Source organism: Populus alba, chromosome 14 (assembly GCF_005239225.2).
Source record: "Populus alba chromosome 14, ASM523922v2, whole genome shotgun sequence".
NCBI classification, from domain to species: Eukaryota; Viridiplantae; Streptophyta; class Magnoliopsida; order Malpighiales; family Salicaceae; genus Populus; species Populus alba.
This window is the reverse complement of record NC_133297.1, coordinates 6,738,390-6,879,505: the sequence shown is the minus strand read 5'-3', so window position 1 is coordinate 6,879,505 and position 141,116 is coordinate 6,738,390. Positions and strand designations below refer to the sequence as shown.

The following is a 141,116-nucleotide window of genomic DNA, read 5'->3' as shown; positions in this document are numbered from 1 at the left end:
GTGAAATCTTTAAATGGCTTGATGACCAAAAGCCGAAGTCCGTTGTGTTTGTAGGGTTTGGTAGCGAGTATAAGCTGACCAGAGATCAAGTATATGAGATTGCTCACGGGCTAGAGTTATCTGGATTGCCATTTCTGTGGGCATTACGAAAACCCGGTTGGGCCAACGATGATCTTGATGCTCTGCCTTCAGGATTCGGTGAAAGGACATCTAATAGAGGGATTGTTTGCATGGGATGGGCGCCACAGATGGAAATCTTGGGTCATCCATCAGTCGGGGGATCATTATTTCACTCTGGGTGGGGTTCTATTATTGAAACTTTGCAGTTTGGTCACACCCTTATTCTCTTGCCATTCATCATCGACCAACCTTTGTGTGCAAGGTATTTGGTTGAGAAGGGTTTAGGTGTGGAAGTACAGAGAGGGGAAGATGGGTCGTTTACCCGGGATGGTGTAGCCGAGGCTCTGAAACTCGCAATGGTATCCGAGGAAGGAAAAGGCTTGAGGGAGAAAGCAAGTGAAGCTGCTGCGATTTTCGGAAACCAGAAGTTGCATCAGGATTACTATATTGGTAAGTTTGTTGATTTTCTCAAAAAGAAGAAATGAAATGTTTGAAGGACATGGTCACAACTCGCAAGCCAGAGTTGATCATCACCCCTGCTTGAGATTTTATTTAGGTGCTTCATGTTCTCGAGTATTCATGTATGGAATAAAACAGTTTGTTTTTGGTCAAGAAACCTCTTCAAAATAGCCATTTGAATGTACATTATGCGGCATTTAGATGCCTTTATAATGAATTCATTAATCTGTATAATGAAATAGGATTGTAGCCCTTAACGAAAAATCCGATTCCAATATCCCTAGTAAAATGGCTAAAGATCTTCATGCAGTCATCTTTCCATCGACTGCCAGCCCATTTCACTGGTTGAAACTTGAAATATAAAACGTAAGGCTCCTTTCAAAGCTTGAAGATTGGCCAAATTGGTGATTAGGTATTTCATAATTTGGTAAATTAGAGTTCAACTTCAACTAAAAAGAAACGTGAGAAGAAACATAAACTAGCTTTCGATGAGCCATGGAGGATATCGACGGCAAGCCCTCCAACTCAGTTTCACGGCCCTGCATCAACCCTGTGCGGATGAAAGTTTTGTTAGTCGTTTCACTCAGCAGAAACTAGTTGCCCTAGGTGATGTGGAAGGTAGGGAAAGCTGGGAATTTTGTGTTTTTCATGTTCTGTATTTTTCCTTCAGCTCGCATGTTGATTGAGGCAGACGACAAAAGCCTAACCCAAAACATCTTTACCAATACAAAGGACACGAGAGTGCTCGCTTGTATGCAATGAGAAGACTGACTTTTCGTTTTGCTGAGATTCTTGTTGTTTTCTTCCCTTTTTTTGGGCCACCTCTTCTCTTCCCGTGTCCCAGTCCTCTGCAAAAGGTTAGATTGTTTTATTTGTTGAAACATGTTTTTTTTTTTTTTTTTTTTTACATTTTAGTGAAACTTAAGCAGAGACAAAAATAACATTCGGATGGAGCGACTAAAATTGAGTATTTAATAAAATCATTTTTCATAGGTTGCGGTGCAAATTGTGTTTTTGTGATTTTTTTAATTTTTTTTATTTAAAAATATTAAATATTTTTAGATTATTTTAATGTATTAATTTTTAAAATAATTTTTTTAAATAAAAAATAATTATTATAATTTACTTTAAAAATAAAGCCTGCCTAAGAATTGCGCGTGCATGTCTCCGAAATTATACAATTAAAAATTCACCAAAAACCAATTAGTAGTTGCCGTGCCTGATCCATCAACACCAGTTCATCAACGATTTAAAAATGTTATCTTTCCAAATAAACGACAAAGTAAATTATTAATATTCGATGATCAACTGGGAATTTGGAAACCAATCGCCAGGCGTTGGAAATCTAGACCCTTGATGATGATGAGTAATGATATGCAATAGCGACAAAACAAATTAAATACCACAAGCTTCTAGTTTAGGCCCGCGGTATGCTGTGAATGGTTTTTGTTTTTTAATATAAAAAATACCTAAACGTGTTTTATAACTAAAAAAAATCATAATCATTGTCTAAAATTCAAAATTATAATAATTTTAATGGAAGTATACTAAAAAAAACATAAAAATAATATGATTTTTATTTATTATCACGGACGGACGGTGAATACCATTAATCTAACTCTGTTGATTATTTTTTAAATATTTTTATTAAAAATCTTTACTTGACTTTAATTTTAAATTAAACAATTAAGAGCTTGATTTGACATAATTCATTGACTTGATGTATCAAAAGTATAATGGAAGATTAGAGTAAAACATGAATTGATTATTTTTTTAAAAAAAATGCTATTTTAAAAACTTTTAAAAAAAATATTAAAAACATATCATATTAAATTGATTTAGAAGCACGAGCACGGGACATGAACTCAATTAAATATTTTTTTTATTTAATCATTGACAACAAAATAAACAATTGCAGCAAAGTTAACAAACAAAATTAAAAAATTTGTTCAGAGCAAAGTCAAAATTAAATGAGATTTTAAAAAATAATATCTAAAAAACTCTCCATTAATCTAAGAATTAATATATATATATATATATAGTTTTTAAAACTGAACCTGTAATTTTGACATAATTGCCAGGATAATTTTCCCTAACTACTATATTCAGTTTCTTGTTTTAATTGCACTCCTCCCTCCTGCCTGTTCTTTGGGGACTTGTTTGGGAAACTCTATTAAAATGGGGATTTTGTAGTCACGCCATTGTATTATTGTCATGTCACTAATACCGTTCCCTTCGCTCCCATCATTGATTTACCTGTGTTTATTAATTAATTAATCTATTAAAATGGGGACCACACCTCTCGTAATAGAGATAAAATAGAAGACATCACATTTTAGAAAGAAAAAGGAGTTTTCTAAAATTTTTTTTTTTTTTTTTTTTAAGAATGCTAAAAGGTTATATTAGGGAGGCGAACGTACGTTTACATCATCATTTTAAATGATTACCGGCGGCTCCATGATGATTGCGTCAAATCATTTTCCTTTTTGTAATTTTTTAGGGTTCATCGGGGGGCTTCACATCTGTACTTGATTTCATGCACTGACACGATAGTGTTTGTTTTCTGATGTTTAGTGTACTGGAGACACATCACCATAGTGTTTGAAAACCGGTTTAAATTGTACTCAAAATAGCTTTTGGAACGGACATTATGCTGCATTTAGTTGCCTTTATAATGAATCCAGGGGCTCCTGCGCACTATACAAAACTCAATTGGTGTCCGATGAGAAACAAAGAAATGATTTGAAGTAAGACTCTAACTGAGCTAGACGAGGCCTTCAACGGATCAGCCTAGAAAGTGATAGCAGCCCTCATCGAAAAATCAGATTCCAATATTCTTAGCAATATCTTCTTGGTATTTCAGCGTTCCATAAATCCAAATATATTTGTAATTAGGTCTCTGCTATGTCCATGAATTATATCCAAGCTAAAATGGCTAAAGATCTTCATGTAGTCGTGCTTCCACGGACTGCGCCTTGGCCAAATGATGCCATTTTTCGAGCTCACCGTAGACTTGGCCAAAGCTCTCCTTTATGTCAACTCCAAGAAACATCCGAAGGCACGCTAAATATCCTCCAAGTCTGGAGAATTTGATCAGCTTAGTGGAGTTTCCAATGCCATCTTTAGACAATGAACTCTTGTCCGGTAGTGCTGAAGCTGCTTGGACATTCCGTTTGAGAAAATTCGGTACTTGAAGGTTGCATATGATCTCCTGAAACACCCCTTCGGACAGTTAATAGCTGATCAAACACCTGATTGCATACTTGTCAATTGCATTCCCCATTGGGCCATTGACATCGCCGTGAATTCCACATTCCCTGCATGTTTCTCTGCTTTTGTACTTACTTTTTAGGTGAAATCGCAAGAAAGAGAAATCAAATCACCGATGGTTCATGGATTGAAATTTTTAGGTTGCTTGGTGAACAGAAGGCCAAATCAGGGGTGTGTAGGGTTTGGTAGGGAGTGCAAGCTGAGTAAAGATCAAGTCTTTGAGATTGCTCATGGGATAGTGCTATTCGAATTACCATTTTTATGGGCCCTTAGAAAACCCAGTTGTGCTGTTCATGATCTTGATGCTATGGCAGTAGGCTTTCAAGACAGGACACCGATCTAAGCAGGGGTTTGTGTTGCGCGCAAGGGATTGAAACTTAGCAATTCGGACATTGTCTCATTCTCTTACCTTTCATCAATGATCAGCCTTTGAATGCAACGGCTTTGGTGGAGAAGGGCCTGGCTGTGGAAATAGAGAGAACTGAAGATGGATCATTTAGCAGGGACAGAAGACCAAGACAGGCCTTGGTGTCGAAGGAGGAAGAGAAACCGAGAGTTCGAGCTAAAGAAGCCGATGCAATTTTTGGAGATCACAAGCTGCATCAAAACTCCTACATTGGCATTAAGTGATTTTGGTTCGAAGAAGTTTGTTGGCTGCTTGAGTGATTTGCCATCAATATCATACGACTTTCAGATAATACAGTTAACAGACTGGAATAGATGCAATGGTTTCTAATGAGATTTAATCTACCCCCACTATTTTAGATAGTGTTCAGGAACGCGGTTAAAACGGCATTCTTAAAAAATTTTGAAGTTTTTTTTATCTTTTTGCTAAAATTTAATACCTTTTTGAATCGTTTTGATGTACGGATATCAAAAATGATTTTTAAAAAAAAAAAAACATCATTGGCATGCATTTCAGCATGAAAAGTTATTAAAAACAACCGCTATGTCAGTTTCTTGCCCGTTCTAAATTCAATTTGATTTCCAAAAAATTCAGGAACGTCGCGGTTTCCCTTAACAAAGCAATGATACTTGTAAAGGGAAGAACAGAAAGAAGAAGGAATAGAGAGAATGTAATTCAAGAGAAACTGTAAAATTCTTATTTCTTGATTGATTTCCGAAGTTCCTGTACAACCCTCCCTTTCATACAGAATTCTAACTGGATAGCTAATTACTAACAACTTGCCATGTAAAAAAAAACTTATTTTCTTTTTATTTAGTCCTTGGAAGTATCAATTTTTAATTCAATAATATCCCATATTAGTTACCAATCCAAATCCAAATCAATTATTTGGGTGTGTTCCACATGCTACAGTATAGAAATGCATAATTAATGTCTTTGTTAAGCACTATGTTGTATTCAGCAAGCATGCTACACTATATGCATGCGTTATTTCGGTTCAAGAAGGCTGTATTTGAAGTCGACGCTCTTTAAGACTGCTGTGATAGTCTATCGCTACACAAAGCAAGAATAATCCTGATGAAGCATGTTTTGACTTTTTGGTTTTTTTTTTACAAAAAACGAAAGAAAGAAAGAAATGATACCTTTTCAGCTGAACAAATGGATTCAAAACTTTCAACTACTGTTGGTCAAGAAATTTCCAAACGTGTTCTTCAGTCGACTAGAGTTTTCTTCTTGTCAGCCGAAACACCACAACAGTTTTTTTTTGTTTTTTTTTTTGGTTCTTTTCAGATGCACCAAAACAACTCGAACACAAGAATCAACATTATGATACAGGTTTCTGCACAGTATGATATTCAAGTTGAGTGCGTGTAGAGAAGGGTCCAAGCTTCACCATGCGGAATCTCGTTTACCGGCATTGTCACTGTATCACTGACTGGTAGTAGTGATGCCTAATCTAGCACCATGCTCCTTTATTATCCTGACTGACTGCAGAAGAATGTCTTGCTCCGCGGAGTATAATTCATTTTTGCTCTGCACGGAGCAGTACAACATCTATTAGTAAAAACAGTAATGACAACAACAACAAAGCCTTAGTTCATACCACATGATTATAAACATATACTAGCATAACAGAAAAGGATGGTAAAAAATGTGCTGACATGTGATGGACTCTTTGAGAGGATGACGCATCCAAGTATTGAGATTCAAAACAGAGCTTCATGAGAAGAAAACCAGATCAATGACTACAATCTTCTTTTATTCAATGGTGAGCATCAAGAGATGAATAAGCAGTTCATTTGGTCCTTGCAAACAAACAAAAAAAGGGAATGGCTTCTCTGCAATTGCCTTCGTTATATTTGTATGGCGATATTTTGGAAATGTCATCAACACTATGAACCCTCAAGCTCGCGTGTTTGGACATGTTATAAATACAATTCTGCCCTACAAAGCTTAACTGAATTTGATGCCAGAATCCTTATGTGATATCATTGAAGGTTATAAAGGACTAGGGTCGCATTTATTAGCCAACAGATCAGTGACAGCTATTAAAAAAAAATGTCTTTATTCCTTGGTCATTATGTCTTTTAAACTAGAGAGTCAAGCACAGAAAACAGTTCCGATTAACAGCAAACTAGATATATAATGTTCAAATTTCAAAGAATCAGAGCCAGGTACAGATGAAAATCTGCAAGTGAACACAGCTCATTTGCAAGCATAATGGTCGACTTTCTGTCCTGCATCAAAGTAGAAAGAATCGATGGGGGAGATTGGAACTTACCATTTGTTTGAGATTGCACCCAAGAGTCAATTCTGCAAATGAACTTTCTATTCTAGACAAGTAACAGTAAGGAGCCTCCTTTCCCAAGAAAATGTTTGCGTTGGATTTTAGCATGTTCTTGATGTCATTTGATATCTGGGGTATCTTCTCCACATCATCAACTGTCACAGGAATTTTGGAGACCATTGCACGCCATTGGGCACGAGACTTGTTCACAATTACCTATAACTTTATATGTCAGTCATCAAAGATTATTCAGGTAACAGTATTAGTATAAACATGGCAAAGAAGGTGCTCCTGAATAAGCATTCAAGATGCCAGCTCGTTATTAGTTACCACTATAATGTGTGTGCACGTGTGCAATGCACATGTGGAAGACACATACATGTGGGAGAAAGATAGAGATGATATGCTTCTTTAGATAATGTAAGGTATCTGAGTGGATGCATATAAAAAAAAAACACACACACACACCCACAGTTTCAGTCAGAGAACCAGATCAATGATGGATATTCATATGGCCACTTAAATCAATCAAAAATTAAGGATGAGCCATCAACCACTGAAAACTTCAACATGCAAATAAAAGCATAAGAAAAAGGAAATATAAGGCTTGAATATGATGACATCAGCAACTAGGTGTGTGATGTAAATATCCTTGGCAGAAACCTTGGCAGAAACAGAGATAGAGTCCATGATAACACAGCCTTAGGCCATGGTTTCCCAAAAAATACAATATGACTTGTAAGGAAAATGGCCTACCTGACTAGAAAACAATGCATTTGGAACTAAGACGGGGAATTTCTCAGCATTCAATAATGAAGTGGTGGTAAGTCCCATTTCGACCACTTGACCTTCTACAGCTCCAGCCTGCAATCAAAGAATTTCAGTGACTCTTTAAAGAGAAAAGGGACAAGACAAATGGGCTTGCCTAAAATTGTTGAGATTATTACAAATGCATATTGTTGGATATTCTCATGTTACAAATGAGATTATTACAAATGCATATGAAGAATAGCTTCTCTTCCATTTTTCACGAGTATTGACGAATAAAGAATCAGAATGGATAGATACCCTTTTTCTGGTAACAAAATATATATCTGCAAAGTCATGTAAAAATAAAAATGATAGTGATTATTTGTTGGGATACTATCTACACAACTATCATGCTCATTCCTAACATGTTCTACCACAAGTAATGAGGGGCTGGATTAAAGGTGCTTGGCAGTATAATTCATTACAAGATGTTGGCAGGAAAGTCACAACAAATAAAAGCATAAACTAAGTTATGAATGTCTGATGAAACAATGCTCTTGGACATTGTGAAAAGAAACTTCAGAGAACTTTTCACAGAAAACCATAATTTTGATCTTTACTCATGGACTATTTCTTTATAAAAACTTTTCACTATCCAAAGACAAAAACTTCAATCAACCAAGGACCAATGACATGTTCTCACCTTTATTGTATCTCCAAGTGAAAAGGGCTTTGAAAATTGCATAGACAACCCACTGAGCACATTCCCAAGGATGTCTTTGGCAGCAAAAGCAGTAGCAACTCCTACATAATTTTATAATAATTAAAGAATCAGGTTTGTATATATGATTACAAAAACACAACACTACGATACAGCATAGGATTGACCCTAGGAGAAAAGTGCTCGGGTGGTCTGGATTGAGATATCATCAATAAGATGCATTTCGTTTTCGGTAAAATGTATGAGGGACCCATGTACTATTGGTCAAAGCACAAAGAGTTCCTGAACAAACTATTCGGCTCAAACAGTCCTAGAACAAAACTGGAGGTAAAAATTAGTTCTTTTGCTAAATGACGTTAGGTTTCCATCCAATTTGGGTTAGGTAAAATCACGTGTCTAGCATGTGACACCATAGTCCACTTTATAGAAGGATCCGATTTCGGTTGAATAATTTGTGCAGGGATTATTTGCGCTTCGACCATTAGTATAAGGGAGATTGGAACTTTTTACCTTAAAAAAATTGGATGAGAACCTATCATTTACCAGAAAGACTAATTTTTACCCCTAATTTTGTTTAGAGATTCTTTGTTCTTTGACCAATGGTACAGGGCCACTCGTACATTTTACCCTTTAGTTTTCAATGAGAATTGTAAAACTATCAAGCAATAACTAGCATTCACGTGAAAAAAGATTTGATAAAAAGATGTTAAGGTGAACAAATAACATGACTAGAGTCTTTTTAGCCACTAGTGTAAAAAAAAACTAATTAAAATAGCAGACCAAAGTCCCAACAACATAACTAAAGAGTATCCCTCCATTCATATGGAGGGCTTCTGAAGAGAACAAACAGTGTTACACATACATGAAGTTTCAGTAGGAAAGTCTCCACAGGGTGAAAAGAAAAAATGGCCAAAACAATTCCATATTGCTCGCCAAAACTAAGTGGCAAGGGAAGTCAACAGATAGATAGGGAATAGAGAAGTAACTTTGATTTAAGAACTTATAGAGTTAGCGCATGCATTCAAGAAGTCTGTTAAGCATTTCAAAAAAAAAATGTTAGAATGTTAAGATTGCACTACAATCACATGTAAATAGGAATTTGGAAGCATAAATAGAGCAAGAATAAAAAAATTCAGAAGATTAGTTAAATGGCAGAATTTTTCATGCCAAATATTCCCATCATCACAATTACTGCATGTGTAAAGGCACAAGCCATTTACTAAAACTGACCTCCAATGCCACCCACAGTCAGTATAGACTGCACTGCAACCCCACAAGCCTCAGCTAAAGCCATCAGTCCAATAACAAAAAGACCAACAGAAGAAACTCTATCAAGAGTTAACAGCTTTTCCCGATCAACTGTTGCCGAAGTTATCACACGATTAAAGACATTTGTCTTCCACCGATGCAGAAACCATACAAAAGAAAGAATAACCGCACCCCTCCATGCTTGTGCTATATACTGAGAAGCAATTGTAGTAGGTGCCACCATCACAGCACTGCAAATCAGAGTCCAAATATATTAGTCACCTAATGAAAAATATAAAAAGAAAATATAAACATTCACATATCATAAAGTGGAAAGGATTATAGTTGGAACTACTAACACTTGTGAAAATGCCATAAAGGTGATTGCATATCTTAAAGGATCTTCCAAAGCACCCCAAATGCTCTTCTCATATGACATTTGTTCACCAGATGTGCCTCCAGATAGCAAAGCAACAGGAGTTTGCAATGAATACTTGTGAAATCGCCTCAAAAGTCTAGGCATCACCACCCAAGCCACAACAGTACCGGTCAAAGTCCAACCAACTGGAACAACCACATTTTTAAGATATGGATGCGAATCAAGCAACTGCTGAACATAAGGGGTCAGTTCAGTGGAGATCTCTTTAGCCTTTTGCTCAGAATAAGTTACTGCATGCACTGCACTTTGCCAAGCTTCTTTAACCTTATCAATCCAGTCACTTCCAATACCAACACTGTTACTAACGTCCACATCACTTCCACTGGAAGAAGCAGAAACTTCACTAGCCCCAGATTTATCAACTTTGCCACCAGAAGACCAAGAGAATGATCTACAGCTTAACCCGGGGCTCATTGAAATGAAAGGAACAGCACTTCGAAGCAACACATTTGACGAAGTTGACAAAAATCCTCTCATGGGTTTATTCTTATAACATTGGTTATTGACACAAGCATCAGATCTCATAGCTATAATATTTGACAGATTTCCAGCCAATTTTGATTCATCTTTGTAATAATCTCGATTTATGATAGCAGATGCTGATCTTAGACTACTTCCATTAACATTATAAAATCGAAGCGATTGACGTTGTGAAGTGGGGTTGATGGAATTACAGAAAGACTTTTTTAGCATTGAAAACCTAGGTCTAGCCATTATAGCAACTTACAGCATGATGAATTCAACTAAACCATTTCATCAAAAGAATAAAATGTAACCAAAAATTTAGTACCAATTTGCAACCAAGAACTTGTCAAAAGGCTCTCAACCTGCAAAACACAGAGAAAAATAAAAAGATAGGAATCAGACAAACTTACTTGAAGAGATTAAAAGTCGAATAGATAAATTTGGGTCTAAAAACTAAAATAAACCACCTTAAACAGCACTTTTAAGTTTTAACTATCGAATAATAAAATGTAAAGTTTATAAAAAGAAGAAGAGGAAGAGGAAGAAGATTAAAAACAGAAGCATCCGTAAACCGTAAACCCTAAACCTGTGCTGCAATCAAAATTTTACAGGCGAGCAAAATGAGAATTAGCTTACCGAAATGAGAATTAGCCAGATCTATATTTTGGCTACTCAAGGTTTTGTAACTTTTAGAGTATAATCCTCGGTATTGATAATTAAAAAAAAAAAAAAAGAATTAGTGGTGTGTTTTGCTATGAATTATTGGGACTGTGGTATATAAACTTGTAGTATTAACTATATTGGTGTTCAGCTTCACCGCTGGTCATTAAATTTTTTTAACGTAAAAAAACATTTACAGGTCATGATAAACTAGTTAGTTCCGAGTTAACTAGATTATATAACTCGAGGTAAGAAAAAAAAAAGCACAAAACTGAAGGGCTCAATAGTATAATGTTAAAGGATAAGTATAAAAAAAAAAATGTAATGTCCAAGATAAAAAAACATGTGAAGACTATCCGTCATGTGATTTAATATCTAGATAAAAATATTAGATTTTTTATTAAAAGACTTAGTAAAAAAAACTGAAGTTAAATAAAAAATACAAGAAAAAAACATTAGTTAATCCGAGTTATATTAATTGACTAGCACTCAGAATAACTTGAAAAAAATACAAAAAAATCACAAAATTCAAAAGCCAATAATTCAACATTAAGAAAATAAAACTAAAAAGATTAATAATTTCATTAAAAAATTAAAAAGAAATTCAAATCAAATTAAGCTAACTCAACCATCTTGAATAATCTTACAAAAAAAAAAAGATAAAAACAAATAATTAAGTCTCGGGAGTAATCATCCTTCTATCTTCGTTGGGGCTATTTGCATCCATGAAACGCTTGTAATCTAACATTTTAGTCTGTTTCTCTGTCTAAATTAAATAGATAGATGATTATCTTTTATTTGGAAAGAAGAAAGTGAGGTGAAATCATAGTTTTGAAATCCAGCTTAGCAAGTCGACTTGGAACCCAACCGATCCGGGGTTAAAACCGAGCAAGATCAAGTCAAAAACCCGATTGTAACTTGTTGACTTTTTTTACTAAAATAATGTCGTTTTAATTAAAAAAAACAGAATTGACTCAAGTGACCTGGTAATTCAATCAAAACCCAGAATTTGAACCCTAAACCTGGTCGGCTATCAAACCAAGTTTAAAGACTATGGGTGGAACTATGAGAAAAGAGGATAGTGGATTCTTGTCCGCCATTTTCTCTCCTATTCCCAAGCTCAAGAGTAAACATTAACTCTGATCCAATCGCATGTATTTTTTTTTTTAATTTCATTCAATGGATATTTGATTAAAACCACTTTTGTATGCTTTGTGGATTTGTTTAGAAATGTGGTTGAAATTATTTTTTAAAAAAAATATTTTTAGATTATCTTGATATGCTAATATAAAAAATAATGTTTTTAAAATAAAAAAATATTATTTTAATATATTTTTTAAATAAAAATTACTTTAAACCGTAATTACTAATACAACCTTAATCAAGTAAGCCTTATACTTTGCTATGGTTTACCGCACTAGAAGTAAATTAATTTGTTGTTTAGGACTGTAAATCTGTAATGCCAATCACATAATATTCCATGTTTTTAACGTTCAATTTTACGGGTTTGAATCTTTCCATCATTTGTAAAGTAGACTTGACTGGAATAATTTTTGTGAAATCATAGGTTAAAACCAGATTTACTTGTTTTGGATTTTTTTTTTATATATAAAAATTTTGTTATTTCAAGAGTTTTTTTTTAAAAAATAAAACATGAATTGATAAGAGTAAATTCCCGACCAGTAGCCCAGCATAAAAAAATAAAAATTCATTATAAAAAAAAAAACAGCTGGTATGAAAATACCTAGATGATTAAAACTAAAAATAGATTTATTGGGATATTAGCAGAAAAGAGAAATAAAAAAAAAAGGAAAGGAAAGGAATTGGGGTGTATTTAGTATTGCGGTTGCTGTTGTAGTAGTGGTTTGAAAAATTTATTTTATAAAAAGTACTTTTTAGTCGAGGTTAGTTTGAAAAAAATATATGTTTGGTTAAAATTGTGGTTGAAATTGTTGTGGAGCAAAAAGTAATTTAATGTATTTGGTTAAAAAAAATATTTTTTAAATTGAGGTTATATATATATATATTGATGGTTTTTAATTTAAATATTATAAATTTAACTATTGCTATTATATCATGAAATAAATAATACTTTATATAAAATATTTTATATTATTTCTTTAAACTATCTACAATTCCATTACGCATGAAATACATTCAACAATGATTACAGTTTTTTCACAATTTTTTTTAAGAGTGCAACAATATTAAATAAAATATAATCAAGAACAAAATTTGAATTGCAATCAAATTCTGCAAATACTACGTCATTAAGCGATCTCCATCTAATTTATGTATTGTTATTGAATAATATTTCACACTAATTTTTAAATAAAACACAATTAAACATTAAAAATAATTATTTTTATTTTTATTTTACCGGGTCGAACTCAATTTAATATATTTTTAGCTTTTTGAAGGATCAGTCTGATCAGAACAGTAAAAAATATCTTCACTTTTCACATAACCAATGAAAACATGTTACACTGTTCAATAATTCTTCCAACACGAGAAGCAGTAAAATATATTAAATTGCTACTTCTATCAAACCTGTGGCACAACTGTAAAATTGATGGGCTCTACTAGTATAAAATACCATTTTTTAACCAAATGATATTATTGGTAGCTGTGGTACCTCACCCGCAGCCACACTACCAATCCTCACCTACCTTCTAGGCAGCCAAATTCTAATAGCTGGTTCAAGTTAAACCAGCCTGGTTGGGTCCCAACACTGTAAGAGCGACGCGCTGGCTCTACCTCAATACCATGTTAGCACGTAAAGTGGGGCCATAACCAAAACGCGGACACCAAATGACGCGTTGACAATGTCTCGAAAACCCAATTCAACTCGTCCCTAACTCACTATCACAAAAATAGATACAAAAGCTCCAAATTCCTCTTCACTGTCCGAAATCTCTATTCTTCAATTTCTGTCTCAAATGGAGGAGACTAACTCACACAGAATCCATACTTTCTCTCTGTTGATTCTCACCTTCTCTCTTTTCTCCACCCTCGCTCTTTCCAGATTCTCTCCCACAGACAACCACCTCATTTCTTGTGGCTCCACCGTCGACACCGCCGTCGACAACCGCCGTTTTATCTCCGATTCCAATCCGAACTCGCCACTTCTCTCCTCAGCACAAACGATTCCGCTCACCAACCAAAGCCCATCTCCTTATTCTATCCAAATCTACAACTCCGCAAGAATTTTCAAAAAACCTTCAAAATATGCTTTTGAGATTAAGGAACCAGGGACTCATATGGTAAGGCTTCATTTTCACGCTTTTGTTTCTTCCAATCTGGACTTAAGCGATGCTCAATTTCACGTTTTGGTTAATGGATATGTTGCTTTGAGCAATTTCAGTGTAGGGAAAGTTAGGGACTTCGTAGTTAAGGAGTTTTTTATATGGGCTGATTCTGATAAGATTGTGATTAATTTTGTGCCTGCAAAGAAGGGTAATTATGGTTTTGTTAATGCAATTGAAGTGATATCTGCACCTAAAGATTTGATTGCTGATGTGGGATTTCTTGTTAATGGAAATAAAGATGAGAAATTTGTGGGATTAACCAAGCAGGCACTTGAAACTGTGCATAGGATCAATATTGGAGGTCCAAAGGTGACACCTTTTAATGATACTGCATGGAGAACATGGATTCCTGATTATGAGTTTTTTAAATCAAGCAATGATTTGTCGAAACTGATGTACTTTGGTGGTCGTATTCATTACCAAATTGGAGGGGCTAGCAGGGAAGTAGGTCCTGATTTTGTGTACAAGACTGCTCGAGTGATTACTGACACTAATGGTGCAGTGCTTAATCCTAATATGACATGGGAGTTTCCAGTAGATGAGGGTTATAAGTATCTTGTTAGGATGCATTTCTGTGATATTGCTAGCATATCGCTTGGTTTGATACATTTTAATGTCTATGTTAATGGGTACCTGGCATATGAAGATTTAGATCTTTCGTCTATTACATATACTCTGGCTTCACCGTTTTATGTGGATTTTGTTGTTGATGATGATAGCTCTGGGGTTTTGCGTGTGAGTGTTGGACCTACCAACAAGACCATGGCATATGGAGTTGATGGTATTTTGAATGGGGTGGAGATCATGAAGATGAATAATTCAGTGGGGAGTCTTGGTGGAAAGATTTGTGCAGGTATGGTTTTGAAAAGTTGGCCTAGAGGAAACATTGGTGTTCTGGTTCCATTTGTTGCCGGTTTGTGTTTGTTGCTGAGTCTAGCTCTGGTTATGCATAGGAGAACAGTGGGAATGAGGAACCCTGTTTCCTGGTCCAAATTGCCTACAGAGGTCCGAGGAGTTGACTTAAATCATGTTAATCTACATTTGTCTGGTAAAGCGTGATTTCTGTTCTATAGCACAGGTTGTTGTGTGATATAACTGGTGATGCAGATGCTATAGAATGATGGTATTCTCACCTTCTGCTATGTAAGGTCATAGTAAGTTCTTATTTGAAGTATCTAAAGCTTAATGTACCTGGCTAGTATTGTAATGCTAATTTGTAAGCAAGCTGTTTTTGTAGCATGTAATATACTGTGCAACTTCTATGTTTTGTAATGCAGGATGCAATATCTTCAATTATCTCTTGTACTTTGCGACCCTTAAATAAGATTCCAGCTATTTTACTGAAAGCATACCCATTCAACAGTTTGCTCGAACTTTTCAACCTTAAGTTGTGTTGTTTGCAAGCTTGAACCGAGCTCGGCTTCATTCAATTGATTTTGAAAGGCTGTTTCCGCTTTGGCATGCTGATACGACGAGAGGAAGTAAATTATGCTTAAAGTATCTCAGCTAGGGCAGACAAGTGATTACGTCATGAATTTCTTCTTGTTAGGATGGTGTTTCCCTTGATTCTTGTTCAAATTGCAATGATGTTTCTATTTTTGTAAAGCAATCACATGATTTTGATTGCATGGAATCACGAATTTAGCCTGCACACATATTCATGAATTGGCACTTGAAAGGTAGAGAATATGCCTTGCGGAGGTAAAAAAAAAAAAAAAACTGACAAGTGATAAATTATGAGAAAACCCTTGTCTCGAAGTTATCCTGAAATCATTCATGGCGGTAACTACTTACTGATTTGTTTCCCTAATTTACAACGGTGCCTGTAAAGCACCCCCCTACTGCTAGATGATGTCTCGCATTGCTGTTGAGTGGGCCTCTATGGAATAACCCTAAGGGTGTAGAGATGAACTGTTAGAAGGCTACACCTTTCTTCATGGCGATTTGAAATTTTTCTTAAATTAATATGAATATTATCACATTTACAGTTTGTTTGGGTAAGAAGGGAATGGAGGTTAATGATATTTTTAACCTTATTTAGGAAGAAAATATTTGAGGGAGGGGTAGAGAAATGAAGGTTTGTTTTAACCTTCTTTCCCCTTCAAAATCTCACCTCAAATTTAGGAGGTAATGGGTTGGAAGGAAAAAATATATTATATTTTTTAGCATTAATTTATTATTTTAATCTTATTTCTTTGAAAACTCAATTTTATCCTTTTGATAAATAAACATTTTCAATCTTATTTATACCTTCATCTCTTTACCTCCAAACTAGAAAGGAACTAATGATATTTAATACATATTATTTTCCGTTCCCATTTTTGCCCATATTTTTTTTTTCTCCTCCGTCCTTTTCTTATCTATCCAAACTAGGAAGGTAAAAAAAATTTACATCCCTTCCCTTCCTATCCCTCCCCTCCCCTCTTATCGCAATTTTTTTCCCAAAGCAAGAAATTCCTAACATTATTCACTTTCTTTTTTTAATATAACAAGTGTCACTTTAATTAGTAAGTGTTGGCAGAATTGTGGGCTGCAAAAAAAAAAAACTTCTTAATTTTCTTCCAATTCAATTTCTCCCGGCGAAGCAACATATAAGCATACAAAGAAGCTTCAGCCACCCTGTTACCTCTTCCTCCTTAATCCAAACGTAACGAATTTCCATGAAGGTGAACTGAAATAAAGTTTGTAGCGATGGAATATTTGTTAAGGCCATCGGGGTTATGTGGGACTCGTGGAAGTCTCAACTTTTAGGGCTAAATTCGATGGCCTGACGGCATGCTTTTAGGCCTTGAAGGATGGCGGTCTTCGTTAATTTGAGTGGTGAATATGGAATTATTTTACATAGTTGATGTTAATGCATTCGTAAATTACAAAATGCAAGAGGTGGCTTAGCGAGATCTCATATTCACGTGTCTCAAATTTTTAAACGCGGTCACCGTAAGATTCAAGGCATGTTTCTGATGCGTAGTGATTGATGATGAAGAAGTATTTTTGATGCTATGTAAAAAGGTCTAAAATCGTGATTAAAAAGGTTCAATAACAAGTGGTAGCCCTGTTAATACACGACGTCGAGCGACGGCTTCACTTTTTGTTTATTTAACAAAAAAAAAAATTTATTGGAGAAAATGAAGATTTTATTGGAGTCGGTATCTAGTAATATGAGGGAACTAGAAATCCCAAATTAGACACTGATCCCAGAGATTCGAGTACTGGGTTAGTTATGATTAAGAAAAGATAAACACCACCCTTAAAACATCCTTTCAAGAGAAAGGTTACCTTTACTTGTGTGTTTTTTTATTTGTTTTAAATGATATTATATTTCAAGCTTATTTGCAATTTTGTTTTTTTTAAATAGTTAACGTCGGTCCCTAAAAATAGGAGACACGTTAAAAATGACATCAGTCCCTAAAAATAGGAGATTTGTCTAAAATATCGACGTTTAACCCTAAAAAGAAGATTTACGTTTGAGTTACCAAAAGGAAATAATAGACATAATCTATATTTGATATAAATACCCTTAACATCGGTCCTTTTATGTAGAAAGAGACGTGTCGACAAACAACGTTTGTAGGAGACGCTTCAAAAAAATGGATGACATCCATTCCTAAAAATAGGTGGCTTATCTAAAATATTGACGTTTAACCCTAAAAAGAGAAGTACGTCTAAGTTATCAAAAAGAAAATATGGACATAATCCATATTTGGTATTTAAACTTTTGACATCAGCCCTTTTCTGTAAAAAGAGATGTGTCGACAAACAATATTCATTTATAAAACAAAAATTATTTTGATATCGTTGAGAAATGGGTATAACCATATTCGAGAATTGAACTTTGGACCCACGAACGATAACATGATAGGATGGGTGTTGGACCCGCGTCGTTATTCCTTTTATACTTGTTTTTGGTTTTTTTTGTTTTACAACATGCAAGAAAATTTACAAATACTTGAATATAAAAATAAAATAAAACTGTTAGGAATCTCAAAAAAATTACCTGAGTGCCCTGTATAGGTAAAAAGACTGAATTACCCTTAAATTTCTCGAAAAATTACAAAATTGCCCCTGGCGGCGCGTGTAGCTCACGTGCGGTTACTGTTGGCGGCGGCGAAATTTGCCGACGAGATTTCTGGCCAATGAATGGTCGATTCTGGTAGGTCTGAGGTAGAGGATTCTGATGGTGGTGGTCTCGATGGCCGTTGATGGCTAAAGAGGGAGAATTGTCGGTTTGAAGCTTCGGTGGCCGACGAAGATCGCGGCCTTTTTTCGGCTAGATGAGGCAGCGAAAATGCTTAAAAAAGCCGGGTTTTTGCCTTATAGAAGGGTAGAAACCTTTCTGTGGTGGTTCAGAGGTTTGAGACGGCCGAAAATGGGAGATCGAATGAGAGGGAGGGAGTCGCCGGCGAGAGAAGAGAGAGACTCCAAAATTGTGCTACGGTGCGAACGCGTGCATGGTGTACCCGTACTGCTGAAGGCTATGAGCCATTGGATCTCGGATGAAACGATCGTTCAGCTGTGATTGGCTTGATTTGTAGGTTGATCAGACGGTCCGGATGAGCAGAACTTTGATCTAGTGTGTCGCGGTGCACCGAACGATAGGTACACCAGGTGACGTGGCACAACGGGATCCAATGGAAGATTATTTCAAAGGCTGAGATGGGTTTGGGTTCTAATCTAGTGTAGTAAGTCTTATTGTATCCTATTAAATCAAAAGTTCACAACTAACACTATTAGATCTAACGGCTAGGATATTTTTGATATTTTTCAAATTATTTCAAAAAAAAAAAACAATATCTTACTCTCGTAAAGAAAAACTAAAAAAAATATGAAATAGTTATCTAATCTTTTTTTTTCTCTCTCTTTTTTTCTTTCCCTTGCTCTCGTGGCTATTTATACGTGGCTATGTATACCCAATGAACAGGAGACAACACATTTATTACATATAATAAATAAATATTTATATAGGTAAAACTAAATAAAACTTAAATCAGTATTAGAAAAAGGCCCATTTCAACCGCTAACACAAAAAAACATTTGATGGGTATCAACCCGGTGAACCGGGTTTTGACAAAAAAATAATGGTTTGACCTGAAAATGACGGTTTTGACCCGAAACGTCATGAAAACTCATTTTTTACCCTGGTCGACATGGTTCGACCCGCATTGACCCGATAGACTCGGTTTTGATAAAAAATGACGGTTTTTGACCCGAAACGTCATGAAAACTCATTTTTTACCCTGGTCGACATGGTTTGACTTGTATTGACCCAGTGAACTCGTTTTTTATAAAACAAATGACGGTTTTGATCGAAAATGACGGTTTTGACCCGAAACGTCATGAAAACTCATTTTGTACCCTGGTCAACATGGTTTGACCCGTGAACTCGGTTTTTAATAAAAAAATGACGGTTTTGACCTGAAACGTCATGGACACTCATTGTTTACCCTGGTCGACATGGTTTGACCCGTAATGACCCGGTAAAATCGGTTTTTATGAAAAATGACGGTTTTGACCCAAAACGTCATGAAAACTCATTTTTTACCCTGGTCGACATGGTTTGACCCATATTGACCCGGTAAAATCAGTTTTTATGGAAAGATGCGGTTGACTCGAGAAAAATATATTTTGAATTTTAAAGTTTTTTGAAATTGTTTTTTTGAATTTTTATGAATAATAATAGAAATAAAATAACATTCAAGAAAATCTTGGTGAATCAAAAATTGAGTTACAACAAGCCCAAAAATAAATGGGTTCAATGAGCTTTCAGACTTTATATGTTGGGGTTTGGTCACGTGCTGAGCCAAGTAAAAGTAAATCTGGCGAGTTGTCAGATTTAATATACTTGAATTTAATCATGTGTTGAGTCCAAGTAAACGTTGGTCTTGTGAGTTACCATACTCAACGCACCTATGTTTGGCTACGTGCTGGGCTTAAGTCAACGTGAGCCTGACGAGTTATCACATCCAGAAAAATACCGAGCTTAAACAAACATGGACCTGATAAGTTGTCAGACAAAACATAATTGAATTCAGTCACAAGTTGAGTCCAAGTAAACGTAAGTCTGACTAGCTGTCAGACCCACCACCCCCAAGCTTGGTTACTCGCCAAGCTCAATTGGTCTTAAGGTCGTTATATACTCGTTTTATGGTCATAAAACTCCATTTATTTACTTTTGAAACTTTTAACATGAAATATTCGTGTCATGAATATTCATCTTCTTATATTTATAGGTGTATAAAAACTCTACCAATGACATATCATATTTTCATCTCATTGATGATGTATAATGAATATTTGTTTATCATTCATGCTATCAAAAAAAAAAAAAAAAACTCTCCAGCTTCTCCCCTCCATTATAACAACAGAGTTCATAAATTATAAATATCTCTGAACCATCTAAATAAAAGGTTCACAATTTATTTTCTCTAAGCATTCATACTTTAATTTATAGAGTATTTATCATATTAAAAAAATAACAAATATTTTTGTTCTTAGAATTTTAAAGTATTTCTTTAATTTATTACAATATCTTATTTAAAATCACTGATTATATCACATGAAAGTCCTTAAATCCTAACAAAATGAACCGTTTGAAATGTGCTATGATTTCCATCATCAATTAGATATTTTCGTTATAAAAAAAGAATAATAATATAAAATGTGATTATTCACTATATAAAAATAAATAAATAAAAAAACCGTCCGTATTAAATTTTGTAACATTAATTATCACTTGATGAAAACATTTTCTGAACTTCAGAGTTTATAAGACGTGCAGAATTTAAATTGGTCGGTCCAAGAAAAACAATATCAGTGTTTATGTTTTTCGCGTTTATAAGCTTGTAGGTTTGTACAACATTTTTGAATTTGAATTACGAAAAATGAATTTTTTATGAATAAACCAATTAAAATATGGATGATTCACTCAAAGATTCAAGGGTAAATACTTACCAATGTGTCAAAATATTGATTCAAAATACTTTAATTGTTAAACTAGTCTCTTTTAAAAAAATAATAATATTTTTTTAATATTTTTTTCTTATTTGATAATAATTTTTATTTTTATTTTTTCTATTCAATACTTTTATTAAGATTTTTTTAATGGTATTTGAAGGTTTTACTTTCGTTATACCTCGTCATCATCCCACCAATAAAGCATAATAATTCAAAAAAGCAACCTGGGGTACAAAATTAAGACTATGTTTGGAAATATATGCCAATCCATATTTTTAATAAATTTATTTTTTTTTAATGAAAAATCAATTTTTTTTTATATTTTAAATTGTTTTGATGTACTAATCTGAAAAATAATTTTTTAAAAATAAAAAAAAAATATGATTTTTATATATTTTAACATGAAAAATATTTTAAAAAATAACTATAATATTAGACTCCTAATCTTCTGCCATTACCATAAGAAAGTAGTTAGTCTTTAATTTATAGCCTGATCATAACCAACGTCCTAAGCCTTCTTTTTGTCTGAAATTAACTTCATCTTAGGAATCTTATTGGAGCTGGTCGGTCTGGTTGCTAGAGTTTCTTCCGTTTTGATAATTCTGATTGATAGATATTGTTTCCATATATATTATCGCTCAAGTCATCAACGACGTTTACTTCCTCTATATCTCTCAAATGTTTTCGTGGTTTTATTTCGTAGTTTGGATTTTTCTAATATATATCCCAGGGGGACAAGTTAATTTATATAAATGAATTATCTTACCTTCAGCGGGTTCGTTTTTATAATAGTATAAAATTTATTTATTTTTTAATTAAATTTATTTTTTAAATATTTTTGAATTGTTTTGATATATTAATGAAAAATAAAATTTTAAAAATAAAATAAAAATATTATTTTAATAATTTTAAGAATAAAAACAACTTTTGCAATATCTCGAGCGAGGCTAGGAAAGCAATGTTAGAAAAACTATTTATTTATATTTCCTGAAACAAGCTTTGATGTCATTAGGGAGGGAGGCATGCGTCAGCCATATTATTTCCACGCATTACAAAAGGCACACGAGAGCCACGAGTCTGTCACGCAGCAACGAGTGCAAAGATTGCTCAATGCACGACGGCGCCAGTCATCCTAAGTCATTTTAAGTCTACCTTGTTTTACGGGTCTTAAAAAATAATTTTAAAAAAATTTAATTTTTTTATTTTAAATTAATATATTTTTAATGTTTTTAGATTATTTTAATATAATAATATCAAAAATAATGTTTTTAAAATATATTATTTTAATATATTTTTAAATAAAAATATTTTAAAAAACAATCCAAACCACACTTCCAAATAATCTTTAGAGTTTATTTAGCTGCTACCCCTCAAAATTCCCAAGAGTTTCGAGAGGATGCATCGAAGACAAGTGACCATTTAATTAGCAACCCTCAAAATTCTTGGCTGGTCATCCATTTATAAGATTTCAATGCGAAACCATCCTATTTTTTACTTTATATTTTTCTGAATTTACTTTCTAAAAAATCGGCATATATATGTCCCCATCTCTTGCAGTTGCAATTGAATTGATCAAATTAATGAAGACAATCTGTTTCATGCATGTTTTTGTTTTTTTAAAGTATTTTTTTATTTGAAAATATGATGAAATAATATATATTTTTTAAAAAATTATTTTTAACATCAATTTATTAAAACAAAAAATACTAAAAAAATTAATTTAAAGGAAAAAAAATTCAAACTTTTACAAGCCACCCAAAAACAAATATTAAATTTCAAATTGGAAAAGCATATATTTCATGAGAACATTAAGACACATTTATGATTTCTGTAAATAAAAAGAAAAAAAAATAACTATGACACTTGCTAAGTACGTAGTTCTATACGTACAATTAAATGAATTGCACCGAAAAATATTATGATCATAAATGACATTCAATGCGATGATTTTTGTAAGTTATATCAGTAAGATTTTTCTTTTTGCATGGAATAAATACTTCTCTCTCTTTTTTTGAATTATAGTATAAGAAATAATTAATGTTACTTCTTAAAAAAATAAATAGATGTTGGAGACTTACTATACATCTTGTAAAAACATTACATTTTCTTACATCCATACATCTTTCTACAATATTTATATTTATATCAAGATCAAAACTTAAAATACTTCTACCAATACAGTCAATTAAAAATAAATACACTGCCTCTTAAAAAAAAAAAATGGTCGCACTAGAAATTAAAGCATCAGCTAAATGGATATCTTTACCTTTGGAGGCAATAAATAATTTTACCGAACAAAACCAAAACCATACCACCCTAAGCCATATATATGATCCACAAATTTATAATAAATTCCTACAAGCAAAAAATTAAGTAGCCATTTAATTAAGAAAAGATATGGTCCATGAATATCAATAGTAAGATTTATTGAAAACACAAATATTAAAATAATTAAGATCAAACATATAAGAAAAGCTAGAATTTTGAATAATCTATATATTATGGTTTATTATCTTAACCTAAATATAAATAAGATATATATAAATTAAATTAGAAATACTATTCTATCTTTAAAATATAGATGGTGGAGAATTTTTTGCGAGTGTGATCAAATGAGCTTATTATCATTTCCATCATCAATCGTGAAGTGAGGCATGAGACTTGCCATGGATGTGAAAGTAAACGCATCAACTTGTGCCATAAAGATAGCAAGCTATCACTCAAAATTAACACTTTTCTTTTCTTTTTTCGATAATTGAAGGTCAGCACAATCGTTGACTCCTGAACAATGACACATGCCAAGTATCGGGCATGCCCCACGGCCCCGCCTATTGTCAACCACGTAGGATAATGAACCCTAGAAACTTTGTTCTGCCTGCAGGAGGGAGGGAGGAGACGTGAGCGGTGAGCCATGCTTCATTTTCATGTACTGCGAAGCCTGCATTATCTATATGCATAAAAAACCATTACATCAATTCTTCACTATAAAAAGGGCTAATTCCATTTACATTCTCTGTGTCAACAAGCTCTTAATCAACTCAAGTCTTTCTCTCTTTTCCTTCCCCGTGTCTGATCAGTGAGAGCAAGAGAGCACAGATTCAAGAACACCCTCTCCACGTAAAGAAATGAAAATGATCTGGGCAGGTATAAGGCTACTACTGATGACAGTGTTGCTGGGATATGCTATGGTGTGGATTGTGATGCCCACCAAGACATTCAAGAGAACATGGCTCCCTAATCTCCGAAAGAAGCTTAATTCGTCTACTTATTTCGGAAAGCAAGGTTTGCATTGATCATTCATCTTTCCTGAACACTCAACAGAACATTAGTTATTGTATTTATTTCCCACTCGGAAAAATAAAAAAAGTGTTTGAAATACATCAAGTATATAATATTTGTTTGATGCATCTTTTGTTACAGGCACGGGATTTTTGGTTTACTTGTTTCCCATTCTCTTTGTTGCTGTTGTGGGCTGTGTTTATCTCCATTTCCGGAAGAGGTCTGATGACAGCAAGCTGGAAAGGTAATTATTAATGAGAGTTTCAAGCACCCGTTAATTTTATTTTTTTTCTTATTAATTTATTAATAATTTTGATTTCTACTAATTACAGCAATGGCAAAAAGAATCGTCTGGTCACGTTGAAAAAGCCGATGCTTGTAAAAGGCCCTCTGGGCATTGTTTCTGGCACAGAGCTAGCCTTCTTGATCATGTTCGTGGCCCTATTAATTTGGTCATTCTCGGTTTATTTATTTAATGGCTTTTCTACTATCACCCCACAGTCAGCAGCTAAAAAGGGATTGAAAGAGTAAGAATATTTTTTTTTTAAATCACAAATTACCACGATATAAATACTAAGGAAGACCTTCTCTTTGACTTGTAAGAAAAATAAATTAAAAACAATGGCGGTGAACTTCTTGGCAGATGGCAAGCTAAATTGGCCAGTGCATCTCTGAGTCTAGGGCTTCTGGGAAATATATGCCTTACGCTTCTTTTCTTACCGGTGGCTCGAGGATCATCACTGCTGCCATTGTTCGGTCTTCCTTCTGAGGCTAGCATCAAGTACCACATATGGCTAGGTCACACGGTTCTGGTCTTCCTCACTGCTCATGGACTTGGTTACATCACATTATGGTCTGTCAGCAATCAAATTTCAGCGGTAAGAAGATTATTTTATCTTTTTAATTAATTACACTTACAAATGTAATATTAAATATTCATCTCATTAGTTTTCCTTTTTATTTTTCCTAACCAAGAATGGCAAATAATATCTAACCAAAAGTGCCAAATAATCTATACATACATGAGTTGAATATACATTTGGTAACATATTATTTGTTTTTTTTTTCAAATTGGTTTTCTTGGTGCCAGGCTGCCTTGCACATGTATTATATAGTTTTCTTTAATCAGAAAAAGTTATTATATAGTTTGTATTCAAAAATTTACTTTATAGTTTTTCTTTTCTGATCTCTGATAGATTATCTGTATTATTTATAAATAAATAAGTTTGAATAGTTATTATATCCAAATCAGAATAATTTTATATAGAGTTTGATAAGTTATAGAATTATATATCTTTGTCCATCGCACCAGTACTAAATATTATAAGTACCCCCCTACATTTTTTTTAATGAATGTCTAGATAACTAAAGCTGAAATAAAACTAGTTTGAAATTATGATTAAAACAAATATAATAATATTGTATTAAATAACGAATTAAAGATGATAATAAACATTCTAATATTTCTAATAATTCTGATTTTGATATAAATATCCAGTAAGTATATGCAATTGAAAGCTCAAGAAAAAAATAGAATTTGAAGAATTATTGTATATCAAAGGCTAAATGGCTAATATTTATATTTTAGTGTCACAACATTGCAGAGTATTTGCTAAACAATTTCTATCATTATTGCAGTGTTTTTAAATCCTTTTGTTTCAAGGTGTCCTATGTTTAACTTGGATTATGACTCTAAGAACTTCTAATGAATAATAGTAGCATTGATATTATATATATATATATATATATATATATATTAATTATTTATGAATCAATTTATTTTACGAGGAAATTCCGAGATCATATTCATGTCCTTTTTGCTAATGAAATCCTACACTATTTTACGAGGAAACAATTTCCCAGTGAAGGTAGAATATTCCGAGAGTTTGTGTCTTAATGTCAACCAAAAAAAGGAAAACTCAATCGTGTTATCCACCATCCACGTGAATAGGAAACTTTCAAAACTATAATACCTCTTGCATAATTTCTTGAAGAAAAACAAAACGTAAAAAGGAAAATCGAAAAGGCAAATCTCACGAGTTTGGACACTCAAAGTAAGCAATACGTACAGTTATGAAAGAAAGCAGCAGCAGCAGCACGATCACGAGCACTAGCACTAGCACACTAGGGCTCATTCTCAACAATATGCCTTTGATTAACAGATTACATAATATTGTTCTTGTTCTTCTCGCTTCTTTTTGGAGATCAGACCCCACAAGTCAATTTCTATGGTTGTCTGCTCTGCTTGCCGTAGGAAAGTAGTTTGTTTTTTATGTTTTTGCTGTCCTGGCATTTTCTATATTGGGGTAGGGATATTGCTTTCTGATCACCTGTTTATCATGCATAAGGTGGTCACTTCATTCATAAATTGGATGGTGAGGATCATCTTATGGGTTGACTTTAAGGCAGGGAATCTACTGGGTAGGGCCCAGACTGGAACGTGCCTCTGAAATTTGATTGTTCTAGGGTTTCTTTCCCTTCCGTTTGGAAGTGAACTGGGCCTAAGGTTTCCATCATGATCTTGGTTTTTAGCAGGCATCCACTGAAATTCAGTGATAACTCTGCTAAAACTGCCCCCACCAAAAACTTTATTCGCAGACCAAGTGAGAGTCATTTCACGCGGTACTTGAAAAATTCCGTACGTTGCTGAAGGGGCTTTACGTAAGTGGCTCAAAAACTCACCATCGAGTGGACGGTATTTTCCGGGAAAAGAAAACTCTTCTTTCACATTTCGTTTTGTCTTGGTTGCCAAACAACACTAGCTGTGTTGATTAATTTGTGATAAATTAACAGTGACACAGCACGTACGTTTATATGATTTATCTACCATTGATTAACACGATACTCTAAATAGTATTCTCTTTAATCCTAGTTAACCTGTTGTTTCAGCCCTTGGGTATATAATATGTGCTTCCATCTTCTTTCTTTTGAGAAAATAATTACATTGTCTGTTAATTTGATGTTTTGCCATTCGAAACAAGAACCTTGTTGGTTTTGTTAAATTTATGGCCTTTATAATGTCTTACATGTAATGCAGATGCTAGAATGGGCTAGAGATGATATATCCAATGTGGCTGGAGAGCTATCTTTGTTGTCTGGACTTGTAATGTGGGCAACAACCTACCCTGGCATCAGGCGGAAAATGTTCGAGCTCTTCTTGTACACCCATTACCTCTACATCCTCTTCATGGTTTTCTTTATATTCCATGTTGGCATCTCTTTTGCCTGCCTTATGCTGCCTGGATTTTACCTCTTCTTGGTTGATCGTTTCTTGAGATTCTTACAATCACGACAAAGAGTTCGCCTGGTTTCAGCCCGGATTCTGCCGTGTGATACTGTAGAACTCAACTTCTCTAAGAATCCAAGTGAGATTAATTACCAGAATTTATACTTCTTTGTTTTAGTTAATCGGGTTGAGCTCTTCATCTTCTTCTTCTTCTTTTTAACTTGTTTTCTGATTTATATTGCCAGGGTTGAGTTATAATCCCACGAGCATTTTGTTTATCAATGTGCCAAGCATTTCTGGCCTGCAGTGGCATCCTTTTACCATCACTTCTAATAGCAATCTGGAGCCTGAAAAGTTGAGTGTTCTCATTAAGAGTGGTGGAAGTTGGACCAGGAAGCTACACCAGATGCTTTCTTCACCTTCTTCAATTGATCGTCTTGAGGTCTCAGTTGAAGGACCATATGGACCTGCTTCAACACATTTTTTAAGGTTTGGGCCATAGAAGAAACATTATCTTGTGGATTCTATATATGTTGCAGCAACCTTCGATTTAGCTCTTGGCCAATATATCTTTGACTTTTGTGTCTGAAATTTAGTATTAACTAAACCTTTGTATTTAGGCATGACCAACTAGTGATGGTAAGTGGAGGCAGTGGCATTGCTCCTTTCATTTCTATAATTCGAGAACTCATCTTTGCGAGCACAACATACAAATGCAAGACACCTGAAGTAATCCTAGTTTGCGCATTCAAGAAATCTTCAGAACTCACCATGCTAGACCTCCTGCTTCCAATATCCGGCAGCCCATCAGATATTTCGAAGCTGCAGTTAAAAATTGAGGCTTTTGTAACAAGAGAGAAAGGGCCGACAACGGATAGCTCGAAGACCCCTCAAGCCATATGGTTCAATCCCCACGCAACCGATGCACCTATATCTGCCATTTTAGGCCCCAACAGCTGGCTCTGGCTAGGCGCTATCATATCATCTTCTTTCATCATTTTCCTCATTATAATTGGCCTTATTACTGGCTACTACATCTACCCAACCGATCAAAACACCGAGGGGGGTTTCCCATTGGCGTTTAGATCTTTTCTCAATATGTTGGTTATTTGCATATGCATAGCCATGACAGCAAGTGCAGCTGTTCTTTGGAACAAGAAACAAAATGCGAGGGATGTTAAGCAGATTCAGAACGTGGAAGGGCCGACACCAGCCGGATCACCTCAGCCATGGGTGTACAGAGCTGACAGAGAATTGGAAAGTGTTCCTCATCAGTCTCTTTTCCAGGCTATTAATGTGCACTATGGTGAAAGGCCTGACCTAAAGAGTATGCTAGCTCTAACCAGGATTATAATGATTTGGTGCCTGTTTTATGACTACAGTTTTCTCATTAAGCTTTAACCAACCCTTCTTTTGATGCAGAAATCCTGTTTGAATGCAAAGGATCAAGTGTGGGGGTTCTTGCCAGTGGTCCAAAGATGATGAGACAGGGGATTGCAAACATCTGTTCATCTGGTTTGGCAGATAATCTGCACTTCGAATCCATTAGCTTTACCTGGTGATTTTGCTCACCTTTGCCGAAGCTTTCTGTTCTACTTTACAATCGCTTTCCGCTTCCTTTTTTCTTTTTCTTTTTTTTACAGCCGGTGTTCTTCTCTCTGTATTGTCAAGATGTAATATTATCCTCTCTTTTTTTTTTCCCTGAATAAATCATATGTAATATCTGATGTAGATCTTATGATCGAAAAGAATTAAATCGATGTGTTAGTAGCCGATGATCTTCAATTATCTAGCGTGCGTAGTTCCATCTCATTGCCCAAAAAACACATGCGGAGATGTTTGGGAGAGTAATGTCTTCGCCAATGGTAGGAGGATTAGTTAATTCTTAAGTTTTTTATAATTAAAAAAAGAAGGAACAACTTACCTAGGTTTTTTTATTATTATTATTTTTAATGGGGAATAGGTTGGCGCTAAATGAAATAAACTCTCCAAGCAATGCAAATGCAAAAACCATTTTATTAAAAATATTTTTAGCTAATTCCGAGAAATAATTATATTTTAAATTTATTCTTTAAAAATTACTAGTATCACAAACTTCAAAAAAACCACTGAAAACAAACTTAATCAATAATTTCAGAACCTCAAAAGATTAGTTAAAATGTACATAAACTAATTCAGAAACTCATAATTATTATATAAAAAAAAACCTAATCGTAAATTGCTATTATTCTTTTCTCTCTTCCTAAAAGGCTCCCGGGGGGGAATGAAATAAATGATCCAGTCAGGATAGGTGCAAGTGGCAGGCAAAACCATAGCTCAGACCACATTACGGAAAACCTAGCAGTAACCAAATGCAGCTGGAAAAGCATTCCTTTTATTTAGAAGTTATACAGCAGTAAAAATGATTATACACAGATGAAAAAATGAAGAGGAACCAACTCCGTTAGCAGTTCTAACCTCTCATATCTACAATAACGATTTTGTGATTTCAACGAGATGCGTGATCAATAAAATACGATGAAACGGCCATCCTTGACATCATGTGCACATATTCTCATCTCTGGGTCAAATGACTATACACAAGTGCTCATCTACTGCAACATGGTATGACTGGAAAGTGAGGCTCAATAACCTATCAACCATGCTTCTTTTTTTTATGAGACACCTGGTTAGAGACCCAGACCCGTCCTCATTTCTATTGCGAGTCTGCGACAGGTGAAAGTCTCTCTTCTAAGCCTTCAAGCAGATCATGGTATTCGGAAAATGCAGGGTGTGACTGAAGAACAAATCAATAAGGCGGGGTGAGACTCCATAAAAACAACATTATTATTTTCATTAATCAGCAATGCTCTAGAAGATTGTTACCTGAAGGGTGACGCTATATGCTTTCCACAACCTCATATCACGCTGGAAAAGATCAAAAAGAACCTATTGAAAAGCATCACACAAGGAATTAGCTTGGACGGCAAGCCACATGCCAAACTTGGCATCAGACCGCATGGGTTTCTGTGCACCTGCCTATTTAATGAAATTACAAGTGGCAGCTATGCCTCTCTACATGTGCAGTTATTGTTGGTGGAGAGGGAGGGAGGTTGAGGAGAGGGCAATCAAGTTACAAGAACAAGGCCTATATGAAACAATCTTAACAGATATCATGAGCATGTGCATAAAGAGCAAATAATTGGCAACATCTTAACCCGGTCAATCGAACAGAAAAATGCCCTGCTAGTGCAGTAATGCGTCTCATCAGTTCCGTAATTAATTATAAGTAACGCATCACAAGAAAGGACGTTCAAAGGAAGTTTGCAGAAAGAGAAGTTAAAGGATTCGCCTAAAGATGGAAGGAAAGACAAACAATACAGAGCAAGCTGACATACTCATGAGACTACAATAAATGCCAAAGTACTATACATAAATAAAGTTGATTATACCTCAGTCCGTCTTAGGAGTGTGGCAAGAACAACTATCCATTCCTTGAACTTGACGGAACACATATGAGCCAATAGAAACTCCGCATCCAACCGGCTTTGCAATGTACCCATTTGAAGCTGTAAACATACAATAAAGGTTCTGAGGATTAAATAAAACCCAAACAAAATTTTCGTGTAATAATGATCAAAACATTGACTATGGCTTGGTATTGCTTCAGGCAATATAGAAAATATGATAATGATATCACTACTGGTGTAAGATATGTGATATGTCTCCTTAGAGTCTTAACTATAGGTACATGTACAAGAATTTTGATTTCAAATATTTTGTTACAAGCTAAGAATATTGTGATTAAAACAAAGAATACCACTGGTATACCACAAAATGGCTTAAAAAAGTTATTTAACCTTACACATAAATGAGCAACAAGGCAAGAGGTTATATAGGAGTCCCAGTAGGCCATTTCTAATCCCCCCCCTCCAAAAAAAAAAGAGATGAGAGAAAGAGAAAGTCATGCTAATGCAGTCAATATGCAGCTTGTCTAAAAGAAAGAAAGTTGAGCAGTGAAGAATTTTAGGATGTTCACCTTCTGTCCAATTAGTTCCAGTCCTGATGCAAAATTCTCTAAGCGAGCACTACCGTATCTTTCTCGTTGAAGGTATTCCTGCAATTAATTCACCATCTCAAAATACTGTACAAAAAGCAGATCATCCTTCAAGAAAACTGTAGGTTTTGCTTACCACTAAATCAAACTGGGTGCCTTTTACAAAAGCCACAAGCTTGGAAAGCTCTTTCCCTGACATCAAATAACTAGCATGGCTTTCTAAAATGTTCTTCACAGAAGCAACATGAGCACTTTGCTCCTTGAAGGAAGTACTGCTCCAAAGAAAAGGCACCTGATTAATTAGTAACTTTTGGAAACTATTGCAAGGGTCTGAGAAATGCAAACGAGAACAAGGTGAATATATCAACCTCTTGTCCAATGATGGCTTCTTGTAGCTGGAACGGAAAAGAAAATAACCCAAAAATCTGGGAGATAGTCTATCTGAATCAGGTGGTGTCTGGTCATATTCCTTTCCAGACCTGAGCAGGAAGCGCACCTGATAATGACAGCAAAACAAAAGGAACTAAATGTACTAGTTGAGGCAACATATGTTGAAGAATAATCATGCCCAGAGTAATACCAGTTCTCCAGCAAGCTCATATAAAGATTCATCGAGTGTTGCCTGCATAAGGTTGGTAAACCTTGTCAAAGATGTAACATAGAGAAAACCAAAAAGAAAGAGGAAAAAGTAGCTACTGTAAACTACTAGCATTTGCCTACCTGCAATAACCGTAAAGCACAGTATTGACTGACTGCGGGACCTTCAAGTTTCGCAATCACCTATAACATTTGCAAAAAGAAATGACTTAATCAAACACCATTTTGACTACAATGCATTTGTTACTAATTTGCATGTATAAAAAGCAGAATGCAGCTCTTGAATCTCATTCATAAATTATGGCCTTGAGAGAATGGATAAGCTTCTTTTTTTCCTTTTTAATATCTTGGTGACTCTCGTGCAAAGATTAGAATACCTGTCTTCCCAGCCATCACAATCCCTCAGTAAATAAACACATGATATTTTAAGAATAAAACCATTCAGTCACAACAATTTAAAGCATTGAGCATTACCACGGAGTAATGCTAGGGATACTAACACTTTTTACGACCACATATAGCATCCATGATACAGGAAAGGATTTAAATCACGGTGATGTGACTTTAAGCATTTAATGATATACTTGCTAATAACACGGTTAGAACCTATCATCAACCACCACATTATTTAGTAAAAAGAATATGTTTGCAAAAGTTCTAGTATCTCTAGTATTATTCATCACCATAAAAAAAACCCTATCTAATAAAAAAATACAACTGTATGTGTTGTTTAAAAGTGACAGCATAGAACTATACTTAAGTTTACAGTCAGTTGATCAGAATTTGTCTTTCTTGGCTAAAACTTGAAATGAGAAGAGGATAGAAAATTAAATAAAAAAATCTTATATTCAAGAGCTATGCATAAAAAAAATTAAATAATACTTGGAAAAAAAGGACTTAACAACAATAGATGTTCAAAAGAAAAAACAGCAATTCTTACAAGTATATAGCAAGCTGCAGTGCGGTACCATCTCTGTTGGAAGCATTCTTCAAACAACCTTAAACATACAAACAATGAAGAAAGTACTAATATAAAAAAGTACCAGCATTGTCTACCCCAAAGCAAAATAGGGTAAAATAAGAGAGAGAAACCCATCGTTTTAACTTTCAAACTCGTGAATGAAACTTAAAAAGCTATCAAGATTGCAATTTCTCCCAGGCTGATGGGGTAAAATGGAAGGAATCCTTATTTCTACACTTACCATGCACTAACATCAAAAGTCAAAACATTTAGCTCTCCTATTTTCATAACTTTATAATGTGTAGAATTAATAATGTGTGATAGTAACCCAATGAATAGCCTGATTGGTAGCGGAAGGGCTAAACCTTTCCCTGAATGAGAACGTTGCTCTTCCTTGATCATATCAAATAATCAACAAAGAATAATGTGTAGCAAATGAAGAATAAAAGGATGCGGTAAACATGAAGGCATGATGGTGTTAGAACAATATTAGGAAATAAATTATCTTTTCTTGCCAAGGCCAAACTATGCGCTAAAAAGGGCAGAGACCTTGCATGCAAATACCTAACCATGTCTATCTAGTACCTACAAAACTGCCCAAAATCTAGAAGAAAGCAACAAAAGAAAAAAAGGACTTCAAAGCCACACTTCAAATACTGGTGAATGTGTAAATACCAGCCTTCTTCAATGCACAGTGTTCCTGTCTAAATATCTTTGAGAATTACCATACAAAAGTAAGGTAAAACTCAAAAAAGGTATCTCTATAAGGAGCAGAAGTATTACTCTGTTGATCTTCCAGCAGCAGAAAATAAATCTGCCCAGTGTCGACCATCAGTTTTTCTTGCAACACTCACAACTACATCAAAATACTCGGAGAAATTTCTGATCAAATCACAAGTCTTCTCCAAAAGAGAGCGGTTGCCAGCATGTTTAGGGACTGATATCTGGTTCTTGTTTGCATTTTGCCTGCAAGGAAGTAATTTAAATTAGAAAGTCAATAACAGAGTTCATACTGATTGTTTAAATTAAAACATATAGACATATTGCAATTTCAGTAATATCTGAATTCCAGATAACAATTCTAAGTATCGATCTTCTAATTATCATACATGACATGTTTCAATCTCTCTTCACGAAATACACATACCTTGAAATCTCTGCATCAAATACAGTAAAAAGAAGCCACTCCAGGCAATGGGAAAAGTGAGGCTTTTCTGCAGATAATTGTGCTAACCGTAAAGCCTCCTCTTTTTTGTCCCTCTGGCAGACAGAGAAACAGAAGGAATTAGTAAAGTAAGCCTTAAAGCTAGCAAGGAACATGAGCATTCAGCTTCAGCAACTGATTTGTTTCAAAACATGACCAGCATTTTTTTAGAAAAAAACAGGACTTGCATATAGACAAGCACCTTTTTTTTACCACAACAGATAAACCCATATAGCCGACCCAGTTGGATTGGAATTGTACCATCATGGTAAACACTACAAGGTAAAAACCTTGTAGCTGGTACTACCACGTGGTAAAAACCTCGTGGAATTTAACTTGACGACTTCACTATGGCAAGTATCATCATGTAATCAATTACGTGTTATAATTTTTTGACATGTGATGTCAACAGAGACCCTGGAACATGACAAGTGGAGACCAAAAGGCAGGAACACTAGATTGGAACAAGCATTTTATTTGCTCACGTTATCAGTGAGCAGTGAATCTGTGATATCTAAAACTTTTCACATGAAAAAAATACACTTCCATCCTCAGGGCCAATTTATTTCTATCTCCAAAGTGAAAGTAACACTGCAGAAGTAAAGTACTAACAGCCAAAACCAGAGAAGTATCCAGATGCTGGCTTGACAATTGCCCACCTCACAGCCTAACTGCTTAGTTGATTGACAAAAGCCCGTGTCATATAAATTGATGATTCATACACAGAAATTATGTTTCACATGAACCGAAGCAAACTTCTTATTTCTAGGGGGTAATGATTAACCCCCAAGTTGGTGTTTTTGGAGGGTAAAATTTAATCTCAAAGCAATTTTTTCAGTGTCTCCTTTTTGTCTCAAAATACACACCAAATTTTTTTTTATTTCTCTCTCACCAACCATTACTGATAATTTAACTATGTTCTCTCTCTTTCTAACACGCTAAACATCCTGCAAAACTAACTTTTACGTCCTTAAAAATTACTCTTTTCACCCCCTTTTTTTAACCTAGTACTAAACACCACCCAAGTAAAAATCATAAGGTAAAGAAAAGAGAAGTAGCAATAAAAGAGTAAAAATGTAGTGATACCTGAAGAAGGTGTCTGAGTAAGCAATGCAATATAGTTTGAGCTTGAGAAGATGGCTCAAAGCATGGAAATTCAGTGCAAGCTGAAAAGGACATTCTCTGGGAGACACAAACAACAACCCCGGCATTTGGAAGAAGCCCTAGAGGATACGCTTCACGATCAAATTCCAGCTCTGGATCCAACTAAAAAATATATCATAAAATGTCAATTTAGGCCTATTCAGGATACAGCAATCAAGAACCAGCGTCAAATCACTGAAAACCAAAGGGACTGTTAATATATATACATACACACAAACACAACTGACATAGATGGATGGAATACAAAATAAGCTAAATCAAATACATGTAGCATCAAATAATGAAAGACAGAGAAAAGGATATAGGTTCCTTATAAATAAAGACAAATAACCATAATGCTAATATCGCAGTCAAACCAGAATTTGAAGAAAGCCAAGTCCATTATACTGACTAACTCAATCAAAGCTAATCTACAGTGCTTAAAATTTAACTTGAGGATTACACCAGCAAGTTCCTTTTTCTATCTATTCAACTTAGAAATTTTGCAACAAAAAGAAATGAATTTGCATCCAGTTAGTAAACAAAATTCAAAAGTCCTGTTCCATTTGCCAAATACCACAGTATAGAGAGCCTTGATGTTACTGATTACATACATACCTGCAAAAAGTCTTCCTGCATAAAAGGATCAGCACCTGGAGATGGATACCAAACCTGTAAAAGAAAGCTTCCAATAAGATCTACAGGTGAGTACAGTAGACAAACACTAGAGGTGGCCAATGATAGAAGCTAATTATAGCTAGTAGTACATGAAAATAGATTATAGAGTTTAGCACTAAATTACTTGCATGCCTCGGTGGCCATAATCCAGCCAAGAGACTTCCTCAATTAGACTTGTCTTCTCCTCTGATTGACCACATGTAACCCAAAATAATTCAACAGAGTCGGTGAGCTCTCTTTCACGTCCATCATCCAAATCCAAAAGCGAAAGTTCCCCATTTGTTCTCAATATCAAACATCTAGTAAAGTGGGCAGCCATTCAGAGACAATTGGTACACAAAAAAATTCCATCAATATTTGCAAAGATGAATACCTTGCAGGCTCTATGTCCATCGAATCTGAAGATGAAATATGATTGTTTGAGGCCAACTCTCTCTGTTCAGGGATGAAACGCATAGCTGCGGGATGGCTCTTTGCAGTCATGATAGAAAGTTCTCGTACTGTAGAAAGCTGTTTGTCATTTTATCACTTAAATGTATGAAGGATAAGGTTTCATTAAGAAACTCTCATTCAGAGAGCAAAATTAAACTTCAAGAGCACACGGTTATCAAAATATTCATATATAACAATTACGATGTCTAATAAAAAGAAGCTGGAAAATATTCATTTACCTGCAAATCTGGAGTGCTAGAAGGAGTCAGTTCACCTAACAGTCTCACATGGAATATGTGGACATCAAATGGGCGATAGGTGACAAGTATATGGTCTTGATAGACATCCATCACCATTGGTTTAGCAAGCAATGGCTTTCGACAAAGCAAGGAGCTCTGGTCAAGATGGTATCTTGGATAAAAAAGTAATTCATACCTGCAGAAAACCAATTATTTGAATAATAAACTATAACACTGCAGGGCCAAATAAGATAAAAATTGTAAATATACCCAAGACACAAACCAAGAATGAGAAGTGCCATAGAGAAATGGCCTAAGAAGACAGCAAGGCCAGTACTAAGCATCGCCTAGGAACTTTGTTGAACAAATAGGAAAAAACATTTTGAAGGCTTTCTCCAGTGGCATCTCAATTGTGGAATCCCGGGGCTTTGTTATGGCAAACCTCACAGCAACTTCAACTTCTCAACAACTATTCTTCAGTTTGACTTTACTCTATATATCTTTTTTCAGTGTAGTATCAAGTCCAAGTCCTTCTATGACAAGGAAGAATCTGGTGTCCATAAACATCTATATAATCTCTATATTTTTTTCTGTGTAGTATCAAGTCCAGGTCCCTATATGACAAAGATGAATCTAGCGTCCATAAACACCTAGTAATCTAGTAGTTTCCTAAGATTTTTTATAATGGACTTGCAGACATTTATTATTTCCAAAGGCAATGTCTCAAGCACTGTGTCTATATACCTACCACATAAATCCTAATTCTTCTGATATCAAAGAAATGAAACGAAAATCAGAATTTCTAGATTCACCAGCTTCCCTGCCCCAGATCAGTATTTGCAATCCCCAGATTTTGTTCTTTTCTTGTTTAAATCAGCCCCAATTCTCACCCAAAGAATCAGAAGGGTTCAGCTATCGACCTAATCATAATTCAGGGGCTAATTATAAAACATAAAAACTGTTAGAATTGAACAATTCATGAATCAATAGATACGCAGTGGGCACCATCTGATGCAAATTAGTCAAATAACTGAAAATTTTCCTACATCAAATTGTTCCCACAGCAGATCTATATATATATGAAATACAGATTTTGTTTCTACAAAAATATATACCAACTTAGAAGTTAGAATTATATGTAAACAGACATTGATAACTCACGTGTTAGAAGAATCAATGTAGTTGCAAACAACAACAATCTTCCCCAGCCATAACAACCCTTTGCACTGAATCTTTTGTTCCTGAGTAATATCTCCAAACACTCGCCACTTTTTCAACCGTATATCATATAAGATCAATCCATGGAGGCCAGCAACAGCTAAGTGCATTCCATCCTTGCTAGCTGCAACATGTTGAACTGGCCAGTTTTGGGAGATATAGGAAACCTGAGCCAAAGCAAGTGCATATCAGCCTCAATAAAGTACAGAGACAACTAACTGGTGATAACAATCAACAGCTAAGTTTGCTATCTGAACACGTAACTGGAAGGTTTAGATGTAAAAATTTGAGTTCGTCAGTATCTTCGGACTGGACAACAAGCAACCGATCTTCGCCATAAATAACTTGACAAACATATGTCATTCCTGAAACGCCTCTGGAAAGGCAGCATTTTCCAAATGAAAATGCAATAACTCTTTCCAGAGATCCTTCTTCAATCACATAAAGCCTGTAACCATATTCATCCCACTGCATCAATGAGGTGCCATTCATCAATGGTTCATATTTACGATCTTGGTTTGGCTTAACCTTTGGAGAAGATACAGAACTTAAACCAATTTGACGAATTGTTGACATCAAACGACAGCCCGATACAGACCAGACTGTAAGACCTCTTAGCTTCCACCCAACAGCAAAAGCAGAATAATCAGGTGTCCATGCGATACAACTGACAGGACCAGTATCATCCACTGAATAGCTGCAAAATAATTAAACCATGACAGAGAAGCTTTCAAACTTCGTGATCTAAAAGTAAAAAGAAAAGAGGCACGTGACCTAGCTTCAAGTCACAAACCAGAAGCAGCTGATCATGTGAAAGTGAGGAGGTTAGTCTGAAAACCCTTGGATAAGGTAAATAAGTTTTTAAGGAACATCCGCATTTTATATCGTTTACATGTGGAAGCAAATATCATTCAGAGATCCAGAAATTTTGAGCTCAGTGTCTACAGAACAAACATCTGACCTATTGAATTACCTTACCCCTACAGTAACTCAAATGATAGGATGCAAAAAACTTACCCCCAGTCACATAAAGACACAGTGCGAATGAGAGATGCAGATTCTGCGAGGTCATATAACTTAACAACCCCTCTTCTGGTACCAACAGCAAGGATTTGTTGATCTGAAGCTACTGAAATGCATACAGCATCACCAGAACCCAACTTTTTTTCAGCTTTGATATATTCAACTTGCTTTAAACCTTTCTTGCTTATAGAGCATGATACTAGTTGTCCATCAGAATACAAGACAAACAGCAACCTCATCAGCAAGCAAAGCTCCAGCTGCACAATAGCAGTCTTCCTGGTGATATTATGATTAGATACCGAATCTGTTGGAGCCATTCCAGAAGCAACACCATTACCTAAAGAATGAGGTGAAACAGAGGCATCGCTGCTGTCACGTGAACAGGGATCAAGTTCGAAAGCTCCATAGAACTGTTATGAGATTAAGATAGAATCAAAAAAGAATTCACTCAACAGCCTCTGTTAATGGACTTGTAACATTAAATAAAACAAGCATCGCGAGTAATAATAATCAATGCCTTTTCTATCTGATTACCTCCCCCTTCCAGGAGATACTGTATAAAGATCCATTGGAAAGTCCTAGTAGCAAATGTTTGTTATCACTTACAAAATTGCTCCTGGACAAAAAAGAAAACAATATCAGATGAAAACTATCAAGACCGAGAGTAAAAGCTTGTGAGAAAAGAGAGAGAGAGGGAGGGAGGGAGGGGGGGAGGGGAGACCATGTGAAAATAAACAAGAGCTATATAAATTTTTTTAAATCTCAAAAACACTAGCATTATACACAACGGTACTGAAATGAAAATGGGCAGGCAAGGTTGCTTACACTGTCAAGTCCTTATCTGCAAAAGGCACTTGCTCACTAAGAAGAAGAGATACATTAGCAAGAAACAAACCAGAAGGTTGCTTCCCTCCTATTTGTATTCTTTTATCAGAGAACTGAACCTTGAATATATGTAGAAAGAAAGATGATGTCTGCAAACAATAAAAAACATATATATGAGCAACACTATCAGAATTCACTTTCCATAAATTCAATGCAGGCTTTATTTTCAGACCAGGAGTGGAGAAAAAAAAATTAATTAAGAACCGCTCTATGTGCCATTTTGTCTATATCTATCCCAGTAAAAAATAAAATAAAATAAAACAAAACAAGAAAGAAGATTATTCCCCGTAAAACTAAGTAGTAGTGCAATAATTTGGTCGATAGCACCAAGTTCTGGTTTCAATTGTGCATCCAGTGAAGCTAACTAGCTAAACTCACTCTTGACACCTGCCGATCTTACAATTTCAATAGAATCTTAACAAATGTGGATACGTGAACCACGTTATTTCTAAAATGTGATTCGACCAGAACCATGTACATACATTTGCAAATCGTGTAATAGGTAAATGTATGTGAATATATTACACGAGAATAATCAAAATTTTCCATAAATAATGCAATAGTATACATAAAAGAAATCAAAATGTAAAAAAAAAAAAAGTAATACTGACAAGAATGGCGATCAATTTGGTATCAGGTCTCCACACCGCTTGTAAATTCTCGCCTTCTCTCTCCAACGACTCTGCATTCCTCTTGTACTTGCCTAACCTCACTTTATGCTGCAGATAATCACAAAAACGAACAAAAATTCACAAATCTAAAACCCTAGTTTTCCACAATCAAAGAAAAACAAGCACATGAATGTGATCATAAACTCTGTGTAAATGTGAAAATACCTGAGAGGAGCTCCAGAGCTCAAGGTGAGTAGGAGAGACAACGAGGAAGAGACGATTGATGACTTTGAAATAAATGATATGCTTCTGTGAAGAAGGACAGAGTCCTTGTTCTAGAGGTATAACCTGCGGCCATCCATATGCCATATACATCTTTGATTCGGTCTTGATGAGTTGGTTTAGATATCAATCTAGTAGTGATGTATGGAATTTGATGGAGAGGTTAATAGGGTTTGAGAGACAGGGAGATCTGTTGCATTTGCAGGGAGAGTGATGCAGCAGCGTATAAAAAAAAAAAAAAATCTCAATTCCATTCAGTTAGATCTCGCAGATCCATTTCAGTTATTAAGTGGTGGTTTTGTTTTTTCGGGTCTTTAGTCTTTACCATATTTGAGTCTTGATGGAAAAACGACGTTGCACCCAACTAAAGGCATTGAAGATTGAAGAGGAATTTTACACGGTGCGTTTAATTTTATTTTATTTTTATATTAGGACAGTGGTTGATTTTAAAGATTTTTTTTATAAAAATATATTAAGATAATATTTTTATATTTTTTAAAAAATATATTTTTACTATTATAAAACAATGCAAAAAATACTAAAATAAATTAAACAAAACAAATTTAAAATTTATGAAAAGCATGATTAGACCATGGAGATTCTTTGTCCATCCATTAAAAAACAAAAATCTTGAATAATGTATTTGTTTTTATATTTAAAAAGCATTTTTAATATTATTTTTGCTTTAAATTCAATTGTTTATGATTTTTTATCGTTTTAATATGCTGATATTAAAAATAATTTTTTTAAAAAAATATATTATTTTGATGTATTTTTAAGTAAAAAATATTTTAAAAAGCAATTATTACTATAATTTCCAACACTATATTAAAAAAAATCATATATTTTATTTTTAATATTACCATATCAAAACTGTTAAAAATTAATATAAAAATATTAATTTAATATTTTTTTCAAACTTTAAATACTTTTGAAAGAGCCACAAATACAGCTGTAAATGCGACACCAAACATACCCGTTTTACTGTTGCTGTTGCTGTTTGTTATATTGGGTCTTCACATTCAAGAGGGGTAGAAAGAAATAAATTTTTTGCGATTTAATGGTTTTAGTGATAAAGGTCTACTACTTTTGCTTGATATACGATCGTGAAAAAACTTACGAAGTTGTATGAAATTGACCAAATAACGTCACCCCTTAAGATAATAAACAAATTTCTAAATCAAAGACTTGTTTGCATTTTTTTGTCGGTCAATGTTCGTTCAATTTTTTATCTATCAATTGGAACGCCTTTCAAAAAAAAATTACAAGTTTTTTTTGGGTGATTTTTGGAATTAACAAAGATGTTATAATAATTTTTCTATTTTTATCATTACGAAACTAAATTGTATAGTGTTTGATGTAAACATGAAAAATAAAAAAAAAATTATTATGAATCAAAACTTTCAAACACTCATAATATCATAATTATATATAAAAAAAAACATTTTAAAACTTTTAATTTTTATTCATTGTATTTTTACTTGCCAAGAAAAACTATTAAGATCCTTTATATAAAAATAATTAAAAAACCCTAGTCCACTAATGTTTTTTTCAATGAACAGTGCAATTAACATGAACAGTGAAAAAAAAATGACTGCTTTTCCTTTCCTGCGTTTCTAACGCAGAAATTAAGTGGAGCCCAATAAAACAATAAATTAATTTTTTTTTTATCTAAACAGCTGCGCAATGTATTTTAAATAAAATACAGCCACAGCCGTAGAGCCAAACACACTATTATTGTTTTAAAATGATAATTTTAAGCGTGGCAGTAAGATAAAAATAAGTAAAATCTCCCCCCCAAAATCTTTTGTAAACGTTGTAAAAATTTAAAATGAAATGACCCATTAGTTTCGAGATGGATCGGCTCATGCCTCTGGGTATTATTTGGAGTTGTAATTAGAGGTGGTTTGGAATGTAATTTAATTTAAAAAATATCTTTTTATTTAAAATTATTTTTTAATAAATTATTTTTATATGCTAGATATTAAAAATAATATTTTAAAAATAAAAAATATATTATTTTAATATATTTCTCAATAAAAAATATTTTAAAAAACAATCATTATTATATTTTTAAATATTTTGCAGTCTAAAAACAATTAATATTTTTCTAGTAATGCAATAATCTTAAGCACAACATAGATAAAAAAAATATTTCGTAGAATCATAAATATTTTTTAATTAAAACTTACACAATTCCAGGTTCCTCCTAGTCTGGTAGAGAATCGAATGGAAATATTGCAATTTCATAATTATTAATGTAGACTGTTGTTTAACGTAATCTCATAATATATACACGCGTACATATAATAATACATACTTTATATTGTTACACATGCTTGCATTGTAATTTACTGCTAGGTGAAATTGATGAAACTCCTTTTTACTCGTCAAAAGGGGAAAAAGACAAAATAAAAGGAATACCATTGATTAAAAACTCGACATTAATTTTTTTTTTTTTAAATAGAAGAGCGGTAGATAAAAATTGTTTAGGGGTATTTGAAAATATGATAATAGTTTTTTTAAAAGTGTTTTTTACTCATAAGTATATTAAAATTTTTAAAAATTTGTTTATGATATGAACACATTAAAATTATTATATTTATATATATATAATAAATTTAAATAAAAATAAATTCAAATTTTGTTAACGAAGCCCCCAAACATACTTTTAAAGTCTCATGATACACATATTAGCCCAACAAAGATTTATAAGATGGACCAAGAGATAAAATACAAACTAAAATTTGAGACCAACAAATGATGACAAGGCCCATAGGAAATCCACACATTGGGCTGTCTGCTAGTAAACGTGCTTCACAACTTCAAGTTCTCTTCAGATGGTATCTCTGAAAAATAATTATTTTATTTGATTAAAAAATACACGTCCTCCAATCGCCTTGAGTCGTCATTTTTCAACAACCCATAAATAACAATGGCCTCATACAGGCTCGAAGTTCCCGTTTTGCAACTAGGATTTTATTTTATTTTTAAATATTTGGGATTTTTTTTCTCTAAAAGTTATTATAAAATATACCAGGTAAAATTATAAAAACTGTTTTGAAAGCTGATTAAAAACTAAGTGACTGTTTGTTTATTTTTGTGAAGAAAAAAGTGTTTTTGAAAAAAAAATATTTTTTAATGTATTTTTAAATAAAAAACATTTTGAAAAAAAAATTACCCCCACAATATCAAACGGCTCTAAAAATAAAAGATACAAAATGAACTTCTGAATTTTTAAGTTTTATAAATTATAAAAACATTTTAACCACAGTAATATTAAATACTTATAATTAGTAATATTAAATACTTGTTATAATTATAACAACTACAACCACATTACTTAATCTTAACCGGGAAGAAAATGTGAAAAGTTTCAAGCATGGGCAATATTGGTGGGGGGTAGAAAAAAAAATCTAGAGTTATTTTTTTTCCTGGCAACAATTTTTTTTTTCAAGTTTGGAGAAGAAGAGAATGTCCAGGCAAAAAATTATCCAGCCAGAAACAACTTTTTTCTTCACCCCATTTACTCAAATGTTCACTCTTAGGCCTACGAGGAAGATAAATTGCCCACCTGTTGTCATCGACCGCTGACATGCATATTGCCCCTCCTGTTTCAAGCGGTGGCCATGTATCCATTGCAGATTTTTCCTTGATCTCATTTCGCCGCACCTCCGGCTTGAAAAATGTTCTCAGGTCAATAGACGATTTCATATATAAACAAGAAAGCAGATGACCTTACCAAAAGACCTGGCATAATGATAAAGAGTTTAAAATTTACACAACAGATCTCAAGTTATAGTCAGAACATGCATTTTTTTAAAAAAATTTAAGACAGTCAAGATTTTATTCGCTTACCTGAATATAAAATATGCTTTCCATAAAATAGTTTCCTTAAATTTATTTTTTTTAAAAAAAAACAGAGGGCATTTTCTCAATTTAATGGAAAGGACAGGCTGAAAGCTTGTTTCCACAGTTTCTAATCAGTTGTATACTGCAACTGTACGCCTAGGATCATGGGATTCTCTCTGCATAAGAGCACATCCCCTAATCTTAGTGCTAATTCCTAGTTAAACAATGGCTCCGGAGTCCGCACGTTTCATGGCCCTGCAACCTGCGGTGTGGATTTTTTTGGGCAGAGCGGTGGCCGGTGTGGAAATCAATGCCGCCCCAAGTCCCGACAGTTTGACATGGACAGAGGGAATGTGCAGAAATATCGAGACCCAAACAGAGAGGAGAGAGTTTGATGGATTGTTCATGTCATAGCAATGCCCAAAATTCTAGATTGCATTAAAGAGTATTTATTTGCTTCCCTTTCCCACTCAACCATTTGGTCCTCCACTTGTGGACTGTATAAATGCTTATTTTGCTAATCTTTTTCTTTTTTAAAAAAAATAATTACATTAATTACTCACTTACATCATTTCATAAGTTGATTTTGATTTTTTCTTACCAAAATGACATCATTTTAATTTATTTTTAAAAAATTGACCCAACAAACCCCGTCAAGACCAGGTGACCCGATTAAAATCCGGGTCTTGGACCGGGCCGGCTACTAGGCCAGATTTTAAAACTATGGTTTCTACACAATGAAACTTTTCCGGTTCAAAAAGAAAACAAAAGGAAACATTTTTGCACGAGACATATACACGAATGACTCACCGAAATCATACTCGAGCAGAGCCTTCAATGTTCTAAACCCAATTTCCTCACGACGTACAGGCGATGGTTTCATGCTTGGGGACTAGGGTGTTGGGCGCGTTTTAAAATGAGCTTGGAATTTTTTTTTAGAAAAATAATAAATATAATGCTATTGATAAGATGATGATGATATTGATTGTTGTGATAATGAAAATGAAAATAATTGTAACATTGTTGTGAAGATAATGGCAGCAAAATAGTGCTATGAATTGATTACTATCCCTAAACTATTTTAGATAATTTTATGGGTTGGGAATATCTTTTAACAAGTAAATTAAGTTTATAGATTGAATATACTAACCAAATCCTTGTAAATTATTTATACAAAACAAACACTCTTCTCATGAGTGATAAAGAGAGAGAGAGAAAAAGTCTTGCTCGACCATTTAATTCCCAAAAACCCATGATCTCAAATAATGTACATGAACCTATCTTAGTAGACTCTATTTTATGAAAGAGCTAACTCTCATGGGCAAGGTATATTTTTCATGACTAATAGTTTTTAAAGTGTATAATTTATTGGGTTTCCTAATATATGAATCAAAATATCAATTATAATTATAATTATAAATAAGTAGAATTAAATAAATCACAAAATCTAACTTATTATTAGTTTTAATTAATTTATATTTGAAATTAAAATGCACCGTCTAGTAATATATTATAATCCTCTATTAATTTCATAAATGATTTGACCTTATATTAGGGACCGTTTGGTAATGCGGTCGAAACTGCGTTTCGTCAAATTTCAAAATTTTTTTTTTTTTTGCTAAAATTGAGTTCGGTTTGTACTTTTTGGATCGTTTTGATGTGCTGATGTCAAAAATGATTTTTAAAAAATAAAAAAAACATCATTAACATGTATTTCGGCACGAAAACTATTTGATACCACACTTCTAATATGATTAATTTCTGGTGTATTTATTACTCATTGGAGTATGTTGTCTGTCATGTCAAATTATATTTATTTACAATATTATAATTATTAATTATTAAGTAAGATTTGAAACTCCTAGTAATTTTCATTCCATGAATTTATTTGGTAATAGCATCACCAAGCTCTCAAAATATGGAGTACGGTTTTTTGTTTTCGAAATTCAAATAAAATTAGTCAAAAACATTCCAAATCCTTGGAAAACAAGAGGTAGAATTTCCCCCCAGAAATTAGCTGATCATACAGAATCAGAGATCTCCGAGAGCATTGGCTAGAACCAAGTGGTGAATTAATAAAATTGAATGGACGCGAATAGAAACATGTCCCCATCAAATATATATATATATATATATATATATATATATATATATATATATATATTAATAAAGAAGAAGCAGGAGGAGGAGGAGGAGGAGGAGGAGGAGGAAGGAAGATGTGAAATGCAGTTTAAGATGGAGCCACGTTAGGAAGGAAAATAAAACAAATCAGGAGTCAAGATCGAAGCCCACACTTGAGAGAAGATAAGATTATAATGGAGCTGCTGGCCGGAGGCCTGTGGTTGTGCATGCACTAGAGACAGTTGGATAGGAGACAGAGATCAGACATCTTGGTTTTGCATTAGGTCCCATGTCAGTAAATTTCAAAGACACACAGGAAAATCCAACTATCCTTCACATCAAATCATTGTATAAAAATTTAACTTTCAGCTTTATACATGGCCTGCACTTAACTTAAATAATGTGAAAATCCAACCAGATTCTGTTAGGTATAACGTGAGTACATTTGTGTGCCCTATTTATGAGCATTGCACGGGAAGTCTCTGCGTATGGAAGAAGCTCTTTTTTTTTTTTTCTTTTTTTTTTCTGATTTGCTTTGGGATTCCATTTTCTCTTAGCTTGGGAAGCATCTGATATATATACCAAAACCGTGGAGAGGGAAATTTGTTTACTCGCAAACTCCCTTGTCCTTTTACTTTTCTGTGTTTTGATCTTGAGAGAATTCCTTTTTCTCCTGTGAGAACTCCAGTACTGATGATTATAATTTGGTGAGTTTCGGATTCATTGGAAGCTAGTCCATGAACCAGTGAACCACGAGCCATCACGCTGGCATGATCCAAACACATTGATGTCCTTTCCATTTATAAAGATGTTGAGTCGAATCCTGGTTGTGCGTCTAGCTAACCTAGCACAGGCCCTAGAGCTTACCCTTTCTCCATTCGAGCCAACTTCACACATGATGATTCGTTTTTTGAGCCAGCCCCACCATGCTACGAGTCAAATTTTTGTTCTGTCATTAGGAACAATACTTTAATAATTTCGCTGTTTTCTGTTTTCAGAAATAAAAGGTGTTGCCTTTTTTTTTTTACAAAGATATATAATACCGACACGCTGCCATAAATCTTTTGTTTGTTTGTTGAATTTAACTCTCCTTGTAAAGCAAGATCTAGATCCCTGAGTTCTTTCACCCTCATACTTTTCGTGATTCATGGATGTGAACTGTCTGAAACTTGAATAGATAGTGTGTGTGTGTGTGTGTGTGTGTAGTTTGCCGTTTCCCTTCATCAAAACGACGCACCTATATATATATATATATATATATATATATATATATAGAAGTTTTAACTCTTTGTTTATTTACTAGCTCGCTAGCTAGGTCTTAGTAGATCTTGGCATGCCCTACAGGTTTGATGACAATTTAACTACTTGCCATGAATCAACAGCTAAATGCTTGGACAGCGATGTTCGAGCATCTGGGACATGAGTGTCTTGTCCTAGCCAGGCAAACAGCTGCAAGTGTTAGATAGGATTTTCATGGTCATGCTGCGCACTTTCATCAGCTGAATGTTCAGAAAAACTCGAGCTTAAAGGATGGTCTCCTGATCCAACCATGAGGGCTTGTTGGTTGGCCAGGGTTCGCACCACCGACGATATTTGTCCTGCCTCTTTCCCTCCCGGATCCCACTGGCCTGCCACTCTCGAGCATTAAAAGGACCCCCGGATTCTTCTTGCCTTGCCCCCTTATCATGCTTGGACTTTTGAAATAGCCTTTGCCCCACATCGTCTATTTCAATTTGGTCCTGGCTGCCATCACTTGGACTCGGCACTTTCTTTCAACAGTACCACCTTTTTCTTTTCCTTCTATTCTTTTCATTTATTGGAAATTAAATGATTTACTTCAGGGAAAAAAAAAGAGAGATTTTAAAAGGGTGTTAAGAAAATGTTTTTAAAAAATTGTCAAAAGTTAGCCCTATTTGCTTTTAAATGAGCAACATTGAACATGGATCATGATAATTAAAATATTGTCTGTTTTCGCAGCTGGCCATACTCTTCACTAAAAAAAAAAAAATTTACTTCAAATTAATTTTTTTTTTATTTTAAAAAATATAAATATCATTTTAATATATTTCCAAACAAATAACACTTCAAAACAACTCCTAACACCATATCAAACACTGTATATTAGGAGGTTACAAGGCTACTTTACAAAGTATTGGAAATAAAAACTAAAACTTGGACCTTTATCGATGGACGGGAATAATAATTCAGTTCTTATGATGATAGGTTTTGGCAGGGGAATGGAGTTTCGCAGTTGTCCTCTTCCTCCTCAATGATTCCTTGTATGAGAACACATATTATAATTGTCCACTAAAAGTATATTTTTAATTTTTCAGGCGAGGGTTTAGTGAATAGAAAATGGTCAATCTTCTCCCTCAATCCTCCAACATTTCAAGCACTGAAAGAAGATTAATTTTGAATTTGCTTCGAAATTATGCCAAACAACTTTACATACAGGCCATCTAACACTCAAAAAAGTGTTCGATTATAAACCCTTTTGCCGTGGCTTTTTCTAGCTCATATATATACTATTAGTAATCCTCCTTGAATGGAAGGTTCCTTCTTAAGATCTGGTTTATTTTTATGTTTTAAAAATATTTTTAAATAAAATTAAATTTTTTTTTCAAACTAATATTTTTTGATGTTTTCAAATCATTTTGATGTGCTGATATCAAAAATAATTTTAAAAAATATCATTTTGATGTATTTTTAAATAAAAATTATTTTAAAAAATAATTATAATCACATTTTCAAACGAATAATATGTAAATAAAACCATAAATAAAAAAATATTTAAAATACTGTTTAGAAACGTGGTATAAATTGTGTTTCTCAAAAATTTAATTTTTTTATTAAAAATTATTTTTTATATATGTTTTGAATTGTTTTAATGCGTTAATTTTAAAAATAAAAAAAATATTATTTTAATATAAAAAATACTTGAAAAAAAAAAACAATTATAATTCTAAAAAGATTCAAGTAGGAGCCAAGTCAACAATGATTAGATGCGGGATGGAGAGATGCGCAATAATATTGTAATTAATGCCATTAATGGACCTCGAGGGAGCATATCGTTGATTGATTGCTTTGTTCTCTTAAGACGTACAGCCAAAGCAGACCACACATGGAAGTGCTCGAATCATTTAGCATTATGACAGAGAAAATAAAAAATATGTGCCTTAAATAGCTATTTAATGCAAGCGGCCATTGATGGTTAACCTTCAACTGGTGGTGGTAGTAAATGATTTTAAAATTAAAATAATATATTTTTTATTTTTTAAATTAAATATATTAACAGAATCTAAAAGCATAAAAGAAAATATTTTAAAGAAAAAAAAATCAAAATTTTTGAGAAAAACAAACTGCCACTTAATGCACAGCAGACTCTCCCTCAAGAATGAGTGAAAAAAGTTTGCCTCGCCATTTGCTCAACTTGAACCTTTTCACGATGGGCTAATCCATGTACTAATAATGGCTCCGATTACTTACTACTAGGGCACCTTATCTATTTAATTTACCGTCAGCAAGCACATTAGTCAGGATTAAAATTTTCAAAATAGTTAAAAAAAAAAGTCAAGAGTGCACATTTTTTTTCTTTTTATGGTGTTGTTAGCCTGGCCAGGCATGTTAGTCTTCTAATCTCCTGAATCTGAAAGTTATTTAACTCATGTTTTTAATTAAATTATGTGCGAGTTAACTTTATATAAATTAATAAATTTAATAAATCTAAAAAGCAATCTAGAGGATTACTAAAAACATTACTTAACTTTTAATAAAAATATTGAGAAGAAAAAAATAGCAATTAAAAAATTAAAATTAAAATTAAAACAAAAATTAATTTAAAGAACAACTATAAATTTACTATAGGAGGATGGAATTGAAAATAAAAATAAATTTAACAAAAAAGATAAAACAAAAAAAAACGAGAACTAAACTGAAAAACATAATTTACCATAAATTTAGATTGAAAGATGAAATTGACAACTAATAAAACCTTTACAAGATGGTCAAGAAAAAAAATTAAAAAAAAAAGACCAAATTGAAAAGAATGACAAACTAAGATTGAACAAAACAAATGAAAGTTTTACAAAAGGGTAAAAAAAAAAACAGAAATTATAAATTAAAAGAATAAGCTCGAAAGTTGAAATATCAATAACAAATAAGACTAAGTTGTAATTTTCAAAGGAGAACAAAGAAAAGTAGAAGGAAAAAAAAAAAAAAAAGAAAGCTCTACTAGCAACAAACCGTTCCACAATTGTTGATTCACACTATACTAAAAGGAAAAGGATGCGATGATGTTTCCAACAACACAACAAAATGTCATTATTTGGCTGCTTAGAGTACTGCACATGCCACTCAAGATGCTTGGGCACGTGCGCCAACAACTTCTTCATTTGAACAATAAGAAATTGTTCTTAAAATACCAAATTGCCTTGATGAACCTGGAGATAAAAAAGTAAAGTGAAAATACTAAAAAGCCCATAGACGTGTGGTTTGATTTTTTTATTTAGAGCATAAACTTATCATTCTACTATATTATAAAATAAAAGGATGTAAATATCTTTGGTTCTAGCTTTAAAATTATCATTCTACTGTATTATAAAATAAAAAGATGTAAATAACTTTGGTTTCGACTTTAAACTTTTGACTTGGAGAGTTAATTTTATTGTGCTTACAAGATTAAAAAATGATATTTATACTCTTGGTTAGTCTTTTGATGATTAAAGAGCAGTGTAAAAAATAGAAATACCCCTAACACAAGGGCATTTGTTTTTTTAAAGGTAAAATTATAATTACATTACAGTAGTGAATATGAAGACATGTCCATGGTCATGGTGAACTTACCTTCCATTTTAGATATTTTGTTATACTTTATTATAGTTACTACTAAATAATATAGCCAACTGTTTTTTTTTCCACATAATTAACCCATTTAAAACCTAATTAAAAAAAAACCTTGAACTTTAGTATTGATGATAAAAAAAACAGGATAGTTTGTTGGAGTTTGTTGTTGTTTAGAAATGACAAGGAGTGTCATATCATTTGGGTTGGGCCTAAATGACATAGATGTTTTTCCTTCAAGTCCCCTAATAATAAAATGGTCCTCATCCCAGTCAGACGTGACCAAACTTAATGTTGTATAAATTCTCAAAAAATCTAATAATTGGCACACACTACAAGGCATAGTTATTATTCATAAGAAAATCAGTACCACAACACACTATCTCATGCTTGAGTAAAAATTATCAGTGTTGTGTTACCTTTCTTGGCAATGTTATTTCACTCGACCTATTTTCTTAGAAGGCATCTAGCTTCTCATTAATAGCTAACCCTGGGCTTCTACTTTCCTTTTAATTACTATCTTACGCCAACCTATCTTCATAAAAGACATCACTTTTCACACCAATCATCATTAGGTACCAACCTTTTCATCAATGGTACATCAAGACACAACAATCAATTACTTAAATTTTCACACTATTTGCAATGAAAAACCATCATTTTTCATTATTAGTTCACTCTCCATGAGATAAACTCAAGTGATTGACATGTAGAAATATCCCAGGTCATCCAACAAATAAATCTATTTAAAACATAACACAAGAACACAAAGTCCATTAAAGGACACATTATTCACTCTCCTAAGCTTTCTTTCTCTTAGTTGTACCATGGCTTTCCTTTTCTATATATGAATAATTACATTTTATAAAATAAATTGTATATAAATATATGATATAGTAAATATTTTTTCTACCACTACTCTTTTTATATCTCATTCTTTTTTTTATAAGTGATCAAATAATTATATTTAATATTGTATGCCTATGGGATAAACTTGAAAAACAAATAAAATATCAATAGGTGATCTTTCAACTTATTTTTCAAGGCATGATCAAACTCTAAGAAGTATTTCTAACTAATTTTTCTTAGCACTACTAAATATAAAAAAGAAAAAAACAACTATTTCTTTAAAAAATTCAATTTCCATGAAACTATTCTCCAAAAAAAAATTGCTTTTCTACAAATAAATGAGTTGTTAGATCCGTCATTACAAGACATTGCAACCGTTGAAAGAGGAATTTTGTAATATAATCTATTAAGACGCGGTGCTTGATTCACCAAAGCAGAGAGAGATTTTTCATTCCTGGCAATGCCTGATGACTGTCCTCTCAGTTAAGATCATCACTTCCTCTCTCTTTCCACAATTACAGCACGTGGCACTTGTGCAAAATGTCCTCCTTTTGAATTATAAAACCGGTGGCTATTTTCTAACAACTTACGGGTTTACGCGGCTTCCACAAAGTGAAACTACAGAACTACCCCTGATCACCACTATCACAGACCAGTCAAATCGAATCCAATTGCGGTGACCCACCTAAGATCCCAACCTTCTCCTTTTTCTATTGGCCTTGGTAGAAACACCAAACATCACAGGTGGTGACTCTATCACTCCCTCACTCCAGTCTCTCTGTCCTATATAAGAGTATAGAGGCACTCCCTATCCCTACATCCCAAAACTGAAGCAGCTGAAGCAGAAGCTTCCCTTCTCTCTTCCCTTCTCTTTCTATAAATTCTTGAAGAGAGACCCTTCTCTCTCCCATTATCTTTCTATAAATGGGGTTTCCAGTTGGGTACTCGGAGGTTTTATTACCCAAGCTGTTCGTTCACGCACTTTCCTTGCTGGGTTTCATCAGGGGCCTCGTTTTGTGTCTTTTTACCTACGTGGGTCTCTCAGATTTCCTTGAGACTGACAATATTTGGCCCGATTACCCAACCCGAACGTCCTTCTCCCCGTCTCCATCGGCTGCCCTGATCCGGGAAATCTTGCCTGTCATCAAGTTCGAGGACTTGATCGGCGGAGATGGTGATTGTTGTGACTTGCCGGAGAGTTGTGCTGTTTGTTTGTATGAGTTTGAAGGAGAGGATGAGATCAGGTGGTTGAAGAATTGTAAGCACATTTTTCACAGGGCTTGTTTGGACCGTTGGATGGATCATGACAGGAACACGTGTCCACTCTGTAGGACTTCGTTTGTGCCTGATGAGATGCAGGGGGAGTTTAATCAGCGGTTATGGGCTGCAAATAGTGATGACAGTGATTTTTACGATGAATAGAGTCATGTTTCTGTTTCGTAGAGAGCTTGATGAGGTTGTCTGAAGTGTATATATACATGGAGATTTGGCAATTCAGCCAAATAAAAGAATATTTTTTAAAAAAATGTTTTACTCTCTGGGCATGAATTTCTGTCAGTATTTTATTTTATTTATTCTTAACTAGTAAATAGGGATTGAAATGCATAATTGATGGTCAATTTCTTGATGCCGGGGTTGGTCTTCGGGAGAAACGGGTCAGCTTCATGAACTGGGTACACGAACCTCTTACCCATATATGATTAAATGGGTTGATATGATTAGTATGGGTCTAACATATAACATTAATTATTAGCTTAATTTGTTAATCTACTCCTTGGTTTTATCTGGCGATCTCTTCTGAAAAACAGAGCCAAGTGTGTTGATTTTAGTGAGATTTTGGCTGTAAATCCTCCTGGCCTACCGTAGGCCATAGGGCATCAATCTCGTAGTTTACAAAAGAGAAAAAAAAAAAAAAAACTATTTTACGAGAGCCAGAAAGCTCTTTGAAGGTACATATTTTATGAAAAAGCTTGGCTAGTCTCTTCATGGAACGCTCTCTAGTTTACCACTCTAGTGTTTTGGGGGGGTGGGGGTTACAATTATTGGAGTTTGGATTGTTAGGCGGATGGTTAACCCTGTTGGCGTGCAGGCTGCTAACCGACGGGCTCGGATCTTGTCAGTTTATGTTACGGGATTACAGAAACTTCAGCCCCATAATTTCCCCCTTTTTTCCTCCTTTTTTTTTAATTGCTAGTACTTTGCCTGGTGCTGGTAGTTTGTGTTTTTTAATGATTTAAAAGGGAGTTTTGCTTAAAAAAATAAAATAAATTGATATTTTTTAATGTTTTTTTATGGTTTAATGTTAAAAATAAAAAAAATATTTTAATATATTTTTAAATAAAAAAACTTTTAAATAGCATTTCGCATCACAGGAAAAAAAAATATAAATGGCGTTTATGATGTGTTTCTACTGTTATTTTAATTTCTTATCATGTCATGTCTTTTGATTAGCCAACACGTTGATCATGGTTTGTGTTAAATACGTCATGGCCAAGTCTGGTTGTCAGGTATCAAATTTGAATTTGAAGACTTTTTTTTATATATGTGTTTGCTTTCTGACAATAGAATTAAAAAAAAGTCAATTTCAAATTTACCACTTGTGTTTATTCTTCCCTTCTTTTTTGACAATAAAATAATAAATAAGATCTAACTCCAGCTTAGTACTTGTGTTTTTTCAAAACACATTTTTATTACTCGACAGTGGAATAAAAAAAAATGAAATTGAGATTTTGACATGCCTCACCCTAATGAATCTCATCTGAAAATAAAATAGAAAGCCATAATATTTAAATAATAGTAGAATAACATAATTTAAAACTATCCGCTGCAACAATGCATAATGTCAAACACCACATCAATATAATTCAGCTTTAATTAACAAAACATTAAGTTTTATATGGCATTTTTATTGTTCACTTTCTTATTTATTCACTATGAATTGTAACAGACTTTTTTCCTAAATTTTTATTGAAAAAAAAAACAATCTAAAAATCTTTTCAAGATATAAAATTATTAGTTAAAATAATGATGATTAAATCTAATTGAAAAAGCCAATTGGAGGATGAAATTACAAAAAAAAAATTATAAATCACCTCAAGTACAACAAACAACAATAAAAAGAATAAGGACTAAATTTAAAAGATGAAAAAATTAAATAATAATAAAATTGAAAATAATTTTTTCAAATAAGAAATTCACAATTGAGAGAACTATGACTAAATTTGAAGGAAAAAGAAATTGAATGAATAGTGTGGATTTTTCAAGGGGTAGTATGCAAATCAAGGTGAATAAGAGAGAAAAGAAAAAGGAAACATAAGTGTGCACAAAACAAGGATGAATCACTCTGCACACATCACTTAAAGAAAAGGAAGATGTTAAGACAAATCAAATAATACGACAGAAGCATAACTAAAACCACTAGAGTCAGCCACACGCATTGTCCAAAGATAGCTGACACGTGGTTAACACATGTCAACATCTTTTTTTTTTTATTATTTTATCTTGAAACATACTAAAATACCCCTATGAATAAATGATAATACAAAAGAAAAAAAAAACATTATAAAATCACCACTAAACCCTTAAAGTCAAGGCTAAAAAAAAATAATGGTAAGGGCAATAAAGTTATTATATTATTTATTGTAAAATGAAAATCCTATAATTGAGTTTATAGTAATGAGAATTACTATATAGATGATAAAAGGAATTAAAAAAAATTGGAACCACTAAAAATGATAAGAACAATTTCAACTGGTTTGAAAAAAAAAAAGAAGTAAATATGAATAATTATTTAAAGAGTAACAAGAGATTTTTCACGCAACATGAGATCAGAATTAACGTGGTATTTTTCAATATAAGGAGATAAAATACTTTGTTGGATCATTATGTGATGGCAGTGTGATTCCTCTCTCAAGCTTATCTGTTAAAAAATGGCACTGCAATCGTGTTGGTGCATCATGCGCACCATAGCGAGGGCTGGCTGTAAAGGTGGTGGGGGTGCCTTGATAATTTTGATGTTTGGTGGTGATAATGAAATCGGCCTCTGTGAGTAGGACAGGGCAGACTAGGTGCATCACACCGGTTCAGAATCTGTCAATTCCCTCTGATCAGACCGCCTGGATGCTAATTTCTTCAAGATTTCCTAGTCGAAGGTGAAAGGCTTGACAACATTGAAAATGCGAATTCAGACTCAAGAAGATCAGCTTATGAACATCACCATCTGATCACAGCAGGAAGAGAGAGAGACCTATCTCTGGTTCGGAGCTGTGCTCGAGAGGGGAGGTTGTCGAGTGGCCGGAGATGATAAAGAACCTGTAAACATTAGATGCGAGAGAGATGTACAAGAAATTAAGATCTTGGCCTGGATTTATACTCGGAACATTTAAGCAAGACGAATGGTTGCAGTCCTTGACGCAGCTCTCTACTCCCTTAATTTATGAAAATTAAGGACTCCAATGTCATTTTACTATAAGAATATATTTGAAAATGAGGTTTGACTACAATATCATTTTGTTAAGAGCACTTTTGGAAACGCGGTTGAAACCGTGTTTCTATAAAATTCAAAAAAAAAAATTTATTAAAATTTAATATGGTTTATACGTTTTGGATCGTTTTAATGTGCTGATGTTAAAAATAATTTTTAACAAATAAAAAAATATCATTGATATGTATTTTGATATAAAAAAATTATTTAAAAAATAATCGTTATCACACTGCGAAATATACTCTAAATATATCAATCCTCATAATAGTTTATGAAAATCTTAAGATTCTACTCCCTTAATTTTAAATTCTATTTGGCACTCCTAGCAAGCACGTGAGAAGCTAATATTATCTGTATTTTTTTTCCTTTTCCCGTTTTCTTCTTCATTTTTATCATGATGTTAACGAGGTTGATTAATCAGCTGCCGTTAAAAAATCCATCTTTTTACTGTTTGGAAAGCAAGTTTTGATTTCTTAAAGGCTATAGGAATGGAAGCCGGACCCACTTAAGTGCGCGTTAACGACATAAAGGCTTAAACCCACTTTAATTCCCACTAAATGGTTGTTTCGGATTAAAATTTTTTAAACGTAAAAAACATTTTCTAGCATTTCGAACATTTTTTTTTATATAAATTGTTTTTCAATGATACGTGGTTGGCCTGATAAGTTTGTTGATTTGATAGGTTAAAAAATAATTTAAAAGATTAATAAAAATATAATTTTATTAAAATAAATTAAGATAATTTTTTTTTATTAAATATCAAAACAATAATATATTAAATTAACATGAGTGAAGTCGGGTTAACCAGCTAAAACCCATATAAATCAAATCAAAATAAATTATAAAATTTAATTCTCAACCAATACAATGTTAAATAATAAAATTAAAAAAAAATTCAATTAAAAGAAACTAACTCGGATCAACCCGAGTTAACTTATCAAATCCATAACTTAAATTATAAAATCAGGTCAACTGAATTAACCCACAACATAGGTTGTGAAACTAAAACAATAATATTGAAAACAAAATATAATATATTTTTTATTTTTAAAAAATTATTTTTGATATTAGTGTATCAAAATAATTAAAAAATACTAAAAAAATATTAATTTAAAACAATAAAAAAATAAAAAAAAATTAAATTATTTTAGAAGCACTTTTATAATAATAAAAAAACAAACAGAACATTGCACGTCTACCAATTTAGCTAAGAAACTATAAGAAATACACTTGAGGGTCTAGCCCATTGGTCAACAGCAAAGCTTGTCTTTGCGAAGGTCCTGGGTTCGATCCTCAAGAGTACCAGCCTGTCACCCCCGCGGTGCCTTACCTGCCTACTGGGCTTGCAGGATGTTCAGTGGGCCCGGGGAATAGTCGTGGTGCGCGTAAGCTGGCCCGGACACCCCGGGTTACCAAAAAAAAAAAGAAAAGAAAAAAAAGAAACTATAAGAAACATGGTGATGAAGATGACGATACCACAATTCCTGACTGTGATTCACAATGAGAATCCACACCATACATAGGCTTCTGATGACAATTGCAGGGTATCCGAAACTATACAGACAATCACTCGATCAAAGTGCACAAATCCTGACAATGGGCTAAAACCTAGCTCTATTTTCTGGTCTCCGTAAAAAAAAAAAAAGCACAAGGAAGCAAAGCCTAGCATAACCCTAAATACGCAATGAATTGAAAATGGTAAACTGTGGTGTATAAGCATTCATCCAGTGCCTAGCCCTCGTGAATTAAATCAACAGAGGATAATGCCAATGCTTCTGCATAAATATTTACTGGTAAATTCAACTAGAAAAAACCCAAAACCTTCTTAGTCCAAACTCAACACTGAACCATTGACTTTTTTTCAACCAACACTTAAACAGTATGAGCAATCTGAATAAAGGTATTCGATGTTCCAGACTATACTTCTCCATCAATACATCCTCAGGCAAAGTGTTCCTAAAGTTTTAGGATAATGGACAATCCCGGATACAATTGCTGAACTATTAGTATCTAAATAAAGAGCATAAAAAGACTCATAACCATGGAAGATTGAGTAGAACAAGCATGTTTTCAGTACTGGCGTGTGACTGCATTTCAATCCAGTTCACCTTGAGTAGCCATGTGGAGGATAAGCATGAGGTTGTGGATAGGCAGGAGGGTAACCTTGAGTTTGCGGGGGTGGAGGATAGCCATAAGGCTGGCCATATGCTTGTTGAGGTGCGTAGCCAGCATATGGAGGAATTGGCTGATCAATACGTGACATCTGCTGCACCGAAGGAACTGCCATAGCAGGCTGTGGCCCAAACTTGCCATCTCTCTTGTCCATCTCAACCTTGTGCTGGGTCTGCATAAACCAGGAATTTGCAGAAAATCATGTAATTGTAAAACGATTCTTTTAACCCACCAAGGAATTAGATGAGTAAGATTGATAATTTATCAATCTATTAAAAGCCACTGGTTGCAAAAGTTGGGCATCAAGATTTTGTGATGTGTGACCTTTTCAATCCTGTTTCTTAAAGAAGAGTAACTTGTAGATTATACTAATAAATTATTTCAACAATCCTAGATGACCTAAAGCAGGTCCTGTTGTTTTGGCTACAAGAGTAACATGCCGATCCATTCAACAGGCACTTGAGGTTTTATTTTATAGCATACCTGAATACATGCGCAGACCCTGCCAAAACAGAAAAAAGGAGAAGAATTAATTCAATGATTTTGAGGTCTCCCGAACATTGAAATAAGTGAACTAAATTCCTTACGAGCAATAAACCAAATCAGACAAACAGCTCAGCATCTGGGCAAGGTCTCCAATTTCATCATTTCCAGTTATGCAAGCAACTAATGAACATATACATGCTAATTGCTGCAGGCAGAACATAAATCCCTACAAAAGGAAGCATGTCATAGTTGAGGTAGCTTTCTGAAAAATGGAAGAGCTATCCATGCGAAAACATCATCCACAATAGAGAGAGAGAGAGAGAGAGAGAGAGAGAGAGAGAGACAGTACAATAATGCAGTTGTCGCATTGTGTAGTTTGTATATTGAATTCATCTTGCAATAGGAAGCGAGTTGAGGCAACTGAATTACAGAAGCAGCAGACGACCTGAAGAATAAGGGAAACAGGAAGAGAAATTAATCTTCAAGGATACTTATTGTCGGGTGGGTGGACAGCATGTTAAAAACTCTAATGATCCATAAACAAGAGTCCAAAAGAAAGATTCTCTGCCTATCCCTCTAGTTGTTGACAAGAAGTTGGGGAACTCCATAAATAGATGAAAAAAGAACAGATCAGTGTCAAACCTCAGTGCCAAGGCAAAGTTCAGGACATTTACTTTCTCCGCACTTCCCACTACATGGAAGATAGCCAGCACAGCAGACATACCTACAGGAGAGCAGATGCGAAAATTATGCTAGTACTCGCTTTGATTCTAGTCAGGGTGGAAACCCAAGGAGAAAGCAACAGCAATTACCTTGACATGTCATTGTAAAGAGCTCGTTTGCGCAGCATGTATGAGACACATGGTCCACTATCACAAACAAAACAAAACAAAAACTTTTTTAATCTGATAAATATTCTCACATCTTTCACACAATTCAAAATTTTCAAACACAGCAAAAGCAACACTGGCAATCACATAAAACCTCAAGTACGCCAGAGTCCATGACAATGACAATTCGTTTTTCGAAGTCCAACTTCCATAGTGATGTGTTTTTATACAAAAAAGGAACTTCTTTTCTCTTGTTAGAAAAAATCTTTCCATTTAATCTATATCAGTCGCTCAGTTTCCAGGCATTAAAAGCTTCATAAAACCAAATCCCACTAGCTCAAAAACTAAATAACACAATAAACTTTGTAGCCATACTCGTTAGAAAACACTGCTTTCATCACTCTCCCGATCTTATTAACAAGCATGAAGCAAAAATATCTTTATTGTATCCTGGATTTTAGTAGCAACCACTACAAATAACTTCAATCTTCAAATGATTAAGTCATACGTGTTTGCTAAACAATCCATGACACTGACCAGGAGCTGCAATTTGAATCATTATAAACTCAAAACCAAAAACACTAAACATCTTATTCCTGATCGACAAGAATATATGAAAAACAAACTCATATAGCAATCCCACAATCATAAATTCTTTCAAACAAATTTAAAAACTGACCCAAAAACAAGATCCAAATGTAGTATCTAAGCAACAGTGCATTAAAAAGATGACAGAACTTACCAAAATAATGAGAACAGACAATCTGCATACCAGTCCACCATAAAGCAGAAAATCAGAACAGAGATCAAATGTAAATGATAGTATATTATCAATAATATATCAAATTTTGCGATAAAATAAAGTATAATTATAAACAAAAAGAATAAATTCAACTGCCAATATAAAAAAAGAAGAATATTAACCGGAAAAAACATGCAGTTTGGACGAGTCCTGAATATTAACATTTCGGTTTCAATTTTATGTTTATAATTTTACAAACAACCAAGCAGATGGCTACAAAAATAAAAACAAAAGGCGCTAATTTGTTTGGCAGCTGAGAAAACGAGAGGGAAGACAAATTCAACCTAATGGAAATCTCAGAGTCAACTACGCCATAAAAAAGAAAAGCAAGATTAGGCTAAGTTTTGACGAAAATTCTGTTTACAGAGCATTAACAGAATCGCGTTTAGAAATCAAATCAAGATTGAAAAAATAACAACGAATCAAACAAAATAATAGAACCAGTAAAAGAAATTCTAAACGAAGAAACAAAACGAAACGAAAATAAAAGGTGTGGGGAAAGAGAGAAGAGTGCATACAAGGAGTGTCGGCGGAGATGGTGCTCAAGAGATTGGTGTGCCAGACATTCCTATAATTCTTACGCATCTCCATTTTCTCAACTTGATCGTCCAGCCCCATTTTCCTCCGGTTTCTTAGAGAGAGAAGAGAATGGGAGGGGGATCTTGTCAGGTACGGGAAGGAATTGTAGCGTTCAGTATTGTGGTCTCGTAAAATAAAAAAGAAATAGTACTAGCACACAATGCGGACAGGGAAGGCTGCGTCGTATTTTTTGAAAATGTTTTTTTTTTTTTAATATATTAAAATAATATTTTTTAAAAATATATTTTTAATTTTTGTGTCTTAAAACAATTTAAAAAAATTATCTTTAAATGAAATTAATTTAATTTTTCATAAAATACCCTTTAAAACACAATTACAAACAGCTCCGAAACAGTAGCGTGGAAATTAGAGATTTGTACAGCTGGAAAACGCGCAAAGGCGTAATAAAATTAAGACCCTCTAGAAAAAATTTGACCGTTTAATTTGAAGTTGTCATGAGTAGAAATAAAATACTCTTCATTCTCACCTCCAGTCCAATCCATATCCATTCCAAGGTTTAAGGCTTTCATTCCGCACGTCCTTATATCTTTGTTTATTGTTTAAAACGCCCCTCGATTATTCGTTGTTTTAAAATTAACCTTTTATGTTAGAATTTTTTCAATGTTGTCACCCCAATTTTGTTGATCGATAGCATATTGGCACGCGTTCAATAAGTCATGACATGAGTTGTTTTAAGGTAATAGCTCAGTCCTTATTCTTCTTGAATTTGCCAATAGATCCTTTAACGTTTTCTTTACTTGGTAGTTTTTTTTTATTGGATCAATTGATCATGGATATGGCTGTTTTTATGATTTTGATTTATTGCGTTGTTATTTTTTCATGTTTGAAGGGTTTATTGGTTGTTTTGCGTGCGATGGAAGGGTTAAATTGACGGGATTGATTTTGTGAGGATTCAATTGTTGTTTATGGGTTGTGGAATTTTCCAATGTGAATTGCCAAGTTATTTTAGTGGTCGCGACAATTTTATTGTGGGCGGAGTGATTTCTTAGTTTTATTTGTTTATTTAATTAAATATTAGGAAGGTATTTGGTAAATCAAAATTTCATTGCTATGTATTATCTTTTATTCACCTAGAACTACCTTTTTTTTTATATAATCATGTGTTCTAAGTTTATCAAGAGCCATTAAAAAACAATTTATAAATAATTTTATAATTCGCATATATCCCTATGATATATTTCTCATGAGCATTCCAAACATAATTACAACTAGAGGGATTTATACTCGCCAAAAACAAAATATATAAAAAAACACAAGTTTTTTTTTAAAAAAAAAAAACTCTATAAAAAAAAACACGTTTTTGTATGACTCTTACCTCAATATTTTTTTAAAAAAAACTCTCCAAATATTCATAAATTAAGGGATTCATACTAAAAAAAAAAAAACATAACACTGAATTCTCTTCGAGAACAATTTTTTTTTTAAGAAACTTCTCAAGCATATATATTTTCTCTATTGATTTGATGTCTTTGAAGTTTGAACATTAAAGTTATACCAGATCAAGCCTAACACGCCTTGTAAAGTTCACCTGCAACACCTTGAAGAGAGATCAAGAAACATATTCAAAGTATTCATCAAGTCAAGCCAAGAAAAGTATATCAAATCTTCACCGTGTTCTCTTGAAGCATCAAATCTCTAGCTTTGAAAGATCCGGATCTTCAAACATTCTTCAAAAAAAAAAAAATCAGTGGGATGACAATTCTTTTGTGAAGAATTGTAACATTTTCTGCTTTCTTGGACAATTTTGCAATGGAGCTGGTGAGCTAGTTTCCCGGCCCGCGCAGCTGGATTAAAAAAAAAAAATTGAATGCGAAACAAAAGTTGTAAAATAGATATTATAATAAAAATAGATATATGTAAAATTAAAATATTTGTTTAATATTGTGATAATCTTATAAAAATTAAAATAAATTATGAAAATCAATTAAATAAAAAAAATAAAAAAATTTCAATCCGAAAGAACAAAACTGAAAGATAGAATTAAATAAATAAATAAAATTATTTGTATTGTTATCAAATTCAATCTAGGGGTAAACCTTAAAAGTCCTAACTGATTTATTGTCCAGTTTAATTTTAAAATTAACTTGTATAAAAGTTGTTTCTATAAAGATCCAATCTATGTGGTGGTTCTGAAGGTAACATGAATAATCGATAAAAACATGATGGGCTTTGCAGCTTAACTTCACGAAATACTCAACCCAAATCATAAGCCCTATCAAGTTTAAAAACTTTGTCAAAAAAGATTTATTATTTTATTTTATAATATAATAATAAAAATAAACTTGAGTATTAGTCAACTACCAAGAAGTTTCTTTGAAAATACGATGATCTCAGCCCAAATAAATCATGTTAATAAATTAAAAATTAATAAAATATTCAATGATAAGATTGAAGAAAAAAAGAGACTAAAAATACATTTAATGGAATAAAATAAATGTATGGAAAGAAAAACAACAGGAAAATATAATTAATAAAAAATAAAATTAAAATTAATCTCTTTCACTGTCATGTCGATGGGGGAAATAGTCGTTGATATATATATATATATATATATAACAAACGGTTATATAGTACTCGTTGTGTCCAATTTAATTAGCCTTCGTGACTTTTGAAAAGTCATTATAATGTATATTTGACTATTTTTATATAACGTTTATTCATTTCTCGAAGAGAAACCACTCTTCTCTGCCTATCGGGCCGACGCCCCTCGGTTATTCAATGCCATTATTATTTATTACAGGGAAAAATGTCATAGATAGACAATTCGGTCTATTTTTCAAGTCAAACTTCACTCTCTTCTTTTTCCCCCCCTTATATTGTGATTGTTATTTATTTATTTATCAATTCTTATCATCATCATCATATCTAATTAATAACAACAATAAAATTATTCTCTTTTTAATTTTAAAATAAAATAACAAAATCATTGACAACAAAACGGATTAAATTGTATTTTTTTTTAATTAAAGAACCAAAAAAGCATTAAAAAAAAAAAAAAAGCTTTAACGTTGCAACTTAGCCCATTAAACTTGCGATTTGAGTTATGGACTCATCTGGGTTTAATACAATTTTTTTTTTAGATATTTTTAAAATCTAAATATTAAATAAAAAGCTAGAAAAGAGCACAAAATCACATCAAATGGCCAATGCACTTGGGCTTTTAAAATATGAGCCCAAGCGTGCGGGCCTTTAGGCCCATGTTAGCGTGCCCAAACCTTTTATTTATTTTAATCTTTTCAAGGGGTGTCATCCACCTATTTTTTAAAAAATAAAAAACAAAACACAAATGATATTTTTTTTGTTCAAGCAAACATGTTGTTTGTCTACCTAGATTTCAGCCACTATCATGGTAATAAAAAAATCAAGATAAAATATTTTCAACTCAAAAAATGTATTTTAACCCAAAAACATTATGCAAACACTCTTAAAACATTTACAAACCAATTCACCAACCCAATAAACAAAAAAAAAAAAGTTTAAATCATAAAATCAAACCTGTTAATTTTTTTCTTCATTTACTTCAATGTGTTTTTCGGCAATATTGAGGTTAATCAACCACCATAACACTCATCTCATCAAGTAAAACTTGTTGACACTAATTTTAATTATTTTGGTGGTTGAAATAGGTGTCAATGATGATTTTTATTTTTTATACTGGAATTTGATGGTTTTCTCTCTCATCAAACAAACTATGAACTAAAAAATAAGAAAGTAAAGTTTTGTACTAAATTAAATATTTGATAACTAAAATGATTGATCATCTGTTATTTAAAAAAAAAGACCAAAATTAACTTTCTATATAAAATTCAAAGTTGCCATATATTTTACCTGCCTTTGTAACTTTGAGCCTCTATCTTTTAATTCAAACATTTCTTAAAAAAAAAAAAAAGCAATTGATATAAATTTGGGCTAAAAAGGGTGCAAATGAGTAGAAAAAAAATTAAAGGATAAAAATAAAAATTTAGGAAAAAAGAATGCTCCAATTCATAATGAATATATAAGAAAGTGATCAATAAAATGTAGAACAGAAAAATGCCACACAACTTAATGTTTTGTTAATTAAAGCTTAAATTATATTGAGGTAGTGTATGATATTATAATAGCAATTATGTATTTTTTAAAATATTTTTTGTTTTGAAATATATTAAAATAATATTTTTTATTTTTTATTTTTTAAAATTTATTTTTAACATCACCATTTTAAAATAATAAAAAAATAAAAAATATTTATTAAAAAAAATGGCAAATAGGTGTAAAAAGAGTCAGGGACCGTGATACTCTTCTCTGGGAGCTTTATCCACCTTGAAAAATCAGCCATTATATTCCCTATAGGCCAAACTATTTGGACTCTAAACCACCAACATTCTGAATAAATCTGCTCTGCTACATGAGAAGCCAAGTAGGGGCAAGAAATCAGCAAATATAAATTAAACAAAATGTAGTGTTTGTTTCTGCGGATTATCTGTTTTTAAAGTGGTTAAGAAACTGTTTTCTACTGGAAAAGCATAAAATTGATGCTTTTGAGTTTTTTTTTTTTTAATATAGTTTTGATGTGATGTTATAAAAAAAAATAAAAAAATATTTTATTATATTTTTAATTAAAAAAATATTTATAAAAATAATACCACACTACATTACAAAACAAACACTTAGACTAAAATTTCATAGTTCTAACTATTACGAAACCTAAAATATACAGAAAAAACACTATGGATATGCATTGAATTATCGTGAATTGTAATAATAAAATTATGACACTATTTTTGACCAAAAAAAAATCAAATAAAATAAGCTTATGGGGTAAAATGATCTTTTTATAAGATTAATTTGTTGTTTTTTATTTGTCAAGAAACAATTGTATCTTTTTTTTTTGTAATAATTAAATTATTATATTACCCTTAAAAGTTAAAAGTGCTAACGTTGGGTCTAGGGGCTTTGTTGGATTTTCATTTTACTATTTTCATTGTTGGATGACAAAAACCCTAACAATTAACAAAACCACAAGCTTGAGAAATTGTTTTGTAGCATCCTCCTAATGAACACCAAAATGGAAGAAGAGATTGTCATAGCATCCTCCTCAATCGACGGCGGCATAGGTTGCTGGGACCTCCAAACAGGAACCGAACACCTTCGCTATAAATCCTGCGCCTCCCCTCCTCACGGCCTTATTTCAGTTGGCCGCCGCTTCCTCGCCTCTTCCCAGTTACAGGACCCTAAAGCATCTTCAGGCGCCATCCTCTACTGGTCCTGGTCTAGGGTATCTTATTTTATTAATATGCACACGAACTGTTTGATAAAACTCTTCTAAATATGTTTAATCTGATATGTTTTATTTCCATCCATTGATTAGCCTCAGGTGGAGGTTAAGTGCTTTCCTGAGGAGCCAATAAAGCCGCTTGTTGCTAATAGTGAAGGCACTTATCTTGTTGGAGGTGGTTTATCTGGGAATATTTACTTTTGGGAGGTGGGTTTTCTTGCTCTCTCTCTGGTTTTTAATCTCTTTTTTTGTTTGTTTTGACCAGCTAAAATTAGTTGTATAAGAGTTGGTTATTTGGGTCTGGTGATATTGATTTGTGTCGTTTGGGTTTTAGGTTGCGACAGGTAGATTACTTAAGAAATGGCGTGCCCACTACAGGGCTGTCACTTGCTTGGTTTTTACAGAAGATGATTCTCTTTTGGTTTCTGGTTCTGAGGATGGATCTGTCCGAGTTTGGCCACTTCTCATGTACGCTCTTTTGGTTTTTTATGTTAATGCTTATTTGATGCTCCCAATTATTGAGTATAATTGAGTCTTTCTATATGAGTTAGGATATTTGATGATTATCAAATGGAGCAGGCAAGCCAGCTTTACGAACATAGCTTTCAAGAGCATACTTTGCGCGTCACTGATATAGTAACAGGTTATGGAGGAGGCAATGCAATTATAATTTCAGCTTCCGAGGATCGAACGTGTAAGGTTGATGTGATCTTTGTTGAAAACAATAATCTTTCCAATTGTTATTTCTGAACTAAATGCCACATGGTTTTGTCTATTATCCTGTGCTTGGCACTCTATCATCTGAAACATATTTGGTTCATTGTATGTATTATGATGTAGTTTGTGGAGCCATGTGTATTTGTGCAAGCAATGCACTCTTCCAATTTTTTTTAAATGCATGTATTTTGCTTTTAATTTGTTTCATGATATGTGCTAACCTTTATTCATTTCAATGTGGATTGTGTTAGGTGTGGAGTTTATCTAAGGGGATATTATTAAGAAATATAGTGTTTCCCTCAATAATTGATTCAATTACGTTGGACCCTGGTGAACATGTATTCTATGCTGGTGGCAGAGATGGTAAAATACACATTGCTGCGCTCGGTGCTGATAGCTCATCTATCAAAAGTCATTGGTTGCATATCATTGGTTCATTATCTAGTCACAGGTGCGTGATTTTTCTTGAAGATCCATGTCATAAATGCGGGCCATCTTCTAGCATGAACCGTTTTGTGTTACGAAGTTTTCATTGAGCATACCATTACAACAAAAGTAACTTGGCCTCTTGCATTTATATTGGTATGTTAATTGAAATTCTAGGTGCTTGCGTTATAGTATTTAATTATGTGGTGGAGCTAGGCTAGCCATGGTGATTAGCAGTTTCTCCAATTGCTGTCCTTCATTTTCATGATGACATTTACCAATTCTTGCTTTTGACAACGGCCTGGATCTAGAGATTGCTAACATGCTATATTTTAGAGACGTTTCTCATTGATCTGCAGATTTAAATTTCACTCCTAGGGAACCTTGTGTATTTTCTTCATAGATTTTAGAGACATTCATAGATTTTTTCAAATCAAAAGACAAAAACTTGGTTTCCTATGCTATTTTGAAGGTTCCTGCATGATCTTTATATGTTAGTAAGCATCATTCATCAGCATTTAAATATTTTCTGTTATCTTTACTTACACGTATTTTGTACCGAACAGTAAGAATGTAACTTGCTTAGCATATAGTACAAATGGAAATGTCTTGCTTTCTGGATCAGAAGATGGCATGATTCGAGTTTGGGACCCAAAAACGCATAACATAGTTCGGGTGTTCAAGCATGCAAAAGGTTTTGCTCTAATTATCTAAACTCCTGCTTGCTTATTTACATATGGTTTTTGACTTGTTCGTAATTTTTATCCATTCATTCTATGCCTTCATTTATGTGTCGTGATCTGACATAACATGTATCTCAGGTCCTGTGAACAATATCCATGTTCTTAAGCGACCAGCTTACTTGAACCCTCGAATGTTATCAAATGTACAAGCTTCTTCAAGAAGGCATGGATTATCATTACCACCTCCACTCAGTAAATATATCAATACAATGGATGAAAAAGTCATTAGTGCAGTCGTTAATCTCCAGGCTACTTGCAATAACCCTCTGGATGCTTCATCCATCAGCTCTCAAGTGATTAATTGTCAAATCAAAGAACTCCAGGTTCTTAATTTCTCAACAATATTCATTCTTCACTTCTTCTTTTTTTATGTAGATCACCGCACTGAGTTTTTCCATAACTGCTACTGTGATGAATGTTGTTTTGGAAAGAGCTCCCTAATGATGTCTGTCAACAGCGTAGAATTTCTATAACTAATCTACAAATGTTGATTCCAGCAACAAGGTTCAGCTGCTGCAGCTGAAATGGAGGTGGAGAAGCTAAAGCTTGATTGCACGCAATCGATGCAAATGCTTCAGAGGTGGAAGAAAACGTATGACAACTTGCGTGAATTTTGCGTGGACGAGCTTTTAGAGGGGGGTAATGTGAAAAGTGCAAATTAGATGTCAAAATGAATGTATAAGTATTTCTCTTTGCACGAATGGCTTCAAAGTTTTTGGTGGTGTATTTACCGATAATCCGATTAACCTCCTTTTTAATTCTTTGTTATCATGTCCTTCATTTTTGAAATTTTCATGTGTCGACCATAAAAATATAGCAAGTCATCCTGAAGGCATGGGGAAACAACGTTAGAGTTTTTGATTATTATTGAGATTTCTGGTAACATTTTTATCATGTTACAGGCATTCCATTGAATCTGGATGAATAATCGCTTCACATTTTTCTTTCTTAACAATTGTGTTAACAAGTATAGAAGTCCTCTTATCCCTACTTAGCTTTTTTAGGGTTGTCTCTTGACAATCTTGAATTTCGACTGTATATTTTTCTTGTTTGCTGGGTTTTTTTCCTTTTATTTAAAAGTCTAATGTTTTTTTTTTCTAGTTTGACGAAGGAGATTGATATTACTCGAACGGTTTTGGATCTTTTATCAATAGTTTGACATTTTATTTATTTATACAGTGACTCAAATCCATCTATATGTATAAGATGTAATTAATATTTATACAGTAGTCCAAATTTAGAAATTTTAAAGAGTTTTCTTTGTCGTTTGAATAATTAAAATGATTAGTTGTTTCTGGGAAGACTATTATACAATGTTAGTGTTGTCAATTATTTCTTAAAACAATAAGTTATAATTCTATGGATATATTATGAAAATATTTATACATTTATAATTTTTTCAGTATAATAAAATTGCTATTTTCTTTCTCAAAATTTTTTATATGGGCAAGTAGTTTATAGTCAGTAAATTATTTAATACAATTAACTATTTGATATTTTATCCAATTAAATATTACAAATATTAGATAATAATATAAATCATATCTTGGGATCTAATCTAACAATTTAAGCTATTGAGTTGAGATGATTCTTTGATATAATATTAGAACCTTGATGACCAAGTGCTCTAAAGTTCGAATCTCACCATCCCTATTTATTTGATAAAAATTAAGCCAAGATAATGTGGACATGTGTAAGTTTAAAGCCTAAAGGGCTTTCACTTGAGGGGATATGTTATAGAATAATATAAATCATATCCTGGAATCTCATATACAGCTTAAGCTATTGAGTTTAGTGATTCTTTGACAATATCAACTAAATTACTAAAAACAAATTGATAAAAAAATTCAATCAATAAAAGTGTGAGATACTAAAAATTGCATAGCCAGATTATTTAAATTGAATCTATAAAAAAATAAGTCATTTAAAAGAAATTACAAATAGGATCTTACTCAACTTGCCAATTATTTGTTAATTTTAATTGGTTGACAAAAAGCTAATTATGAATTCAATTTTAGAATCAAATTTAACCTACCCTTTCGCCTCTCCATTGCTCTTTCTCAATCTATTTTATTTTTATCGACACTAATAAGTGGGCTTCATTAACAAGTCTCAAAAATTAAAGAAATTGTTATAAGAATATTTCCAAAAATTTATTTTTGTTGAATTGGAATTGCTCATTCTTCACTCTTTTTTTCCTTTTAGTCTTCACGTAAAGTTAATTTCATGTTGATTTATATTTTAGTGTATAGTTATCAAAATCTATTTAAAAATCATCGGATAAATATGCGACAAGTCACTAGATTAATATGGATAAATTATAACCTTGAAATGTGTAGTTTGACTTGCCAGACTCTAGATTTGCTTCTTAGAGGTTACCAATTTGAGTCCCACAAACTTTAAGCTATTGGAGGCTTACATGGTCGTTAACTTCAGGGTCCGTGGGATTAGTCGATGTTAATCAAACTTCAAGGCCAGCTTTCATGCCCGGACACCCACGTTAATAAAAAAAATAAAATATGGATAAATTATTTTTATTAAAATAATGTTATTTAATTATTATTATTTTTTAAAAAATTCCTTAAAATTAAACCTAGGTCGCAATCAACTATGTAAGGCCAATTAAATTTTATTATGTCAATATCATTTTCAATTTAATTTGAGATAAGGCACTTCTAATAGGAGGGACTAACTAATGTTATGCCTAACATGTGGTGCAAGGCCCAGGCCCGATTAAATGAAACCTCTAGCTCCAGCACCTGGGCCCTATTAGGTCTGAATGAACATACTAATAAAGCAATGCAAAACGGGCCTTCTAAATTTGTATGTCGCTTTTGGGCCACTATTTGAAGGCCGAAGCCCAACAAACTAAGCTGGAAGTTCACTCATACCGTTACCAACCTAAAACCCTAACAATTAACAAAACCACAAGCACCAAAAACCCTAACAATTAACAAAACCACAAGCTTGAGAAATTGTTTTGTAGCATCCTCCTAATGAACACCAAAATGGAAGAAGAGATTGTCATAACATCCTCCTCAATCGACGACGGCATAGGTTGTTGGGACCTCCAAACAGGAACCGAACACCTACGCTATAAATCCTGCGCCTCCCCTCCTCACGACCTTATTTCAGTTGGCCGCCGCTTCCTCGCCTCTTCCCAGTTACAGGACCCTAAAGCATCTTCAGGCGCCATCCTCTACTGGTCCTGGTCTAGGGTATCTTATTTTATTAATATGCACACGAACTGTTTGATAAAACTCTTCTAAATATGTTTAATCTGATATGTTTTATTTCCATCCATTGATTAGCCTCAGGTGGAGGTTAAGTGCTTTCCTGAGGAGCCAATAAAGCCGCTTGTTGCTAATAGTGAAGGCACTTATCTTGTTGGAGGTGGTTTATCTGGGAATATTTACTTTTGGGAGGTGGGTTTTCTTGCTCTCTCTCTGGTTTTTAATCTCCTTTTTGTTTGTTTTAACCAGCTAAAATTAGTTGTATAAGAGTTGGTTATTTGGTTCTATGACATGGTATCAAAGCCTTGATAACTAAGTGGTTTAAAGTTTGAATCTCACTATTCTCATTTAGTTGATAAAAATTAAGCACAATGTAATATGGATCTATGCAAATTTTAAGCCCAAAGAGCTTTTACTTGAGGGAATGTGTTGGAGAATAATATAAATCATATCCTAAGACCTCACCTAACAGTTTAAGCTATTGGGTTGAGATGATTTTTTTTGATAATATCAACTAAATTACTAAAACAAATTGGTAAAAAAATTCAATCAATAAAAGTGTGAGATATTGAAAATTGCATAGCCATATTATTTAAATTGAATCAATAAAAAAATAAGTCATTTAAAAGAAATTACAAATAGGATGTTATTCAACTTGCCAAATATATGTTAATTTTAATTGATCGACAAAAAGCGAATTATGAATTCAATTTTAGAATCAAATTTAACCTACCCTTCTGCTTCTCCATTACTCTTTCTCAATCTATTTTATTTTTATTGACTCTAATAAGTGGGCAGCTTCATTAACAAGTCTCAAAAATTAAAGAAATTGTTATAAGAATATTACTTCCAAAATTTTATTTTTGTTGAATTGGAATTGCTCATTCTTCACTCTTTTTTCCTTTTAGTCTTCACGTAAAGTTAATTTCATGTTGATTTATATTTTAGTGTATAGTTATCAAAATCTATTTAGAAATTATCGGATAAATATGCGACGAGTCACTAGATTAATATGGATAAATTATTTAATTTATATGGATAAGTTATAATATTAAAAGGTGTAGTTTAACTGGTCATATTTTAGGTTAGCTTCCTAGAGATCACCAGTTTGAGTCCCACAAACTTTAAGGCTACTAGAGGCTTACATGGTCGTTAACTTCAGGGTCCGCGGAATTAGTCAACGTGCGCTTAAGCTGACCCGGACACCCATGTTAATAAAAAAAACAAAATATGGATAAATTATTTTTATTAAAATAATGTTATTTAATTATTTTTTAAAAAAAAATTCCTTAAAATTAAACCTAGGTCACAATGTACTATGTAAGGCCAATTAAATTTTACTATGTCAATATTGTTTTCAATTTAACTTGAGATTTGGCGCTTCTAAGGGCAGCTCCAACGCAGGAGCCAAATGAAGAGCCAAATGGCTTTTACCTTTTATTTCTCTATTATTTGCATTCCAACGGATGAGGCAAACCAATAGCCAAAATGACTTTTTATTTTCTTAACACCCATTTCTACATTTAACTGTAGAAATGGCCATAATGGCCAACGACTATTTTTATAGCAGTTGGCCAACAGTTCTTTTTTTTTTTTTTTTTTTTAAATATAGAAAAAATTTATTTTTAAATTAAATATATAGAAAATTCTTGGTTATTTTAAATACATTGTTATGAAATTAATATCAATTCATAATACTTTTTTAAAGTTCCTCTAACACTTAACAATAACAAGTAGGATTAATTAACTTGAAAGATAACAAACATAATAAAAAAAACATAAAAAAACTTGAAAATTATGAAAACATAAAAAACTTTTAAAAAATTAAATTTTTAACAATAACATATAAAACTTAAAATTAAAAATATTCATATAATTAAATTTTAAATTATTTTATTTTTTTAACTTTCATATTACTTCATTAATTTTATATTACTTTTATAAATTACTCATATTAATTATATAATTAATAACATCATAATTATATTATATATAAAATATCTAAATTAGTTATATAATTATATTAAAATTAATTTAACATGAAATATATTAAAATATAAATGACTTTTTTAAATAGCTTTTACCATTGGAATGCATATAATTCAAAAAGCTATATTTATACTATTCAAAAAGCTATTTTCTTGATTTAGCTCTTTAATATGGCATTTTCCATTGGAGATGCTCTAATAGGAGGGTTATGCCTAATATGTGGTGCAAGGCCCAGGCCCGATTAAATAAAACCTCTAGCTACAGCACCTGGGCCTATTAGGTCTGAATGAAATACTAATAAAGCAATGCAAAACAGGCCTTCTAAATTTGTTTGTCGATTGTGGGCCGCTATTTGAAGGCCGAAGCCTAACAAACTAAGCTGGAAGTTCACTCATACCGTTACCAACCAAAAACCCTAACAATTAACAAAACCACAAGCACCAAAAACCCTAACAACTAACAAACCCTAACAGTCCTCCTAATGAACACCAAAATGGAAGAAGAGATTGTCATAGCATCCTCCTCAATCGACGGCGGCATAGGTTGCTGGGACCTCCAAACAGGAACCGAACACCTTCGCTATAAATCCTGCGCCTCCCCTCCTCACGGCCTCATTTCAGTTGGCCGCCGCTTCCTTGCCTCTTCCCAGTTACAGGACCCTAAAGCATCTTCAGGCGCCATCCTCTACTGGTCCTGGTCTAGGGTATCTTATTTTATTAATATGCACACGAACTGTTTGATAAAACTCTTCTAAATATGTTTAATCTGATATGTTTTATTTCCATCCATTGATTAGCCTCAGGTGGAGGTTAAGTGCTTTCCTGAGGAGCCAATAAAGCCGCTTGTTGCTAATAGTGAAGGCACTTATCTTGTTGGAGGTGGTTTATCTGGGAATATTTACTTTTGGGAGGTGGGTTTTCTTGCTCTCTCTCTGGTTTTTAATCTCCTTTTTGTTTGTTTTGACCAGCTAAAATTAGTTGTATAAGAGTTGGTTATTTGGGTCTGGTGATATTGATTTGTGTCGTTTGGGTTTTAGGTTGCGACAGGTAGATTACTTAAGAAATGGCGTGCCCACTACAGGGCTGTCACTTGCTTGGTTTTTACAGAAGATGATTCTCTTTTGGTTTCTGGTTCTGAGGATGGATCTGTCCGAGTTTGGCCACTTCTCATGTACGCTCTTTTGGTTTTTTATGTTAATGCTTATTTGATGCTCCCAATTATTGAGTATAATTGAGTCTTTCTATATGAGTTAGGATATTTGATGATTATCAAATGGAGCAGGCAAGCCAGCTTTACGAACATAGCTTTCAAGAGCATACTTTGCGCGTCACTGATATAGTAACAGGTTATGGAGGAGGCAATGCAATTATAATTTCAGCTTCCGAGGATCGAACGTGTAAGGTTGATGTGATCTTTGTTGAAAACAATTATCTTTCCAATTGTTATTTCTGAACTAAATGCCACATGGTTTTGTCTGCCTTGACTTTAGGGGTCTAGTAGTAATTTTATTATGTTATTTTCTTGAATCAGAAGCATTTTAGTATTTTTCAAGATAAAATAAAATAAAATAAAGTATATGTTAAAGCATGATAACCACGCGTCAGCTATCTTCGAACAACACATGCAACTGACTCTAGTGGTTGTAGTTGTGCTTATGCCATATTATTTAATTCGTCGTGTATCATTCTTTTCCTCCTGGATAGCGTGTTCATGGTGATTCAGTCCGGTTTAATGCAAGTTTAGTTTTTCTTTTCTTTTCTTTTTTATTCACCTCGATTTGCTCACTACCCTTTGAAGAATTCACATCAACCCTTCAATTTCTTTACCCTTCAAATTTGTTAATAGTTCTCTCAATTGCAAATTTCTTATTTGAAAAAATTATTTTTAATTTTTTCCTTCTTTAATTTGTTTTCATCTCTCAAACTTGGTTATCATTTTTTTTATTGCAATTTGTTTTACTTGAGGTGATTTATTATTATTTTTTTGTGATTTCATCCTCTATTTGTTTTTTTTATCAATCGTGTATGATTTTTGTTCTTTTAATTGCTAATTTTATATCTTGACAAGTTTTTTAGTTTGAATATTGTTTTTTTGATTTTATATTTCAACGTTAAATTGGTTGGAATTTGAGTTTCTTAATTAATCCAAGGTTTTATATTTATCGAGCTATGATTTTGGAATATTAACTTAAATTTGAAAATTCATCCAAACTTGCTTTATTTTGCATAGTATTAAATTAAGGTTGTCTTTTTTATATTATTAAATTAACCAAGCTAATATTTTGCTTATTTCATGTTATTTTGGAATATTATCCCAATATTACCTTGACATTTTTCTTCCTACATCTTAAAAAATTTTCCCTAACCCGGGTTGTTGTGCCCACCGCTGATTTAGATTTACTCAAGTCACCTTTTTTTTTAATTCTATATTTGTTTTTTGTAACAACCCAAAAAATAAACATATAGAAATATATACATGTGTATTGTGTCGACTTTATCTGATGCAGTGTTTTTTTTTTAAATGACAAAGTCTTCTTTGTATCTTTAATAATAAATTATCAACTCGAAGAATTTCTCAAGTTGCAAATAACAACCAGAATGCTCGTCCCATCATATTAGACTTCACAACTCAACCAAAACATTAACTTCCCTTCTTTCTTTTTTTAGAGTTAGCATTATAATTTTCCATATAGCAAAATTATAAAACTAATTAGTTCATAGCAAGCATTAATTTCTTAGATATGTTTAATTTGGCACATAACAAAACTATATACTAACTTAATATAGACAATATCCTTAATTACATTGCCAACCAAAGATAATTTAAACATTTAATTTCTTAAACACACATGTTACATAACAACAAAATATTAACCCTTCCAAATACATAATTGATTTAAATAAAAGGTTTCTATCTATGAATCTATTTTTCATCTCGAGAATACAAAGTACTTAGTAACATATTCATATGACATGTAAATATTAGGTAAAAATTAAATTTTACACTTTGCAATAAACAAACAAAATAAAGACCATTTAATTTATATTTAATAATACAATTAGTATATCATTTAATGGAGTAACTTATCATTAATATGTTAATGTCCATATCAATCCTTAACAAAGTATTTTTTTATTAACCAGGATATAACTATTTAACATGGCATTATTTTCATTAACTAGAAAATAATCTTTGACATATCGAACATGACATTATTTACATTCTTTTCCCCCCATATTTTTCACTAAATTATAATTAAAAGAAATTCCTCATAGAACTATAGAAATAAACAAATAATTTATTTCAAGGTACTGAACACCTACATATAATACATGTGCATGTGACGTGGTCTCTTGCTACTGGCCTAACTCCACACCTCACTTGAATTTTTGAGATCACGCCGTTTCTAGTACCGTAATCTCAAGAAGAAAAAAAAGAAAAAAACAATAAGTTAAATCGTTTCCAATAGTACAACTTGTTGAAAATATAAAAACAACGGTGAACGCTGTGCTAATCCACCAATGTAATTTTAAAAATAAATAAAAAAGTTAAGTAAGTTAAGTTGCTAAACGATGAAAATAAAATATTGGTTGTGCTGCAAGTAACAACGTAAACTATTGACTTGAGTGATTATGTTATTCTAATCAGCGTAATTCTTTGAAATTTATTATGTTACACTGTAGAATTGCACGTTAGGAACAACATAATTTATAAATTATGCTATTCCAAATAGCACAATCTTTATATTTTTAAAATAATAGATTGCGTTGTTGCGAATAACACAATAAAAAAACATGTTGTTTTTTAAAATATTATTTTAAAAGCATAATTTGATAATTTTTTTTAAATTATGTGTTGTTTTCTTAAGGTATTGTTTGTTTTTGCATTTTAAAAATGTTTTTTTAAAAATAAATTTTTTAATTTTTTTTTATTTTAAATTAATATTTTTTAATGTTTTAAAATTATTTTGATGTGTTGATATCAAAAATAATTTTTAAAAAATAAAAAAATTATTATTTTAATATTTTTTCTAAGTGAAAAATACTTTGAAAAATAATAAAAAATTATACATTGATTCAGACTGATTTTGAACTCGATCGTTTTTTGTTTTCAAGGTAATTTTAAAGAAATTTAAAATGTTTTTATCTTCTTATTTATTTCATATATATATATATATATATATATATATATATATATAAAAACATACTGATATCATGATGCAAATGATCTCGAATCATTACAACCAAATTGCAAGTTGCATCAGTTCGGTAAGCAACAGAAAGCCAGTGGAACTGCGGAGGCTATCCAATCTAGCCTACAATACCTTTATTAAAGTGCTCGGGTAGCTACATCATGACAGCTGATTCCAGGCACGCACATAATAATGGAACCACTAATAAATTTACAACTCTTAAAGTTATTATTTAAAAAAAAAATTAAAACAGTTAATTAAAATTTCCGGTGAAATAACACAACTAAAAAAGTTTAATGAAATAACATAATTTGTGTATATCACAATTGTAAAATACAATTTTTTATAGCTTATTACTATTTAGAATAATGATTTCTTTTAAAAAAAATATTAAATGGACATGAGAGAGGACACAAAAAAAAAAAACATTAAAGACATTGAAACTCCTATAACAACACCATCAATATCATTAAAAAGATTCCAATAAAATCCTGAAAGGTGTAGCTAAACTGGTTAGGTTCTAAGTTTGCTTTTTAAAAATTACCGGTTTGAGTCTCACAGACCTCAGGGTCACCGGAGGTTTATATGGTCGTTATATTTAAGAATCGTGGGATTAGTTAAAGTGCACGCAAATTGACTCGGACAATCACATTAATAATAATAAAAAAAATATATCCCAACAAGATGAATCTAACAACATTAAGAAGTGTCACCGACAATAATCCAAGTTGACCGCCCTTGCCACCTAAGACAAGTGGGCCACCCTCCACCTTCTAGTAGAGGGTTTGGTCCACTCGGGTTAATGCTGACGACATTTCTTGGTATTATTAGATTTGTCTTGTTGGTATTCCACATTTTCGTTTGTCTTCATTATTTTTTTTATCTCCTTCACTCTTTTGCATATTTAATATTTTTTAAAATTATATTTTTAATTCTAATATATATAAATTATGTTTTTTTTTGTAAAAAAATTAAACTAGGTTATTTCACCAATAATTTTTTTATTTTTAAAAAATATTTTTAATTTGAAAAAAATATTAAACTAATATCTTTTTAATAATTTTAATGTATAAATATAAAAAAATATATTTTAAAAAACATCTTCCACTCTAATACCAAACGTACACGAAATCCCATCACCAGCAAATCTTCCCCTTTAATGCTTAATTATTTGTCCAGGGCTCTGACTCAGACTCTGACTCTGACTCAGACTCTGTTTCTTTTTTCTTTTTTAATTTCTTTTCCTGGTTTCTCTTGCCTAGCTGGTTCCATAAAGCTACCTAATTTTTCTTGGCTCCTTTTCAAACATATTATATATTTATATTATATTCTTCTACACGTCTGGCTTTTAAGGTCTAGGGTTGCCCGTATTCGTGGCTGACTTTCTCATGCTATTGATGAACCCTAAACAAACTTCCTGTGATCTTACTTCTTTCACCAATGTAGGCATTGGCTAATTGGTTAGCGGCTATATTCATGTTATAGATATGTCACTGGCCGCCGTCAAAATCCAAGTAAAAGATCTATTTATCTGGGTTGTGCCCACCAAATCTGAAAACATATATCAGGAACCCGAAATATTCAACTACGTACCTTTAAAAAAAAACACAATTAGGGTTTGTTTTTTGATACGTAGGTTATAGCGAGTGTTGAATGCCACAAGGCGTCTGATTTAAAGTGATCTGTAATCCTTTCCCTCCTGCTTCAGACTAGAGCTATATATCAAGAGCTAGCATCGTGTCTTAAATTTATAGCAGAAGCTAGATAGTTTCCGTGATAAGCAAGAGAAGAGATCTGAAGAGCATGAATGTGTATGAAGCACGTACAAACACTAAACTAAAAGTGTCTATGTTACTTTTTGCAAGAATGTATATGAAGCATATAACAAATACAGAGCTTTGTTTTCTCTAGGATGCGATTGGACTGCAGCATTCAAGCTCAGCTTGAAGATAATATCAAGCTTCCTTTCCTCTCTAGTCTCTGTATAAGGTCTGCCTCATTCACAGCTCGCTATAACAGAGGACTTTTCGAGAAAGAGATCTTGTTGTTAAACCCCAGAGGTATTCCATTCTTCTCTGGCTCCTTCTCTGCAAGTCGACCTGGTCTCTCTCCTTCTTTCTACTGGATTTTGGAAGGGCCGGTTTGTTAATTCTCTGCGCTCTTGTTTCGATCGGGATATCATGAAGAGAGGGAATGAGGAACATTTTGGATTAGTTAATTATACTTGACATAATAAATAGAGTAGAGCTCTATATACAGAATCAAGGAAAAACAATATCTTTCTTCTGTAATTTTTTAGTAGAAAGAAATGTCTGTTGTGATTGAAGTCTTGCATCGATAACAGGATGACCAACAAAAGAATGTTGTGATATAGATATCACTGCCGCAGAACTCCTCTTATTCAATTTCCGCGGAAAAAGAAAAGAAAGAATAAGCGCTCTATTAATCCAGAGTTTTCATAAAATCCCCAGATATCAGCTAGAAGCGATTCAATTATTCTGATCTATATATATATATATATATATATATATATATATATATATATATATGATAAATCAATATATAGAAGGTGACAGTCAGAGTGATTCTGTATGAACAGTAAAATGCTTTGAGCAGAAGCTCTAGCTTTTAATGAGTTTTTATATATATATATATATATATGCGAGGAGAGATTAAGCAGTCATATCATGTCTTCAATAATTAATCAAAAAAACAAAGAAAAAGCAAAAAGGAAGGATATATACGAGAAGAAAAGGGCTTTTTATCAGAACCTTTCCACTATATATTCATCGATGAGCCACCAACAAAATATTTGTGATCAGGAGTGGGGTAAGATTCTCAGGTAAAGAAAGATTAATTAATATATCCATGAACAGTCAAGCATGAGGTAAGGGAATATTTATGGAATGTGGTACTGTTCATGTGTTCATTGCCTTTATGTATACGCTTGAAATATTTGATGTCTTTTAATCTATTAATCACACTCTTTTATAAACCAAATTTAGAAAAAAAACTTTTTACCAATTCCAATATAATGATTGTTCTGCTGCTTTTGTGATCTTGGAATCGCGCGCATCTTCATCTTTTTTTCTTATAGCCATGAAGAAGCACATCTTCATCTTGAAATAGAAACAAAGGTAAGTGGCCGAACATTTATATTAAAGATTAATATAAAATTATTCTTGAAATCTTAACCCAGAATTTAATCTTTTAGTTTAAAATAATTTTTTAAAATGATATCAAAACTTTAATAAATATAAACCCATAAAAGTTTTAAATAAATTTGTACTTGAAAAAACATTCTTATTATAAAATAATATAAAACTATTATGTAACCTTAAATTTGGACACCTTGTCTCAGGTTCCTGGCACAATACTTTTCTTCAAATTCTGATAGGAGATTAGATACAAAACAAATGGCATGGGGACAAGCCCAGCAGTAGTCCTGATATTTGACACATTAGCTGTTTTTTTCTTACATCGTGGAGCTTCCAATTAGTACATTACTTTTAACAAAAGATCAAAATCAGCAACCCTTTATGATCAGCAAGCATGCCATGGCCCATGCATTTTTGTGTTTTAGTGGTGCCCGCATCTTTCTTATTAATTTTTACTTGGAAAGATTGTGCATTTTATATTCTCTAATTCAGGCCTCAGGGATGCATGAATTGCAGCTCAACTTACCTCCCCGGCCCCCTCAGGTTTCGCTTCTTTCTTTTCCATGGGTCCTTCGTTTTCAACCACTTAACTGGTCTCTCCATAGCTGCTGCGTGTTGCGTTTTCTAGCCATAGCTCTTCCAGTGATTAAAAAAGCAACGTTGGTTTTCTCTAGGGCACAATCCCTACAGTCAGCTCAAAATGGTCTAGCAATTAGCATCCAAGTTTTGTTTTGCACAGACTGGGACCCCTGGGCATGGCTCTTCCTGTGGATAAAAAGAAAGGTATTTCGTTAGAATGCCCTCTGTTTTTAATTGCTTTAAAATGCCTTTTCCTTAACAACTCACAGTTATTTGTTCTACTTGCTTTTAGAGGTAAAAAAAAAAAAAAAACATACATATTCATATTCATATTTCTTGTTTTAGGCATTTACGTTTCTCTGTATTTGATCGATCATCTGCTAGCTATCCATTCTGTGCCATGGCCGCATGCACATGAGTCGATGTTTGACCGATGCCTCGGGATGGATCCATTAAAGGAAACAATATACAGCTTCAATTTCCTCAAGGCCACAAAAGAACATTGCCTATGGTAACAAGCTTTTTTTTTACTTCCCCAAGTATTTTTTTTTTCCATGTATGCACGCTATTATTCATAAGATCTTAGAAGACAACCTCTCAAGTTTTTTTTTTTTGAGAGGACTGATTAAGGCAAACAACAAAACTCTCTCGTCCTTCCTCGTGTTTTTTTCATCTGCTGACATAAATGCTAATATACAGATATATATATATATATATATATATATATATAGAGAGAGAGAGAGAGAGAGAGAGAGAAGGAGAGGAGGGGGGTAATGAGGGGCATTTCCCTTGATAAGGCATTCTGGAATGGAAGTAATATGCTTTCACCTCGCAAAAGTATTCTACTAGCATGCTTTTTCTGAAAGCCTACCTCCAGGTGACACGTAAGACACTAATCTCTGGTATCGGATTGTGAGTTTTCAAGCCTTGGTAGTCTCCATCGTCTCTCAAAGCATCAGAGCCGTCAATCTTCTGAGACAGCAGGGACCCACTAAGTACACTCATCAAATCCATGTTTATGTGGACCAAACGTGCTTGCCACCTTCTCCACCCGCGAGTGGGTTTGGAGCGTGAAACCCACGCATCCTCTATCTTCCCTTTGTTCTAGGGGAAAAAAGGCGTTAGGTTTCACGTATTTTTAATCAATTTTGAAAAGCTTCATGTTACCCAAAATACCCCTTCATCCTGATACGCTTGGGGTAATGATCACGTGGGCAAGCTCCTACGGAGTTTTATCAAACGGAGAAGGCCATCGCATAAATGAGGAGAGATTAACTGTAAATAATGTAACTCTGTATTGTTACTGCAGCACACATTATCAATTATGGAACGCCGCTACAGTTGTAAACTGCAGTTTGCTCACACGTTTTACATCTTATTTGATTTTATGTTTTTTTGCTTTTGCGTGTACAAGAGCAGTAATTAGTCAAGTGAATTAAAAAGTGGTGGTTTTGGTGGTTGGTATTTTAAAAAAAAAATATTGAAGTCTATTCTTATATATAGAATGTATATTATAGCTGGGTAAATTTTATCTTTTAGTGAATTAACTCGGTTTAATAAGATTAGTTAACATCTAATAAGCTTTTAAATATCAAGATTTAGATAAAAATAATCATATAAACTCATTTTTATCTTTTATTTTTTTGTTTTTCGTGGTAAAATTTTTATATATCATAATGGTGGAAAATAATACTTTAAAATTTTGTTATACTAGATAAGAAAATAAATACAAAACACACAAAAATATATTTGATTTAAAATATAAAAATAAACATATAATAAATATGTTTTTGACATAATTTTAAAATGGATTTTATATTTTGAAAAAAAAAATAGAAGGACATGTAACTTCTATTTTCTCTGTCTTTATATATTTTTTATTTTTTAAAAAAATATATATCTTTTATTCCAAGAAAATAACTAAACACCACTTGTGTATCTGAGAGGTACATGAAATTTTACTCTCCAAATGGCTAAATTACTATTTGTATGTAGAAATCTTAAACTAAAGTTCTCAAGTGATGAAAGTATAAAGTCTATTTTGACAATTAGACAGCACGCTGGCTTTTAATTTCTAACCCGAGTCAAAAAAATGGGAAGAACTTTCAAGAAATGAGTGGATGGCAACTGAGAGCAAGACAGATACACCTTACCTTAGCAAGGACTGACCTCATACGATAGTCGCCTATCTATAGATGCTTTGGACATGTATCATGACGTGTAATAGCGGCAGGCTTTTTTTCCGTTTGCTCAAATCTCCAGTGTAAATAATAAAACAACGTAAGGACAAAACAGTCCAAATAAAGAATATTAATAAAAATCGAAACATATGAAGGGCCGAGAAAGCAACAGAAAGTTAATAAGAAAACCCTCAATATCGAGTTCTGTGAGATCTGCAGCGAGCAAAAACAATAGCAAAGAGAGCCAGCCCCCTCTTCCTCTCCTTCCTTCCCTTCCTTTTTTTCCCTTTGAATCCCAAAAAACCTTGCCCTCCCTCTATCCGTTGGATCTAATATACAGATACAACCACCTTCATCTTGTAACTATATAAACCCGTAATTATTATTCTCTTCTTCAAACATGAGGATTCGAAAGAACGCAAAGCTCTCATCTCTCATGCTCTCGCAGGGTTCTTCAGGAGCTCAGCCACTGCAGACACACGTTTGCCAGCTAAACCAGTCACCATGGGATGTGATTTCTTTCTCTCAAGAAACTTATTACCCATCTTCTTCACTCTACCAGGTAAGTTTTTTTGTTATGAAATGTCTCTCTTCATTTCCTTCACTTTCTTCTTTTTTTTGACAGATCTACTAAAACCCTTCCTCTATTTATCCTCTCTTTGCCTGCATTTCCTCCTCTTCTTCTTAGGGTTTTTCAGATACCAAACATTAGGGTTGCTTTAAAACCCTAAATTTTCTTGGTTTTGTCGTGTATTCTTCTCCTAATAGATTATTAGGTTAATGGGTCTCCCTCATTGATTACTCTTTGGTTCTTCTATCTATCAGTTCGAAGGAGAGGATAGCTTTAATGGAAATGGTAGCTTAGGTGATTCTGTTGGTGCTGTTGAGAGGTAATTTAATCTCTACTACCAATTTTGATATATCGTATTGTTTAGCATTAGGGTTTTTGGAATAGCTCGATATTTCGGAAGTAATTGTTGGAAATTCTTAATGGAATGGTAAGCTTGTGTTTGCGGCTGTTGAATATTGTTGGATTATATAATTATGCGCAGTGTCGCGTCGATGATGATGGAAGATTCAGAAGAAAAAGGAATGATGAAAATGAAGGTCGATCATATGGTTATTGTTGACGATAATTATGAAAATGAAGGTAACAAGAGATCAGAAATGTTCGGTGATTGTGAAGAAATGAAAATAGATAGCGAATTCAAGCTCAAGAAATGCAACAAGACCGATGGCAAAGGCTGGCATTGCAAGAACGACACTAAAAATGGGCGCACTGTGTGCGACCATCATCATCATTTGACATCTCACAAATCATCATATAGCAACATCAACAACAACATTAATGGTAGTGCTGCTACAAAAAAACCCGATAAGGTTGCTTCTATTATTGGGGCGCGCCGTGGTCGGGCAAAGTCGGCCAAAAAAGGGTCATCATCGAGCTCAAATCCGTATGAATTTTACTATTATTCTGGGTTTGGGCCGTTGTGGGGAAAGAGAAGAGGAGATAAGGATACTGTCAACAAGAGTGAAGCCAAGGAAGTCGATAATAGTACTGTTATCGGTTCCATGATTCCAAATACGACACCGTCTTCAAGTTATTCACCGATTGAAAATAATCAAGGGTTTGATTATGTTGATGAGGATGACGACGACGAAGAGGAAGACAGTGGCAAGAAACGGATGCGGAAACCCGTGAAAGCGAGGTCTCTGAAGTCTCTTATGTGAAGGGTTTGGAGGAGGGGCAAGAGAGGCGAAGATGCTGTGGCTGCTGTTTTTTTTTTTTTGTTTTTTGTTTTTTTTTTTATTTTGTTGTATCGAAACTATCGGGTTTCTTTTTTAGGTAGAGGAGTTTTTGTGATAATTTCGTTGCACATGCTGTTGTGTATTATCATGCGTGAGTTTAATGTTTTCTCTGTAACATGCCAGTAGGAGAAGTTGTGGGGTGTGAGACGAGTGTACCTAAAGATTGTGTAAGTCAATGGTTTGAAAATGGAAGGGTAGTTTGGTAACCTCGAGTCTTTGTTTGATATTTTTCAACAGCGACTTAGGGAATGTAGGTGCGCAGATTTTTCAGATATGGAGTGACGTGGCGCGTTACATGATTGTTTTGCAAATAAAATAACATGAAAGGGATTATCACATTTTGTAATTTTCTCTTCACATCAAATAGATTTTCTCAGCACGCCCTCGCTTTTATTTTTATCATGACGGAAGCAGTTGAATTTTCATTGTAAAAAAGAAAAGAAAAACCCGTTACGGAAACATGAGAGAAATAGTACGATGCCTTGTTAGTAATATTGCTTGTTAGCCAATTTCATGAGTTAACTTCATTCATAAATATGTTTTGAATTTAACAAAAATGCAATGAGTTATGTCGGTTCCAATCACGTTTTTAATTTTTTTATGTTTTATTTTATTTTAGTGTTAATGTGCTAATATAAAAATAATTTTTTTAAAAAATAAAAAAATATATATTATTTTTAATATATTTTTAAATAAAAAATGAGGAGATAAACATTATTTTAATCAAATGTTGGTTAACATATTAAAACAAAGGAGGTATTAATTAATATGAGTAATTGTCTTGATTGTACAAATGGTCTCTTTGACCATCAAGATTTTTAACTTCATGTGGTGATTGACGTGGATAGTTGCTTTACATGAAAATTAGTCTTTGATGTATGAAAGTTGGTTTGAGGATGTCTCTAGTCTTCTAAAAAATAAACAATATATTTTTTTATTTTCACATACAATTGCATGGAAATCATTGAAGCGTGACTATTTTTAGTTGAATTTGTTTTTTTAAATTATGATAAGACTTTATTAGAAGTATAATGTTACAAAAAATTATTTCTAGACACTTTTGGAAAAGATTTATTAAAAAGAAAATGTTTCCCTACATAATCATGGTAGTTTTTTTTTTTTTTTAAAATACGAGTTGTTCCAAGTTTTGTTGCAAAAAATAACTTGATATCCTGATAAACATTTTACATGAATTAAGTAAATTGGTTTATGCACGTATAACAAAAATTTGTTTTAAATGTAACATTTTAAAATAAAATAAGATTACTCAATTAATTTAAATAAAAACTAACAACTACAAGCTAGTTAATAAAAACTTAAGGGAACTCGGTGTTTTACTCTAGAGGATACAAAATGTTGTGTTGAAATAATGTAATATATAATGCTTTACTGTTCTTAAATAAAACCATTGAACTGACTATTATGAATAATATAGGTTTTTTAAAAGATTTATTAGTCATTATTGAATTGATTGAGAATATCTCATATTTTAAAAACATATTAGAGTGATCAAATTACTTTTAAAAGAAAAAAAATTTAAGTTAATATCCAAAGGCTACTTTATATTTTTATTATGATTTTAAGTTATAATGAAGTTTATCAAGATACAATTTGATACTTTAATAAATATAAAATATTATTTAAAAATAAAAGGTTGCTAACACGTGCAAAACACGCATCAAGAGTGGGAGATGATTATGCTCTTTAGGTGGCATTTGAGGCATATCTTAGTGGCCGAAATGCTGCCTTCTACGATGGTGTTTTAGAAGCATCCTAACATCCTCTTTCAAACAGTCAAGCACTTGTACATGATAGGGTAATGGTTGAGCTTTGATGAACATTTTTCTTCTCCCTTTTTTCTTATCTCTCCACGCCTTAAGTTTTGCGATTGCCCTCTCAAAAATTAAATATGTTATGTCTATTTATATCAATTTTAATCATTGTTATTTTGAATGCTATATGTCTTGATTTTAATGCCTTTTGCAGCTGATCTTGTTTTCCAATTTGTCATTTAGCATTTGATGTTATCTAGTTTTTATATCCATTTTGATTTTTATTTTTCTAATTATAATTTTTTTTTATCATTTTTTCTCTCTTTTTTTTAATACAATTTTTTTTATTATTTTTTCTCTCTCTCTCTCTCTCTCTCTCTCTCTAATTGTATCCCTCGTTATTTTATATTTAATTTTATATCATATCTAGTCCTTATTTTTTTTTTATTGCTATTTGTTTTGTTTCTTAATTTTGGATGACTTTGGTAAAGAGTTTCAAATATTAGCTCAACTTGATTTTGGTAATTTTTAGGTCCTTTTTTAATTTTTTTTTCCAATTTCATCCTGTTACATTATGTTATAATTGGGCTTTGAGTTTCGTGATTTTTTATGCCTTTTTTTTTCTTTATGATTATCTCAATCTTATATCTTAGATTATGGGTTAGTCGAGTTAACTTAAACTTTATTTCAATTTTTCTTATTTTTTTAGTTTTACCTTTTATCATATAGTTTGTTTGAGAATTGACCTTCATTGTTTTACTCAATTTTTTTTATTCAGGGTTATCTCAGCTTCATGACCAGGTTGTGAATTTGACATGTTGGCTCGAGTAAGGTTTTTTATTTTTTTTTAAATTGATTTTCCTAGTTTGTTCTTCAATATTTGATTTGAAGGTAATCGAGCTTCATATTTTTTTTTACGAAAGTTATTTCATTTTCATTCAATTTTTATATTGTTATCAAAGAAGATCACTTAAATATTTTAAGAATATTTAAATGATATATTTTTATGATATTGATAATGTTCATTTTCTTTTACGAGTTATTTTTTACTATATATATAATTATGTTATTAAATTAACTTAGCTTATTAACCCACTTGAATCAATGTCTCTAAATTTCTTTTACCTTTTTAAAAATGCTATCACTATGCGACTAATTTTTTTTTGCTATCACATAAAATTTAACCTTACTTGCCGGATACTGCTAGCCACCGATGACAAGAAAAGTTGGTTTTCTCTTGGGAAAAATGGCTGGGATTTTTTTACTTGGGAGACCCGTCCTGGTTGAAGTGGGTCTAGACTCTGGATCGAGTGGGATAATGGTTTTTGATACAGACCAAAATTAGCGTGGAAAAATTAATTACAAAAAAATTTCTCTAAAAAACAAAAAACAAAATTCTAACGATGGGCCTGGACCGACCATGTATAAAAGTCTCATCTTTCAAGACAAGCAAAACGAGGCAATTTTTTTTTCTTTTTACAATTCACGGTCATGTTTATTTATTTATTTATTATTTTATTAATATAAATATCTGAATCAACTTGCACGTATTTTTAACTAATTTTATAGGTTCTAAAATTTATAATCATATAAGTTTCCAATAACTCTGAAATTTATGGAACTCGAATTGATAACCTCTAGAAAATAAATATAAAATTTAACCAGTTAAACTACACCTCTCAAAATTAATTTCACTGCATGTTCATTGTTTATTTTTATTTATATACATGATAAAACTTTATCTACAAGTGAGAGAGCCCGTGACTATTTATATTAATTACAGTAGTACATGCCTTGTCAAAAAAAAAAAAAAAAGTGGAAAAAAAATTGATATCGACTTTAAGTTGCCCATAGCATGCCCGTTTGAGCTATACGAAATTTGTCACAAAAATCCCATCATTTTTAACAAGAATCATCCTATTTAATTCTTGAACGCGACAGAATAATACGAAAAGCGAAAGTTAATAGTGTAGACCATCATATAGTATAAAATGCATCTAGTACGTATAGGTTTATACTCTATATTATAATGCTTGCTACGCTATGCTGCCTTTACTTCACTGTAGTATCGGTGACTTGGTTTGATTAAACTAATCACGTGGTCGATTGCCAAAAACTTAGTTTTCACGACTTTGTTCTATTTCAGAACTCGAATTTCTTTCCTGGCGTTTACTTGCAATTTTCTAATATTTATTATGCTTTTCAAGACTTACTAATTTAGCAAGATAATAGAAAATACCTAGCGAGGTCAGCTAGTGTAATAATTAACTAGTTTGTATGTTAGAGCTAGCTATGTTTTAGTGGAACTTGATTTTTTTTAGAAGTAAAAAAAAAAATTATCGGGTTTTAAAAAATTATCTGGTATTGTAATTAAATTTCAAAATATATTTTGATTTTTTTTATAAAAATCTTTCTATTAGCTTAACTTACCAATACAATAATTTTAATTGGAATCATTGAATCAAAATTTTTTAATATTTTATTATAGAAAGTTAATAAGAATATTAAAATAATATGTCAATATTTTATGTAATTGAAAGCTGAAAAAATTATAAATATTATAAAAACATGTTAAAAACTTATTTAAAAATTTCAACAATAAAAAATCGATTTCAATTGAATTCTCATGAATAATCATATATATAAAAATTGAAAATATTTATTAAAATAAAAATAAAAATTTATAATAGTATTTAAGAGGGCACGTTGAATTTGATAAATCTTTTCCAGTGTAAAAACCAGTATTTGAACTCGTGATTCTAACCTTAATTGAATGAGATACTACACATATTTATTATAAAATAATTTTAAAAAATATATTAAAATGTCTCACTATTTATATAAATAATAAAACAGACCCAAGTTTTAAGTAATTTTCTAAAAAGCTACCATTCATCAATTTTTAAAAAACGAAGTTCAGAAACCAATAAAAAAACAAAATTATCCGAATGGAAATGGCACATCAAACTAGTACCTGTGTGGTGATATTGTGTAAGCGAGCCAAGAAACTGAGTCGACACACGAGTGTCTGGGATGTTGGGAGGTGGGAAGACAAAGGAATTTACAGACCAAATTTCGCGAATTACTTAATTTCTAATTACAAAAGGCCCTTTTGGTTTAGATTCTTTGAAATCCACAGAATAAACTCCCAGAAATGAAAAGAAGAGCACGCTCCTCATGCGAGCGTGGGGGCAGAAGTGGATGGCTCATGTCAGAAAAGGCTGCAATCAGATGGCTCATCTTTATTTCACTGTTGATTATTTGGCAATCAAATAAATGTACCTTATTTAATTATTTGAAGCAGGGTTGAATGAAGCTGCTGAAGGCCCCATTTGGAAGTGCGGTTTAAAAAGAAATTGGTCAAAATTTATTATTTTTATTTAAAATTATTTTTTATGTTTTTCGTTTGTTTTAATATTAAAATTTTAAAAAATATTATTTTAATATACTTTTAAATAAAAAACGCAGATCTTCATTGCATGATGTGTTAAATTATGCTTTCAAAGTTGTTTCATTGGCCTTTTTTTTCCTTTTCCATTGAATGGCAACAGCTTAGCTACAAAGCTATAAATTTTACTACTTATTTTTAAATATTCTTATCAATATTTTTAAAAATTGAAAAGAAAACAAAAACAAACACTCTACCCTTCCCAAGCAGGGGTCTAAAAATTCATATATTTAGTAAAAGTGGATAGGGAGGATACAAGATCATCCTAAAATACTTCATGAGCATCTAGCGATGCATGGCGCAAACTAACCAATGATCTCAAAATACTCCATTAGCAGCATAGAATTGAAAACGCCAACTACAAAGAGACTCGAAGAAACCCTGATAAAGTGGGAATTATATTAAAAATGTCTCAATGTTTCAGTTTCAAGTTGCTGGAAATTACAGTTTATGGAGAAATTAATAGCTACAGATGTAAAGACTCTTCCAGTAAGCATTATGTAGTGCAATGATGCATGCAAAGACGACCCAGTAGCAGCAGAAAGCTGTATATGCCAGGAGATTAGTAGTTGTGGAAGTGGTTGCTGGAATGCTCGTTTCACTTCAACACGCTGCAAGAGAGAAGGAATGATCTCAAAATATGTAATAAAATCGTCAAAAGCTTCATCAGCAATCCGAGGTTAAGTTGTCTGCGTTTTCTTTCACTGATTGGAGGAAGATGGTTCAAGCAGCTCCTACCTTAGCCCAGACAGTTCTGGACACAAAATGCATGGCAAACAAAGCAGAAACATACCAGTGCTTTGAAGCTCGTAACATGTAGACAAGACAAAACCTTTAAACAATCTTTTGACGACACGTTCATGGAATCATCTTATGGAAAAATTTGCTGATACTTTTCCCCATTTAATGGCTTCTGTTATTTACCATTTTCTATCTCTAGACAAAGTTCAAGAAGTATTAATAGTACTTCTTGAATCATCTAGATAAAATATTTATAAGTTTTATCTTTTAAAATAAAAAATACATATATTTCAAAGTATTAACTAACTTAAAATTCAAGAACAAATATCATTTCTTGAATTTAAAGCTTTTTTAAATTATTTTATATCTTTTTCATAAATATATTAACTTTATCATTTTATATTTTTCTATAAATATATTAACTTTATCATCGCAAAGTCTTTCAGTTCTCCTGATTATGACTGGTTTTTGCAGGTATTCAAGTTTCTATTATTAACCTGGAGTTTCTTAGATTAACAAGAAAAAATCCAAGCACTTGAATATATTAATTAACTACTATTCCACACACAACCTTTTTATAGTTGCATATCTTGGATTTTAGGACATTATAAGTTATGACACTGTGATGGATTTTTCATTAATTCTCCCTCTTTTTCCGTCTTATGTTGCGGGGGAAGGGTTGTGGGTAAGCACACTTGCTGGAAAGAAAATTTTGCCTTCAAATTGTATAAATCCAAATCTAACAGTTTCACTTCTAGGAAACCATATGCTCTCCACATCATTGATATGAAGGGGAAAGCAAGTGACGACAATGCCTCCAGACAAACATCAATCCAGAAATTATATCACTGGATAAGCAGCAGTATGGAAGCGCATGATGACAGCATAATACACACACACACACACACACACACACACACACACCAAGCATAAACAATAACGAAGATGTCAAATATCGTTCATGTTCATAGGAAGATCAGGACTTGTCCAACATGAAGTCAACAAGAAACATGTTGAACTTCGAGCACTCATGATTTGTTAAGTAACACCTGATTGATTCATTGAATAGCTTGTAATTGAGCTAATTCTGACTTGAGCTGAAGCATGTTGAAACAACAATGTAGCATGGTTGGCCTTCTTTAAGCAAATTATTATTTGATATTCCAAAACAAAATGGCAAGCAATATAAGGAAGTCCCATGTACATCTCGTCCAAAAAGAACTTACTTGTAGAGATAGGCAGCAATGCCTAAGATTATAACCAAGAGGATGATATCAATACAAAAGTTGCGACTGGACCTCATCTGTTTTAATATCAAAATGCAAACATAGGAAAAATGAGTAGCAGACTTGAAACAGGGGACAGCAATAGTTTTCAGTTTCGAATTATCAAATTAATGATGCATTTACCTTGTTTATAGTATCCTTAAGTCTCACATTAGTAGTTTTAAGGTCAGAGGCTGCTCGGTCAACCTGCAAGAATGTCAGAGGATTACTACTGAAATTTGATGTAACCAACCGTTCAAGTTAAAACATCAAAACAAATAACTACCATTTTGCAATGAATAATATGCACAGCTTCTACCATTATCTAAAGTATTTGGTGATCGTTGAACATAATGTTCAACGTAATGATCATTACTTCTAAGAAAAATATCTCTTCCCAGTAACCAAATCACGAATAGTAACTGTGATTTTCTTTTAATAGATCAAAAGTAGATATTGTTAGAGTATAATATAAATCTGACATGATATCAGAGCTTTGATAACCAAGTGGTTACGAGTTCAAATCTCACAATTTCTATTTATTTAATAAAAATTAAGTACAGGGTAATATGAGTTTGTGTAAGTTTTAAAGTCAAAGGGCTTTCATTTGAGGATGTATGTTAAAGAATAATATAAATCTTATCCTGAAACTTTATTTAACAATTTAAATTATTGAGCTGAGATGGTTCTTTGACTGGTGTATACTATTATTGCCCAAGGGGAAAGCCCACTTGCCACTATGCTATAGCTGTTAAATACCTCCGGTAAAATGTACAGTTCGAAGGACTATAACACCAGGAAAGTGGAAAATACCTTGTCATCAATTTCATCCATCAATGGCACTTGTCTGTCCACCTCCTGCAGGCAGCATTCGTAATTCAGTGATAAACATTATTCAAAATATTTACCACTAAACAGAAGTTCATTGAAAATAGGACATAACCAAACCTCATTCATGTCATGGGCCATGTTTTTCAGAGTGTCCAAACCTTCTGCTATAACATCTAAACCTTGATCCTGCAAGAAGTCAAATCAAATCCCAGAATAGATCATCAATAACTTCACTCAAGTTTGCTCCATTAACCTTATTGCACTTGAAATCATGACCTTTTCCGATCACGATACAAGTAAGAACAAAGAAAAAGCACAAAACACTTGCCTGTTTCACTCTCCGCATTTCATATTCCTGCCTAAACTGATCCGACTCTTCAGTTTGCTGAAAATACTCATCATCAAACCTTCCATCTGATCCAAATTCGAAAAAAAAGAAGAAAAATCATCGAAACTTCAACTACAATCATCCCATCCACGAAACAAGAATAAACAATCAAAAAACCAATAATCAACTCCAAAAAAAAAAATTCATTTTTTTACCATAAGTTGAATCAAATTTAATTCCTCCATGCGATGCTGAAGGCGCAGAATCTCCACCTTGTTTAGCTGCACTAATATTTCCATCTGCAACAGCTTCGATTCTATCTTTTAATGCAGCAACCAAATCACTTCTCACCTCGCGCTCTTCATTCGATAGCCCTTTCACCTACACCCAAAATTATTATTATCCCATTAATCTCCATTGTTTCTAAGAACAAAAACACGTTTTTCAAATAGCTAATCAGATATAATAAATTTACAAAAACAACCTGCTTAAAAGCGAGTCTCTGTAATTTAGGGATTTCCTCAAGTAATCGAGCCTTTGTTCTTCGAATCTCTGCATTCATAGCAACAGCCGTGGCCCTGCTTTTCTCTATTTTCGCTGCCTCTGATTTCTACCAAAAAAAAAAAAGATACACCCTCTATTTCCCTTTCCAATTCAAAGAAAACAAACAAGGAATAAAAATAAAAAAAAGGGAAACCGAGGTGATATTTACCTGGAGAACAGCATCGAGGTCGGCCTCAACGACTGCGTATAAGCGAGCGAAAGCATCGTCGCCAGCAGCGTTGAGGTTTTTCTGCTTATCAACGTCGTATTTGTCAAATTTCTTGCAGATTGAATCGACTCGCGTAACCAAATCGATGACAGTCATTTTTCCGGTTGGATTAAAACTGAAAGTTGTGATCTTTTTACGTGTTCTGTCTCTGACCAGTTTCGTTTGAGCGGTTTTTTTGTTGGTTTTAAAGTTGTTTTTGTTTGGACACGGAACAGAACAAAGGGACGGCGAGAGTTTCGAAGGCTAAAATTCGGTGGGTCCTATGTCTAAGTCCTTACAGTTTTAAGATGGCCGCTTGATAATGACACGTGTTGACATGGAAGAGTTCTTTTGACCAATCGGATGGTTGCGGGACAGGAGTAGGACACACATTCTTCCTTTTCTTTGTCTTTTCTAAAATAAATAAAAATAGTTTTTTTTTCGGATTTTTTAAAAATAGATAGATTCTGAAATTAAATATGAGACTTATAAAAATAAAATAAAATAATATTTCTATCCATACTGAACTCTCTTCTGATTTTTTACTTTTCCTTATATTTTTTTTTATAAACAAAAAAATTCACATACTTAAAAATTATTTAAACATATAATAACAATTATTTTCAAAATATTTTTAATTTATTCATCAAGTTTGTATCATATAAATATATGATGATAAAAAACACATTAGTATGAAAAAAATTAATGATGTTTAAAAATAAATAAAAATAATTATTTTTATGGATTTATTTTGAAGAAAAATAGATAAATGGTGAAATTAATTATGAAACTTATAAAAAATATAATAATATTTCTATCCATGCTGAATTCCCCCTCCCTTCTACTTTTATTTATGTTTAATTTTTTTATAAACATGAAAATTTATATATTAAAAAAATAGCTGGGTGTGGTAGTAATTCCTTTTTAAATTATTTTTTTGCTTAAAAATATATTAAAATAATATATATTTTAAAATTTTATTTTTATATTAATACATTAAAATGATTTATAAAAATAAAAAAAAATAATTTTAATTATTTTTTTTTATAAAATATTATTTGGAATATAATTTTAAACGGTTAAAAATAAATTTACGAAAAAATGTTCAGCAAAAGTGACATAGCTCATGAAATAATCAACGTGTACCCTCTGATGTAATGCTGTTTCCATGTGGAATCAAAGATTCTACCTTACAAACCGTCCTCCCCTGTCCTTAGTCCTACCCCCAGGCAAGTGGCGCGTGATAAAAAAACTCCATCATTTGCACGTGTGGTTCACTCTCCCCCAAACAAACCTAGACAGAAGTCGCCGAGCTCAAGTCAACAACGCTTCCGTAGTCACCTTACGCGAAATCACATTAAACAAAGAAAGAAATCAGCTACACACGCCAAACAAATGCTAATTTATTACATTAATCCCCTGCTTAATAAATCACATCATCTCTTATCATATCATCATCATCATCATCATTTTCTGCACTAAAAAAATGGCAGAGAATTCGATTCTGTTCTGCTTCCCTTCTTGTTATTTTACGATCCTGGCACGTCTTTTCGTGTTCTTTTCTCTTCTTTTTTGCTGCTCTCATTCAGCAAATCAGCTGGGTCCGTACAATACATTTACTGTTTCCAGTTTTAGTTACCCAACAACTAATGTCAGGCCGTTTGATTTGCGTTACATACGAGGTCCGTAAGTTAATATGAACTGTCCCTTTTAAGCATTTGATTGGCCGAGTCTTTGTTTTTTTTTTTTTTTTTTTATATGGTTTAGTTTTGTTGGCTGTTAAATGATTGCTGATCGTCTCAAAAGTTCTGAATTAAGTGAAGAATTTCGTCCCAGTTGTTGAAAGATGATTGCTGTTTTTACTTTTATGTCTTTGCTAGTTATTGATTTTGATTAAAGTTCGGCTCTTGTTTGATTGCTTATTGTTTTCATTGATCTTGAGATCATGAATGGAATTCATGATCTGAATTATTGTATGATTCAAATTGATTCTGTTTAGTGTAATTTATTCGAGCCCATGAAAGTGAGCTCAATTACTCATTTCTTCTACTTGATTATTGTTTTTATTGAACACTATGATGTTCATATCCCCGTATGTAATTTCTCTTAATCAGTGTGTTAAAATTTAGGGACCTCAACATCAAGATTTAAAATTTACTGAAAGTGGGATGGCTCTTTCAAACCTCAATTCATCTCTTCAGCTTCTTGGATTTTGCAAGATGTTGGTTGGAAGATATTTTAATCTTAGCTTTTCTGGTGTTGTGCCTTGTTCCAGTTGATTTGCCGGCGTGGTTCTCTTCTGTGTCCATATCAGTGCAGTCGGACGTAGACCTTGTGAGTATGTTTTATCTTTGCTTTTTTTGTCAATCTTATCAATTTTTTGAATTTTGCAAGAGAAGAAAACAAAAGAAAAGAAGTGAACTGTGCATTTTTCGGATGGCTACTTTTGATGCCTTCATTTGAATTGCTATTCTTTAATTGGCTTGCAGGGATAGTGGACTTGTTCTATACAAATTGCCTTTGAAAATCGATGCAATAGCTGATTTTGATTGTTAATTTTGCTCATATCATGTCTTTGATTTCTTATTGGCTCATGGTTCAAGTTTTTCACAGGATGCTAAAAGCATATCAAAGGTTCCTAAGAGCACACTGCCCCTCATCTGCATCAGAGATGGAAGTCCTCCTCTGCCAGATGTCTTAAACAGTTCCCTTATAGAACTAGGTAAAAGAGAGAAACAGATCAAATTGTTTTAGTTTATCCTCATGAAGCTCTTTTTTCCAAAAGAAGAAAGAAGAAAAATTAATCAAATGTGTTGCATAACTTTTATTACTTCCTAAATTCTTTTTTCAGTTGTTCCAATGAAAGCACCTGACTATTTTATTCTTGCCCACTGAATTCTTCACAACAGTGTTGTACATGAAATGCCAGAACCTGCCTCTTTTTTCTCTGATAGTCCTTTTTCTGTAGTCTTATTTCTGCTTTTGGTCGGGATGAGTGAAAATCTTTTCTTTATTCAGTCTCATTGTTTGAGTCAAATGAAGGAAAGACTGAAGTAGCTGTCACTGTTTTGGTGTCAGGATCCTTCTCTAATGGCTCATTTCAAAGAATTCAAGGTCCTCAGAATGTGCAGTGCTATCCAATGCAGAGAAATATAACAGCGACACTCACAAATGAGCAGGTATGCCAACAATCCTTTCCTAATTGTAGTAGGTGTGGATTATTTCACAAGTGCTCTGTTCCCTTCATGTCAGCGAGCAGAGTTTAAATTATAATTTTTTTATGCAGATATCTCCAGGAGTTTGGTATCTAGGTCTTTTTAATGGCATCGGACCTACAAGGACACAATCAAAAATGGTACATTTCATTTAAACTAGCTGTATTAGTAAGCATTCCTTGTGATGTCTCTTATGAATTTTGATCAAATTCTATGGTTCCAGTGAACTTCTTAATCTTAGGAAGCTAGCCAGCATGTTGCACCAGCTAAAAGGAATATAGTTGACTAATAGGAGCACTGGCTTTAGTGAAATAGCTGCTGCTGTTCACTAGGAGAAAAGTTTGGCCAAATATAAAAACTTAATGTTGAAATCACTTTGATAGGCTGAAGTTAATTTTTCATTTGTAATAGCAGGATGAACGCAGCTTCTTATTTCCAATTAAAGGGAGAATCAAAAAGTTTCAGAAATTTCTGATACAAGTGTTTATAGTAGCAGATTTAGAAAGCCCTAGAATACTGAAGTTGATATTCTGGACAGACAGAATTCATTCTCCTCTTTATAGTCACATTTAATTGGTTTTTGTTAATAACAGTGTGTCTTTGTGGCTGTCTTGGTGTCTTACTGGTTTATTTCCTATAGCCTTTTTCATTCTAGTTCTTTCTTTTTTTAGTACCTTCGCACCCCCCCCCCCCCCAAAAAAAAAAAAAAAAAAAAATCAAAGGACTCACATTGGGACAACGATGAATATTGCTATTATTTAAATATTGAATTTACTATAAGTCATTTGGCATTGCAGATTGTCCGTAGCCCATCATACTCCTTTAGTGCCAACATCAGTGTGGAAGGATGTGCAACATCAACAATGTGGGGACAGTATTGCAACCAGACAATTGACCCTTTTTCATGTTCTCAAGCTTACAGCTACAATCTGACGGAAAATTTTTCTGGTGCTAACTTACAGACAATACAAAATGTGGTTTCATGCAAAAATTTTGAAAGTTATTGCCATGGAGAAGGTGAGCCAAAAGTATATGCATTGGAGGTGTTGGGAATAGCTGAACAATTAAAAATTGTGGCAACCAATGTCAGTTTCACTGCTGCCCCAACAAATAGCACTGGTAATGCTAGTGTTGCTAACTTAATGTATTTCGCTCGGCATGGTGCAATGCCTTCAATGGTACTGTATGATTATTCTGGTGACATAAGTAAAGCTCCTCTTATCATCCGTACACCAAAGGTTGGTCGATGGTTTGTTACTATTTTACCCACTAATCTTTCGAAAGAAGATGGAGGGATTCAGAATTCTAACATGCAAGCTTGCTATTCCATTACATGGCAATTGCTTAATTGTCCAGTGGGGAAGGCTGGATTGAATTGCTCTTCTGAAAAATACATGCTTCAGGTAAACTGTTCCAGGAATGTGTGCTCTTTGAATCTTGATTATGAATATATTCCGACATGCAGATCTAGTTATATGATTTACTTCAGAATTATTTGAATCAGATACTTGGATTTGTTTATATTGGTGACCCTGATAGTGGGGTTTGTATGGATGAAGTTGCTATACATCTTATGCTCCTATGGTAGCAGAGAAGTAGGCATGATGCTTGAAACCACAGAAAAATATTGAAACCTAGAATTTTAATTGAATAGATAATTCAATCTTTAACATGGAAAAATAATTATAGTTATTTTTGCTTACATGTAAATTTGTTTAGTGGGTACATACATCACCATGAGTTCCCACACTGATCCTTGCCTGTCTGAGCTGTAGAAATTTGAGTTCATAAACCATAGAATAGCTTGATATACAATCTGGGCTCCCCCTCCCTCCAACTCTCCCACACACATGCTCAAAGGATGGGTGATGGTGATGAAAAGCATGTGTTAGCAATTGTGTCTAACAAAATGGGATCACGATTTTGTTGCAGAGATATTGTGTTGGAAGCACTCTTCTGTACTTCACAATAGTTATGAATTGACTTACTGATTGTGGAGTGTGATATTAATATCAATTTTACCGCTTCAAGAAGAAATGTGTAGATATCTTGTTTTACACAGCACCCTTTTGTTTTATTAATGCTTGATGGAAGTTATCTGGGCATTTTCTTTTTTCATTTACAAGCCAAGACTTATTCTTGCAGACAGTTCTCAGGAGAGACTCCACCCCCTTTGAATCCTATTATTTGCCCCTCAGTGGAAAAGTGTCCCCAGATTCAGCTGATTTTCCTCTTGAACCCCTTTCAAGCAATTCCTCATACAGCAATGAAATAGATACTTCTTGGATGTATTTTCTCTTGAGCATTCCTCGTGGTGCAGCTGGAGGGAACATCCACATCCGGATGACTTCAGACGTGAAGATAAACTATGAAATATATGCTAGATATGGTGGGTTGCCATCTCTTGACAGTTGGGATTATTATTATGCAAACAGAACAAGAAGCAGTGATGGTTCCATGTTTTTCACGTCGTATAATTCAACTGAAGAAAAGATTGATTTTTACATTCTATACGTCAAGGAAGGAACTTGGACATTTGGATTAAGGTCTTTAAATACCACCATCATCCCTTCAAATGATCAGACTGTCATGTCAGTCTCTGTTGAGAGATGCCCAAAAAGATGCTCCTCTCATGGGGCATGCAAAGTAGCTCTGGATGCCAGTGGATTGGCTTCATACAGGTTTTATATTCAGCACTTCCAAAGTAAGACACTTATCCACCCCCCTAACTTCTCATAACTTTGCCTTTTTATTTCTCAGCTTCTGCTCCTGTGATCGAACGCATGGGGGATTTGACTGTAGCATTGAGATTGTATCACATCAAGGTACACATTGTTTTTTTTTTGGTTTTAAACATCCTTGTAGGGGTCATTACCTAGTGAATGGTAAAACTCTTAGAGCCTGCAGCCACTGAGAGTAGGTTTGAGTCTTGTCAGTCATCACTTCATGCAAAAAATGCTGAAAGGCTGGACTCTCTCCAAATTCTCCTAGGACACTTCATTGGGGATATAACTTTAGTTTTCTTTTTATTTTTTTAATATAAGGCATCCTTCCTTGCAAATTCATCCCTGATAATTCTTTTCTTCCAATACTTCTGGAATCGCTATCATGTTGTTCTTACAGCTACACTTTGTCGCATTGGAAGTAAGCAGAGCTTTGAAAAATCTCCAACTGCCTATGTAACTTCTTAGGCATGCAAATGGTTGCTTTAAAAGAAAAATATTTGTAAGGCTTTCAGAAAACTGGCAAATTTAGAACAGGAAGTTTGAAATCATGGTCAAACTGTCACCATTTGACAGAGATCTATGTAATTCCTCTTCTTTTTCCTGGGTTGTGAAAGATACTTTAGGAAGCCTTCTGAGAAAAGCACTGATCTCATCTAACAAACTTGGATTTATGAAGTATAGACCTCTGAATGAATTAGCCAGTTGGAAGTTGCAGGAGGCCAGCAATGGCTCTTTGACTCGAGTTTGTGAGACAAAATTGGAGAGAAATGCGTTTTGCACCTTTTCTTTCACTCTTTTTTTCTTTTAAGAATTCCATTTTGCATGTGAAATGAGGGTCAGGAGTTATTATCATGCAATACAATAGCCCCCTATTCAAGTAGCTTTAAACTTATGTAGGTCACATATGGCAATCGATTGCTCTAATTGGATCAAATGCTGCAGCTATACTTCCTGCATATTGGGCTCTTAGGCGTAAGGTAATGCGATAGTAAATTTTTTTATTGGATTGACTATTTTTTAAATTTTGAAAGCAAAGATTAAATCTTATTTCTGTCATGGTGAAACACTTTCCAAACAGCCCAACCTTTTACTGTAATTGGTTTTTTAGTAACAGTGTACGATTGATTTACCTTGCAACCAACAAGAAGAGGTGAGTGATGATTCATGAATCTCAATGATGTGCCAGTGGTAGATATCAGGGATAATCTCCATATCTATACCAACCCAACATTCAGCTTTGGAGTTGATTTCTTCAATTGGAGAAGATGAACCTTTGATCCCCACTATTTAGTTTAACATTACCAAAATGACCTTTTTTTTCTCAATGCAGGCATTTGCAGAATGGGTTATCTTTACTTCTAGTGGAATTTCAAGCGGATTATATCATGCATGTGATGTAGGCACCTGGTGTGCATTATCCTTTGGCGTCTTACAGGTACATCTCAATTTTCCTTGCTTTTGTATGCACTATTGATGGAGAATATGATTTCTGACGGCCCTTGAAAGATGATTTGCTTATATATTCTACTGTAATAATGCCAAGAAAAGTATCTCAGAACCAAGTGAACCTAGGATTTGTGTTTGTTTTGACATGAGAAACACAATAAACAAGCCTTGAAACTATTTGAGGAACTTTAGTGAGATATTTAGAAACAAAAATTTTTTTTCCCTTTTTCAGATCGTTTGAAGGAATGTGTTTGTATTAGTTTAGAAAATAAGAGTTGTATAACATTCAGCAGTTTTGAATCTCTCTCCAACTCAAATGCCTTCATTCTTGTATAACTTTATATTATTGTCTATTAATTTATTTATTTTAGGAAATGTGAGATCTTAGGTTTACTGGCTTAAGATGTTATTGACTCATCAACTGGAATTTTTCAGTTCATGGACTTTTGGCTGTCTTTCATGGCAGTGGTGAGCACTTTTATATACTTAACCACCATTGATGAAGTCTCTAAACGAGCGATTCACACAGTTGTTGCCATCCTCACAGCCCTAATGGCGATAACTAAGGCAACCAGGTATGTTTCAAGTTTGTCTGATGCATTTAGCAGGGTACAGTGGGAATTTAAGCATGTAAGGTTGATTAAACTCTGCAGGTCTTCTAATATTATTCTTGTGATGGCAATTGGGGCACTTGGTCTTCTCATTGGATGGTTGGTAGAATTCTCTACCAATTTAAGTTCACTTTCATTTTCAAGGGGATTCTGTTTAAATGTGCCCACAAGGTAAGCATCTTTTTGAGACCACCAATGAAGATTTAATATCATGCTCAAATGTGATATATAACAAACAATGAGCTGCGATAAATGCATTCATTGACGTCAATGTATTAAAATTAAGATTTTAATGAGGCTCGTGTGCTTGAATTTCAGTTTGTGCTTTTTCTCGCCATTTTTTTCTCGGAAATTCTCATTACTTTTGGTAACAAAATAAGTTGCAGATAAAAGTATTTTTACATTCCTTACTGGAGGGTGCATGCATTGCTTGAAGCTGTGTACACTAAAAAAAAAATTGTGGTTTTCAATTTAAAGAAAACCGAGCTTGTCTTTTATTATAGGTGGGAAACCATTGGAGCCCAGCTCAGTACTTTAGTCAAGACACTTTTGAGAAGATTCCGATGGGGTTTTGTGCTAGCAGGGTTTTCTGCCCTGGCCATGGCTGCAATAAGCTGGAAGCTGGAAAGCAGCGAAAGCTACTGGATATGGCACAGGTACTATGAAATACTTTAGCAAATATAATATGGTTTTATTAATTGTTTATGTCACTGGTTTATTTTCTATAACTCTTTCTCTGATGTTTGGCGTGTAAAATGGTTTGCAGTCTGTGGCATGTCACCATATATACATCTTCCTTGCTGTTCCTTTGTTCAAAAGTAGACATTATTATAAATAGCGAAAATCAAACAACCTCAGATGGAAACTATGGGTTGACGCGGCAGGATTCACTTTCAAGAGCTGAGCCATAGTTAGAGGGAGGAGGAGAGATTTTTGCAGAATTTAGCTCTCCACTCCTGAAAGAAAATAAGCTATCTCCAGTACATATGAGAAAATGTAGCCTCTCCATACTGAACAAGACTTCTTCGATTGTATCCGCTAAAGCAGCTCTTACCGAAGTAAAACATGCGTCCTACTACATCAACAAAAGCCGTATTGCCAATTCTTCTTCTCATAAATATGAACCCTTTTTTGCCAGGATTTTTCTTCTTTTACATTTCTGTGTGTGTACAAACAAAGGTAGGTTCGTCGGGTTAGGGAATTAAGAAAAGATGGAAATATTGAAAAGATTTAGGGGGGATAGATCCACCATTGAATTTCTTGATCTATCAGTCTTGTAAGATTATTTCGGTTATTTGATACACTTTTCTTATTAATTAAATTTAACTTATTCATCATATTTGACTATTGTTCGCACTTGACTACTTGCAAATCAGATCTTAAATTACAATGATGAGAGGTAGTTGGATGCCAGAAAAGTCTGAATCTGTTGACTAACTGGAAAATGAACAAAAAATATAAAAGCTGGATTTTAGTTTTGGAGGTTGTTCAAGAAGCATTGATGTCTCTCCCACGGACAAAGAAGTTATTGGTCATTAAATGAAATGAAATTATTGTACCTTGACATATAAATAAGCAAGGGGATAGATGGGACCTCGTCCTCAACTAGAGAAGTGTCAGCTGCTTATTGCAATCTGAATAAACTAAATGCAGGAGAGAAATTGAACCAGACATCCAGTTTCCAACTTGGACGCAGTTTGCATGCAAATGGTGATCACGAGAGGAAATGTTTACATGTAACTCCTCAAAAAGTGGTAAAAATATTGCAAGCCTGTCGATATACAATATTAATTACATAGTTTACAATGCTTATGTTCTCACACAACATCCATTTGACATCGATTTCTCAAAATGGTATGTCCTGGATTGGGGGATAGTCTCGAAGAAACATTTGTCTGCGACAATACAGAAAAAAATACAAACCCCACTCTGTTTAGAAATGTTGCAGAATGGATGGAAACAACATGAAAGATTATAAAACAATTGTAACCGAAAAGATGAAGAAACGGTAAACACAAAATCAGGTGGAAGCAAAGGCACTTCGTCACCTTAAAATGATTTTCCTATATACATTCATAACTTCAAAACGAACACCTCCTATGATCTTGCAAGCAGTGGAATCTTATTGAGCAATATTGTGCCATCTTGGAAATCGCTCTGTGGAAAGCTATCAATCCTTTTTCTACTCTGACCACCCTGCACAATTACTCTCGAATCACTTGTTCGTCTTAAAAAGCAACCTGCTTGGCTTTTTTCTCTTCACATTATCATTTCCGCAATACTAGGCAGCTATTTGATTATTCTTCTGTTATTACTGAAATACTCCCCTGTGATTTAGAAGAAAGAGAACGAAAATCTAAGGCTGATTGTTCCTTGTAATCCTTACGGATACTCCAAAGAATCTCAGCACATTTCCTCATGCTTGGCCGACTCTGCCTGTGAGGAGCCAAACATTGCAAGGCCAGTTCAAGAATCTTTTCCAGGGCCAAGTTATTTGCAGCGGTACATTTTAGTTTCGGGTCCAATATTAAAATGGCATTACCTTCTGCAAACTTCTTTACTGCCTGCGCAAAAACTGACTGAAATCAGAGCAGATCTATTATTGATTGCTTTAATTCTCTTGGTACACAGTTCCAACAAAATGTGAGATTAGATGGGAGGGTTGGGATTGCTTTCTAGGCTCTGTTAAGGACTTCCATGGTGGGATCCATCAGATATCGCTAGCACTGGATAACTATAGAGCAGGAATTTTATAGTTTTACATGACATAATTAATATTTAGTAAGACTTTTATTGAGTGAAGAAACAGAGGCAGAGAGTATTGTACCCATTTTGCAGTTATACGCTCCTTGATTTCCCTTTTTGCTTCAATAGGGCGCCTGCCTGACACTAGTTCAACCAGCAATACACCGAATGAATAAACATCACTCTTCTCAGTCAATTGATAAGTCCTCAAATATTCTGGGTCCAAGTAGCCAGCAGTTCCTTTAACTTGGGTAGACACATGGGTGGCACCTGAATCACTATCAGCTGCCAGTCTAGCAAAACCAAAGTCAGCTACCTTGGCTCGAAAGTTTTCTGTGAGGAGGATGTTGGAGGACTTTATGTCCCTGTGAATAATTGGGTGATCTACATGGAAAGCCACAATGATCCAATAAGATATCTCAAGCTTTTCTGCAAGTGTCAGAGAAATAGCAGAAGCTCTAACTTTGATACAAGTAAAATTAGGTTGGTTGCAATTAAAAGAAAACCTGTGTACATGTGAAGATAAGTGATTGCATGAGCCACATCAATTGCAATATCTAGGCGCACGGCAAGGTCAATAACATTTCCATGAATACCTGCATCAATGTCATTCGTGAATCAACAAAATTCCCACATTTGCAAACGTGTATCTTCATCTGCCACATCCAACACACATGAGCGTGCACACAGACACACACACAGGCATAGAGAGAGGTTGCGAAAAACTCACAATCCAAGTGTTCTCTGAGAGTTCCATTGGCAACATACTCCACAAGAACAATTCTTTCATCTTCATGCTCCAGATATCCATAGAACTTTACTAGATTTAAATGCTCCACCTGTGCCAGTGTTCGGATCTCACTTTGAAATTCTACACCTAAATGCTTATCATATACACTCTGCACACAGATAACCAAGCAATCTGTGAAACCTCAGAATACTCACATTCACTGAAGCAGAAAAATAAACTGCAACTTTCACCAACCTTCTTGGCACGTTTGATGGCAACAACAGTTCCATCTTGGAATCTTCCCTTGTATACTGTCCCAAAACCACCTTGTCCAATCTTGAATGTAGGAGAGAAGTTCCTTGTGGCTGCATAGATTTCCTCCATGGTAAAATTTACACTCCCAGGTTCTCTCCCATGGACTGAATTGGCTGGACTGCTATATATACCTCTTCTTGAACTTTGTCTCCTTTCATTGCCACCAGAAGTACTAGATGCAACTGAAAGGAACAAATTTGAGTAGTTCATTCTAACTCTACAAATTCATTTCATATAGAAAAAGAAAAAAAGGAAAAGATCCACCGTGTACTTCAAGTATGCTTCAATGCTCTGAAACTAAAGCGTTTCTCACCAATTGTTAAATAAACTTAAAATCGGATATACAAGTCTACTTTCTTTCTTTGGTTTTTTTAGATTAATTACGCTTTTTTGAAATGGGCCAAGAACCCCCAGTTCCTGTTGCTTTGGAATAATACCAAATCTGCTTATTTAATTTGTTATTATCATAATAACACATTGAGATTCGGCCCAACTTTTACCATAAACTCGATAAATAGCAAAGAAGTAAATCAAATTGGTGTATATAACAAGTAATGCCTTTAAAAAGGGAAGGGCAGGGTACCCAATACATTTGTTAAGGTTTCAAGAAATTTATTGATAATCAAACGTTGTCATAGCATAACAATAAGTAGACAAGAAGTGATCTTTGATAAACCATGCACACTCAGTAATTTCTCATTTATATCCAAATAAAAACTTATAGTAAAAGAAAATTATTCAAGGATCCGATCCCTTGCTTCCAACACAACATTTAAGCCACGATTTGTTTACACAGAAGATAGATTAAAAACAAAACATCATTACTGTGTTTCAATCGCATTCTATTGTCCAACCCAAAAAGAAAAGTCTCCGAAAAAGACTATATCATATGAATCAAGAACCACGTCTCAAGTTTCTTACCTTTTCTCTCAGCAAAAACCTTACCGCAAAACAGTAAAAAAGTCAACAAAACAAACAAGAAGTTTACCAGAGGGAGCTTTTAACTCTTCAGAGTAACCAAAGTCCTTTGAACTGTTCGGCTCAGGCTCGGGAGGCGTGAAACAAGCAACAAACACACCGGCCATTGATTTCGCGGCCACTGACAACGGGTTCCGTTTCTTCAAGGTGGAGCCGCTCGAGTAGGAGGAGGATGTCGGGGAGTATGGAACACTGTCCGGCGTATACCCTACGCCGTAGGCTGGGGTCCGGCGAGCGTTGCGAGAACGTGGGCTCTTCATTGTTTAGAGAGAGGTGGGTAGAAATGGCGGGTAGCTGTTGTGTTAATAAAAAAAAAGGGAAGACTTTGATTTTTCAGAAGGTGGGTGTGGCTAGCGTGAGCCGTTGAAGTTATGAATGGTAACCGGCACCAACTATAATTAAGCTTGAGCATCGAAGTTTCAATTTGATTATTATAAATGATTTGTCTTAAGGCCCGCTGTATTATTTTTCTTAAATTGAAAGCTTTTCTCTTTTTTATATATCAAATATGTTTGTTTTTGTATTTAAAAAAATATTTTTATAATTATTTTTTTATAATTTTAGATTGTTTTATATTAAAAATAAATTTTAAAAAATAAAAAATATTATTATAATACATTTTAAAATAAAAAATATTTTAAAAAAATAATTATTACCATAATGTCAAACACTACCTTCCTTAATAAGTTATTGAAAAGCTAAAATAATCTAGAAGAATAAAATTATAACTCTAATACAAGCGTGAGTATGAAATTTTAAATTGTTTATTCTAGATACCGAACGGGAAAACTTCTAATGAGTTTGCATAAAAAATAGTAACACGCAAGTGTTAGATAATGATGGTGAGCAAATGGAGAGTAGGAGTCAGTGATAAAAATAATAATAAAATTGGCAGTCAGTAGAACTTGTAATCTAGCAGTGGAGTCTCTTTATGGAGAGAGATTAAGATTCGACTTGCAATAAATTAAAAAGGAGAACAAAACCAGAAAAGAAAACCAATTAACAAGTCAAAACACTAGGATGAATACTGAATAAGATTAAAATGATACCAAAACATTTTGACTTGATAAAAAAAGGACCTAAAGATTGATCGACTGGTATTCCACATAGAAACAAAATTATGTGTTGGTTATTGACGCTATCAACACTGTAAAAATTAGAAAAAAGACGTTAAATCATGAGGCCGGGAGTGTGGACAAGCTTCTCTCATTGAACCACAAAAATCCCACAAGGAAAAGGTCGTCTTATTGCTTGGCTGTGCCCTGAGTCAAATGCCAGCACTTGGTAGCAGCTAGTGGCCTTCATTTCACTCATAAAGACACCGAAACATCTTGGCCTGTCTTAGTGCTGGACAATTTGCACAGAGACAGAGAAGGGCTGTGATGTTGCACTTAGCTGACACATGTCAGTTTCAGGAGTGTTTTGAGGGTCTGTGCTCTATTCAATTTGTCCCCAAGTTGTAATGGATGGTGGTTTCTCATCCTTTCCTTGTCCAAATCACAGTTGGTTCACACCAAAAACCCTGATAGAATATAACGTTTAGTTGATCAAGAATTCTTGCAAAATACTTCAGAAACAGAAGCTGAGTGGTTGATCACTTCAGCAGGCCCCACAGATCCTGGGATAATAGAATTCACAAAAACCTCAAATTCCGTTACTGACAAGGAAGAAATCATCTGGATTGTCTACCTTCTTTGTTTCTCAAGCCAGTTTCACACACTAAGAGGGTGTTTGGGAGTGTGGTAGCACGCTTTAAAAGCATGCCAATAATATTTTTATTTAAAAATTATTTTTAATATCAGCACATCAAAACGATCCAGAAAGTACATCAATTTTAGCAAAAAAAAAAAAAAAAGTTTGAAATTTTTTCTCACACCTCAATCCCAAACCCCCTAACACGGAAACAATGCATAATAACTCTTATGACAGAATCATTAATTTGATTATATTCTACCAAACCCTTCCAGATTAAGAAAAAAATGATAGCCGTTGCAAAAGAGAGGTCGTGTCCATGAGGAAAAAAACTCCTTTCAGACTATTCATTTTGTATTATGTTCGGGAATTAAAATTAAAATTGCTTGCAGCTTTAAAGAGCATTGGCTAGATTACTGATTGCAGTCCGAGGACAATCTTTCCAAATCATTTGCATGTGCAGAATTCGTACCACACAAATGCACCACAGAGGTGGAGCTTAACAGCCATAGAAACAACATTTATATCATGAGAGTGCACCGCACATGAAGATAGAAACTCCTTACCCTTTGATTAGAAGTCAATCAACAGTCTGTGCAGTTAGGATGGAGATTGTCAGAGTTATAAACAGTGATTACTACTGAAATGGCAGTGGAAAATGACAGGGTTTTTCAGTTTGTTGAAGATTGCCAGAGTTTAAAGGGAAACTTTCCATCAACACCTGTTTTACAACAAATAAAAAAATGGATTGGTGTTAATTTGAATTGTTACTAGGGAGATGTGACAATTCAATCACCACCCAACCAACTTTTAGTGGTAGAAGGCGGTTGATGTTTCTATACTGGATCTCTATTACCTAACATATGCTGATGTCAGCAACACAAAGAAAAGGACGTATGGAAGACATTTCTAGCAAGGATGTTGCGATATTTGCATTATGAAAATTATCCAAATGATTTCAAATATGCATACTACTATCAGATTTTAGTTGAGCCACTTGTTCGATGACTCTCGAGTGAGCAAAAAGCTTGACACCTGAGTTGCGGTTTAACTTGCCTTCTGCATCTGGACTGTCTCGCCCAACTAGGCCCAGTAAGATGAAAGGGGGTTAACCTTGCTATCAAAACATTTTCTGCGGATTTCATGTTAGGAACAACAAAAAAAAATTAAAATTAATGACCATCACATTTGCAAATACGCTTACCTCAAGACAAGAACCAAACTGATAAACACTCACCACCAGTCGAGAAGCTTGTTTCAAGCCAAGGCATCAGATGAAAGAGAGGACCTATAGTGCACGTTCATCCCAAACATTGTCATGCATGGCATGTACTTGGAAAGAAAATATTGTTCTTGTATTACCCATGGAGCATTCCCTAACATTACCATACACCGATCAAATTTTGACAGAAACTTCATCTATGGTACCAGCATATTCCATCCAGCTACAACCTGGAACTCCGTGACCACACCTATCCCTCATCAGTTTGTGTATTCTTGCCACATCATGCCAGTTACCTTCAGAAGCAAAGACGCTAGACATAAGAGTATAATTTACAGGCTTGTTTGGTTCCATTTCAAAAAGCTTTTCTGCAGCCCATTTAGCTAATTTTACTTCTCCATGGATTTTACATGCCCCGATAAATGCTCCCAAGGTGTCTGAGCTATACTCAATTGACATTGAATTCAAAACATTAAAAGCCTCATCCAACAGACCGGCTCTACCAAGAAGGTCAATGAGACAAGTATAGTGCTCTAAACCTGGCAAAATATGATAATCTTTCATTAACCTAAAGTAATGAAGCCCCTCATTTACTAGCCCTGCGTGGCTACAGGCAGAAAGGACTTCCAGAAAGACAATTTGATCTGGCCATACACCATCAGCTAACATCTCCTCAAAAGTATCAATACTATTTTTTGGAAGACTGTGGAATGCATACGCACTAATAAGTGAAGTCCAAGTAACAAGATCAGGCTCCAGAACTGTGCTAAAACACTGAAGTGCCATTGCAATGCTACCACCCTTGGAGTATGCATTTATTAAAGCATTTGCAATTGATAAAAAGGCATGGAAACCATTTTTAAGTACATAAGCATTGACTTGCATAATTTCGCAATAGGTCAATGCACTGCTGCATGATCTAATAATGCTAGCCAGAGTAATTTCATCAGGTCTTAAATCTTCTTGAAACATTCCAATGAGAAGTTTCATAGCTTCCCCCCCATCTCCAAGGCGACCATAACCCACAACCATAGTATTCCATGAGACTACATTTCTAGCAGACATCCCATCAAAAGCCTTGCGAGCATCACCTATATTTTCACTCTTTGCATACATATCAACAAGGCCACTAGCCACCAATACATCTAAATCAAAAGACAGTTTGATAGCAAGACCGTGGATCTGTCTTCCTAAGTTACAAGATCCCAGAGTTCCACATGAATTGAGCATACTAGAAAATGTAAAACCATCCGTCATAAAATTCTCCTCTTGCATTAACTTAAAGAAACCGGAAGCCTCTTCAGCTAAGCAATTCATAGCATAGCAAGACAACATCACATTCCATAACACCAAATCTCTACAGTATACTTCATCAAAAGCACGCCTCGCTTCCTTGACTAATCCACATTTCCCATACAAATCAACCAGAGCACTGTTGACAAAACTATTCACTGCAAAACCCAATTTCACTATAAAACAATGCAATTCTCTACCAATCTCCACATCATTTAACTCGAGACATGCGCGAAACAACCCATTAAGAGTTATGGCATCAAAACCTACCTTATCGAGCAGCATTTTCCTAAAATAACAAAAACCCATGTAGACACTTGACTCATAATCACTGCCCCTGCAGTCTACAAGCCCGCAAATCACAGTATTCCATGTAACCACATTTCTCACATGCATTTCGTCAAACAATCTGTGCGCATAATTAAAGTCCTTGCATTTTATATAAACATTCAAAATCTGATTTTGCAAGGACAATACATTACAAAATCCCAACTTTATAACATGTGCATGTACTTGTTTTCCTTCACGAAGAAAACCCTTTTTGGCAGAGAAGTTTAGGGCTCTGGAGCAGAAAGAATGGGTTGAGTGGGGATCGGTTAAGTGAGTTGAGTCGGGAGCGGTTGTTAATGATCTGAGTCGAGTAGGAGGGAGAAGTGAGAGAGATTTGGTGAAAAGGGTTGTTGTTTTTGGCGGCATGATTTGGTTTCTTGGAGAAGGAAATGGCGGGAATGGCAACTGACGTTTGAGAATGGACGGTAGGGATTGAAAGAAAGTGGGATGTGGAGATCATCGGAAGATGCAAGATGAATTGAGCCCCAAAGTTGATGTGGGAAAATTATGGAGTTAGCTGCTGGAACTTGGAAAAAATGATTAATTAGTCCTCTATGGTTTTAAGAAATATACATATTAATTTAATCTCTATGTTTTTAAATCCATTTGTAAAATTCTTTGTCTGTTTTATGCTCTTTTCTAGTTTATTTTGATTTTTTTTTAAATAGATAATATGAAAAATTGATGGAAAAAACATTTTTTATGACAAAATTATGCTAAAGTATGCATGATTAGCATTGGTCAAGGAACTATTTAATTGTTTTTCATGATATATGAATTAATTGATTTATTTTAATAGACTATAAGAGCCGTATTATAACTAACTCCCGTTTATTCTATATTTTTTGTTGCATGGATGGACTCCGTAATTTATTATTGTCAAATTTCTTTCTTTTCTAATCTTTTAAAGGGTTGAATCATTTATTTTATTGTTAAGACTATGTAATAAGACCAGCTTTTTAAAATTATTATTTTTTAAATTTATTTATTATTTTTTTATTAATAATGGGTGTCTAGACTAACTTACGTACATCTCAACTAATCTCACATGTCTTAAAATTTTACTTTTAAATATGAGGTCCTCAATTTACTAAATCATTTACAATTATAATTCTTACTTGCAGGATCTTATAGTTATTTTTTTCTTAACATGTCTAGGAGTAAACAACTTGAATGTCTTTATATTTTAAGGATCACATGTCCTTTATATTCTTATATATTTAATTATATCTAATCTATCAGTGAGAAGTTCTTAGTGTCCTAGTCTATTATTCTGTCAAATTAATAAGAATACATCACATGATTTGCACATGACCAAGTTCATATATATATATATTACTGGGATTCTAATTAGGGTTTTATAAACTGAGATTTAATACACAATCTTGACAAGTTTACGTGCAAGTTGTTCTACTCGCGACAAGGTTTGGGAGGAAAATCCCTGACATTTCCTTTTTAAAATAAAAATAACAAGGTGATTTGAATATATAAGATTTGAACTTGACCACGTACAAGTTACATGCACTCTTGCTAGTTTTTATAATGAAAATATGGCATAAAAACATACAAGACGCACGGGATTTTTTAAAAATAAATTAAATGCAATTAAATATACAAGAAAAGACTAGACACCATCCTTGCAATATAATAATATGTTTGAAGTCATTTCTCCGTATTTTGACAGTTAAACGTCAACTTAAAGTTTGATATAATGCCTGCTTAAACATTAGTCTACTTTCATTGAAAATGTTTAGAGCATCGATAAATAAAAAAATCAAAACACTGATTAAATCAAAAATATTTTAAAAAAAATAACTAAAAATTTCAAACCATAAAAAAAACAGATTAAAATTTTTAAAAAAACCGACCAGTTTGGTTTCAATTTTACAAGTTTAAAATAAAAAAAAACCAACAAAACCCAAGCCCAAAAAAACTAGAAAAAACCGAGTCAAACTAGTTTTAACTGGTTTTTGTCCTAAAAACCAAACCTAAACCAGTTGATTTGAACTGGTTTTGATTTAATTTTATTTTTTTTAATTTTAATTTAATTATTTATTTTTTATAAAAACTAAATCGAAAATAATCACTTCTATGAAAATATCAACGAGGAACCATAATGTCATGTAACTTCTTCCCCCTGTAATATTCTTCTTCTTTTTCTTCTTTTTCCGCAAATATACGCGAATTAGGTCCATATACTTTGAATAAAGCTTGCGGAGTAGAATTTACACTCTTTATTCCTTCTTTGAATCATGATCATAAATATTAATGAAAGAAAAACAGAGACAACGTATAAATCTTTCCCCTTGATCCCCATGCCCCCGTAATCTTCTTGTATATGCTGAGCAAGAATCTTTGACATTAAGATAACGTAAAGCACAAGTAGTGCCGTCGTTCAGGGGTCACGAAGGCAGACTTTGCGGTCTTCGTCTTCCAGTGAGTGGTTGCAGATACAATTACAAGATGCAGGTTGTTTGCAGGAAGTGATGTTGGTGGGACTTTGTGTGGCCACGAGACCTTCCTGGAGCCGAGGGCCTTGAATGGCTGAAATGTGCATCAAGTCGGTAATAATATCCGAGATAATGCCATTAAATTATTTTCTTATAATAACAAGTGGGCAAAAAATTATAACTACATATCCAGGGGGGCATTGTGGAAAGTAATGGCGTGTGTTTGGAGCATAATATTGATTGTTTTCATTTTAAAATATATTAAAATATTTTTTTTTATTTTTAATATTACTACATTAAAATAAATTTAAAATATAAAAAATATTAATTTGAAAGTAAAAATAATTGAATTTCAAAAAAAATATTTTAAAAATGTAAAAATAAACATAACATGTTTTCAAATAAAAATAAATAAATCTAATAAAAAAAAAGCGGAAACCAGGTTCACCACCTGGCTTTCTGTTCAATCTCTAATTTTAAAATTTTAACTTAATTTAAAATGTATTGAAATCTACTAATAACATGTTAGACTTTTTATTTTTCTAAATTTTATTGTTTCACATCAAAGTAAGTTATTGAGACTTCATATGAGTATCTGATAAGTAATGTTGTGTTCTGACATTGAATTCAAGATTTGTTTAAAAGTATAGTGTAATTATTTTTTAAAGTGTTTTTTATATTAAAATACATCAAAATGATATATTTTTGTACTTTTTTAAAATTATTTTTGAGATTAGCACATCAAAATGATCTGAAATATAAAAAAATATTATTTTTTAGCAAAAAAAAATTTAAATTTTTTTTTTAAAAAATTAAATTAAAAGGTGACTCGGTTTCATTTTAAAAACATGTAGGAGATATTGTCTGAAATAAAAAGACAAAATTAATCTTGATTTTTTTTTATTCGATTAAGTATGAATTCCAATCCATATGTCGCATGACAAGAACAATCAACGCAGATTGATTTTCCATGGCCCGCATCTATCCTTTTTTTCTTTTTTCTTTCACAAAAATTAACGAGAGAAGGGTGCATGTCCACGTAAGCCAATAACGAACACTGCAGCGTGCTTATCCCGTGACATTCGAAGGAATCCACCACCATGTTTAAGACCCTTGTCGTTTAGCTAGGCCTATACAACCTGTTTTTTTTTTTAAAAAAAAAAATATTAAAAATTAAATTTTTTATGTTTTTAAGATATTTTAATATACTGATCTCAAAAATAATTTTTAAAAAATAAAAAATATATTATTTTAATATATTTTTAAATAAAAAATAAAATTAATTTTTTACAAAAATACTCTTTAAAACACAATTCTAAACCAGCCATGCATTCTTTTACACATGATGTTTGAAAATTTGGTGTGATTGAGTATAGTGTTTTTTTTACGAGGCCCGTATAAAAAGGTAAGGAAAAGCATGAAACTCTAACGCATTTTGTGTATTAAATGGACTATACATACAAAAAAATAATTATACCACACTCTTAATTCTAAATATACAGAGAAATGTGACTTTTATTAAATTCTTCATTTTTTTTCATCTCCTGTATTGCACGATTTTCCTAGTTTTCTTATAAACTGGTATAATTCTTATACTGGTAAGGAAGGTGTAGAATTGTGAGAAAACTTCATAAAGATAATAGTGTCGGGGGCGGGACTAGAGAGTTGTAGACAGAAGTCTCGTCCCTCCCAAAATTCAGAAAATATAACAAACACTGGATGACGAGAGGAAGTTTCTTTTCTTAAAGGTTACTGTTCACTACATCAATTATTTTTCTTTTTCTTTTCTTTTATCTGTATTTCTTTTTAAATTTAGTTTTTCTTTATTTTTTTATTGTTTAACATTAAATTTATTAAAGATTGAGTTTATTAATTTATTTTGACTTATTTTGTATAAGATTATCCATGACCTGGGTTAAAAATCTAACAAATTAACTTAGTGTTATGACTCGACTCATGAATTTAACAAGTGAACTCAATTAATTCGGGATTTTTTTATCATTTTTAAATTTATTTTTTCCTTATTCTAACACTTTATTATTGAGTTGATTATGAATTAAACTTTATAATTCATTTTAGTGTACTTTTTCACGAGGTTGTCTCGGTCTCATTACTCGGATTAAAAGTTTAGCTAGTTAATCAAATTGACTTAGGTTATTTTTTTTTTATTTAACCCTACAATATTGGATTGATTGGAAATTAGACTAAAGTAATTTATTTCAATTTATTTTGTATTAGGTTATCCTGATTTCATGAGCCGAGTGATGAGTTTGATAATTTAATCCTAGTTGATTTAAGACAGTTATTTATATATTTTTTAATTAATTTATTTTTAATTATATTGATTGAAAACTAGATTTTATTATTTGTTTTTTATAAAGAGTTATTGTGGCTTTGTAACTTAAATTATAAATTTAATATATTAATATGGATTTACTTAAACGGATAAAATATATTTTGATCCTAGTATTTAAAAAACATGCCCTGCACCGGTGAAAAATCTCCATCGAACCCTTCTCATTGTTAAAAAATTAAAGAAAAATGATATAGTTTTAATCTCTAGGATGTCCCTTTTTATAGGGCCTTGATATTATTTACCCGCGAAGGAAAAAGAAAAGGCCTGGTTAGTTGAGTAGGAGCACGTGCAGCGACCATGAAAGCATCGCAGTTAAATTGCTGGCTAATAAGTTACGTGAGCCGCCCACACAGTAAGAAATTCTAATCACATTAAAGAAGGTTTTCTTTAGCCATCGCAAGGCTGTCAGTTGCCATACTTCCTTTTGTATTGATTGAGTATTTGTACTCTCTATTTTACTATATAAGGGTGCTTTCATCATAATAATTCCAATATACTAGAGTAATTCTTTCATTCTTTAAATCCTATAAATTAAAGAGAAAAAAATAAAACATAAAAATAATTTACTTTAATTAATTAGATGCATTTAGGTTTTTTTTCTTATATAATTTACCTTGTCTTAATCATTTAATTTTAATCTCAAAAGTGTTTTTTTTTTTTTTGAAGTTATTGGATTATGGGAATTCTTGTATATTAAAAGATGGTATGCCGCGAGCCTAGTAATTGTTTTTTTGTTGAGAACACGCATAGCATATAGACTTTTCTATTTTTTATTGAAACAGACAGGAAGGTGGAGGAAAAGGGGCTGCGAGGTGTAGTTTGGTAGTGGGATTCAATCGTGTTTTTTAAAATATTTTTTATTTTTTATTTTAAATTAATGTTTTTAATATTTATAGATTATTTTAATATACCGATATAAAAATAAATTATTAAAAGTAATAAAATATTTTTTTAATATATATATTTTAAAATATTGTAAAAACAATTATTTATGTACCAGTAACCACGCACTATGTTAAATTATTTAAAATAAGATGACTTCCTGACTAGAGTTATTTTGACGCACTTTTATTTATTATTATTAATGTGATATTCGAGTCAGCTTGCGTATATCTCGACTAATTTTATAGAATTTAAAATTAATAATCATATAAATTTATAATAATTCTAAAATTTATAACATTTAAATTAATAATTTTTAAAAATTAAATCTAAAACCTGACAAATTATGCGATTCAGGTGAGTTTTGAGTCACGCTTACGCTATTCCACTCGCGAATTGCATGCTAATAAGATACACAAGCATGCCTTTTATTTCTTTCTCCTTTTAGCACGACAGAAAAAAGGTTCCAAGAAAAACAATAAAAAAGTTGGATATACACAGTGTTGCATATCAGCACGTCAATGACGCATTCAAGATTGGAGAACAATTTATTTATCGTTGAGATTCGAAAATTAACAAGATAATATCATTTTTGCTAAGGCTACATCATAACAAATTGGTTGGAAAATAGACCAAACCCATCTACTTCCATGCATACTTACAATTTATTGATAATGATCAGGTTGCCATAATCTTTCTGAGATACCCATTAATTAACTAGGGTAAAAGGCACGAGTCGACTCAGACCCGGACCCAGACTCAATGGGATAAATGAGGGGGAATGCAACCACAGAACAAAGTATAAAGCAACAAAGGTGAAATTACAAAATCACTGCACTCTTCAGCTCCTCTCCTCCCTTTCCTTTCCTTTTCTTCTCACCGAATCGAATTTTGCTTCCGCATCTCTCTTCAGGTAAGCTTCACCCTTCTCATCACCTTCTTCTTCGTCTGATAGATTCTTCTTGCTTTATCACCCTTCTTAGTAACTGTTTAAATTACTGTTTTCTTTCTTTCCCTTCTATTACCGGCAAACCTTTCAGATTAGGGTTTATTTACTCTCTTTGCCCATTTGGTTTCTGAATTCGAAGCATGATGTTGTGTGCTGATAACTCGTGCAGTGTCAATTTTGTGATTTTTAAGCTCATGTACGTGACTCGTTTTAACTTTACTGTTCACTTGATGGAAATAACAGGAAGCTATGCTACAACCATTGGTTGAATAACAGTAATAAAATTGCAGGGAATGGGAGGTTGCTGTTGTTCTTCAAGGAAACCTCATTTACACGGAACGCCCGTGTATTACTATGTTAGTATTATTATTAATATCTTCGTTCTCCTGAGTATATATTTATGTCTGCTTATCGTTTTTTTTTTTAATGTTTACATTTTTTATAATGTTATAGTAGAGAGTGGTTGATTTTAATGTCGTGTGCTTATGGTGTCTTGCGTTTATTGAAGTGGATGTTGAGCGTTGGGAAATTTGGGAGTTGGATTTAGCTGTTATTGATTCCGAATCGCGTATAGGACTTGGAACTAGCAAGCAAGAGTCCTAGGATGTCTCTGAGGGTCTTAAACATGGGTTGAGATTGTATCATACACGATGGCATTTGTGATTTGCAAGTCTCGGTCTTGAATCAACTTTACTTGGATTGGAAAAGGAAAAGACACTTTTTAATTATGTTTTGTGATAATGGGAGAGTTTTAGGGTCAGCATTGCACCTGTAGAGGACAAAGCATGTTATAACCAGCCGTGAATATAAGCTCAAAACCATGCCTCTATTTGTAGCTTTCAAATTCTTGCACTATTTCACAATCTATGCCTTGTCTGACAGCAGGATAAATAGAGAAAATTCTTGATGCTCTTCAAATTTGCTCCATCATTTTTCATGAGTGATGTATTGATGGAATCTTAGCAAATATATTTCTATATGACCATCAACGAAGAGGGGGGAAAAGATTAGAGGTTTGAGGATTTTTATTGTCGAGATTCTGTTAGTGAAATGATGTAAATTGCCATGATAAAATAATCTTAGAAACACCCAAAGTTTTTACATCCTTTTCCACGCCATTTCACAATGACATGGCCTAACATTGCTTCCACTTTCAAGCGGAAATCTCTTGAAATGGAACCAAATGGGTTCTTTTGGCTAACAAAATACCATCTTGAAATTTAAAACACCCTTGTGCAGTGTCCACCAGCTTTGGAAGAGCATGGATCCTTAACGTCTCACAACGGCGCGGCCTCTGCATTCACTGCAGGTCTCCTGGTCGAATTGCATTTGAATACATCAACGCCTGATACTTTCCGCCCCCCTCCTGCACCTCTGCCATATGATGTGATTTTGGGATGTCCACAGTCACCGTATTCTGAATCTGTTCAAGAAACAATTAGTCGCAGTAGTTTTGGAACGTTGGCAATGAGTGAAGATCTTGATGAATTGGACTGCAAAACTCAAGCCAGTTCATTGCTTGTCTCTCCAAGGAAGTCAGAAGTGACAAAATTACATGAACCTGTTGCGTCCGCAACAGAAGAGGAAGATGCTTGTCCCATTTGCCTTGAAGGTGCGGTAGTGCCATTTCCTAGGAGAAAATGCTATTTCCATTTTATTATTTTATAGTGTTTCTGGATAGGTAGAAGCATAATCAAGGTCATGCCTGAAATTAGTCCGCGTTGTATGCTTCCACTTGCAGAATATGACTTGGAGAATCCAAAACACATAACAAACTGCGAACATCATTTTCACCTCTCCTGCATTCTAGAGTGGATGGAAAGGAGTGACACCTGCCCCATATGTGACCAGGTTTGTTTCTTGTAAAATGACTTTATGTGCAGTTAGCGGATGATTTTATTGCTCTTATTACTGATGAGATGATCGATATAATCTGGATTTCTTTTAAACACCAATTTACTATTTAGTTGGTTGTTTCACATAGAAGGTGTAAGCACATACGAGGGGAAACATTTACTTTACTCATGCTTCTGGTGGAACGACTCTAGTTCTTGCTATTGACACGATTCTTATATATGCTCATTTGCACTCTGCTTTTTTAATGTTACAGGAAGTAATATTGACCACAACTTCATTTAGTTGTTGTTAATGCTCTTTGAGATGGAGGTTTATTTGTTGTTTCAATTAAGAGCTTGCCAACTTTAGTGGGCTGCAGATGGTGTCAGTTCTTTGTCTCACAACTGGTCAGCAGAGTGCCCCCTGGTTCATTTTTTTAATTTGGTCTGTCTTGGTTTGAAGGGTCAACTTATCATTTATGCGGTTCCTCTGGAGAAGTTCAGAGGTAAAGGAATGAAGTTTAGCAAAACATGGAAACAGGTTTCTCTCTGTTCGTGCCCCCTTGTCCTTGTTAATACTTTGGTTGCTAGTTAGGGAATGGATGTGCAGATATCTACACGGTTGTTGAAGGGAGTACATGCAAACAATTCACCTCCAAGTTAAAAGCAAATGGTCTGTCCTGTCTTCCATGTTGCGTCAGCAAACTATTTATCTGTTTCCTATGCATATTATCTTCTACTTGTTTGTCGTATGCTGCATATAGTTGTTCTTTTGCATTGGGTGATTTGTAAATTACGACTGTTAGTTTTTTGATGGATTCGGCATTTAGGATTAGATGAATTTATGAAAAGTGTAATGAACAATGAAAAGTTATACTGTATTTACATGAACTCAGATTGACATGGCATTAGAGATCTACGACACTACTGTTTAGTTTCAAGAAAAAATCTTGGATCACCATCTACTAAGATTCATGCTTCTGCATTTCAATTCCTTGCATGTATGTTTCACATGCAGGATCGCAGATCTACCAGCACCTCCCATCCTCTTCCTTTTTCATTTATTTATTTATTTTTTTATTAACATGGGTGTCCGGGCCAACTTGCAGTCATCTCGACTAATCCCACGGGTCCTGAAGTTAACGACCATGTAAGCCTCCAGTGGCCATTATATGAGCAACCTAGGATTTGAACCTAAAACCACAAAGAAAGCAAATTTTTTGATCCCAAGCTTTTACCACTAGGCCACCGTGAAATTACTGGTATTGTGTAACAATTGTAATACCTTCATCTAAATCCTTCTCTGGGAAAACTAACTTTAGCATGCTTCTGGGAACTTTCTTCCATTTTTTTAACCAAACTTCAAGAGGTGGCCATGCTCTGTGGTAGTTGCATAGCTACTTTTGGATCACCACACCGCGATCCACAGCAAAGCCTAAGAGACACTAGCTATTGCTAACTGGAGCTGCCATGTTCTTCACACAAAAAAACAGAAAAAGAAAAAAAGAGAAAGGGCACTTGCTAGATAGATCATTTTCTTCAGTAGTCGGTAGATGAAAATATCGGAGTGGTTTAGTGTCAGTGTCGACGCCTAACTTCTGCAACATGTGGTGGTGAGAACCCCACTATCACACTATTCTTGGGATTAAGTAAAAGGCGGTCGTATTCGTCTGTCAAATTTTTCGTTTCAAGGGCCAATCAGTAGGTGCCGTAATTCCCAACTGCCACCTTCTATTTGAGGTCTTCATTTGATTTTTCAAGCTGTCGACAATTCTTTTTCTTTTTGATAAAAAAAGAAAGAAAGAAAGAAGGGCATCGGTAACTTTCAATAGCGGCTGCTTCTAGAGATGGCCGCACTAGTCAGTCTGTCCCAGCTAGTAAAATTTCTTTCTGGCGCCTAGGAATTTTAGATTCACTGTCGAACTCGCAAAGGAGTGTTGCTACCAATTTATCAAAAATACAAGGGGTATGAGTTTTCAGCTGTGGCACTTAACATATGGATTGTTATAGTAAAATTACTGTTTGTTTTTTCAGTTAAAAAAATAGAAGCCTTTGTTTTGAGACAATTTGCATTTTTTTTAGTGGTTTATTTGTCATTAAAATTTTGTTTTGGGGTGTGTGTATATATATATATATATTTTATCAAATTTCTAAGCAATAGAATGACTTATTTGAGATTAAAAGAAATTAGAACTATCGACCAAGATTTTTTTTTATCTCTTTGTTTTTTAGAATACAGTAAAAGACATCCTTTTTTAATAGTTAATTTTTTCAAATTGAATTGTGTGTGTTTGTTTTTAATTGTATTATTTTAATTTATATATAATTTTTCATTTGTTTTACACAAGCGAAGCTTATTTTAGTAATAAAATATATTTATTTTTAGATAACATTTATAACTTGTTTTAGTCCCTAGTAATATTTTTTTTCTTATCTTATTCAATTAATTTCATGTGTATTTTTATTTTTATTATCTTTTATTGATTTTAATAAACAAATTTAGTGTATATAATCGGGTAAATATTTTATTTTACGGGATTAAATATCTTGATCTATATCTATCTTTTAATTTTTTCAGTTTCCTTTTTAGTCATTTTTAACTATTTTTATTTATTTATTTACATAAATAATTATTAATTTATTTAATTAGATACTTACATAAGTTTTTTCATTTATATTTTAATTTTTTTAAAAAAAGAATATATATATATATATATATATATATATATATATATATATAACCTTAAAGAAAGAGTGTTGCTACCTTCCGAGGGTTTCTTGGTGATTAAATTCCAAATTTCCATCATTCGGTGATATAACTTGATCTTATGGACAGAATTGCAATTGTAATGTCATGATTTTTAAAATTCCGATACAAGTTCTTAACTAAAGACATAATTAAAAAAAGTATTTAAGAAAATTTTTAAAATTATATGGAACACAAAGGTCAAAGGAGGTGGTAGATTGTTGACTTTAAATGCTTTTGAACCAATAAAATTCCTACACGATCTCTCAACTTTCTGGCATTGAGAACCACAAATCTCACCCATCCAGAACGCAACCCACGCGCGTAATTATTTAATGATTTTTCTCGAACAAGGTTTTCTGAAATTCATTTAAAAAATAATTTTGTTTTGTTACAAAGATACGACGACCTCGTGAGTGGGTTTCAGCACTTTTGTCTGCCACCAAACCACACCATCCCGTAGACCTCCTCAGCTTTCACTTCCGATTTACCAAAGTAACCCCTACAAAGCTTCTTATTACCATCTAGTCCTCCAAGCTTCTAATTACCAAACCAACCCTTACAAAATCGCTTCCCATGTTCTATTGTCTTTTAAACCACCCCTCACGAGCGTGTTATTTTAATATATCATAGAAAAATCATGAAAAATAATTAAGAAATATTAATTTTTTTTCTGGTAAAAAATACTTTAAAAAAATAAACAGAACCATATTTTTTAAAAATGCCATCATTTACATCACATGATAGTAATCATAATAAATTCAGTAGTGTGATTAATCAAAGGCATACATGATCAAATTAATCTAAGTTGTTTTAAGCAAGATTTAGATATCAAATGGAAGCGTGCCATCAGTGAAAAAGCAATGAAATAATAAGATATTTACAGGATCAAAGCAAAGTTACGAAGGGCATTTTTGTAAATATACGGTTTGATCCTGTTAATAAAAGCACTTCTTAAATAAAAGATGATGGATTCAGTGCAAAATGTGTGAAGGACATTTTTGTAATTAAGCAAGACTTCCAAGAAATTTAACTTTTTTGTTTGTAGCTTTGAGTACTCAAAGTGGCAGTTTTTTCAGATATTCCATAAAAAAATCTTCTTCTCACGCTGAAAAGTTGAAAACTTGAATCAGAGACAGACTGCTCCCCTCACTGAACCACCCACACAGCACAAAGATTCTATCATCTTGAAAGGGCAAAGATCATCATCATCAATGTCACCCTTCAAGTGAAAAAGACATGCCTTTTTCCTCCAAGACCCCAAAGCCATGAAACAATGCCGCTGATGATCAGTGAAATGTCACTAGCCATCTTCTTAGCTTTCATCCTCTCCCTTCTCTTACCAACCTCAAATGCCATGCTTGTTTCCAAATTTGAAGCAAACAACACATTTACACCATCAACTCCCTGCAACCCAATACAAAGCAGCAGAAGCAAGAAATTGGAGACTGCAGATGTCCTTATCACAGGAAACTCAACCATTTCAGGCCTAAACAACACATTCAATCTGGGTTTCGTTAACCCAGGTGGGAAACCCAATTGGTACTTGGCCATTTCGTATGCTTCAATTCCAACACCACCAATAGTTTGGGTAGCAAATCGTGAAAAACCCATTACCAATCTCACCTCTACAAGGCTAGAAATCACCGCGGAAGGCAAACTGGCCATCATTGCATTACCGGGCTCAACGATTTGGCAAAGCACAAACACAGAGAAAGCAAGAAGCTTGCTCCTTCAAGAGAATGGAAATCTTGTTCTTTTATCGGCCAAAGGGTTGATTATTTGGCAAAGTTTCGATTTTCCAACAGATACATGGCTGCCAGGCATGAATATTACAAGTGAAAGATCTCTAATTTCATGGAGGAGCATAAACGATCCGTCCCCTGGTTTATTCTCTTTGAGGATAAACCCACTAGGGTTTAATGAATTTGAGCTTGTTTATAACAAGAGTGCCAAGTATTGGAGTACAGGTAATTGGACTGGTGATGCATTCGATGGTGTACCTGAAATGACTATTCCTTACATTTATAAGTTCCATTTTTCGGATCCTTTTACGCCAAGTGCATCCTTTTGGTACACAGAGAGGGAATTAGATGGTGGTTTAAGGCCACCATTGACTAGGTTTCAAGTTGATGTTATTGGGCAGTTGAAGCAGTACACTTGGACTCAGCAGAATGAGTATTGGAACATGTTTTGGTCACAGCCAGACAATAAGTGCAGAGTTTATGGATTATGTGGGAATTGGGGTGTTTGTAATAGCACATTGTTAAAGCCTTGTGTTTGTGTTTCTGGGTTCAGGCCTGTTAGTGATTATGATTGGGAGTCTGGGGATTATACTGGTGGTTGTGTCAGAGATAGTAGGGATTCGTGTGAAGAGAGTGATGGGTTTATGGAGGTTGGTGTTGTGAGATTTGAGGGAGCGGCTATGGTGTCTTTTGTGGGGACTAGGAGTGTTTGTGAGAGGATTTGTTTGAGTAATTGTTCATGTATCGGTTTGTTTCACGATGGTAAGACAAGCTTGTGCAAGAATATATATGGATCTTTGTTGAATTTGAGAAATTCCAGTTCTGACAGTACTTTTCAAGATGTGTTGTATGTCAGGGTGCCGAAGGAGGGGATTGTGAGGAAGGGTGTGTCGAAATCTGTGCTTTTGATTGGTAGCATTGGTGGGTCAGTTGTGCTTTTGGGGTTGGTGGCAGGGATGCTGCTGATTTTGAGAAAGAGAAGAAAGAACGGCAAGGGTGTGGAAGGAAATGGTGTGTTTCCAGGGTTGAATTTGAAAGTGTTTACTTATAAAGAGCTTTGTGCTGCAACTCGAGGCTTCTCGGATAAACTTGGACATGGTGGATTTGGGGCAGTGTTTCAAGGCGAGTTGTTGGATTCTACTCTTGTTGCTGTGAAACGCCTTGAAAGGCCAGGCAGTGGAGAGAAAGAGTTCAGGGCAGAGGTGTGTACTATTGGAAACATTCAGCATATCAATCTTGTCAGGCTTAGAGGATTTTGCTCAGAGAGCTCTCACAGGCTTTTAATTTATGATTACATGCCAAATGGCCCTTTGAGTGCGTATCTGCGTCGAGATGGTCTGAATTTGATCTGGGATGTTAGATTTCGTGTGGCAGTTGGTACTGCTAGAGGAATTGCATATTTACACGAGGAATGTAGAGATTGTATTATCCATTGTGATATCAAGCCTGAAAACATCCTTTTGGATAGTGATTACACAGCTAAGGTATCTGATTTTGGCTTAGCAAAGCTTATAGGTCGCGACTTCAGTAGAGTATTGGCTACCATGAGAGGTACCTGGGGCTATGTTGCACCAGAATGGATATCTGGTGTGGCAATTACCACGAAAGCAGATGTTTATAGCTACGGAATGACATTGTTGGAATTGCTTGGAGGCCGTAGAAATGTAGAGGCACCGCCATCTGCTCGTGGTGCTGGTGGCAGGGAGGGTGAAAAGGCAGAGAAATGGTTTTTCCCTCCATATGCTGCACAGAAAATAATCGAAGGCAATGTGGCAGCAGTGGTGGATGATAGGCTAGGCAGCGCATATGACATTGAGGAAGCTCAGCGTGTTGCATCGGTTGCCGTTTGGTGTATACAGGACAGCGAGGAGATGAGGCCTACAATGGGAATGGTAGTGAAAATGCTAGAAGGGGTAGTCGAAGTGACCACTCCTCCACCACCAAAATTGTTACAAGCACTGGTCTCCGGGGAGTCTTATCATGGTGTTCAGATAGATTCTGGTAAGGGAGTATCTATTGGTGGTGATTGTTGTGGTGATAATGCAGGGGTATATAGTTATGGTTCACCTTCATCTCTTGGCAATGCCTCTTCACCAGCTAAATGAAAATGTGAAAGTTAACTGACAAGCATCCTGGAGATTGGTGGATAGCTGAGGAAAAACTAATTCCTACCCCCCCCTTTTTTTTGGCTTTCATTTTATGTGAATTGTAGCCTTGTACGGTATCAGAAATGTAAATGGAATTGCTCGTTGCTCAAATTTTCAAGGATGTCAAGCTCTTCAAGATTCTTTTGTCCCATTATTTATACTGCGACCGTTTCATATTTGATGATCATTCGTGTGCCAAGAGCCGAGATTCATTAGATCGGTCATACTTCTTAAAATGAACGTTATTTGTACAATTGAAGACCAGCACACGTCATTCCAGTGATCACAGATTCGAAAAGGAGGACAAAGTTGGTCCTGGATGGCCATGTTTAGCTATTGGTGTTCATTGCCTGTAGAGTTCCCCTGGCTAAAAAGTCAACCACTCACTGGTGGCCTGTCAACTTCAAATTGGCATGTGCTCAACTAGTCTTGTTAGTTGCCACCTTCAATTTCTTCCTTCTTTTCATGGTTTGGCAGTTGGCAGGAGAGGTCTTGGGGGTCACGATCACCATTTGACAATCCCTCAGGTAGACAAAGAGGCAGTTCAAGGATAAAGAAGAGGGCAGACAGGGAGGGATTATACGGTAACGTTTTGTCAAATACTGTCCATTACCTGCCTAACCGTTTGATTTGTTCTATCCAAACATACCAATGAGCAGCCCCTTTTGAGCCTCCTGTTGTGTGCTGTGAATCGTGTTCATGAATGCCTTTTTCAACCCTCTCTAGCATAAAGAAAACACGCCACCATCATTTTTTTTTTTTTGTCAAAAAGAACATCAAACCTCTACGTTCTTTTTAAACACAGGTATCTTCTCTTTCTGGCCCTTCTAAATGCATGTGAAAGCATGGAAAATTTTGTGGTTTACATTTCATCTTTTCGTTGACTATAAAGTAGCACGAGTTATGAAGTTAGATAACGGTTGGCTCAATTGGCAAATGGATACTCTTTGTCACCAACCAGGATTTAACTTTAAAATCAGAAATTTCATAAATCTTCTAGTCTTAGCATTGTCTATTAAATAAAAAGAAGGCTGCAAAATTTAAATGTTGGCCAATGTTTCAGCTAGTAAATTTACTTGGAGTGTACATGCAAAGATCATGGATAATTCTGTTTGTTGCTTGCTTATTCCTGTCGCCGCTCTATATATTTGCCACTCCAATCCTAAAACTCCTTGGACAACGAAAAGATATAGCAGAGCTTGCTGGCAAATTTACTATTCGAGTTATTCCTCAAATGTTCTCATTAGCCATCAATTTCCCTACCCAAAAGTTCTTGCAGGCACAAAGCAAGGTTGGAGTTCTGGCATGGATTGGTTTTGAAGCTTTGATCATGCCCATTGGTGTGCTTTATCTCTTCGTTAACGTATTCAAGTGGGGGTTGGCTGGTGCTGCCATTTCTTATGACGTCTCAGGTTGGGTCATTGCTTTGGGTCAGGTAGCTATGTGGTTGGTTGGTGCAAGGAAGGAAGGACAGGATTGTCTTGGTTAGCCTTCAAGGACATTTGGGCCTTTGTTCGGCTTTCTATAGCTTCAGCTGGATGCTTTTCCTGCAGATTTGGTATTTTATGGCCATAATTGTTCTCACTGGACACCTTGAAGATCCTATCATCGCAGTTGGGTCACTTTCCATCTGGTGAGAAATCCCTTTGCTGAATTAGCACTTCCTGTTTACATTCAGTATCATACAGTTTAAAGCAAATCTTAGAAGCACCTTGAGAGAAGCAGAAACACCTTTTTCTGTTTGATTATAAGAGACATGCTAATGAACTATTTTCATAATATATATATCCTTTCATTCGATGATGAACAACAAATTGTCCTTTATTCCGCGGTGTTCGAGTTTCTCTCTTCATCGTCACATGCATCGAGTCCCTCTCCTTATTGGATCCTTTGTGCACACTACTCTGGCAATTCTAGCCACTTTACAGGTAGCAAAGAGATGAGAAAAGCTGTTGCCAAAGCATGCCTTCTGGAATCATGATGAATTTCAAGGAACAATTAACCTTGCCATTACGTTCATCACATGCATGTGGAGGTGGTTGGCATTGGTAGCCCTTACATAGTTGGCCTTCCTCTAGGGTTACTTCTTGGTTACAAAACAAAATTACATGTCAAGAGTAGATCAAGCTGAGATACAGAATTCAATTGTCATTAATATTAAAACTTTCGAAAACTTTTGGCATTTCCATTGTAGCTGATAGAAAGTGGTTGCTGACGATGATTTTAGCTATCTAAATAGTTGAAATTGATGTCAACAAGTTTCATTTAATAAAAAGAGTTTTATCTAGGTGGTTTTTTTTTCTTCTCCTTGCCTAAAGTGGCAGATCTGAACGTGAAAATGTTTTTGGATCTGAGTTGATTTTAGTTTTTTAAATTATTTTTTTAGAATAGGTTTATTAAAATATTTAGGTTTTTTCTAAGTATTTTGGATAAAAAATTGAATTGAAATGGGTTCTTAAACAAAAAAAACCAACATCTTGTTTTTTCAGCAATCAACTCATTGGATTTTGCACAAAGCAGATGACTTATTGTCCAGTTATTTTTGCGCCCAATGTGGCTAGGCACTATTTTTTTTAAGAAAAAGAGTTTTGTTGTTTAATATTTGGATTAAAAAATTGATAAAAAAAATAAAATTAAATCCAATTAAGTTCATAAATCAAGTTATAAATTTAATAAGTTTATTTGTAGTGTTTGAGTTATTATTATTATTTTAATATTTTTTTGTCCCTTGATTTAAGAAAGTATATTTTTACCCTTTGTTATCAATGATCTATTTTTTTTTTATTTAGCTCAAAACTAAAAAAATAAAATATCACCATTTTTTTTTTATCAATGATCTACATATGTTATCTCGACCAAATGTGTCTCAGCACATTTTTTTTTTTTTTTAAATATTTCATACAAAAAAGTTCTTATATGCTTTGTCGTCATGTAATTAAATAAAAAATAATATTTGATATAAAAAATTTATTAAATCTAATGACATTTATAACTTGCTTCACGAGTTTGCTTGATTGACATAGATTCATTTAGATTTTTTTTTTTTAGATAAGTGTTTTTTTTTTTATTATTTTTGTCTTTTAATATTGAGTTAATTAGAAATTAAGTTTTTTATGTTTATTTTTTTAAGGTTATCCCATGACTCTTGCATCTTAACCCATATTAACCTAATATGTTTTTATTTTAATATTAAATAAAAAATATTGTACAGTACATAGTTAAAATCTTTTTTTTTGAAGACACGTTACCAACATCTAATTATTTTTTTTATCGTTAAAAATTGGATGGACAAGAAGAGCAACAATTGTACTAATCAAACCAACACAAACATCTGAACAGGTTTATTCTTTACATTACCATCTACAATAATTCAAAATTTAAGGAAATTTCTTTGTAAAAAAATATTAATTTAAAATTAAAAAAAAAATTAATTTTTTTTTAAAGTATTTTTAAAATAGAAAAACAAACAGGATAAACAGTGTATTAAACAATGTTGAACGTAATTTCATCAAACGCTCCTTATAGGTTTTGTTCTCTACAAATAGTGTTACTTCTTTATTTGGGAGAAAGGGGTGAAAATTAATGAAGGGAAAACGAGATGAAAAGTCCGTCCTTGTGTTTGGATGGAGAGAAAAGGGAGCAATGAAAATCAAGAAAATTTTGTTTTCCCTTGGCTTGGATACTTGAAGAAACGTGATGGGAAATTTTTGAAGAGTGTAATTACATTTAAAACAAAATAATCTTTTTATGAAGTGAAATTTGTAGATCTAACACTTCAAAATCAAATTCTAAAAAAAAAAAACCTCACTTCCTCTGCAAGTTGGAGAGAAAAGATTCTGTGGATTGAGGAAGATTTTCTCTTCATTTTCCGTTTTTCCTCTAATCTTTATAAGGGAGAAAATGACGACAATCCGTCTTCCCACTTTCCCTCGTTCCAAACACGGCGTTTCATGTTTTGTTTTCTAGATTCTTTGTCTGCATCAGGTTTGGGGGGATTCTGGTATTTTCTGAAAATGGAACCCTCCGGTGCAATTCTTTATAGTCTTCCCACCTTTTCTTGTGACCCGCTTTCTAAATGTCTAATATCACCAATGCCACTCAAATTCTGTTTTTTTCCGGACCTCGCTTTCGTCTTTTGGTAATTACTATACTAGCCCCGTTCCTCACTTTGAGTAATTGCGACGTAGCCCATGTAATCCATGTCCTCTTTTTTCGAACGCCAACTTTTCCTTAATTTCGAAATCACACTCACAAGATAAGTGCAAAAGAAATTCTTTCAGGGGAAATAGAGAGAGAATCTGTTCGCTTTAAAAATGTGAGAAATAAAATTAATGAAAATAATAGTATACAAATAAATTTGGACCATAATTATTAAACTTGGAATAGCTCGGCAAGTCAATCCAGGAGTTAGACCGGTCCGGATTTGTTAAAAAAATGGCTGGTATAACAACCTGGTCAAACTCAGTAGACCTGATCAAAGTTTGGACCTTGTCTTCTTTCTTTTTTGAACAAATCGCTTCATTTTACTTGGCAAAATCAGTGCCTTGCATCATTTATGCTTTCCGGTTGCTATTTTTTTTCTTCTTCCTAGTTTGACCTTAAAAAACAAAGAGAAAATTCCAGTCAAAGATAAGGGAGGATGGGGTTTTTTTTATAGGCACCGGAAAAAGAAAAGAAAAAAAGTAGTCTCAAGTGACAAGGTAAAGATTATATAGGAAGACGAGCATGCTGAAAAGGTAACAATATTACTATTTAATATTACAACAACGTTGTTTTTTCAAATATTTTTTATTTAAAAATATATTAATATATATATATATATATATATTTTAATTTTTAACATTAAAATAAAAATTAATTTAAAATAAAAAAAAAATAAAAAACATGATTGGATCGAAAAACAAACACTGCCATCATAAATATTATTCGCAATTCACCTATTTATCAATATTAATTTAATAAGATCTTTCATCGTTGAAATTTCTTAGTCTGACCATGTACTGTTGTTTTCTTCATCATATTAGGTCTGTCTTTAGAAGATAGTGGCTACTTGGTCTGTTTCGTCATGAGTTGGGTAAAAAAGATTTTCAATGCAAAAAAATAAATGTGTAAGCTTTTTCATTGTGATTTTTTACCACAAGAAAAAATTCTGATTGTAAATTGAAAATTTGTTGCATGTATTTAATTAAGTAAATTGAAAATTATTTGTGCTAATAAATACAAAAAAAATATATTATTAGTGATAATAAATGACTAGATAAAAAAAAATAAAAAATTGATACATATTACGATATTTGATTTTACAACACGAATCATGAACTTGATTGTGTTTAAATAGCTCTGTTTTCTTATAATTATTTTTATATATGACCAAACAATAGTAAAAACACACACACATGAAAGAGATTGTATAAAATTCAATATACATATATAAAGCCTATCAATATTACAACAAAAAAAATATCATCATCTCATATGTGAAAACCAAGTAAAACTTAAATGATATTTCACTGAAAACTAAATTAGAAAGTTGAGAGTTTGATATGAAAATAGATATTTGATCTTGAAACATGAGCTCATAGACCCAGTTATATTTAATAACTTTGTTTTTTGGAATTAATTTTTTACTTATAAAGTGATAATAAAAAATAAATGCATGGGGAAGAAATTGAATAAAATCAAAGAAAACATAAGTAGAGTTGCACAAAAAAAAATCACATACTAATATAAAAAAATGTTGCAATCTTTTTTTGTAAATTAAATAAAATTTAAATAATATTCTATTAAGAAACATTATAAAAAATAATCTAATTTATTTATTTTAAATAATCTCAATTAAAACTAAATACTTGTTAGGTTAGGCACTCTATACATACACTTAAATAATATATTTTAATTAATTAACATTTAAATAAAAAAAAAAGTAAAACTAAAAAGAAATAGTACATATAAGCCTGGGTAACCTAACATGTCTGACCCATTAATAGAGAAGATCACACACATGGGCTTGTAAAGATAAGCCCATGCGCTTGACCTTTTTTTTTTTTTTTGATAAATTAATGAATGATAGGTCATTTGTTTTTTTTTTAAAAAAAAAAAAAAGTTGTATGCCTACACATAATCCAAGTAACACAACAATGGCTGGAAAATTAAAAGGTTGTTTTTAGTTTTCACCTAAAAAACCCTTATAAACACTTTTATAATATATTTAAAAAAAAAACATTTTATCAACTAAAATGACCTATAAACACAAAATCAAATTGATATGAAATTATCTCTCTTTACCTTGATCTATTTTTTCAAGCAGCATGAAGGTTCAAGAACATCTAAGTGGAACTCCCTCGTTAAATGAAATTCATTAATACTAAAATTAGTATTTTTTGTCGTTAAAATGTGACCAACCGATGACCTTTTATAATAACCCCGATTTTCTTTTATTATATTCAATGTAACATATAGTATTATCATTTAAAACACATGAATTTTACACACGCACACACCAAAAATTTAGTAGAGTTTTCTTTATATTTTTCAATATCAAGTTATCGACTCAGTCAACTTTCACAAATTAGAGAAAAAATTTCAACACATTTCCATCATCTAGGACTTTTATGTTTATATATTACCTTTAGCACAATAACAACTTCTTCTTTTTTCTTTTATATTTCCTCAAACAAATTAATTATTGTATTATTTCAAAATATTTCAAGTTCTAAGAGGATTAACCTAATTATGACATAAAACCAGCACATATCCATGCCAATGTAAATTTAACCTAAAACTCATTCCACATAATTACAATCATATGGGTTCAAGAGAAACCACTTAAGATATACATGTTTAATTTAGATTTATACACTACTTGGCTGCAAAATTATACTACATAACAAAACATGTATTGATTTCACCAAAATTACAAATATGATATCTACTACTTGTTACATCATTATGAAGTATCTAAATTCATATAATACTCAACATAATTAGCTTATATACAAAGAATATTTACTATTATTACTTTTTTGTGAAACTATTCATAATTCATAATATTCGCATAATTTAAGATCACAATATCTTCTCTTGCCAAACCAGCACTTGTTCTATTTTTACGATATGAATTTTTCTAACTGTCCATTAACTAGGGTATTAGTCATGATAATCTCATGGACTAGTATCTTTAATTTTCCATTAATTAGAGAATTGTCCCATTTACCATAGAGTCAAAATCTTCATTTACCTATTAACCAGGACACTGATCCCATTAGTCAGGAAATAAATATCTCTATTTGTCAATTAACCAAATCATTAATTTCATTAACTAGAAGATTAATATCATAGTTTTAAAATCCAACCCAATGAGTTGACCCGGGATCTGGCTGACCCGGGGCTGGAACTAGGTCGAGTTGAAGAAAAAACAAGGGAATGCAAAATCGTGTGACCTGGCTAATCGACAGGGTTAACTTGGCAAGACCCGGTTGTCCGTTGATTTATTTTTTACTAAAATAATATCGTTTTGATTTTTTTTTAAAAGAATTGAATCTGGTGATCTGATGACTCGATCAAAACCCGAACTCGGGTTTTAGACCGGATTGAGTCTAAAACCTATAATTAATATATTCATGTGCTCATTAACCATGTCAAGATAACTAGTTTCTTAATTGCTCATTAATCAAGGTATCGGTTCTATTTATCAAGTAACTAATTTTTTCAATGATTTATCATTTATCAAATAAGATTAATTAAAAGAATAATTGCGTTAAATGATCTCTTATTGCCGAGTGGGTCCTACAACAACTCCGGTAATAAAGTAAATTTCTATCCTTAACCAATCAAATTTTGTTGGCACGTCCTATTTTCCCCCTCGTGACCGGTTCCAACAATTTTAAAATCCCCAAATTCTCTCACTTATTCTCTCTTGATTATTGCGTTGATGTTGTTTCCATAGGTACCTAGATTAATCTTACTCAAACCCCTTCGATTTTTATAGGATTTTCTCTAAAGTTTTGTAATTAGGCTAGAAAACCTCCTCCGTTTTTTTTTTTCCCACTCTTGCTGCCGGTTCGGAGTATTTATAGTCAAATCTTTTAACATTTACAATTTGACCTATTTTGCTTAATTATTATATTGTGACCCCATCTTTTCTTCTTTGCCAACAATAATGTCATACTTTCTTTTATTTATTTTAATTCCATTCTTTGTTATTTAATTTTAAGGTAGTGTTTGACTGTGTGTTTTAACATGTGTTTCGTCAAATTTTAATTTTTTTTTTTTGTTAAAATTGAGTGCGGTTTATACTTTTTGGATCATTTTGATGAACTGATGTCAAAAATAATTTTTAAAAAATAAAAAAATATCATTGACATGTATTTCAGCATGAAAAACTATTTAAAAAACAATCGCTACCACACTGCGAAACATACTCTAAATTCTCGATTTAGAATGTGGATTGTACCGTGGATCTCCTCATGTGGACTTCAACAGTTATTAGGTTCGGTACTTGCATTTTAATTTGTTTTCTTTTGGTCCCTTTAAGTGGCTGAATTGTAATCGTATCTTCTTTTTTCATCTCTCTCTCATTTCATTTCCTTTTCCTCCTACTAAACATAAATCAACCACGACCTCCATGGAATGAAGCCCTCATCAACACCCAAAGCAAACCTCACATTCCCTTCCCTTCTCTTTATCTCTCTCTACCCATTGAAGTAAAGAACAAGAACGGAAGAAGCTTGAAAAGAGAGGGTGGTGGTGTATTATTATAATTGTCATGGAGTTAGCAATGCAGCAACCAGTGACAACCATTAATGGTGGAATCTTCCTTGGTTAGGGGTCCTTAAAACCCATACCACCATCATGCCAGTTTTTTCTTTCCTTTCTTTCAATTTTTTGATGTGCTTTTTTTACGTTTTTCATTTTTGGGTTTTGTTCATCTTTTTTGCTTATTTAGATTTGTTTGGCTATTTGAGTTTCTGATATTTTTTTATTTAATGGATTTTCTGGATTTTTTTCTAGGTTTTTTATTTGACCATGTTTCTATTCGAATGTGCTTCATTGACGCGGTTTATTTCCATCTTGATTCGTTTCTATTTGTTTGTTTGATATCTGGAGTCTTTTTTTATTCATTTGAAACAAAATTGCCTTATTTGTTTCACTGAATCTCTTTCTTTTTTTTCCTTCACAATCATCAGTGCTATCAATCTGGGCTCCACGTCCCTTCTACTGAATCCTGAGCTGATTTTGCGTCTATTCACAAGTACCCCTTTTCCAATTATTTGTACTTTGAGTTTGTTTTGCTTATTTTTTTTTTCTATTAGTGTACTCTCATTGAGCCCACGTCTGAGAAATGCATTGTGATCATTCTTTATCTTGATTGTACGGTAATGACAATATTTAATTTATGTGAGTTTGTTTTGAAATTGATTATTTCTTTTTAGAGAGGAGTAGGATCAATGAGAAAGCGAGTATGTCATATAATTTAGTTCCTCGTTCTAACAAGGTAGTTGGCTGAACACAAGTTTTAGTTAGTTAGCTAGATGTAGAGGTTTTCTACATAATTATTTTTGGATTTTAGGTTATGTTTTCTAATGTTTTCCGGCTGATAAGGTTTTGATTCTAGATAAGGCGATTAAATGTTGGAAACAGCTTGGTGAGTGGTTTCTAGGGCTCCGATAAGGTTATATACTGTTTGTTTGAAGCCATCCTAATTAGTTTCATTTCTCTTGTTTTTTTCCCCTTCTTGCCTCTCTTCCAGACGTTATTTGTTTGTTTTTTTTCAGCTTTTTCAAGCTTTTGGTGGAATGCTTTGTTCTTTTCTTGGATCTTTTTCATGTATGGTGGGTTTGTTAGAACTGTTTGTTGTCCTTTTTTCTTCTCTTTTTTTCTGTTTCTATGACATAACTAACAGTTTAAGGAAGTTTTCAGCAAAGCTGTGAAGACGTTTCATTCCTCCATAAATAGATTGCCTTTAAATGAGTTGTTAATATATTTTATTAAGATTAATTTATCATTTTCCCACTCTTTTTTCTTATTCTAATTGATATGTTGTTTTTATGTGCTGGGTGATTTCTCTTAGCCTTTGCCTCTAAAGTTTAGGCTATTATAAGAAGTGCTTTTCATTTTTTTTGGCTGCTTTTATTCGTTATGTATCACGTTCATTTTGATTCCTATCTCTATTGCACAATAACGCATTAAATATCTAATATTAGAAAAAAGAAAGTCAGGTTTCTCAGTCGTTTCAACGTTTGCCATTTCACTTTGTTATTAAATTATGTTCCGAATCAGTTTTCAGGTTTTTTTTTTTTTTTTTCCCCTGATGAGGTTTCCAAAATCCAAAGTGTTTCGAAATAAGGTTTTTAGCAGTGGTAATTATTTATGAAATTTGTAACTTGTTGTAGAAAGCATGTAACCTGTAAAACAGTTTCATTTGATGGGATTTGAAGACCATCAAATGATAAAGTCAGTGACCTTTAAGCAAACAATTATAATAAATAAGAGAGTGAATATTTATTCTTAAGAACAAAATTTTTTGTTCTTAGTTTTGATATGATAAATGTTCTGAAATTAAAAAAATATTTTTGTTGACAATAGAGATTGTAAACTTTTTACCTGTGTGATTATAAGAGTATTTATACTCCTACAACCCTACAAAAAAGATTAAGGCTTTAGGATGTCTTTTTACCTTTATAGTACTAGTTAGGAATAAATATCCTTGACATTAACATTAATGTGAGTTTGGATATCCTTGACATTAGCATTAATGAAGATGGGAGATGAATGTCTCATACATTAACATTTTATGTTATTAATCATAAGAATAAGCAAATAGAGCATTAGTGCTCAACATGGGACCTATAATGATCTTTAGGCCTTTAGCCCTTTGTGCTTGACACATTGTTAAGCTCACGGTCAATGGGTATGGCAGCCAGCCATATCCATGTAACCAAGCTCAAGGTTGATGGGTCTAGCTAAACTCATGCCTAATTGGGCTTGACGCACATCTAAGCCCAAGGGTGGTGGGTCTGCTAGCTTGCAAGATTCATGTCCGCTTGGGCTCGGCATGTAAGCGAGTTTAAAGGCGTTGGGTCTGATATTTCGCCAGACCTGTGCTCTATTGGACTTGACATGCAGCCAAGCCCAAGGGTGATAGGTCGTGCCCGCTTAGTCTTGACATGCAGTGATAGGTCGTGCCCGCTTAGTCTTGACATGTAGCCAAGTTGAAGGGTGTTAGGCTTTAGGATGTCTTTTTGCTTATTTAGGCTCGACACTTAGCCAAGTCCAAGGGTGTTGGGTTTGGTATCTTGTTATACCTATATCTACTTAGGCTTAGCTCGTAGTCACGTCTAAAGACATTGGTCCTAGAAGCGAGTTAGACCCATGTCACCTGAACCTGACATTTTACCAAGTCTAGAGATGTTGGATATGAATGTAAGCGCCGCCCACTTATCAATGTGTTATCATCATGCCTTTGGACTTTTTAAACAGGTATTCAGGCTCAAAATTTATTTTTTATAAAATGCCAAAAATACTGAACATCACTTTCAGTTCTCACATTGTTTTTCTTTGGTTTTTCTCTTTGATATATTTTTTTAAATTTCCCTGTTTTGATTGCCGGATTGTGGAGCTCTGCAGGATTTAGATTTTGCCTCTGACACTTGGATCCATCAATTTCCACTGCATTGCCATGGAGCTTGGATCATGTATTTAATTTTCTTTCTTTCTCTCTCTCTCTTTTTCATAATGTTGCTTGATTTGTGTTTTTTTTTTTTTTTTTTCTAACAATGTCTTTATTTTCCTCCTCGGTTTTGGGTGTTCCGTTGTGGTTTGCTGAGATGTTGAGCTGCCACAGTCCTTGAGCTCAATCATTGTTGCTTCTCACCATTTATCTTCATAGATGTTTCATGTCTCCAGTATCGATAGTGACTTAGACATGTTCTTTGATTAATCTTTTTTCCCTTCGATTATCTTACAATCATTAATCCAATAATTCTTTGTTTTGACTTGGCGTACATAGTCCTTCGTTTTCTTTGTCGCCTAAGTTGACTTTTGACAGGGTATTACTTCCTCCATCTTTTTTTTCTCCTTACTTTTCCTGTGTTGTTTGCTGTGATGTTGTCCCCATTCATAGCTTTAATCTTGTCTCTTCTACATTGTGACTATTTTTGTTCCATTCCCCCTTGCATTGTCACTTTGATTTCCTGATTCTTCTTATTTTTTATATTTTTTTCCCACGATGTAACTTGATTGCTATCATTTTTCCCCTTCTATTCCCAGGAATGGTTTTTTCACCAGCTGTTTATATTCTTTCTCATCTGTTTTTATCCTTTTGAACTATTGTTTGCTGAGATCTTAAGCTCCTCCTGAAATTTAGTGTTGCCTTTGGTGATCGTTTACAATGATCTGATTCGACATCCCCATCTCCCAATATTGTCATTTGGTATGCGCTAGTCTTCTTTCTTTTTTTTTTCCGTTTCCGTTGCACGTTTTTCAGCTCTTTTGCCTTTTCTTTAAGGTTTTTTTATGTCCGTTATATTTGACCTCCGTCAACCTTTTACCCCCTTTTTAGTTTTGGTACCAGTTCTTTTTTTAGTTTTGTTACCAGTTTTAGCTTATTCTTTTTCCTTGCACCTTTCTTTTAACCAGGACGCTGCTTCCAAGTTCTCTCCTTGCCTAAAGTCAATCACGGTTGCTTCAACGCTGCTTCTATGTTTTTTTAATTTTAATTTTTATCTATCTATCCCAGCACTACATTTCGACCACCATAAAAGACTTCCTTCAGCCATCATTTTTTTTACTTGCTCATGGAATCAATCCTCTGCACCGTCGCTGCTTTTTATAACATTGCTTTTTAAGAGACCGCTTCATTCTATGTTGTCTTCCATGACACCCACATTCATTATAGCTTAGAATTCTTTCACTTCATTTCATTATCATTGTATCAGCTCCTATGAATTCCATTTGTTGCCCTCACTTAACAGCTACTAACGCAATTTTTTCCCTACAAGCTCATCTTTTCCAAAACTTGCGCTGCAACATGCAAGCAAAGGAAAAAAACTGATAAATCATGTTATGTGATCCTATCTTCCTCCACTGCAAGTTAAGCATTAGCCTTTAAAAAAAAAAAGTCACCAAGTTCTTGCACCAGTTTTTTTGCACGCCCTAGGACTTTGAATCTTTGTTCATTAACAGTGACAAACAATATGGACCTTTATTAATCTTTTGTGCATAGAATTCTCTAATATTAGGGAGGGTTTTGGATTGATTTTTTAATACAAAACAACATTGTTTGTGTTTGTTTACCATACGTTGTGCATTTAGTTTGCATCTGACTGTTGATTTCATTATCCCATTTTAAAACC

At 33.3% G+C, this 141,116-nt stretch overlaps 16 protein-coding genes and 1 long non-coding RNA gene across 25 annotated transcripts in view; 11 read left to right on the top strand and 6 right to left on the bottom strand.

The window, feature by feature from the left end:
- The window catches only part of LOC118041608 (putative UDP-rhamnose:rhamnosyltransferase 1), a 2,364-nt gene extending 1,546 nt beyond the window's left edge, over nt 1–818 (top strand). Inside the window, exon 2 of the mRNA XM_035049044.2 lies at nt 1–818. This exon is cut by the window's left edge and continues 962 nt beyond it. Coding sequence (XP_034904935.1) covers nt 1–605 — 605 coding nt within the window. The 3' untranslated portion in view covers nt 606–818.
- A 4,446-nt stretch (nt 819–5,264) lies between these two features.
- On the bottom strand, nt 5,265–11,003 carry LOC118041609 (mechanosensitive ion channel protein 1, mitochondrial). 2 transcript variants are annotated; one of them, XM_035049045.2, is made up of 7 exons: nt 10,802–11,003; nt 9,621–10,527; nt 9,244–9,512; nt 7,996–8,096; nt 7,299–7,406; nt 6,537–6,758; nt 5,265–5,788 (listed from the first exon to the last, which is right to left on the bottom strand). In XM_035049045.2, the coding sequence occupies exons 2-7, from the start codon at nt 10,412–10,414 to the stop codon at nt 5,684–5,686; spliced, it is 1,599 nt and encodes a 532-aa protein (XP_034904936.1). In that variant the 5' UTR covers nt 10,415–10,527; nt 10,802–11,003; the 3' UTR covers nt 5,265–5,683. The 2 variants fall into 2 exon arrangements, with proteins under 2 accessions (XP_034904936.1, XP_034904937.1); XM_035049046.2 differs by lacking the exon at nt 10,802–11,003 and adding an exon at nt 10,633–10,784.
- A 2,641-nt stretch (nt 11,004–13,644) lies between these two features.
- LOC118041610 (probable receptor-like protein kinase At5g24010) lies at nt 13,645–15,479 on the top strand. Its single transcript, XM_035049047.2, has one exon. It carries the CDS (start codon nt 13,765–13,767, stop codon nt 15,190–15,192), a length of 1,428 nt encoding a protein of 475 aa, XP_034904938.1. The 5' UTR covers nt 13,645–13,764; the 3' UTR covers nt 15,193–15,479.
- An 8,628-nt stretch (nt 15,480–24,107) lies between these two features.
- Nucleotides 24,108–29,362, top strand: LOC118041611 (ferric reduction oxidase 2). Its single transcript, XM_035049049.2, has 8 exons — nt 24,108–24,366; nt 24,505–24,607; nt 24,696–24,890; nt 25,007–25,241; nt 27,401–27,728; nt 27,835–28,078; nt 28,210–28,916; nt 29,012–29,362. Exons 1-8 carry the CDS (start codon nt 24,210–24,212, stop codon nt 29,149–29,151), a joined length of 2,109 nt encoding a protein of 702 aa, XP_034904940.1. The 5' UTR covers nt 24,108–24,209; the 3' UTR covers nt 29,152–29,362.
- A 571-nt stretch (nt 29,363–29,933) lies between these two features.
- LOC118041612 (uncharacterized) lies at nt 29,934–41,213 on the bottom strand. Its single transcript, XM_035049050.2, has 23 exons — nt 40,842–41,213; nt 40,617–40,724; nt 39,946–40,094; nt 39,655–39,736; nt 39,115–39,530; nt 38,362–38,794; nt 38,041–38,264; nt 36,880–37,075; nt 36,582–36,718; nt 36,333–36,507; nt 36,149–36,202; nt 35,474–35,653; nt 34,331–34,443; nt 33,967–34,149; nt 33,163–33,220; nt 32,346–32,405; nt 32,206–32,247; nt 31,994–32,121; nt 31,762–31,897; nt 31,608–31,685; nt 31,021–31,137; nt 30,455–30,517; nt 29,934–30,365 (listed from the first exon to the last, which is right to left on the bottom strand). Exons 1-23 carry the CDS (start codon nt 40,989–40,991, stop codon nt 30,285–30,287), a joined length of 3,363 nt encoding a protein of 1,120 aa, XP_034904941.1. The 5' UTR covers nt 40,992–41,213; the 3' UTR covers nt 29,934–30,284.
- Nucleotides 41,214–53,408: 12,195 nt separating this feature from the next.
- On the top strand, nt 53,409–54,085 carry LOC118041613 (brassinosteroid-responsive RING protein 1). The gene has a single exon (XM_035049051.2). The coding sequence runs from the start codon at nt 53,484–53,486 to the stop codon at nt 53,979–53,981; it is 498 nt and encodes a 165-aa protein (XP_034904942.1). The 5' UTR covers nt 53,409–53,483; the 3' UTR covers nt 53,982–54,085.
- Nucleotides 54,086–58,852: 4,767 nt separating this feature from the next.
- Nucleotides 58,853–62,059, bottom strand: LOC118041614 (uncharacterized). The gene is made up of 8 exons (XM_035049053.2): nt 61,851–62,059; nt 61,273–61,294; nt 60,513–60,569; nt 60,343–60,424; nt 60,050–60,145; nt 59,802–59,926; nt 59,698–59,716; nt 58,853–59,386 (listed from the first exon to the last, which is right to left on the bottom strand). The coding sequence occupies exons 1-8, from the start codon at nt 61,948–61,950 to the stop codon at nt 59,147–59,149; spliced, it is 741 nt and encodes a 246-aa protein (XP_034904944.1). The 5' UTR covers nt 61,951–62,059; the 3' UTR covers nt 58,853–59,146.
- A 4,831-nt stretch (nt 62,060–66,890) lies between these two features.
- Nucleotides 66,891–69,969, top strand: LOC118041615 (protein ROOT INITIATION DEFECTIVE 3). Its single transcript, XM_035049054.2, has 8 exons — nt 66,891–67,189; nt 67,283–67,396; nt 67,524–67,657; nt 67,741–67,888; nt 68,158–68,357; nt 68,899–69,026; nt 69,154–69,398; nt 69,573–69,969. The coding sequence occupies exons 1-8, from the start codon at nt 66,968–66,970 to the stop codon at nt 69,735–69,737; spliced, it is 1,356 nt and encodes a 451-aa protein (XP_034904945.1). The 5' UTR covers nt 66,891–66,967; the 3' UTR covers nt 69,738–69,969.
- A 4,787-nt stretch (nt 69,970–74,756) lies between these two features.
- LOC118041616 (protein ROOT INITIATION DEFECTIVE 3) lies at nt 74,757–75,823 on the top strand. Its single transcript, XM_035049056.2, has 4 exons — nt 74,757–75,000; nt 75,094–75,207; nt 75,334–75,467; nt 75,551–75,823. The coding sequence occupies exons 1-4, from the start codon at nt 74,779–74,781 to the stop codon at nt 75,747–75,749; spliced, it is 669 nt and encodes a 222-aa protein (XP_034904947.1). The 5' UTR covers nt 74,757–74,778; the 3' UTR covers nt 75,750–75,823.
- Nucleotides 75,824–84,581: 8,758 nt separating this feature from the next.
- LOC118041617 (uncharacterized) lies at nt 84,582–86,421 on the top strand. The gene is made up of 3 exons (XM_035049058.2): nt 84,582–84,968; nt 85,232–85,296; nt 85,459–86,421. Exons 1-3 carry the CDS (start codon nt 84,807–84,809, stop codon nt 86,135–86,137), a joined length of 906 nt encoding a protein of 301 aa, XP_034904949.1. The 5' UTR covers nt 84,582–84,806; the 3' UTR covers nt 86,138–86,421.
- Nucleotides 86,422–91,618: 5,197 nt separating this feature from the next.
- Nucleotides 91,619–95,582, bottom strand: LOC118041618 (syntaxin-71). The gene is made up of 9 exons (XM_035049059.2): nt 95,313–95,582; nt 95,085–95,210; nt 94,816–94,981; nt 94,601–94,686; nt 94,390–94,458; nt 94,255–94,299; nt 93,586–93,648; nt 93,403–93,479; nt 91,619–92,046 (listed from the first exon to the last, which is right to left on the bottom strand). Exons 1-9 carry the CDS (start codon nt 95,466–95,468, stop codon nt 92,034–92,036), a joined length of 801 nt encoding a protein of 266 aa, XP_034904950.1. The 5' UTR covers nt 95,469–95,582; the 3' UTR covers nt 91,619–92,033.
- Nucleotides 95,583–96,662: 1,080 nt separating this feature from the next.
- LOC118041619 (uncharacterized) lies at nt 96,663–104,686 on the top strand. 5 transcript variants are annotated; one of them, XM_035049061.2, is made up of 14 exons: nt 96,666–97,033; nt 97,627–97,685; nt 97,965–98,073; nt 98,430–98,530; nt 98,638–98,706; nt 99,364–99,969; nt 100,712–101,247; nt 101,327–101,391; nt 102,190–102,269; nt 102,623–102,727; nt 103,174–103,313; nt 103,392–103,520; nt 103,853–104,005; nt 104,116–104,686. In XM_035049061.2, exons 1-14 carry the CDS (start codon nt 96,838–96,840, stop codon nt 104,258–104,260), a joined length of 2,493 nt encoding a protein of 830 aa, XP_034904952.1. In that variant the 5' UTR covers nt 96,666–96,837; the 3' UTR covers nt 104,261–104,686. The 5 variants fall into 5 exon arrangements, with proteins under 5 accessions (XP_034904951.1, XP_034904952.1, XP_034904953.1 ...); XM_035049062.2 differs by adding an exon at nt 97,481–97,514 and having other exon boundaries at nt 96,864–97,033; nt 103,174–103,520; XM_073404259.1 differs by having other exon boundaries at nt 96,973–97,033; nt 97,627–97,689.
- Nucleotides 104,687–105,101: 415 nt separating this feature from the next.
- LOC118041621 (calmodulin-binding receptor-like cytoplasmic kinase 2) lies at nt 105,102–108,500 on the bottom strand. The gene is made up of 6 exons (XM_035049067.2): nt 108,128–108,500; nt 107,080–107,321; nt 106,825–106,993; nt 106,601–106,690; nt 106,177–106,478; nt 105,102–105,913 (listed from the first exon to the last, which is right to left on the bottom strand). The coding sequence occupies exons 1-6, from the start codon at nt 108,375–108,377 to the stop codon at nt 105,647–105,649; spliced, it is 1,320 nt and encodes a 439-aa protein (XP_034904958.1). The 5' UTR covers nt 108,378–108,500; the 3' UTR covers nt 105,102–105,646.
- A 485-nt stretch (nt 108,501–108,985) lies between these two features.
- On the bottom strand, nt 108,986–113,198 carry LOC118041622 (pentatricopeptide repeat-containing protein At2g46050, mitochondrial). 3 transcript variants are annotated; one of them, XM_035049070.2, is made up of 3 exons: nt 111,014–113,198; nt 110,376–110,892; nt 108,986–109,639 (listed from the first exon to the last, which is right to left on the bottom strand). In XM_035049070.2, the coding sequence occupies exon 1, from the start codon at nt 113,018–113,020 to the stop codon at nt 111,206–111,208; it is 1,815 nt and encodes a 604-aa protein (XP_034904961.1). In that variant the 5' UTR covers nt 113,021–113,198; the 3' UTR covers nt 108,986–109,639; nt 110,376–110,892; nt 111,014–111,205. The 3 variants fall into 3 exon arrangements, with proteins under 3 accessions (XP_034904961.1, XP_034904960.1, XP_034904959.1); XM_035049069.2 differs by having other exon boundaries at nt 108,987–109,735; nt 110,376–110,941; nt 111,047–113,198; XM_035049068.2 differs by having other exon boundaries at nt 108,988–109,639; nt 110,376–110,941; nt 111,047–113,198.
- A 5,789-nt stretch (nt 113,199–118,987) lies between these two features.
- On the top strand, nt 118,988–122,034 carry LOC118041623 (probable E3 ubiquitin-protein ligase RHB1A). 2 transcript variants are annotated; one of them, XM_035049072.2, is made up of 5 exons: nt 118,988–119,255; nt 119,582–119,647; nt 120,531–120,903; nt 121,033–121,142; nt 121,402–122,034. In XM_035049072.2, exons 2-5 carry the CDS (start codon nt 119,585–119,587, stop codon nt 121,438–121,440), a joined length of 585 nt encoding a protein of 194 aa, XP_034904963.1. In that variant the 5' UTR covers nt 118,988–119,255; nt 119,582–119,584; the 3' UTR covers nt 121,441–122,034. The 2 variants fall into 2 exon arrangements, with proteins under 2 accessions (XP_034904963.1, XP_034904962.1); XM_035049071.2 differs by having other exon boundaries at nt 118,994–119,255; nt 119,535–119,647.
- A 2,901-nt stretch (nt 122,035–124,935) lies between these two features.
- LOC118041624 (G-type lectin S-receptor-like serine/threonine-protein kinase SD2-2) lies at nt 124,936–127,904 on the top strand. The gene has a single exon (XM_035049074.2). The coding sequence runs from the start codon at nt 125,149–125,151 to the stop codon at nt 127,720–127,722; it is 2,574 nt and encodes an 857-aa protein (XP_034904965.1). The 5' UTR covers nt 124,936–125,148; the 3' UTR covers nt 127,723–127,904.
- Nucleotides 127,905–136,294: 8,390 nt separating this feature from the next.
- Nucleotides 136,295–141,116, top strand: part of LOC118041626 (uncharacterized) — a 5,155-nt gene continuing 333 nt past the window's right edge. Inside the window, exons 1-3 of the long non-coding RNA XR_012167829.1 lie at nt 136,295–138,907; nt 138,942–140,194; nt 140,401–141,116. The exon at nt 140,401–141,116 is cut by the window's right edge and continues 333 nt beyond it. This is a non-coding gene — a long non-coding RNA (uncharacterized lncRNA). The remainder of the gene's footprint in view (nt 138,908–138,941; nt 140,195–140,400) is intronic.

Excerpts from the sequence above, each read along its gene's own strand:
- LOC118041609 (XM_035049045.2), bottom strand. The coding sequence starts at position 10,414 with ATGGCTAGACCTAGGTTTTCAATGCTAAAAAAGTCTTTCTGTAATTCC. Across the intron at positions 9,513-9,620 it reads TTTATGGCATTTTCACAAGT|TGCTGTGATGGTGGCACCTA; the intron begins GTTAGTAGTTCC and ends TCTGATTTGCAG. Across the intron at positions 5,789-6,536 it reads GGTGCAATCTCAAACAAATG|AGCAAAAATGAATTATACTC; the intron begins GTAAGTTCCAAT and ends TGCTCCGTGCAG.
- LOC118041610 (XM_035049047.2), top strand. The coding sequence starts at position 13,765 with ATGGAGGAGACTAACTCACACAGAATCCATACTTTCTCTCTGTTGATT.
- LOC118041611 (XM_035049049.2), top strand. The coding sequence starts at position 24,210 with ATGAAAATGATCTGGGCAGGTATAAGGCTACTACTGATGACAGTGTTG. Across the intron at positions 24,367-24,504 it reads TACTTATTTCGGAAAGCAAG|GCACGGGATTTTTGGTTTAC; the intron begins GTTTGCATTGAT and ends CTTTTGTTACAG. Across the intron at positions 24,608-24,695 it reads GATGACAGCAAGCTGGAAAG|CAATGGCAAAAAGAATCGTC; the intron begins GTAATTATTAAT and ends TACTAATTACAG.
- LOC118041612 (XM_035049050.2), bottom strand. The coding sequence starts at position 40,991 with ATGTATATGGCATATGGATGGCCGCAGGTTATACCTCTAGAACAAGGA. Across the intron at positions 39,737-39,945 it reads GCAGATAAGGACTTGACAGT|GAGCAATTTTGTAAGTGATA; the intron begins GTAAGCAACCTT and ends TTTTTTGTCCAG. Across the intron at positions 31,686-31,761 it reads GCACCCAGTTTGATTTAGTG|GAATACCTTCAACGAGAAAG; the intron begins GTAAGCAAAACC and ends AATTAATTGCAG.
- LOC118041613 (XM_035049051.2), top strand. The coding sequence starts at position 53,484 with ATGGGGTTTCCAGTTGGGTACTCGGAGGTTTTATTACCCAAGCTGTTC.
- LOC118041614 (XM_035049053.2), bottom strand. The coding sequence starts at position 61,950 with ATGGGGCTGGACGATCAAGTTGAGAAAATGGAGATGCGTAAGAATTAT. Across the intron at positions 60,146-60,342 it reads AACTTTGCCTTGGCACTGAG|GTCGTCTGCTGCTTCTGTAA; the intron begins GTTTGACACTGA and ends CTTATTCTTCAG. Across the intron at positions 59,927-60,049 it reads AATGCGACAACTGCATTATT|GGATTTATGTTCTGCCTGCA; the intron begins GTACTGTCTCTC and ends TTCCTTTTGTAG.
- LOC118041615 (XM_035049054.2), top strand. The coding sequence starts at position 66,968 with ATGAACACCAAAATGGAAGAAGAGATTGTCATAGCATCCTCCTCAATC. Across the intron at positions 67,397-67,523 it reads GGAATATTTACTTTTGGGAG|GTTGCGACAGGTAGATTACT; the intron begins GTGGGTTTTCTT and ends TTTGGGTTTTAG. Across the intron at positions 69,027-69,153 it reads GGTGTTCAAGCATGCAAAAG|GTCCTGTGAACAATATCCAT; the intron begins GTTTTGCTCTAA and ends CATGTATCTCAG.
- LOC118041616 (XM_035049056.2), top strand. The coding sequence starts at position 74,779 with ATGAACACCAAAATGGAAGAAGAGATTGTCATAGCATCCTCCTCAATC. Across the intron at positions 75,208-75,333 it reads GGAATATTTACTTTTGGGAG|GTTGCGACAGGTAGATTACT; the intron begins GTGGGTTTTCTT and ends TTTGGGTTTTAG. Across the intron at positions 75,468-75,550 it reads CGAGTTTGGCCACTTCTCAT|GATATTTGATGATTATCAAA; the intron begins GTACGCTCTTTT and ends TATATGAGTTAG.
- LOC118041617 (XM_035049058.2), top strand. The coding sequence starts at position 84,807 with ATGAGGATTCGAAAGAACGCAAAGCTCTCATCTCTCATGCTCTCGCAG. Across the intron at positions 84,969-85,231 it reads CATCTTCTTCACTCTACCAG|TTCGAAGGAGAGGATAGCTT; the intron begins GTAAGTTTTTTT and ends TCTATCTATCAG. Across the intron at positions 85,297-85,458 it reads TCTGTTGGTGCTGTTGAGAG|TGTCGCGTCGATGATGATGG; the intron begins GTAATTTAATCT and ends AATTATGCGCAG.
- LOC118041618 (XM_035049059.2), bottom strand. The coding sequence starts at position 95,468 with ATGACTGTCATCGATTTGGTTACGCGAGTCGATTCAATCTGCAAGAAA. Across the intron at positions 94,300-94,389 it reads TGGCCCATGACATGAATGAG|GAGGTGGACAGACAAGTGCC; the intron begins GTTTGGTTATGT and ends TGCTGCCTGCAG. Across the intron at positions 93,480-93,585 it reads TTAAGGATACTATAAACAAG|ATGAGGTCCAGTCGCAACTT; the intron begins GTAAATGCATCA and ends ATATTAAAACAG.
- LOC118041619 (XM_035049060.2), top strand. The coding sequence starts at position 96,838 with ATGGCAGAGAATTCGATTCTGTTCTGCTTCCCTTCTTGTTATTTTACG. Across the intron at positions 97,686-97,964 it reads TGCAGTCGGACGTAGACCTT|GATGCTAAAAGCATATCAAA; the intron begins GTGAGTATGTTT and ends AGTTTTTCACAG. Across the intron at positions 98,707-99,363 it reads CAAGGACACAATCAAAAATG|ATTGTCCGTAGCCCATCATA; the intron begins GTACATTTCATT and ends TTGGCATTGCAG.
- LOC118041621 (XM_035049067.2), bottom strand. The coding sequence starts at position 108,377 with ATGAAGAGCCCACGTTCTCGCAACGCTCGCCGGACCCCAGCCTACGGC. Across the intron at positions 106,691-106,824 it reads TCTCAGAGAACACTTGGATT|GTATTCATGGAAATGTTATT; the intron begins GTGAGTTTTTCG and ends ACATTGATGCAG. Across the intron at positions 106,479-106,600 it reads TTATCTTCACATGTACACAG|ATCACCCAATTATTCACAGG; the intron begins GTTTTCTTTTAA and ends CTTTCCATGTAG.
- LOC118041622 (XM_035049070.2), bottom strand. The coding sequence starts at position 113,020 with ATGCCGCCAAAAACAACAACCCTTTTCACCAAATCTCTCTCACTTCTC.
- LOC118041623 (XM_035049072.2), top strand. The coding sequence starts at position 119,585 with ATGGGAGGTTGCTGTTGTTCTTCAAGGAAACCTCATTTACACGGAACG. Across the intron at positions 119,648-120,530 it reads GAACGCCCGTGTATTACTAT|TGTCCACCAGCTTTGGAAGA; the intron begins GTTAGTATTATT and ends ACCCTTGTGCAG. Across the intron at positions 120,904-121,032 it reads TTGTCCCATTTGCCTTGAAG|AATATGACTTGGAGAATCCA; the intron begins GTGCGGTAGTGC and ends TTCCACTTGCAG.
- LOC118041624 (XM_035049074.2), top strand. The coding sequence starts at position 125,149 with ATGCCGCTGATGATCAGTGAAATGTCACTAGCCATCTTCTTAGCTTTC.